Source organism: Perna viridis, chromosome 2 (genome assembly GCF_037379345.1).
Source record: "Perna viridis isolate PV_CMFRI_1.1 ecotype Kerala chromosome 2, ASM3737934v1, whole genome shotgun sequence".
Classification (NCBI taxonomy): Eukaryota; Metazoa; Mollusca; class Bivalvia; order Mytilida; family Mytilidae; genus Perna; species Perna viridis.
Window position 1 is genome coordinate 62788330 of NC_142446.1, and position 108161 is coordinate 62896490.

The 108161-nt window shown below is 32.6% G+C and overlaps 1 protein-coding gene and 1 long non-coding RNA gene across 5 annotated transcripts; one reads left to right on the forward strand and one right to left on the reverse strand.

Moving 5' to 3' along the window:
* Positions 1-42236: 42236 nt before the first annotated feature.
* LOC148626397 (uncharacterized) lies at positions 42237-87226 on the forward strand. 2 transcript variants are annotated; one of them, XR_015920065.1, is made up of 7 exons: positions 42237-42372; positions 60059-60199; positions 73346-73576; positions 74889-75122; positions 76276-76347; positions 79366-79526; positions 86446-87226. It is a non-coding gene; the product is annotated as an uncharacterized LOC148626397 (long non-coding RNA). The 2 variants fall into 2 exon arrangements; XR_015920066.1 differs by lacking the exons at positions 76276-76347; positions 79366-79526; positions 86446-87226 and adding an exon at positions 76391-76747.
* A 5787-nt stretch (positions 87227-93013) lies between these two features.
* On the reverse strand, positions 93014-107131 carry LOC148626398 (uncharacterized). Of its 3 annotated transcripts, XM_088570360.1 has the most exons (7): positions 106897-107131; positions 100973-101172; positions 97456-97575; positions 96661-97034; positions 95856-95977; positions 95081-95170; positions 93014-94394 (listed from the first exon to the last, which is right to left on the reverse strand). In XM_088570360.1, the coding sequence occupies exons 2-7, from the start codon at positions 101021-101023 to the stop codon at positions 93049-93051; spliced, it is 2103 nt and encodes a 700-aa protein (XP_088426486.1). In that variant the 5' UTR covers positions 101024-101172; positions 106897-107131; the 3' UTR covers positions 93014-93048. The 3 variants fall into 3 exon arrangements, with proteins under 3 accessions (XP_088426486.1, XP_088426488.1, XP_088426487.1); XM_088570362.1 differs by lacking the exon at positions 100973-101172; XM_088570361.1 differs by lacking the exon at positions 106897-107131 and having other exon boundaries at positions 100973-101318.
* Between the last annotated feature and the right edge of the window lie 1030 nt (positions 107132-108161).

Sequence of the window (108161 nt, forward strand, 5' to 3'; positions counted from 1 at the left end):
GGTTCCTGGTCAATATCATAAGCGACCCTAGGACCGCTTATGATATAGATTTAGGTCATTGGCGATGATATGAGTAATTTGTCGGTATTTCATACAAAGTGAGGAGTTCCATTAGTGGTCTTTATCTTCACCGCTCATTCACAATACATACTGACTGTATACCTGTATAACTGTGATAGACGCTCATAGCTCATTGTGCAGGTCCGGGTGTTAAAAGAATAGACCTGCAGCAGCATTAAGCTTGTCGTAAAAGGCGACTAAATAGTGCTCAAAACCCTGGCCGGTGGCTAGGGCACTCTGCCCACAGAGCAACTGGGATGTGTGCCCCAGGTGGTGGAATGGGGTACCCCTGGCGTGTTACTTGCTGAGGTTGTCAGGCTACAATACGGAAAACTTGACCACAAACCATAGTGGTGCACCGTGTTGGGACAGATGCCACGTTCCTCGCTCGTTAAAGAACCCTACTGTGGTATTCTCCCGGAGTAGGAACCATAGGGCTACGCCACAGGAGGCTAAATTGCCCGACCCTACCCACCTCTCCCTATTTCCAGTGGCAATCAAAGTTTGTCGACCCCATTGTCCTTGTGTCCCATCCCTTTTTCATTTCATCATCATTTCATGTTCATTTTATCATCACTTTCATGTTCATCGTCTGAATATAGCTGAAATATTGATGCTCGGACGTTAAACCCCAACAAACAAACAAACAGCAATGCAAAAGTTATATCATTAACAATTTCAAGGATTTAAGCGGCATAGTTAATCAACAGACAAGCTCACTACACTGGAAACCAAATATGGGCATCCCCTCCTTCGATTACTTTTCCTGGTTGATGCCAAGGACATTAAGTAGCAGTATTTGACAAAAAAGTCAGTCAAGAAGTGATTCATGCATCATAAACACCACAAAACTCAATTCCTTTTACTTTTCAGGAACACTTACATAAAAGTCAACCATTATGAGTTTGTCGTTGCATTTTTAAGTCACAAATTATATAGACTGTGTACTTTGTATTTTTAAGAGTTATTGTTCTTGATTTGTTTGATTTCAATGGGAGTATAATGCATGGGTTTCTCAAATATACGGATCAGATTCTAAGGACTATTCTAATCGAATTGTTCGAAGTCAAAAAGACGATAAACATTGTCAGTTATCTGCTAACCATTCATGTGCTAAGTTTTATTTGAAACACGAACTTAATAGTAGTTAGTCTACAAGATAATATTCACATCGGCTACATACAATTCATTGTCTTATCCATTTGGAGTGACGTCAGTATATTGATCGACACTTTGTTTAGAACGTGTTCTTCAATTCGAGTGCGGGAATGTCACAAATGGGAATTGACGATTTGATAGTTCGCTTTTGTTATTTATCCATTTTTTTCATTTCTCATAACACTCGTTTTTATATCGTATTCCCCAATTTTACATAACTTGTAAGAGCATCATGGCTTTTCCACGTTTTTTTTTCTTCAGCGCGAGAGCAGGCGATTTACATGTCGCCAGTACATGTAAGAATGCCTCGAATCTTTATTGTGAGTTCAGAAAAATATACCGTATCGATTTATCATACCTTTTCAGAATAAATGTTAAAGAGAATTGTGATATTGTTGTACATGTACCGTATCCCTTTTGTATTTGTTTACAAAATATTGTTTACAGTAACGGGTGCAACTACAAATTTTCCGGTCGTTGTAACGTAAAAGTAAAACGTAATTTCATTGGCCTCCCCAAAAAGCCAATCCCTACGGCGGTAATTGGCGCAAATATTCTTACATTTCTTGACACTCATTAGCCACAAATTTGTGTTTTTAATGTAGATTAGAAGTTCTTCTTGACGCATTTTTTAAATATTTACCGATTATTTACTGTAACATATATTTATCAGTACATAGCTTATCAAATTGGATATTCAAATTATCTTCACTCTGAAGATTGTATACTATGACACACGTGTCCGTCAAGTTAACATGTTGTCGATTATTGTCTTCGCTTTGATAACCTTTTATTAATTTTATTATTACTTTCACACATTTTCGCTCCATTTACATCTCCGCAAAATATTATCACATCTATTTGGAGTGACGTCAGTATAATGTTCGACATTATGTTTAGAGCGTGTTCTTCAATTCGAGTGCGGGAATATCCCAAATGGACATTGACGATTTGATAGTCCGCTTTTGTTATTTATCTTATTTTTCTTTTTCTCATATTACCCGTTTTTTTATATCATAACCCCCAATTTTAGTTTTTCTATTGAAAGAATAATCAAGGGAATTAATAACCAAGGGGCAAATAAGAGACACGGAAAACAGACACACACAACAAAGGACATTAGGTAACCAAAATAATTACACACAAAAAAAAACCAAAAGTAAAAGAGCAACTCTGACTCCACTAAAATTGGTAGCAAGGTCCAGGTGCACCGGTAGTGTAAGCGTCTTCTTCTAGAAAAACCTGCCGAGTTGCTCATGTCCTAGGAAGACGAAAGAGGAAAAGAAAACTATGACACATTGCAAAAAATCGGTTCTCGTGGTGCAGATTGATTCACCGTAGCGATCCACGAGTTTAATCATAAATAATACGAAAGGATATATGATTATATAATCATATTTTGATTGCTTTTGTATGATTTTAGTTACTTTATGTTCTTTGTTGTGTATGTCTGTTTTCCATATCTAGTCTTTGTCCCTAAATTACATTCTTTTGATTACCGCTATAACTTTGGTTGCCTTGATTACTCTTTTAATTAAATGAAACTGTGTCAATGACATCCATCTTTCTTTGTTTGGTTTCAGTTTTAATATATAAGTATTTACTGACAAAAAAAAGAATGCGATATTAAGAATGGCTGTTTAATTATCATGTAACTCTCAAGTCTGCATTAAGTATTCTATCTTTATATTAAAAAATATTGTCCTAACCATATATTCATAATTGAACGAAATAGACAACCAACAATCAATTCACTGCAGCATACATTTTCATTATTTTCCATCAGAAAATAAATACTTCTTTGAATATCTAAGCCTATTTAAGTATATATATATATATAAAGGTCTGAAAAATTCCCAACGATGTTAGAACTGTCAAATTTGCAGAGCAAATTTTTGGTCGTTCCCTCTCCGACACTCGAACTCGTCCCGCTGTGACATCTGTGGCATCACCGCCTGCACGAAGTCCAGCGGCGCCCTGACCACTCGGACAGCTAGGCTATATAAAAATGTAGCTTTCGCTGGCCGGGTCATTCCTCCTCGTAGGTTTAATCTTAATTAATTTTATTAGTCACTTTAACTTCGTCCTTCTTTTAATCTAATGTTAACTCCTTGTATCGGTTTTTTTAGACAGAAATTGAATTACGTATTGCACAATACAGCAATGATTACTTGTGACATTTATTTCCGACAGAAAGTCGTTTAATTACTACAAGTTTGCAAAATGTGACATTACGGCACGTGACAGCACAAGAAAAAAATATTATTTCAATCTATCTTAACTGAATCTTTAGATTCTCGTCGATTTAAGCACTTGAATTATTGGATTATTGACATAGGACATTTGCAAATGCAATTCTTGAAAAAAATATAATAAGAGCTGCTGACTTATTAAGGATGATGTAATGGCAGGAAAATCGTACAAAGACCTTTGTTGTAAACAATATATTCAAAACAGTGAGCAGTTTATTTATTAGATGCGCACATTGCCATTCTAAAAAATTGCATGTTACTTTTTAACTTAATTAACAAGCCAGCCGCCTGGAATATCTTTACATAATCTGCATTATCACAATAATTGTTGTATATGTTAGGCGTCACATTACTGAGGCATACATTAAAGTCATTTTCGACGGATGTTTCTGGAAAAGCAGGGGACGCTTCTTCTACCGGTGCACCTGGTCCATGCTCACAGTTTTAAGTGGACTCTGATTTGCTCATTTACTTTTGTTACTTTGTATGTGTTATTTTAATTACTTTTTATTCTTTGTTGTGTGCGTCTGTTTTTCCTGTTTGGAAAAAAAAAACACTTCCATGGAAGAAACCAAGTCACCTGATCGCAATTCTATTTCCCGATTGGCCAAAAACTGATAACTAAGTGGCTTTCAAAAAAAGTGTATGGAAAATTGAAATTGCGTACCATGTGTAGAAAATTATAAGTAAAAAGAGCAAAGTGTTGGCTATCCTTTTTTAAAGATATTTGACTTTACATTCCTTATTGTCAACTTCCCTTTCATCTGTGGCAACATCCCTTTATCACCTACGTGTGGAGTTTTCATATCACAATTCATACGTTTTTGCCAGATCTTGCCGTGACTGCGCAGTTTTTGTATCTCGCTTGACTTCTTATAATTAGTCTTCTGGAACAAGGTTATATTGCTACAAGATTGAAGTTATCATTACAGAACTTTTTTGGTTGTCATCATGACCTCGTGGATCGTTACGTTATATCCATCTGCACCATGAAAACTGATTTGTTCAATAGTTTTCTTTTCATATTCCCATAGACTTTACGTTTTATGAGCAACTCGGCCAGTGTTTCTAGAAAAGCATAGGACACTAACCTTACCGGTCCACCTAGTCCATGCTCCAAGTTTAAAGTGGAGTCCGAGTTGCTCATTTACTTTTGTTACTCGGTATATCTTATATTATTTTGGTTCTTTTTTGGTCTTGGTTGTGTGTATCTGTTTTCCATGTCTGAATTTTGTCCCTGGACTACATTTTTTTATTTCCGATAGAATCTTGGTTCCCTTGATTACTCTTTTTCACCCATGCTTTAAAGATTGAAACTTGTATAAAGGCTTGAACTAGTCGCTCTCTCTCTTTTTTTTCTGATGTAACACAGTTTGTTTAATATGCATTTCGATGGTCCTTGTCGCATATACTTCAAACGCAACAAAAATATCATCGACTTTTAATTCATAAATTCTAGCTTTTAAACAAGCACTGTGTTTTGTTTTCTCCACATGAGTCTGTTCTCCTCATTATTCTGCAGACTTCGATTTCACAAAAAGTCGTAAGTGTGAAATTGATCGTAAATTATGACGTCACAATGCCATTTTAGGTTGTAATGTCATTACTTACGATCAACTTTTCGCTTATAACTTTTTTTGAAATCGACGCCTGAAGCATTCCTTCTAGTTTCTTATTTGTATACAACTTTTACATATTGGTGAACAAAATCATGTAGAACTAATTTTAATTTGTCAAATGGAAGCTTGATGTGCAAGACAAATAAATCTTAAGTGTTAAGAGGCTGTCTATGTATGAATTAGGCAGATTCTATAATTATGGTTGGCACATGGCACTTTTTTTCCTTTGTTATGTTTATATTATATATTTGTCAAATAGTCCAAAAAAAAGTTTTTTAATGCGACAGTGGAGGGATCAGAAAATGATTTAAAAGTTTCCTAATAAAGCAACCAAATTTTGCACACAACTAATTATCACACTTTTTCAATAAATTTCAATGCTTTATATGTAATTAATTTCTCTTTAACCGTTGCAGTTAATCAAAAACCATCGTTCAACTTTGAAAAAGTTTATTTATTTATTTAAAAAGTGCATTTATGATATGAAATGGAAGAATATCTGCAGAAAATAAAATTTGTCATGTGCTACCCATTGCCTTTTTTTTGCATGGACTCTCTCTCAATGCTAATTCAAGAGGTATGGCTTCAAGAATAAGACACACTGTATGTCTTTTGAAATTTGAAGTATTTACATCTGATCACGCCGCTTGTACATTTGTCTAAATTACGGTAAATCTTTCACTAATGTGAGTAAATTAGCAAAGAGTATTGAAAGATGTTCATTGTACGCAAATTGGCAAACCCTGCACTATACCTCCCTTTTGGTAAGGACACTTGCAACGTTTTTGTGTTAACTAAAAGGATGGGAAGCGATACTTGAAGCACTTTAATTTGTTATATGATTATACAGTCAAAACGAACGTAAGAACTTATTCGCAATAGAGGTTTGCAAACACTGTCTCATATATTTCCAATTTCAAACCTATAGGCACAGACTGGACTTCGCAGAGTTGCGATATTCCTCTTGAAACGAAACAATGGTTCGGAAGTTTGTATGAAACGGTTAAAAACGAGTGAAAGATTGGTAAAGCAACAACGTGTCTCACAAATATCACACAAAAAACCCATCGACCTCACTAAAGAAATGTCTGACTACGGACTTGAATTTTGAATGATTTTTACAAAAAACTGTTATAGGAATTCATGCCATGGAAAGTACGCATGTTCTCCTATAAACAAGGAAGTAATCAAACATCAATACTTGAATCGTAAAGAAACATTACTTGCGCAAATAATCTTAAGAAACAGATCAAGAGGACATTATTGTACTTAAAAAAGGAGGGGAAATAATTGAAATCAATACGTTCAAATTAGTGTAATTTCGTGACTGAGATTTTCTTTTATATCCAAAATGATATATAGATTTTAGAACGAACATAATTAATTTCTATCGAACATGCCATTTAATGTCATAAGTTTACAGGTCATTGTCCTCTCTTGAATGCAGTATCCGAAAGCACATGAATATATGGAGGATCAAGTCATACGTATAAAATTTTCTTGATCAGGGGAAACAAGTCAATAGTTGTGGTGATGCGTTGTTAAGAAAAAAACCCACATAACAAACGATACTGATGGTGTCTCTACATACTTTTTCTGATGAATGTATCAAAACATATTTTGATATTCTCGACAAGCCGTTGTAAGTTATTCTCTGTAAAAAGTCTTGAAGTTTTATGACATCCATTTTGCAGTGTAAAACTACTTTAACGTAACATTATTTCTGACAATTCCTTTTGAACAATTCCATCCTTTGATCATATCATTCTACTCTAGATATGATCTACCCTGGAAAATTATATTTTGTACTCTAGAACGATTCTACACCCTCTAAATACAAATTATATCTGATATAGACAATTCCAAACATACTCTACTTCGGAATAGCAAGTTCGATTAATTGTCCTTTCTGTACGAACCATGTTAATGTAACATCCATTTATCGCTAGTCATGTGCAAACGGTAGAAGAAAAATAAATTGATCCGGTACTCTCCAGTCTAAAGACGTTTATATTCTTGTTTCCATATAAAACAGACTTTATTTTCACTTTTAAGATTTTATTTGATTTTAAACTCAAACTAAATGAATAATAGATATGTTAGTGATAACACAAAACCAATTGTAACCATTATAATGTTTGTTGGTTGATGCTTACAAATTGAGTTAATGATAGAATCTGCCACGAGATATGAAGATTAATAAATAAATTCATTGTTACATTGTACTCCTACAATTGAATTGCACTTTGAGATTGCTATAGCATCTAATAAAAAACTAAAGGCGAATTGTCATGATATCAGAAAACCCATTATTTGCAAGCAATCAATTTATTAGATTGTTCTGAGTGAACTATCTGGATTTATGTGTGGAATCCTACTGACGCCTAATTTACAATCTGCACCAAAGTATATTTGGTTTTTCTTATTGATAACCGTAGGACATTATTCTAATATGTGTATTTTTCTTAGCAATTTATGTTACCCAGATGTAATTAGTTACCACATTATGCATTCAACGACCTCAGATTTGCCACAGGTATATGCACATTTTTATGTTCGTATGTATACTAATGTGTTTACCACTGTATCTCCACGTAGTTATTGTTAAAAACTTATACAACTCACAACGTTATACAAGAAACGTGTATATAATTCTAAAATCCTGAGTCATTAAACATTTTAAATGATGAATAAAATAGTATTTACGGTAGGAAAGAGTAATCAAGGAAACCAAGATTCGAGCGGAAATAATATGAAAGTTCTACAAGGATATACTGGATAGGGAAAACAGACATGTTCAACGAAGAGCATAAAATAATACATGAAGCCAAATAGTTTTAAATAGTTAGCTTTGTAATCAAATAAAGACAGACAATACAAAAAGTTTGTTTTCTTATTAATCATCATAGAAATTAAATATGTATTGAAGTTATGTGTATTTATCATTTGGGCATTCCTATCGGTCTGCACTTAAAGCTTTTCCTTTCTCAGATTTCACAGTAACGTTGCTTACAAATTCCGTCAAAACCAATATATGGTTGAATTAAATTTGTTAATGCTCCATTTCATGAACATGAAAAACTCGAAAACTTTACGTGTTACGATGATAATTTATTACACAAATCAATAACAAATACTAAGATAAAAAAAAAGTATGCTCATAGGACAAGTAAGTAGAAGCATTGTATTTGATACATAATATCAGTTCCTTCATATTTTTAAATTATAAATATTATAAATTCGGCTTCTTTAATTATTTTAAAACAGTAATCAAGGTTATAGAAAAAAATCAAAAGAATGTAATCCAGGGACAAAGAGCAAACATGGAAAACAGACATGCACAACAAAGAACACAAAGTAACTAAAACCATACATCCAAAGTAACAAAAGCAAATGAGCAACTCTGACTCCACTTAAAACTGGGAGCATGGACCAGGTGCACCGGTAGGGTAAGTTGTATTAAATTAGTGTTAAATGAGAAATATCCATGTAAAGTCACGTAGAAGATTTGGTCATGTTAAGTCTTTTTTTCTGTCTGCAGTTGAATATTAAAATATGTATTTTATCTCCAGATTAATCGATTTTAGATATCATTTAAATTGCTACACAAATACATCAAAGACAATGAAGGATACTTTTTAAGTTTTTTTTTTAATTTCTCTAGTATGCCTCTACTGAGTAAGAGAATATTGTCATATTAATCGAGTGAGTGAGATTTCCCAGTCTTGCATTTTCATGCAGTATTTGGTTCTTAATCTCATTCGATTCGTAAGAAACTTTCTTAGTTGATTCATTATGAGCAAACCAAGTTATTTTGTATAACATGATTTGGCACAGTAACAACATTACCGAAGATATGTCTGATATGTCTAGAACTAACCCGAAACAAAATAACTTTTTTGATAATATATATACATATGAATCCATTGAAAATACAATAATTAAGAATGTTCTTATATTTAATACAGATAACACTAAATAACCTGATTTTGATAAGTTATCACTGACGCGGTTTATAAGTATAATCTGCCGTAAACCAATTTTTTTTAGTATAACTGTTTAAAACATTCTTGAAATGGCAATGAAAAGGAATGTAAAAAGGTTAATTTAGTACGCGTATATAACAAAAGACTAATTATACTTTTGAAGACGACAAAATGCACTTGACTGGAAGCAATGCCAACATCGTTAACTCGCGCCTTGTTGTGATGAAAATTCCCTGACTAAATAAATATCGTTAAAGGTGACTGACGCTTCAAAATTAATATTTCAGTAAATAAATGATGTAAACATAGTTTATAGTACATCACATGCTCTGTTTCAATTCAGAAATGAATTGTTACGAAAAAGTTCTCTACGCTTAATTGTTTTTTTTTTTTGTTCATAAACACATGTGATCAAGTGATTACCATTATTTCTTCTAACTTACATCAGTTCCTGCAATGGTAAAGATCATGTTTTGATAATTCAAGGAAATGTTTCCAGTTTCTTGTGAAGCATACACTCTGCCAACTCTCTAAGGTCGTTGGCAGTGTTGATTCTTTCCGTATTAATTGTTTGTTTATATATAAAGACTTAGTATTTATCAATAATAGTAATTTATAGTATTTCTACAATTAAGCAGTTATAAGCTTTATATTTCATATAAGGGATGGAAACAAAACATAAAAAGCAGTTTTAATAGATTCCCCCGAGATTAATTTTTGACTGAACAAAACAATTTTATTTCATTTCATGTATAAAATGTTTGTCAGGTGTTACCGTTCCGAAACACTTGTTTTTAAGTCCGATGCTCATTGGGATTTGTGATGCAACTATCTTTATGCTTTTTGTTTATTTTAATATTGTTATTGCTGTATATTATTAATGTTATATTATATTCCCGGCTATGTGTCACGGATTTCCATTGATTGATTTGTATAACACAAGTATACATTTTAGTAAAAAAAACGAAAAGGAAAAGCCAAGTTAATAAACTAACAGAGACAAATATATCATAAAAATGTGTTTCAATGAACACTTGTATTTTAGTAGATTTGACTACTGAACACTATATATCTCCTTTCTGGAAAATATGGTAATCAAAGGAACCAAGATTTTAGCGGAAATCAAAAGAATGTAATCCAGTGACAAAGAACAGACATGGAAAACAGACACACACAACAAAGATAAGGTAAAATAACCAAAATAATACATACAAAGTAAAAAAAGTAAATGAGCAACGCGGACTCCACTAAAATTGGGAGTATGGACCCGGTGAATCGGTAGGGTAAGCGTCGTCTGCCTTTCTAGAAACACCCGTCGAGTTTCTCAAGTCCAGAATAAACGAAAGGTTAAAGGAAAATTATGACATGTTGAAAAAAAATCAGTTTTCAAGGCATGAATTATCTGTTTCATCGATATGATTATTTATGTGCACTCCGACGAGATATGAAAAACATTTGGATTGGATTAAATTTCAAATTTAACTACATGTACATCATAAACAGATAATAAAAACCGCACCATTTATATCAAATGTGTTTATTCGGTGCAAGTACTATTTTACCGGACTATTCAATGTATATGATTAAAATAAAAAAAAAGATTACTGGTACACAGTATATTTGGAAACCCAACATGGTGCGCATGGGAGAAGACAACATGGGATTAATACCAGTATTTCGTGATGTTCTCTGGTATTGGTGTCAGATCTAGCACGTTTGTATTACGAACTTTGTTAATCATCATCGGTCATGTAACTTTTTTTGACTTTCTTGCGATGTGGTTATGATCTATTTGGTAATATTACCTTGAAAAGACTTAACTGGTAAACGCATTAAATTAGTACCATGTTTCCACAACGCTCACCACCACTGTCCTACTGCGATCTGCTATAATTTCTGTTACACTGATTGTATTAAATTGGACTATGCTTTTCTTTAAGACACATGGAACTGCCGTCGGGACTTCCTCCTCTTGATCGTTATCCTCATGAGTGGGCACTGATATCGACTCATTCTTATTGCTTTGATTTAGTATAGGGAGAATTATTGTATTTTGATTTCGAGAGACACCTTGTTTAAGGCTAGCCTTCTACCACTTCTTTTTTTTTTTTAAAAAATCGCACCACGTCTGCAGAATTGAGTTTGAAATTTAGAAATGCAATTTTTGATATTAATAAGTGACGCAAAACTTTCATTCATTGTTTAAAGACAATATAGGTTGCTGTTAAGTCGTAGGGGCATCGTAATGATGCCTAAATGAGCGTGGTATGGACATGTTGACGTAGAAATACGATTTTAAAGCATAATAACATTGTAGTACATTTATGATGCAATCATGACGAGAGCTTATTACCCGCTTTAAATAAGCAACGACAGCTTTAAACAAGTACACGTGTATCATGATTTCTACACGGTAATACCCGTCGTTACTATGCTATTTGCCCACTACATATGTTTTGAACTTGTTACACTCATAGTTTAAACGAAGTAGCGCATGACCTTCAGGATTTTACTACGCTTTCTCAAATAACTGTACGGCCCACCTACGATTGGATTCGATCGTGACTTAATGTGTCGGGTGCTTTACCTAAAAGTTTATTTATACTTTTTTTTATTTAAAACTTCATTAGTATTTGGTACTCACTTTCTGATACGTTTTTTCAACGATTGGTCATGTTATAATGTCCTATGGCTGATATTTCATGCAATTCAAGAGGGAAACGGATGAATAGTCTTTTATACCCTGTTTTGTACTGGTTTCATACGCTGAGCAAGAACTATACTTCATATGTTATGTCAAAATTTTCCGTTGCACAAAATTCGAAATATCTTTTAACACTGAGGGTTCATACTTTGTACTTGTATCTGCGATAGTAAAGCTCAATTATTTTCGGATCTGGATTTGGCATCGTATTTCGATATTTTTGTTTTTAGTAATACTTGTATATTCTTGTTTTGAATGAGATGAGAGTATAATCCATCTAACATGAGTACAGTCTACCCTAATTTGCAATATTTACATGATCTTTTTTTTACATGATCTTTTTTCTCTCCTTTTTTTTCTTATTACTTCAGACTTAAGGCTAAAAACCACTAATTCCACTTCCCATAGGCTTCTATGCTAATTTCACAATATTCAATGGCTTCTCTGGACTTTACCTTAACTTTAACCTGCAGATGACTATATATCAGCATGATTCTACATATGTCAGCTCACAATCCTCAGAATGGCATGTGGGGTTAGCAGACTTGCAGTGCAGTACTGGTCACCGGAAGTGAAGGGTCTATAAATAGCATGGGAAATCCCAGTGTTTTCACAAGATAGGGGTATATTTAAAAATCATTATGGAGATTAGGCTTCACATCACAAGAAGCAAAATGCACCTATAAAATGTACAGAAATGTTTTTCCTTTCAGAAACTGTTTAAATTTTTTAAATAAGATGAGAACTTTTTTCACAGCACTATGAGGAACAGGGGTAATTTCTGCGTAGGACTATTTTTGCGTACGATCCAAATGCTCATTGGTTGAATTGGTGGTCTGTAACCTAAACAGTCACTTTTTGTCTTAGAAAAAATAAATAACTATACAGGTATCTTCCTACACACATACTGAATGCATTTGCAAAGTTTCAGTGAAATGTGACAAGCACTTTTTTAAATATTTGATTTTTAAATATAGGGTAACCAAGTTGTGCGAGCAAAAAATTGACAATATTCTACCATACTTAAATGCATTAAATATTTGCAAAGAACTTTTTCTGACTTTTCAAATAAAAAATATCAATCACAACTTGTTTTTTAACAATATCAATGAAGAAATAGTTTTAAAAGTAATCATTTTCTGAGAAATTGGTCTATTTTTAAAAATTTATTTCTGACATGCCTCCCCCTTTTTCTTGATCACATGTCAAAAATCCTAAATCTTTAAATTTTCACAAAAGGTGATATATTTGGCTTTAAATTTGTAAATACAGTGTTTTCACATTAAAACATGACCAGTAAAGGGCACCTAAAGCAAAAAAAGTGCTCAATAATGGATTTTCCATGTTGCCATAGGGGAATGCTTATATGGCCTTAACCGCAGTAATGAAAGTGAGTTTTTCCTCATTTCTAACCTAATTTTTGCTCAAATCTACACAAAACTTGATTTCAAGTGCTTATTACTACCATATTTAGGTAAATATAGCCCTCAAAGTTTAATATTTGATATTTTTACTAAATTTTCTACACTTTTTACAAGATAGGACATAAAAATCAGCCAAAAAGACCAATTTTCCATAATTTGGACCTATAACTTAAAAAAATGCATATTTTGAAGGATTTTTGTAGTGTATTCCTCTCATGGCAAAGTTAACAAGATCTTCAAGTAGTTTAAAGCTATTTCAAGAAACTTTTCATTTTGCCATGGCTTCAGCTTAAGGCTAAAAACCACTAATTCCACTTCCCATAGGCTTCTATGCTAATTTCACAATATTCAATGGCTTCTCTGGACTTTACCTTAACTTTAACCTGCAGATGACTATATATCAGCATGATTCTACATATGTCAGCTCACAATCCTCAGAATGGCATGTGGGGTTAGCAGACTTGCAGTGCAGTACTGGTCACCGGAAGTGAAGGGTCTATAAATAGCATGGGAAATCCCAGTGTTTTCACAAGATAGGGGTATATTTAAAAATCATTATGGAGATTAGGCTTCACATCACAAGAAGCAAAATGCACCTATAAAATGTACAGAAATGTTTTTCCTTTCAGAAACTGTTTAAATTTTTTAAATAAGATGAGAACTTTTTTCACAGCACTATGAGGAACAGGGGTAATTTCTGCGTAGGACTATTTTTGTGTACGTTCCAAATGCTCATTGGTTGAATTGGTGGTCTGTAACCTAAATATTCATATGATTATTATCTATGCTGTATATAAAGACAAATTATGTTACAAAGATGTCATATATCTTAATGTGGAAAAAAAATAATCTTGCTTTTCCTTTTCAATCAGTCAGTAATCTTGTCAGTTTATAGACATAAAATGTACATCTTTGTAATTTTAATCAAAGCTATATGCATTTTATTATTGTAACGGAACATTTCCTTCTCAGTTCACATTCCGATTGTCTGTTTATAAATGTCAGTCTCTGGTGGTTGGTAAAACATGTTAGGAAAAAGACCTATCGTTTTGAAAACTATAATTTGACTATTTGCACCACCAAAATAAAGAAAAAAAGACAAGTTTTTCTACATCACTTGTGTAATAGAGTTAAAATGTCATTGAAATGCAGTGGAAATAAACGTTTTGAGGACAAATAACTCTGTCAAAACGTCCTTTTTATACATTTTTGAACAGTTTCTGTACAAATCTAGTGATGCAGAGATCAAATAGACTAAGTGGTCTTTTTAAATAGAGAAAGAATCTTTGAGTGCAGTTATATTGTCAGATCGGTGGATTTTAATATGTATGTTTCTAATTTTTATGTTGCCTGATTCTTACAAAAACTTACATATAACTTGTATGATTTTGTACTGTTATATCATTATTGACTTTGTAAACTAATGGCATTAGTCTATAAATATGTGAGCAAGCTTAGTAATGACACACTTACGTATAAGGCATTGCATTTGAAGAAGTTATAGAAAAATAGACCTGAATTGTGCACTAGAACATTGTTAAATTGCATTATTGTTACAATTTCGCTCCTAACGGAATAACATATTTAAACAAACCGTTTTATCTAAATGTATTGCATTAAATACTTTATCATGGAAGTCATTGGCTTTTTATAACCGGCCTTAAAGACTCCTTACTTTTTATGTTTATACATTTTATATTTATAAAAATGATATGATTATAAATACGTACGCTATATTCAAGTTTAACTGACTAACAAGCATTGTTAGAAAGAAATCTTTAATAGTTTTATGTTAAAAAAGACAATCATTCTTATACAATTGTTCGTGAAACTTTATAACGTTTGATGCATTGTGGCTGCAAATTAATTCTGGGAATGAAAGGAGTCAACAAATATACATGTACATTATCATATTTGTTTCTTATTATTCGTTTACACATTTACTCTTACTTGTTGTATCTACAAAAAAGTTCACCAATCAACAAAGGAACCACATGTTGATCATATGTGCTGATAAAGTTGCAATAAGACTAATATGAAAATCCCGAAGATGTTGAACGTTCAGTTTATTACTGTTTTACCCAAGGTTCACGTTTGTTTAATTTTATCCTCTCATTGCATTTGTACGGGAAATATAAGGTTTATTCATTCATCTAGAAGCAAAACAAGAAAATAAAAATATATCATCGTCAATTGCATCACATAAACAATAAAATGACTACAAAGAACCAGGAAGTATACGGATATAGCAACATCGCATTGAATTTTAATTGATCTTAGTACACATCAAAGACCATTGCCATTTCATTATTTGGCATTAATTCTCAGAATGCATGAATTATTCATTCACTTGCCTGTATAAATAAATTTATACGTGACGTTATTTATCTAACCCACTTAATCGAATATTGGTATACTAAGCAAACCAAAGCGTGAATACTTTCACGAACAAACGGACAGACATATCTACGTAATATGCACGGTAATTATAGTAAATAACTAATACATTTAACTTTGTTCACTTTGTTTGTTTTTTTTGCACAGGTATAGTTATTACCGCATTAAATGCGAGTTGACTTAATTTATCTTACCCGCTTGATAGAATATTGGTAAAATACGCAAACCAAAGCGTAAATGATTTCTCGAATAAACCGACAGACATTGTACGTAATAGATATAGTAAATAGAAATGTTAATAATAAATAACTAATAAATGTCATTTCGTTCTCTCAACACAGGTGTAAATATTGCTGAATTACATGCGAGGTGAGGATTTCGTTGTTATACCCCTGTTTTTAAATGCGGCTATTTCAAATTTTGTTATTGTCCGCATGTAGTTTAAGAAACATTACATGGTTTGTGTATTTCACTTATATGAACAATTAATTCTGCTGTCAAGGAATAAAGGGGGTAATAAATGAATAATGAGTAATCAAGGGAACCAATGTTATAGCGCTATTCAAAATCATACACACAAAGCAACAAAAGTAAATGACCAACTCGAACTCCACTAAAAACTGGGAGCATGAACCAGGTGCACCGGTAGGGTAAGAGTCCTCTGCTTTTCTAAGAAACACCACCGAGTTGCTCATAAAAAGTCAAGTCCGGGGTAGTCGAAAGAGGAAAGAAAATGACAAGTTGAACAAATCAGTTCTCATGGCGCAGATGGATACACCGTAACAATCCACGAGTTTATGATGACGACCATAACACTTCTGTAATGATGACATTACCATATTACAGAAGCCTATTTGGAAATTCTAGCGCGATCCAAAAAGTCTGCGTAGTTTCGGCAAGCTCTGGCATAACGTGTGAGTTTTGATATGAACACTCCATACAAAGATGCTGAAAGGATGTTGCCACAGATGAAAGGAAAATTGACAATTCTGAATGAAAAGTAAGAAATTTGGACGTCAACTGTTGATATTTAGGATTTTGAATGAAGAGAACTGAAACGGTTTTAAAGGTAATTGTTTACTTCCAGATGGTATTTACCTTAACTAAAATTTTGTTGCCATATTCAAATATTTCATATATTGTGCAAAATATGCAACATTGACCCTTGATCTTTATTTCTTTCTTAACTAAGTAGTGTATGTATCACAAGTTAAAATTTATTCAACTATTATTTATAGACTATAGAGATTAGGATTAGATAAAGTATGTGAATTGGAAGTGTATTCAATTCAAGCACTATAAGTTCAATAAGTTTTTTTTTATTTTTTTCAATTAACCAATATTATGTTCTGTTTAATAGGTAATCCTTTCAATAAACCAATTGAACAGTCTGTTACATAGGCTGTCCTTCTAATAAAGCGATGGAATGAATGATCTGTTGTACAGATTGTCCTTTCAATACATCAACCGTATTGTCAGGTATATCGGTCGTCCTTTCTAACAAACCAATCAAGCTGTCTGTTTAAAATGTCGTCTTTTCAATAAAGCATTCGTATTGTCTGTTGTATAGGCCGTCCTGGTCAGTAGTTTGGTCTTGCTGTAATTCTTAATATGTATAGAGTTCCTATCATACTATATTACATTTTCACGAAAAAAAAAAACCGACAGGCTAATCGATAAAAGTACTTTTATTTGGATACAGTGGAACCTGTCTTAACTAAACTTTTAAAAGTCGACTTTGTATTTGTTAGACAGGTGCTCGGTTAACTCCACAAAAAATACAGTGTATCTGATACGATGTGATCAAAATAAATATCTGGTATAAACCGACAGGTAACAATTCTACCCAGAATCGTCTAGAACGCCATGCATGGAGCAAATGACTGGGCACGAATCAATAAATAAAATGGAAAAATATGTTGTTCAAAATAAATGAACAATATAATAGAGAATATTCCTTTATTCATATGTCTATTTATTTTGTTAGCTTTTGTGGTTTAAATATTTTTATAATTTGTTAAATAGATAGTAATGAAACATTGGTATGATAGACATAAAATGTATAAGATTCTCCATCGCATGATGAGATTTTAAAAGCATGACATAATTTACTTTTCTTCATTCTCTTATAATTAGTTTCATATAATGTAAACTACAGTTCCTATTTATCACTACATGAATCAAAGCCATGAAATTAATCAAACGTTTCATATTATTAGTAGCACTCCAGCTAAGAATGAAAAGATTACATATTTTTATTTTTGATATTTTATCTGAATTGCCAGCGTAAACAGAAATTAACATTCAATTTGTTTTTTTAATGTTGATTTTCTCCTAAGAGCAGGCATATTTGAACGAATAACTACTTATTTCATAGTATAGACCAATAAAACAACTTAATTACAAAAATAAAAATATGTAGCCTTTTTTTGGTGTGTATCACATTTTTCAGATTTTGCATGACTCTTACAAAGGCAACTGCTTAATTATTGATACGTAAAATGTATTATAGTATATATAGAAAAAATTGGGATTGCTTTCATTTATTTCTTGTGTGTATCATTTCTGTTTATTCACATCTCTATCATACAATTTATTATACACTGATTGTTTTGATAATCTGTATACCATTGTTAACTCATGGTTATCAGAAATAAAGTATAGTAATGTGCAGTATTTTTGATCGATGAACGTTTGAAAAAAAGTATGAAAGTGCCATCAACAGAAGATGAGTACTTCTATAAGGAAAACTTAATGCACCGAAATACAGAGTTTATTGAAAAAACTGAGTGGCTTTTTCTTCAAATGTGTACATACAAATATGTGAAAAGTACAACAACATATGTACGATTGTATTATCTTTAAAAAATATTGTTTGTCCATGTTGAAGTAACAAATAGCGTAGTATTAGATTGGAGGTTTATTCGTTTTGACATTAGATAAAAGTTTAGATCACAAATTATGTAAGTCAGAATTTGTCTCCACACGTGTAAGGAATTTCGTCCTTTTGATTACTGTATCCTAAGAAACAAGTTGAAAATAATTAATTTTACTCTTAAATGAAGTAATCTGAAAGTGACAATAGCGACCATTTTTTTAACAATTGCTGCATTTGACTCACAAATAATTAATTGGCATAAAAATGACATTCTACATAAGAGTCTTCGTGTCGCAATTGATTATGACATAATTGCCTATGACGTTTCCATGCTTATTTAGACAAAATCGAGGGCGTTTCTTTGACAACTTTGAATTATCAGAAAAGAAAAAAAAAACGTTACATAAACGCGTCACTTCAATCCGTTACATGAATCGTTCGTAATGGAACTTTGCCATATTTTGAAAAATCTGCAGACCCCGGTTTGCAGACTGTTCAAATTGATTGCATCAGATGTTCGAAGTATCTATTAAGAAGTTTTGATAACGAGTCTAGACATGTTTATTCTATATCCGTTGAACTACTGAGGATTTGATTTCAGTGAGACAGGGAGTGACTTTTTCGCAAATTATTCTAGCAACTCATCAGCCATCCTCTTCATATAATTTTAACAAAGAAAACCAAGTTATCCCCATTGTAGACACACAAAAAATAATATTGTAGCTTTCAGACCAGTCGTCAAGGTGCACCAGAAAGACGATACGACACAACAGTCCTATCGAAAAGACTTCCCTACCTTCAATTTCTAATTCTTACTGGTTACACACTTGTCTCATATGAAGAAGTAATCGAGTATTTATATCACCTAATGTGAGGTCTGCACCTTGGAAGTTCAAGCACCAAACGAAATGAATGCTGTATACATAAGCCTCTTTTGGAATTATTATTTTATTTAAGATTTGTATTTTAAGACAAAACCAACTTATTTGTTCTTTGTTTCTCTGTTTACGTATTAACTCACTAATGTTATTTAGAAATCGAATTCGAAGCATCAATTATATTTCAGAAAGTAGTAAAGGGATTGTGTGTCTTAATGATAGACAATAAAAAAAAGTTTTTTTTATATAATATAATATAATAATACCAATTATATACATTGCAAATTTCGATATGCTGTATACGTGTTCCAGGGAATAACCTCTCATTAGCAACATTACAATCAAATATAAATGAAAAGATGGAGTCAATATGTTTATCCAACCGAACACTGCATTTTGCATGTTTCAGAAATCAGACATTTGGAACTTTTTTGGCAAATTAAGCAATGATATTGACAGCTCATTGGAATCAATTTGCATGTCTAAGATTAAAACTGTTCAAATTCAGAAATGATGATAAAATATATTGTTTTCCTCCTTCTAAATGTCCCAATGTATTTCAACTATATTTTTATGCTGTGAGCGTTTCGTTCTAGCTTTGCTCTGGTTTATAAGGTACCTACTCATCTCTGTTATGTTTTAAAACAACTTTATTCACAATATCTTGTCTTTTGCAATCTAATTAAAATGTGACTAATTAATTATTCCCTTTGATTAATGATTTCAAAATCATGACAGATGAATTCGGATTGGCTGCTCAGAAAGGTCATCAGAACAGACAGTAGAATGGTGCGCTGTTAGATCCTACATACCGTTAGTTAATGGAACCATCGATAGGTCTTATTGTTAAAGAATTGGCCTCTTTTAGGTTTTTACTTGACATTGACGTTTATGTAACATTGTTGATATCGCAGACATTTGGAAACCCAAATAAGACACCTGATTACATGATAGGAATTATATATATCTAGAGATACATGCCGTAGCAGTTTAAACAAATTATCCAATGAGTACAAATAAAAACATTATTAAGCAATCAACATGCACTGATGCCTTTGTTAACAGAAATCAGCTAAATTTGTCGATAGTGTGCTCTGAAGCAGTTACTTGAAACATTAGGACAATAATGCTTACAGTGTTTTCCCCGAACTCTGCGCATCCGGTATGTCTGCGCTGACGTCATATCCGTAAATAAAAAATTGACAATCACCTTTTTTCATCCGTAAAACAAAATATCAATCAAGAATACAAGACATATTTGGTAAGTGTCGTTCTTTTAATACCACTTGTAAGTAAAATTATTTCAAAAAATCTCTAAAGTTATGTATAAGTCGAGAAATTGACTGGATTAGAGGGGATTCCCTAATGTGTAATGACCCATGAAAGGATGACCTCGTAAACAATGCACTACATGTGATTTAGAATTGCTTACCTGTTATGCATTTTCATATATTAGCTCAAATCCATGTTCCTTTCTTAATAATCTCCGACGGATATGATTCGCCATATGCAAATTTAAACATATATAAATATAAACGAAAGTTTTATCTGCCATCATCACACAAGAGCGTCTGCTTTACTTTGACATTGACCTTAGATAGTGCTATATTCTGATTCGTTAGAACATTATTCTAAAGTAGTAAATAAAGGAAAGATTTCAATGTTTTAGTAATACTGATGTTAATGAAAAAAAAACTTTTGGAAAAAAAAACATTTTCTTAATATGATAGGACAGTAATTAGACATTATTGATTAAATTGTTATTGTTGAGGAAGGGAGGAATGTATAATGATTTTAAGAATTAATATTGTCTATGTCAAAATAAATGCCATTATACTTAGAGGTCAAAAAATACTTGTACACAAATAATAATATTCCAGAGCGTAACAGGTGGTGAGCGAGTCAAAAGAAATGCAATTATACCTAGAGGTCAAAAAATACTTGTACACAAATAATAATATTCCAGAGCGTAACAGGTGGTGAGCGAGTCAGGAGAAATGCAATTGTACCTAGAGGTCAAGAGAATGCTTGTACACATGTGGTGGATCGGCGGGCGAACTGGACACGTGGGGTGTTTATGTCCAGATTCACATTGATTGATGGATGTGTCTTATATAATTGAATAGTATATATATTTGAACATGTTGTATGTTCAGAGAGCTCGCTTTTACTCTTGTAATAAACGTTACAGTCAGTTTTACACGTCTTGGAATTATAGTCCGTACCAGGTCCTACCACATATTTTTGGTGCCGTGACAGTTCGTTCCTGAAAGTAAGTCGCTTTAATGTTATGTTAGATTTTGTTTTCTGTTAAAATGACTGACCAAAATCCATTTGATGGTTTGAGTGCACAATTAGCTAGCTTGTCGAATTCAGGTAATGTACAAACAGTTCTTAACCGTATTAAAACTTTTTACGGGGATTCAAAAGATTTTAAAGGTTGTTTTAAGGCTCTAGAAAAAAGTAAGATACCTGCTCATGAAATTAAACAATTACCTTTCTTGACTTCTAAGGGTTATGTAAGTGACACTATTCAACGCATGCTTACAAATTTACAAGAAGAAACTTGTGAAGGGTTAAAGAAAGAATTAGGCAAAAACATGATGAAAATGTTCAATTGTTTTCTGAAAGGTTATTACATTTGGCTGAGGAAGCATATGGTGATCTGCCGGGGGGGATTTTAATGTCAATAGTGAATGTATTGTAGTCTTGTTATTGTCTACACACACTTCATTATGGTTGACTCAAACCAAGAATGGACTAAGATTCATGCTTCAAACAAATCAGGAACCAAATGTATTGCGGATAGCAAAATAGTGATGTAAGGTTACATTTCTTATGTTCCTGATAAGTTGTGAAGTTATGGAACTAGAGAACGTTTTTTCGAAAAATAATTTAGTTGCAGTAGTGCGTGTTCATAGGTTCATAGGTCAAATATATTCTGGTCAATTTTTTTTTCTTCTGATGGTTTCTATAAAATCTTATTCTTTCTTTGATATTCCCTAGATGCAAATTACTATCCACAGAACTTCATTTTTATTGTAATTGATGCATACGTAATTTTATCTTTTATTATTGTCAGCTCCATTTGTCGTTGCATAGATTCGAGAAGTGGTCGGTTGTATTTAATTAGTTGAAGCTGTTAGGTATATGGCTTCATGGCAGTTCGCGCGCGTTGTTGTTTTGTTTAGTTGAAGCTGTTAGAAATATGGCTTTATGGCAGTTCGCCGTTATTATTTTAATTATAGTTGAAGCCGTTAGATATATGGCTCTATGGCAGTTTGCCGTTATTGTTTTATTTAGTTGAAGCCGTTTGATATATGACTGTATGGCAGTTGGCCGTCATTTGAACGTAGATAACATTGTTTTTATGTTACAAGAGGTAACATTGTTGACCGAGGCAATAAGAAAACACAGAAATGCGTATGTAGTAATGAGATGCATCGTGAAGTTTTGTGAAAAGTTATTAAGTTGCTCTGAATTGGTTATCCAGATTTTGATTTAGTGTTTCTTACCATTTAGTTATTTTAGGCATGTTTAGCGTGCTTAAATTTTGCCGAGCATACTTTCTTTTAAATGCATATATTTCATTATAATCATTCTACGTAAGACAGATCACATAATTCGTTATATTGAATTCCATAGTGTATAAAAGTACCTTTGAAGTTGATTTTTTGTTTAGACACCTTAACTTAGGTAATTGTTTTTTGGCAGGATTTTTTTTATGAACTGTTAGGGATTATTTATTCATTGGCGGCCGTATTTTCGGATTATTGAAACATGTCAAAATTAAGCAGGAATCTATTTCCGAGACTGATATAGATACTGATACGGAAGTAAGTACTACAACTTCCTCTGGTGAATATTCTTCTCCTTTTTCTTCGTTACACTCTGATAAGTATATTTGAGAATCCTTTTCGTCGAAGGTCGATTCAACGGGATCAACCAGGCCTTCAAGCAGTGGAGAAGAGATGTCAGTGGATGCTGTTACTCCAAAACATATACTTCCATCACGTAAGAAACGTCGTCATCATAAATCCTCAAAAGGGAATGAGACGTTGAAATTGACTTTAGATGTCTTGCAAAAGATTGCTTTGCAGTGCGTTTAATTCATTGTCAGATTGATCTTGTAGTTCTGTTGTCAATTTTATTGTGCACAGTTAAAGTTTTTATTGATGTCTGTGAACAATTCAGATGTTCACAAAAGTTTTCATTGTAGTCATATCATTCATTTTCATTGTTTTAATTTTTATTCATTTTGAAATCATTAGTTATGGTTCCTTAAAGTTAACTAGAAAATGGTGGTTCAGATCGAATTCAGTTGAACTCGTTGGCATTTAGCCAAAGTATTAGAAGTTATCTGTTGTTATAACATTGGGTTCGTGTATCATGTATGCAGATGGCACTTTACTTCAGAGAACCTAATAATGAACCAGCCATGTTAACATTTCTAGCAGTATTTCTGATTCGCTTACAGAAGAGCCGTTTTATCAAAGCTGGCGCCTTGATTATCAGTTTTGGAACGCTATTCCAGACATTACCCTATCGGGACAATACAGCATGTACATAATAAATATGATTGTGTTCTTTTTTGTTCATTCATTTTGGTGTCTAATTGCGCTTATTTTAGTAACCTATTTGTGTTTTAGTCCACTTAATTGATTTCATGAGTGCGCCTTCGTTTATTGTGGTCTTAGTTGTTGAGTTGTATGTTTTGTATCTCATATGCATATTCGTTGTTTCATTTTAGTTGTTTTGTTGTATAATTTGACTAGTTTTTGGTCTTGTTTATTGTAGAGATGGTGATGTTCCATCTGGTTGTCTTCCTGCTCTTTGGTTCTTTGGTCGTAATCAGAAAACGATTACACATGTAGTGTCCAAAAGTATATCTATTTTAAATAAGACGAGAAATAAGGTTTTCCAAGATAGGGAACTTTTGAATTAATTGGTCACTAAGTATAGGGGACTCATAGGTCGTCTGCAATACAGAAATTTTACAGAAACATATTGTAAGGGTACAAAATTTCATGGTACTTAATTTTCATTGGCGGGGTTTAGTTAAAGGAATTCTGTTCATGATTGAAAAAGATTTATTTTATTTAGTTAATTTGAAACTTCAGTTATAAATTAGAAAGTAATGCATTGGCAGTTAATAAGGCTAGAATGCAATATGTACTATTGACTCCAGATGAATTAAAACAGTGTTTCAATCCATTAGTCGGGTTTTGCAACATTAAAAGTCCAGTCTACCCAGTAAACTTAAGTAAGATATGTATTATTACTCTATTCATGAAAAACAATAATATCTTAGACAAACGTTGTCAAACACTCATTTATTCTAATTCGATTCTATCTATGGCAGATCACATACGGGAAGGTATTTGGGTAATAACCACACAAAAAAGACTAAGGCTCTCTGTAGTTTGTCGTAATTTTCCCAATTATCTACCACAAGAATCAATCCACCTATTGGATTAGTAAAGTTACAAACTTCTTGTTCTGCTTATAGTGATTCTTTAACACTTTTACCATATTACAAGGGTGAAGACCGTTTTCAAAGTTCACAACCATTAAAAAGATTAATTGAAATTTACAATGTGTCTGAATTCACAATATGGCAACCTTTTCAATTAGCTTTGCCTAATTTTACTATTGATGAGCTTCCTAACACATTGCAACATATGGAAACCATACCAATGGCGAATTTAATCAATCAGTTAAAAGATTTACGAACAATTGATACTAGTTTTCAAATTCCAAATTGGGGGTATGCAGGTATCTCATTGTTAATTGCCATATTAATTGGGGTTGGGATATTTTGTTATTGTCGACAAGCTAGTTTTTGCAGACACTCATGGTTGGCCAGGAAAAACAGAGGCAGGTCTGACGAACATAAAGCAGCTGAAAATGGATATAAACTGGTCCCAACGGTGTCGACAGATGGTGACTCTGGGTTACGTAATAGACGATACTGCGACTTAGACGAAAACAAAGTTGAACAAGTGGTCATGAAAACAGTCTCCAAGATATATCCTTCGTTCGAGACACAACACAATGGATAACAATTTTGCGGTGCTGCCAATTACCTGGGAGACGACTATGGCAGCTTCACACAATGAACGATACTACATAATCATGGAGCGCAGTAGACGGTGTTAGTGAATTTGTAGTGTATAACCCAACTTTTACAATTTGTAGCTGTATAACCCAACTTTTACAATTTGTAGCTGTATAACCGAACTTTTACGATTTGTAACTGTATAACCGAACTTTTACAATTTATAGCTGTATAATCGAACTTTTACATTATATAATTATGGAGCAAAGGAGAGCTGGAGCGCAGTTGACGGTGTTGGTGACTTTGTAACTGTATAAACAAACGTTTACATTTGTAATCATGGAGCAGAGGAGAGCTGGAGCGCGGATGATTTGTAAATAAACTCATTGATCTGTTATTATATTATTGAACTTGATGTTCCAGTAACGATAGGATCGGAACTTCATTTATCATCTTCATGCGATGTCGGACATTGACATTCATCTTTATATAACTTTTCTCATTTGATGTGTGCCTAGTTTCTGGTGACGGATTTTTCAAAATAAACTTGACTGTACACAATTAGCGAGTACTACCACAATGCAAGTACGGTTACCGGCCTGTTTTCTGAATTATCTACGATAATTCTATGAGAAAGGGAGGAAATATGTAGGACAGTACTTAGACATTATTGATTAAATTGTTATTGTTGAGGAAGGGAGGAATGTATAATGACTTTAAGAATTAATATTGTATATGTCAAAAGAAATGCAATTATACCTAGAGGTAAAAAAATACTTGTACACAAATAATAATATTCCAGAGCGTAACAGGTGGTGAGCGAGTCAAAAGAAATGCAATTATACCTAGAGGTCAAAAAATACTTGTACACAAATAATAATATTCCAGAGCGTAACAGGTGGTGAGCGAGTCAGGAGAAATGCAATTGTACCTAGAGGTCAAGAGAATGCTTGTACACATGTGGTGGATCGGCGGGTGAACTGGACACGTGGGGTGTTTATGTCCAGATTCACATTGATTGATGGATTTGTCTTATATAATTGAATAGTATATATATTTGAACATGTTGTATGTTCAGAGAGCTCGCTTTTACTCTTGTAATAAACGTTACAGTCAGTTTTACACGTCTTGGAATTATAGTCCGTACCAGGTCCTACCACATTAAATTTCTTCTAATTTTACACAATGCAAAAGACAAAAAGAGCAAATTATAATTTAGAAATGTTAAAAGAGGCTTTTGATGATGTCAGAATTAGGGGCGAAAGTATAAGAGGTGCAGCTAGAAGACATGGTGTCCCAGAGAGCCCACTCAGATTACGATTAAACAATATTACAGGGGTTGATAACTAATAAATTGGTAGTCCGACCATTTTTACAACTTCAGAGGAGATTGAGTTAGCACGGCAGTGTGTGTCAATGCAGAAAAAAAGGTTATGGGTATGCACGATGGCGAATAATGTCCCTTGGGTGTTACCTCACAGAGCATCTTATAAATAACTAGATTTTGTGACTGTACCATAGACATTTACAATAGATATGTATTAATTGGTTATTAAACCTTATAACTGCCTAATCAGTTCATTGAATAAAAGAAACTAGTAAATTTAGCTACAATTAAAAATAACATTATCTCTAACGTATTACAACAACTACAATTCGAACCCATTGTTTTGCAACTTTTATTGGTTAAAATCAACTAAAACAGTTTGCTTTGTTCAATGAAAGATCTGAACAATTTGTAAAACTTAATTTGAAATTTCACAACCATTCCTTTATCCATACCCAGGTGTTTATTCGCGGCATGCGCAGAATGACCGGACTTTCATTGTTTACAAGAAAACAGCATGTTTGTCATATAGAAAACAAATAAACCAAATTTGCTAATGCCACTGGTTATAAAGAATGATTTCCTGAAAAAAAACATTGTATGTAGATTTAGTATTCGAAATTTTATAGGACAGTTAACTATGAGCTTATGTTTATACAAAACAGCAAGTCTTAGGTGCGCAGACATACCGGACTGCTCTGTATGTAAAAATACTTTGATGATGTGAAATGATAGAAATTTAATGCGCAACCACGGCTGGAAGGACAAGGACGCCAATTACGGTGCTTTAGACATAGCTACCTTGGAAATCTGCCAAGGATGTCATTGACATAAGAAACGGATGTGTATAATAAATATTTAATTACATAGACTAATTAATATCTGCTCTTAGCATCATCCCTCGACCTTAATCAGCCCTTAACTATTACTCAAAGTAAAGAGGGAAACCCAAGTGGATTTAGAATAGCCATTGTGTCAAACTATCAAAATATGGAATATCCTGCTAAATATGTCCCTCTAATGTCATCAAACAAGACGAGAAAGAAACATGCAAAGTATCAACTATTATTATCACACATTTATAAAGGGCATATGTTATGAATGGTTAAAGGTATTTTGAATAAAGCGATGATTTAACATCCGAAACATATTCATATTATGGAGCAGATTCCGAATGCACCGTTTTATCTTAAAAAGAAGGGGTCATGTTCAATTAAGTGAAGTGTCAGTACAAGTCGACTGTAGGTTTTCAAACACAGTAAACGAGGAGACTAATTCTGATTCAATGTGAAGTGCCTTATATTTGAAATAGTGGAATAAAAGCATGGTCTTTGTTGAAATGAAAAAACATTGCTCTACCGTCACAAACATTTCTGAATATCTTAGACTTAAGTTTGGTGGAGTTGCTTTGATTTTTATATTTCTGTTTCCTTGAAATGATGGTCAAATAATAATGTATTAGTAGAATTGTTAAAGACGAAACTCCAGCAGCAACCCGGGTGAATTTAGGTGCTGCGGTATGATGAGCAAGACACTTCATGTGCTGCCCGATGTAGGTCAGTTCCAGTATAGTCGACGGAAATTCTTTATATTCTGTATCGTATATTTCTGTAGTTATTTTCTGTAGTCTTTTTTGCGGTAAGTCGAAGATAACGAGGATTATTATATAGACAGAGGCAATTTACCGAATATTCTCTGTTTAAAATTTTCGATAATTCACAAGGTGAAATAAATTCGGTAATTTCACTCTAGGACTTTCTCCCACAAAAAAAGTTAGAAAACATCACACCACGTATATCCATCCGCTGTTTACAAAATTTTAATTGTATGCTGAAAATAGCAACATATAAGGTAGAAAATCTATATAACTAATACAATAACTGTTTGATTTTCGTGAATAACCAACATATAATCACTTTAAGGCGTTTGTCGGCACTCGTGGTCATATTTTGGTTTTGCACTCTTTTCAATAGCTATCCTATTATTATCACACCAATAAAGGATACTTAAAAGTCAAGGAACGCCATCCATAATATTCTTAGGCCAAAACCACTGCAGAGGAAAGTAATATGTAACTCCTACTTTGACAATCTATGGCTAGAGTAGGCAAGAATAAACATGCTGATTGTTGATAATTTACTCAATTTACAGTTATCTAGAGTAACCCATCTTTTTCCTTCGATTCATTTTATCTTGAAAAAGATTTACAATAATGTTACAACTTCACGACGTTTTTTTTTAAGAATATTCATAAGCAGTTGTCTGTTGTTATCTTTTTCTTTGACCACATCATTTTAACTTTAAGTGCATACGTTCATTCGTTTCTGAAGGATGAATAAAATGAAACATGATAATGTCAAGTCAAAAGATAATTTGTGTTATATGTCATAAGTATCAAAAGTAATAGGTTACTATGCCGTATGTATTTTAGACTGAGAAAATCAATACGACATCGATAACAGAAAAAAATTATTAAAAAAAGTTAAAAGAGAACATATTGATACATATATTGATAGTATTTTCGCAGAATTTCTTTTTCCCTTTGCAAAAATGTATTTTTTAATGTTTTAGAATATTGACACTGCACACGTGCTTCAAAAATTTTTAAAGGGAAGGTAAAGGAGGCAAAAGTGGTTGTCATCACCTAGTTTATTATCTGAAATATGTATTTTTCACAATGTCTTATATTTCAAGATTGAAACACATGTCTTTTATCACGAATGTTTCATTTACTTAAGTTTTAGTCTCACATTTTAAGTATCAGTCTAAATAGAAGACAGGAGATGATTAATGCATGTCAACAACCCACCAATTTTTCTTTTATTCCAATTCAGAATCAGTAACACACCACACAATCAGTCTTGGTTTTTCATTTGGGTGTTGCGCTTTTGAGATACAATTTATATAGATTGCACATGAAATTAGCATTTGGCAATAGTTATAGTTCTTAATTTCCTTTGATTTGGTTAATTTTAGTGATTTTCTCAAAAGTACAGATCTGAATAAAAAAAACACTAATGTTATCTAAAAATACAGCATCTAAAGACCGGTAGGATTTTCTACATCATGAACCACCAGTGCCATAGGCAGTGTCTGAAATTTAGATTAAACGCTACTTAATTAGCCTTCGTCCGTAATCTAGCGCTTTAACCTTTTCTACTCTTGTTACTGGATAATAACTCATTCACCGCCCAAAGTAACTGTTCAGTTAAATAATAATTCTAATATAAAGTAATTAATAACTAAAGACACAAAAATTGATTACCATAATTGACTACAATCCTACGAACGAAAACTCCATACTCGTAAATACGATGATGAAAATATCACGTTTACCTTTTCCTCACTAACTATAATATTGCTTATATCTCGAAATATAAAAAAAGACCCCTATAGCTGTGCATCTTATTGATGTACACGGAAATAGAAGAATAAATTTTATTTTAACAGTTACGACTCCGGATAAAATATAGATCGAGAACGAGACTGACAATCCCTATTGCAAAGTACAAAAATACAGGAAAAGAAAATTACTATTTGTGAAAACATTTCATTTGTTGTCAAATCATTAACTGTTTGAGCATTGATTTTGTTCATCTTGTATGAAACTGTTAAACATACGAGCTTATGTTACAGGCATATTCTAAGTTAAAATACCCAAACTTATATAACGAGTGCTAAAAAGGTAATTTCATGTCACCCTTGAACTGCATATCAAATAAACAGTTGACGTAGGAGATAATACATACAGCAATAAAAACCGACTTTCCTTGTAAACAGATCAAATTAGATATTTATTTGAATCATATTTACAGTAAAGGGTTTATTTCTTGAACTACACTTGGCAATACTTAATGCTGGGTTTGGCTTTCTTTTTCGATGCTTTTGGTTTTGAGAATTCTTGTATTTATTGAATGACGACAAAAATGCAAGAAGTTAAGAGAAACTTTTCATTGAGGAGGAGGAGAATGAGGAGGAGGATGACAATAACTATTATTGTTGTTGTTGCTGCTGTTGCTAGTTTATTTAAACATGTTTTGAAACAACAAATGTATTGGACACAATATTGTTTTTACCTTAGTGAAGTCCTCCTAAAATACATTATTAAGTAAGATGAGCAAAATACAATTATTAAGTAACAAAATAATTTCTAACAAATAGGCTTCTGGAACAGGGTTATGTTGCTACAAGATTGAAGTCATCACTACAGAAGTTATATGGTCGTCATCATGAACTCGTTGCCCGAGTCCGGGTGTCAAAAGAATAGAGCAGCAGCAGCGCTAAGCTTGTCGTCAAAGGCGACTAAATAGTGCTCAGAAACATAGCCGGGGGCTAGGTGCTCTGCCCACAGAGCAACTGTGATGTGTGCCCCAGGTGATGGAATGGGGTACCCCTGGCATGTTACATACTGGGGATGTCAGGCTATAATACGGAAAACCTGACTGCAAACCATAGTGGTGCACCGGAAAGATGCCAGGTCCCTCGCACGTTAAAGAACCCACCTGTGGTATTCGATAGAAATAGGAACCTTTGCGCTCCGCCACAGGAGGCTAAATTGCCTGAACCTTACCATTCCTTCCTTTTCTCTTCTGGCAATCAAAATTTATCGACCCTATTATCCTTGTGTCCCATCCTTTTTCATCATCATCATTTCATGTTCATTTTATCACCCCTTTCATGTTCATTGCCTGAATATAGCTGAAATATTGCTGCTCTCAATCAAAAGTATAGTATTGCTTATATGTACATGCCATGACCTCAGGAACTATGTTTGATTCGTTTCCTTCTGGAGCATATTCAGAAACAGGTTTTCCTCCAAATTGCACATGGAAGTAAGCGTTAAATGCCAACAATCAATCAATCAATCAATCAATCGTGAAATCATGGATTGTTACGGTGTATCCATCTGCGCCAGGAAAACTCATTTGTTCGACGTGTCATAGTTTTCCTTTCCTCTTTCGTCTACCCCGGCAACTCGGCGGGTGTTTCTAGAAAAGCAGAGGACGCTTACCCTATCGGTGCACCTGGTCCAAGCTCCCAGTTTTTAGTGGAGTACGAGTTGCTCATTTGCTTTTGTTACTTTGTATGTATGATTTAAGTTACTTTCTGTTCTTTGTTGTGTATGTCTGTTTTCCACCTTGGTTCCCTTGACTATTCTTTGTATACCATATATGTAACAATGCAATAAGTGTTCAGGTTTAAAACCACTTTCACATATAACATTTTGAATCAAGTTCGCCATATATAAACCATAATTCAATATGTTACATTTAGTCTTGCAGGCTTTATATTTAGTGATCTAATACCGTTATAAAAATATTTAGGTGGTGCTTTTAAGGAAAGTATTTTTTAATGAATTCATGCTGTTGTCATCGGAGTTGCTGTTATTGTTATAATCATTATACAAAATTTAACATAAATAATTATTTCGATAGAAATAGAGAATATATATTCATTGTGTGACTGGACATAGTTTTTTTGTAGTTCCTATGCTTGATAATTACGATGCAATATGGAGCCGTAACTGCAAGTACAACATTAAGCATGACAGTAATGTAGCAAAGTGTCTGTTTAATGTCAGGGTCTTGAATGACCGATACTACCTTTGCAACAATTAAGTGTATATCTAAGTAAATTCCTAATGCCTATTTGCTCCACCAGAATTAACCTAAACAGAAAAAAAATTCTATAAACTTTTGGTCAATTTTCTAACATTCTATTGAGTAATTTCTAAGCAAATCTAGAGATGCAGAGATCAAATAATGGTCTTTTTAAATAGAGATAGCATTCTTGATGGAAGTTATATTTTTAGTTTGGTGGGATTTTGATATACATGTTTCTGATTGTTTTCCATCTTGCCTTATTCTTACAAAAACTTACCCTTAATCGTTTTAGACACATGTTTCATTTTATAAAAATAAATATTACTTTTATACCCTACGAAGGGAGTGTTTCGATAACTTCTTGTTTATTTTTCTATTGTATTTTCCAAGATCGTGGGAATTATGATGTTCTTCTATTTCAAAGTGCAAACGATGGTTTCTCGTCAAATGACGTTGTTTAAAACCTTCATAAGGATACATGTTTTACAAACATGCACTAAATGATGTAACATTAACAAGTTAATTAAATTTCTAATATCAACTTTATTCGATTCTTCCTTATTTGTCCTGGATACCAATTCATATCCTCGGTTTTTGTCAACAACACTATTAAAAGTATGCACTTTCAAGTATTTTCAAGACACAAAAAATGTACTTTTAAAAATTATCAATAAGAATAACAACAGAATTATCGAACACTAATCCGATTTATAACAAAGTCAAGTCCCAAATAAATCTGGCAAAATAGATATTACACCACCGGAGCATCTGGTACCGCAATGTTCCTGACTAAGTACATACTAAGTACAGGCATTTCAAACGAAATGATGAGATAACTCTAGGTTTTACAGCGCGCTTAACCTCCGTCTTCGATTGCGGCTCGAATACACCATTGGTAATTAAACAGCATTTGTATGCTATATGGTATGTAAGTCTCGTTCTAGTTTCATTTTCTTTACCGGAATTTCCGATGTAGAACGTATTAAAAACCGAAGACCGACCTGGATTTTAATGTTTTCTTCCGGGTACTCGAAACGCTGTATAACAATGCAAAATCGTTAAGTTTATGTTTTTTTCTTACTACATTTATCATGTAGTAATAGATATTTGTCATGTTTATCGGAATTTTTTTTTACATAGGAAGACAAAGAACAATTTACTAAAACGATCATTACTCATTATTTTAGAAAAAAACTGAGTATTTTTCAACAAATCACTGTTATCTTAAAATAATTTGATCAGAGACATTCTAAGACGCTTTTTCTTATACCCCTGATTCAGGAGTATGTTACGCAAATACTAATGGCGTTCAAGGAAATCAGAATAGTTATTAGTTGATCTAGTGTAACGAATAAATTGTGAAATATAAACACCATATGCCGGAGATTAGGGGATTTGCTGCACAGGTGAGGAAAATTTATGATATTAAAGTCATTTCTGTAGTCTCTTTTATTTCGAGCTCTGGTGGATATATCGACGGTAACCATTTACCAAAAAGGGTTGTTGATGGACAATACATTATCAATAATTTAGTATCTTTTATAAAGTTTTATTCTTTACGAGATTCTTAAGAAATTCATTATTGTATGAAAATAAAAACAAATCAGCTAGGAGAGGAACACCTTTAGTGCCAATTGGAATGTCAACTGGTTGTTGAAAAATAGCTCCTCCTAATGTGACAAGTATGTTATCAATGAGAAAAATCAAGCATATCGCAAACCAGCTTTTCTGTGTATCATACTTTGCCTGTATGCGATGTTTTAGAAAAAAATATGTGGGTTTGTTACCAAGAACAAACAAACAGACAAACACATGCATTTACTGAATAATGAACCTTATTAATGGGGTAATATCCATTTTAATAAATACATGAAATGTATAACAAAGAGTGTATATCAGTCGTTTATCCACTATGTAAGTAACTATTTTTATCTGCTACGTTTAGTACAATTTCTTTGTTGTTTTACTGGGAAACATAAATATAATTAGTTACTAGCTCAATTTCATTATAAAAACAAAATAATGACTACCACAGAGAATCAAGAAGAATGCAGATTTAGTATCATTGTTATTTAACCGTTGAACTCTTATACATCAAAGACTATTGGCAATACTTTGTAATTAGTTTCAGAATGTATGAATTTGTCATTCGAATAATTGTATTTATTTGATCTTAATTCATAGTCTAATTTCATTTTCCCTGATTATCATTGATTTTGTTGGTGTTAACAACTTAATATATTTCTTCAATTTGATTGGTAATTTCAAGACTCCCTTGCAATAATTCGCCGACAACAGTAAACGAAAATAGGTATGGTGTTAAAGAGACAACACCACCAGAATGAAAATGTTTGTTTCATAGGCATTACAAACATTGTAAAAATAGATAAATATTTTCTTCGTTCACTGTGTATTTATAAAGAAGTCATCCTTTGTAATTTTATGGTCCATTACCTTAGTGGTGGATAAACTTATTTTTGGACTTAATGTTTGTACTACATCAGATAATTGTCCCCGTCTATTTTCAAATTTATGGTTTGTATAACTTGAGGTAAATTAAACAATAGACACTTTGAGGTCTGCTTTATATCTTGGCATTGCTTAAGATATTATTGAAGAATGATTTATTTGAAAAGTCTACGTAGGCAAAATGATTTTGTTAATAGTCGCTAGTTTTTATTTGTCTGTGGTATCACACCTATAGACCATGTATTTTGATTGTAATAGTGCAACCTTTATGTACGAGCCTGCCAAAGCTACAAATATTTTTGTAAGGTTCTAAAAGTTTATATAAAAAAAAGCCCTGGGACAATTAGCAACAATAAAGCAATCACTTCAAACAATTACTGGACGACAACACGAAATCTTTGATCGACAAAGTATTGCAATATACAACATGATAACATAATTTTCTAATAAGATAATCGTTTTTGTTTTGTTTTGTTTTTTGTTTTGTTTTTGTTTTGTTTTGTTTTGTTTTGTTTTGTTGTTTTAATTTGTTTTTTATGTATGAGTCATTTAAAAAGCAGATATTATTACCATGGTTACTTTAAAAGAACATTTGCGAAGTATGAAGATTTAAACATTTATTGTTGGAGTATATGTACATTTGATCGATGTTATACAAAATAAAACATCTATGCAAAAATATTTTCTCATTGTATTCTGCAAACGTCTTTTTAAATTCCTGTAGAAAAAAAGAAGTCTTTCGAAGTTTATCATACAGGGTCTTGTTTTTGCTTTGGCATTATATAAAGGTGATTTTAAATTACAACAATTAGTCAATATGTTCCAGACTTGGTACTGAGTAGCAGTTCAAAATGAATGGTTTAACCAGATTTTGAGGCCACTCAAATCGTGCCATGATGGTTTCGGAGTAACTTTGTCTTGCAGACTAATAACTCTTACACGAATCGAAACAAAACCGATGTATGACTTTTCAACCTTTTCAAAGAATGAGTGCTATAAGACAAATTTCATTCAGAAGTGGACGGAATATGATATACTATGTCGGTCAATGTAGTATCTTCATTGTAATTACAACCCTCCCCCTCAAAGTAGCAGCTTTTGGCACACGAGTAAGTCGGGGAAAATATTGTCAATACTGTTTCATAACTGTCAAAGTATTGTTGAAATGATAAGTCACAAATTCGAAATAGAGTTGTACATTCAGGTTATTTCAATAGACAGAAAAAACAATAAAACAATCATTCCTCATAATTTAATTTAAGAAATGATGATGTCACAGTCATTACAAAATTAGGTCTGAAAAGATTTTTGATCCAATCAGAAACCATTTTACTCTTGAAATTAAATTACTATAAGATACATTCTAAGACCTCGTAAAGCAGATTACCAAACGATTCTTTTCTTTTATAGAGATATCTCTACATAATACAAACAAAGCAAACATTTCTGGCTAATGAAATGAATTGTGTGTATTAAAAGTTCAAACATCAAAAGAATACGATATATCAATGCATTAGACCCTTTTGAGTTTTATATTTTTACACTAGAACATTAAAATTAATTGTGACAATACCAACTTATTTTTGACTTATTCGTGCAGTTGTTGATTGATATTGAAATCAAAGGCATCACTTTTCCGAGCAGTGATAATACTTAAAATATGATACTGTCATGTACCAATACAAATTCGATTATTTGCAAATATCTAGGGATTTCATTTCTAAATACAAGACGATGGACGACGAATTCAACGTTTTATATGAAAGATGATATTCTACATGTAGGCGAATCTTTTGGAACTTTTGTAAGCATCAAATTATGTCATTTGTAGATTCGAAAAATACTACTCTTATTACAATTGCAAATTTCGGTTCACTTTAAATTCAAGAAGTAACCTATTGTCAAAAGCAATAGAACCAAATAATTACATGCATGAAGATCTAAATATGAAAACAAAATTATTTAAGAAATACTGGAAGCCAAAAGCATCCAAACAGAAAGCCAAACTCAGCACTGAAGGTTCTACAAACTGCATTCTGGGAAATGGAGCTCCACTGTCTTACCGCTTTTGAATTTCATTATACTGAAAATTTCGGAAAATTATTAATGATAAAATTCAGATTAGACAAGAATGACTTCTGATGAATACCTCCAGGGATATTTGATTCTCAAAAGTGGCATAAACCCAGTGGTAGCTAAATACAAAAAATGTCAATCAAAATTAGTGTTATGCACGTACTCCAGGGACTATTTTCCAATTATCATAATTAACATCAAATACATAGAAAGAGTAGTATGAAATCAAATTCAACTTCAATGGTGATTATCATCATGATTTTGAAATAAGGACGAGATATACTTATGTTTAAACATTATGTTTGAATTTTACAAATCAGTTTTGGGGTTCGGGGTAAGTTGCAACCTGACTAATGTCATCACTTCAAAAGTGTTTTTGTCAACATAATAAAGTCATTGATCGTTCGTTCAGCTAGGGTGAGCTTATCACAAACATCAGAACAGAGATTTTTTTCAAAATTTCGTAGTTAACCTCTTTCTCTTCAAATTGATTTTGACATCGTACATGAGTGGCAGGGCGAACATGATAGACTTGATTATCGTATTAAGGTGTTCGATGATTTAACAGTATGTCAAAAATTTTAAATGAATATAAAAATTTCGAAGTATTCTTTCTCTCGTTTCTGCCAATGATTTTTATACTGTTCCCTCTACTTTGTCGTCTATATGTTTTGCAGTTATATATCGACATGACAAGGTTACTTGCACTGGTTACGCCGAACTTAGAAATGTTGATGAAATGTGAAATACCATCAATGATCACGGAAGTATACAGATTTAACTGTTACTTAATATGGTATTATTTCAATTTCGTGACAATACTTTTAATGCATTTTTATAGTATCTGAAATCAACGAATAATGTGTTATGGTATTATTTAACTTTGAGCATTGTACCTCTTACTAGTAACAGTTAGATAAAGCAATATTGTACTGCGCCTTAAGACCTGAAAACGTGTATCATAAATTTATAATTATTCAAAACGTACTAGGGTGTCATAAATAGCGTAATAGATAGGATACAGTATCTACATTAAAAATGACTTCTTTCTGTATGGTATGTTGCACTCAATGAACCTTCGTATCTGACAATTAAAAGACGGGTTTTTTTGTTTTGTTTTTTGTTTTGTTTTTTTGTTTTTGTTTTTTTTTTTCGATAATGATTTAAACGCAAAAAAAGACTCTAATTATATATTATCGATACAATTTATTTGTAATAAGTATTTAACACTAACCCTCATACTATGACGCAAAGTTTTCTTTATACATATTATATTTCTGCGTAATATTTTTTAACAAGGATAAATTGTCCCAAATTTGTTATGCATGCATTCAGTGGTTAAACTATTAAACGATCCTAAAACATTATTTCAAATCGGAGCATCTTCTTTTTCCAACATAATTTGCGAACGAAACAGTATTGGATTTGGATCTGGTTCACGGACTTTGTTTATAAGTTGATACAAAACCAAGAATCTAGAGGAAATCAAAAGAACGCAATTTAGGGACAAAGACCAGACTGGAAAAAAGACACACGCAACAACGAACATAAAATAACAAGAGTAATATGTACAAAGAAACAAAAGTAAATAAGCAACTCGTACTCCACTAAACACGGGCAGCATGGACCAGGTACACCGGAAGGATAAGCGTCCTCTGCTTATTTTTAGAAACAACGTCGAGATTCTAATAAGAAATGTTAGGTTCGAGATAGACGAAAGCGAAAAGGGAAACTTTGACATGTTGAACAAATCGGTTCTCATTTTGCGGATGGATAAATTACCGATCCACGAGTTCATGATGACTATCATCAAATGTCTGTTGTTATGACTCAAATCTTGTATCAACAAAACCCTGTACTGGAAGCCACACTGAAAGAAGTCTAACTCAATACAAAAGGTCTATGAAGTAACGGCAGCTCTGGTATGACGAATGAATTGTGTGTGAAAACTCCATACGCAGGTGCTGATGGGATGATACCACAAAATAATATATACTGTTGAAAAATAACGAAACAATCAATGGTTTATATGACAACTATTTTTTTAATTGTGAAAAAAAAACATGGTATCTAGAAGAAACCCCCGTTATAAGCTGGTATAATCCAATTTATTCTGCCAATAAAATTTCCAGCGGCTAACATTATCAATGTGTCAAAAACAAATGCAGGAGTAAAAGCTTAAACACCGGTAATAACAATATGATTGCGTAGCATGAATTGTCTTGCTGGGTCTCTTATGATGTAGGCTTTAGATATCTTAGGATTGCTGTAGAAAACGATGTTTAAGGAGTATTTGTAAGCAACATAATAGTTCTGAAAATAACTTTTTGACGTATTTAATACGATAAGATGCATCATTATAAATATTACACAATAAGTATACTTTGAATATTAATAAAACAAATCCCCCAAATATCCGAATACGGTAAATCTTGTGTAAACCTATCCCTTCACAATACGATAACCCTCTAAACCGGACACTTAATGTCAAACTATAATAATATTGAACCTTGGTAAACCTAACATCTGTCTATATCAAACCTATTTTATGGTCGTCATCATGAACTCGTGGATCGTTATGGTGTATCCATCAGCACCATGAAAACTGATTTATTCAACGTGTCATAGTTTCCCTTTCCTCGTTTGTCTACCCCGGACTTTTTATGAGCAACTCGGCGGATGTTTCTAGAAAAGCAGAGGACGCTTACCCTACCGGTGCACCTGGTCCATGCTCCCAGTTTTTAGTGGAGTCCGAGTTGCTCATTTACTTTTGTTACTTTGTATGTATTATTTTAGTTACTTTATGTTCTTTGTTGTGTATGTCTGATTTCCATGTCTGGTCTTTGTCTCTGGATTACATTCTTTTGATTACCTCTATAACCTTGGTTCCCTTGATTACTCTTTCTTAAAGATCATAACGGTTTGCATTGTTTCTTTAAAATGAATGAAAGTAGCAATAGAGGAAATCCTTAGGTAAAAAAGTACAACACAAAGCCAGAAGTACCTATAAATAAATAGAATCTAATTATCAATGATACAAACGATATGAACACAACCAAGTAACACGTTTCTTCATTTCAGAACTTTCTTTCCCTTTGTGCTATGGTAAGCGCAGATGAAATATGAAGACGACAGGAAGGCTTGAGGCAGATTTAAACATTCTAACATTAATTTGGGCCATACGATGATCATAAAAAATATATTGCTGAGCGATGTTTCTTCGTTGAATTATGTCAAGGGTTAAGTAGTGGAATTTTATTATTGTACACCGCAAAGTCTACACCATCCCTTGGGAATATCTGTTTACACTAATTTAATAAAGCCTTGCATTATTCTGAGAACGTTATTATACCAATTTAATGTTCTCCAAAGGAGTCTATCCCGGATTTGACTTTGTATGAGCAACTCGGCGGGTGTTTTCAAAAAAAAGCAGAGGATACTAACCATACCGATGCACCTGGTTCATGCTCCCAGTTTTCAAAGGAGTCCGATTTGCTCCTTTACTTTTGTTTCTTTGCACATGTTATTTTAGTTGTTTCATGTGTCTATTTTCCCTGTCTTGTCTTTATCCCTGGATTTCATCCTTTTTATTTCTGCTCGAATCTTTGTTCCTTTGATAAGTCTTTCGCGACTTTCTGTCCATGGCAAAAATTGGTGCACCGAAAACAGTAGTTGCGTAATAACATTTATATCTGTATCACCATTTTAAATTAATGAAGGGATAATGTTTCGAAATATTAAAAAAAAAGTGAAATCCTATATCTATCGTATTTAGATATTTCTAATTTATCTGAGATATTACAAGACAGTTTGTAGTTCTGATCATTTCCCATTGTATCAGCAGGTTCTCGTATAATATGTGTAGATCCAATATTTAAAACACAGACCTTTTTAAATATGACAAAGTTAGTTTTAGATAAGCTATAAAAAAAACAGATGTCATGAATTTGATACGTCAATTTATCATAATTACGATTTATGACCATCATCGTGTTTTGTCGCCTTCCAATAATTTAAACAATAAAAGAATTAATTCATTACGTATCAAGATACTTCTAATAATGTAATAGTGAATTGCCTTGGCTGTACGAAAGCCTTCGTGCAATGGATACGGAAATACTCATAATTAGTATCATCTCAATTAGTTGTCACGTCGTTCCAACAAAGGTACTCAAGATGTTGATTGAAATAAATTATAAGAATATGAATATATAACGTAATCTCCTAATCGTAATCTAAAACAAGATGCTGTAATGAAATTGTATTGTAATGAAGTATTTTATTTCATATAAATTTAAATTACTTTGTCTCCTAATTTTTGACCTATTTAACTCTTACGTACCAACTCTTTGAAAAGACATTTGTTTACAACAAACTTGATTTAATGGACACATATTGTTATCAACTGTTTCTCTTTAATAATGAAACTACTTTTGGTCTTTCTGTCACACTTACTCATACCATACAAAGTAAATAGCTAGAATGTAATATAGAACATTATAGCATACAATGCTAATTTCTGCTGACTATGGAGGAGGTCTGGAACGGATTCATATTCTTATATAATATCCACCTTTTAAGCTTTCTCTTGAAAATAGCGTCTATTAGAACATCTTTGATTAAGATTAATCGTGAAAAACAGCACTAAACAAAAAGAAAATGTATATTTTAAATAGCTGTCCAATTTAAAGATAATATTAATTGTTATGTCGTTATATTTTAATTTCTTTAGAATGTACCCTTCAATTTAGATCACATTGATCAGCATACCAGTCTGTATGCATCTTGTTTTGTCATCTCTTTCAAGAAAAAGTACACAATGCATTGCTTCAAGCATGATGAGCTTAAAGAACTACATCAGAATTAGCCATACTTTAAAGATGAACGGCTTCATTTTATTTCTTCCAACTTTTAATATGAAAAGTTCCTCTCATGTCGAGTACTTTATGGAAACTTGCAAGGTTAACAATAAAAAAAAAGGCTTCATTCGTAGGTTAACAATTTATGAAGCCTCATGATTTCAGAATTGCAGCAACAGTATTCGTATTTGGCCAAACCTAAACAAGCAGTTGAAGTTCGATGCATTCTACCATATGATTGTTTTTAATTTGTTTGAACGTTAAGATCTTCAAAATTCAAATCAACAATATTTTTTTATGAATCATCTTTCCCGTCTAGTCTATTTATGAAGCAGTCATTGAGTGATTTTGATAAATGTATTTTATACATCACTCCTTATATAGATGATTATATTACTAAAGTTCATAAGATTCGTGACTTGTGTCTTAATATACATGACATATTTGACGTCTTATATTTGTACACAAAAGATTACGCAACACATAATGAGAAAATAAATTGAAAGTAAAGTTATCCATTTATTTACTTGGTAAAAGCCAACACGGAAGTGATTTCACAATTAGTTGGAGCAAAGCAAGGACATAAAACAGTATGACAGAAAAATAAAGAGTCCAGAATCATGAGTGAGTAAAACTGGATATGAAACATATAACATTATCCCCGTTCTTTAGTAAATTTCAAAGCTTTTGATTGGCTAGTGGCACATTTTTACAAATTCCATATACGCAGGTGCTGCGAGGTCATGCACAGTGATATAACTAACCATTTCCAGGAAGAAAGTTTCAGACTAATTTTTTTTTTTTCTTTTTTTTTTTTTTTTTTTGGTCACTAAAACTTTATGCTTAAATCTTACAGGTTTATGAAATTGACATCAGAATAAATCAGAATAAAAGTAGGCGAATATATGTTGATGGTCTCAAAAATGAAAGGCTTTAAACCTTTTCGTTCGGAAGTTACGTATTTTGGAAATAGCGTATGGGAGTTTGAATGTTAAACTCAAATGTACAACAAGAATTATGCAAATTCTGAAAAATGTGATACACCCCAAAAAAAGGCCGCATATTTTTATTTTTACAATTAAGTTGTTTTATGGGTCTATGCTATGAAATATGTAATTATAAATTCAAATCTGCCTGTTCTTAGGAAATAATTAACATTGATAATCCAATAGATTCTATTGCATTTTAGTGTCATTAACAGAGATACCTCCTTAATTCTGAAATATATTGTGCAATCTATATAATTGTTATCTGATTAGAAAATGGAAAATGAAAAACTGAATAGTAATTTCTGTTTACTATGGCAATTCAACCAAAATATACCAAAAAAAAATATGTAGACTTTTTACCCATGAATTATATTTTGCATGATTTTTAGCTGGAGTGTTAATTAAATCTCGTATATTCGAATTTGTTGATACATCAGAAATTAAAAAGTTAATTGGTATGTGAATACAAATAACTCAGTTCCTCAACGGTGAAACTATAAAGTCATAAACGAATGAACAACTATATTATACGCAAATCGTGTCTGTTGATATCTGATTGTCTGATGAAAATATATCGTGTATCACCTTTAGCGGTTGATTTATGGCAAATGTATTTTTATGGTTTCTTATGGTTTAATGTAATATGTTAGTTCACACTTATCTAATTATTTATTCAATCGTTTATTATGCCAATCAAAGCCAATAAAGTCGTGTATCATCTAATAAACTTATGGAGAGGACTTGAACTGGCTTACCTTGCTACCTTATTCTATTCATTATTTAACAAAAAAATAAAAAAAAAACAAATGAACATACATAGGAGTAAAATTAGATTAAAAAGCAATAACGAACAAACAAAATAACATATAGATAACTAGAATTAAAAAAATCCAAAACCTGAGAGCAAGGATCAGATGTGCGCCTGAAGGATCATTGTACTGTAACAGTGTTTTTGCTTGCATTTTGTTTGTTTTTTAGTTCGATCTTGTTGTTTGTTTTGTAGGTATTCGAACGAATTGCAGCTCAATACTTTTAAGTTTAATACCTTTGTCACATATTTGTTTTTACTATATATATTAAACGTCGAGGTTTAGAAAAACAAATCAGGGATGGTTATTGGAGATTTGGATTTGATTTTGCGGCCCGGCACGTGCTTTTGACCGAAAACTTATATTACATTAATCTGTGTATATGCTCGTGGGTTTTTGTAACTCGAGTTTAGTTAATGACGATAAAAAATACTCACAAAAAAGAATATGCAGAATGGGCAGCAAATCAGATTTATTTTTACAAAATAGTGGTTTGAAGGTTTAGTCCTGAAACCTGAAATTTGGAATTGTTTTCCAGTTTGCCCTGCACAGTGGACACAAGAAACAGTTGTATATATCGTAAATTACCGCTATCCATTTCCATAAGCATTTTTCGTGTTTGCAATGGACATTGGTGCAAACGTATTCGTACACCATAACTGTCTCCCCGTCCATTGGTACCCGTTCCATTGCTAGAAGGTCCCAATGAACATGAGTTTCATATTAAGACTGGTTTATTGTGCATGTATTTTAGTGTATGTGTAATATGAAGATATTTCCTTTAAAAAGTACTTTTGTGTTTTCTATTCATCACTTGAATATCAGTTTACTGACTATCATTATTTCTCTTTTCTGTGTTGTTTTAAGGACATTAGGATATCTGTTAATTTCTCCATATATATAAAGATTTTAATTTCGGGTATCTGCCCTGACCATAACAGAAATATTTATAATATATTACATGAAAAATTTCAGTTTCAGTTTAGACACAATATATTATCAGATATAATTATATCTTTTTATCAAACATCGACACCCGTAAAACTGTACTATTTCAATCTATTGACTACCGTGTATTTTTCGTAATAATAAAACAGTCGATTATGCGTTAAGTTGCATGATAATTCTTTTAATGTTTTGCATATTCTGTATATAAAAACAATCAGCTGTTTTTTTTCTTTAATGAATGCATGCATGTAAGATACGTTATCAATGAAATGATAATTGAACATTGTTGACTGATATGACCAAATATTTGATATAGTACGCGGATTTTATGTCGATGATATGACAAATATTATTAGAAATATTAAGTAGCAATCCGGGCATTGTAGTTGTTTTCAATTGTTTCGAATTTACATTGCCTTTGATATCTGTTTTTGGCATTCCTGTGATTTCTATCCATGTTTCATTTCACAGCGAACAAAGAGTGTTAAATATAACAAACGCTTTTATTCAATTAACTTTAATACATGTAGCCGCATTCAGGTACTCTGGTTCCCCTGCACTTACCTACCCTAGATTCATTAATTTCCCTAGATCTGTCGTGTTGACTATCCTAAAAATAGTTTATTTAACTGATTCAGCAATACCATAACGGAGTAAAAAAGTAACAAAGTAAGAAATACCATCAATAAAAAAGGAAGTATATAGAATAAGCATCAGCCTCATATTGTATAACTGCTATTTTTCTAACCTCCTTGGTGGTTTCATTGTATCGTGCTCATCTCGAGTGTTGGAGGCCATAGGTTCCATCTGATGCCATGTCATACCAAATACTTTATGATAGGTAGCGACAGGCTCTCCACCAAGCTTTTGGTATTTTATGTGGTAGATTGCTGTCTGGTTCGGCAAGGAGTCAGGATAACGTACATGCCTACATGCAGACGGATTGTTCTGTGCGCTAGCACAATTAGAACTCGGCTTAGTGTGCCAGACCAGTACCAAGAAGGGGTTGTTCCGTTGATTAATCGTACTTGTCGTGAAAAGCAAAATATCTGACTTAGGACTTTAAACCATAAACAAATAATAAAAGGCAATTTTATGATGTCAAAAGTTTTCTGAATAAGAAGGAGAGTTAAGGTACTACTAGAGCAATCCACATTGAACTATATCAAAACGTGGATTTAAAAATTGCAAAACATACATCGTTCTAATAACCAACTCTTTTTTCACTTGTACCCTCACAAGCAAAACCTTTCACACAAGAAGTTATGATGACTTTATTTACAAATCGATAAACTTAATATACGGATTAGAATGCAACTTATGCGGTCTAGTATGTTTTCATGAACCACAAGAACGATTAAACAAACGAAAGTGCGGTCATCGTTTGGGAATTAATACCATCGATTTCCCGACAGTTTATCAACATTTATTATCAACAGGATCATTCAATCCTCTCTACGAAAGTTCTCATTCTTGAAAAAAATATACCATCCGACGAGAAAAGTCCTGTCCTAAATAAAAAATGTATCGTAGGGAAAAGGAGGAATACTGGATACGCAGACTAGGTACTGCAATACCTTATGGGTGAAATGACAACATCAAAATTATAGAAAACCTTTCAAGCCCATATAACAATAACATAAATGTGATGAATTTACTTGAACAAATTCTAAGACGGATAAGGACGCATGGCCATTGCCACTATACATCACTTAAGATGCATAATGTCTCCATAGCTGGTCTTTTTTCCTTTCATATAAAAAAAAATCTCTTGGACTTCATCACATTCTTGTTTCTGAACCTACCTCATCATTATACAGACTTGTTGCCATCATTTCGAATATTGGTTTCCACAGAATATTAAAACCAGTTTGTGCAACAGGTAAAGATGAAGTAAAACGATCATTTCTTCCACTACCGTCTGTCAGCAAACGTACAGATAAAACATCACGAACAAAATTCTCCCGAATTTCAAAGAAATATCAATACCAATTATCTTATGATCCTATACTTCACCTATTTCATCCAAAATTTTCAATTATAACATGCTATTGCAGGACCTCGAGATTGAGGATTTCAGGCTTAACAACCGGACTGTTCTTGCAAACATTCTCCTTTCAAAGGAGAAATGGTTCTCCGGTCACATCATTACGGTAGATTTAAACATCATCAAAAACAAATCTCTCCGAAAGGTCCTTTCTAAGGAGTACCGCGAACCACGTTCCATAAATTGGAATTATAACCTTGAAGTTCTTATGGATGTCATAGAGGACTACGCAGGAAAATTGATAAAACGAGAACAAGATGATATTGATTCTCTGCCAGAGTGGGTCACGGCTGTGAGGTATTAAATTTTGAAAGGTATGAAAGTTTAAAGTAGGTCAATGACTGTCAATGCGACATCAGTTTCCAAAGACTTTGATGTATGAAAACATTGTCTACAATACATTGCAAATATGGTGTTCAGGATTGCAACGTGGTTTCTTTTTTTATGAAATGCCTGCACACTGCATCAAAGAATCAGGCACCTAAATCCAATGTTTATTATCAGAGGTAGATGTAGAAAACAAACCTAGTTATGAGACCAATACTGCGACCACATTCTCAAAAGAAGAGATTGTCGAATACCATAAATCTGTGCTATTCTCAGAGACCCTCAATTCAAGATTATTATCAGAATACAATAGCATTAAAACCTATGATACTTTTTAACTCTTTATACATCTTTTCCCCATACTCAGTTACAATCCCGACTCAAAAACATTATAAATCGTTCTTGTTGAAAAAAAGACGGTACACCTAGATACAAATATGTAATTCTTGGTATAAGTTCCTCATACTCTGTTAAAATTACAAATCATCCAAATAAATCCAAGATGCTTTCCAAATGCTAGAATTTTTATTTTTATTGACAACGCATTTGTGTAGTGTGGTGGACGCATTTTTCAACAAACGGTCAGCATTCCAATGGGAACAAAGTGTGCTCCTCTACTTGCTCTCCTATTCCTTCATTCATGAGGCGGACTTTATAGCTCATCCGAAAGATCTTTAAAATTGTAGAACTCAAAAAGGTCTTTCGTCAGGATTGCCATATATTTAACACAAAAATTATGCATGGCATGAATAGACCCAATTTTTAAGCTTTTTTTCTTCTTTACAATAGGGTTTGAAACTAGTGAAATGGTGCCAAATTAAAGGAGTAATCACGGGAACCAAGGTTATAACGGTAATCAAAAGAATGTAATCCAGGGACAAAGACCAGACATGGAAAACAGACATACACAACAAAGAACATAAAGTAAGTAAAATCATACAAAGTAACAAAAGTAAATGAGCAACTCGGACTCCACTAAACACTGGGAGCATGGACCAGGTGCACCGGTAGCTGCTTTTCTAGAAACACCCGCCGAGTTGCTCATAAAAAGTCAAGTCCGGGGTAGACAAACGAGGGAAGGAAAACTATGACCCGTAGAATAAATCATTTCATGGTGCTGATGGATACACCATAACGATCCACGAGTTCATGATGACGACCATAAAACTTCTGTAGTGATTACTTCAATCTTGTAGCAACATAACCCTGTTCCAGAAGCCTATTTGTTTGAGATCTAGCGCGATACAAAAAGTCTGCGTAGTTTCGGCAAGCTCTGGCATAACGTATGATTTGTGATATGAACACTCCATACGCATAGTTAGAAGAAAGAAATGAAAGTGTATTGAAAATTTGTCAAAAACTTATGTTGTGACAGGCGGTCATGTATTCAATTAATGTTTATAATAATTTCGTTTTTTAAAGGATTTAATATGAACATTCCAAAAAACTATGTTCACAGAAATAAAGTAAATCCTCCTCTACAGGAAAACAAAATGTTATGTTAAGATATTAAAATCTAACCTTTAGGTGTAGCAAATTTCCGATATTTAATGGAGATTTGCATTTTGGATACTTTTGAAGGAAAACTCACATTCTGTGTAATTGAACATTTCAATTTAAATAAAATGGTGACACAGTTAGACCCAAAACAGTTGACATTTCGGGAAACTAAAATCACAATGTCCATTTTCGAAAAAAATGCTGTTATCAGGGATTGCCCCTGATACCTTTGTTTCGATTCGGACCTCCAATTAGTCCTGCACAGTGGACAGCGTATCATGTTAATCATTTCATATTGTATTTTATTCCATGTCATTATACAATGGTCATGGAATATATGTGTGCAATGGATATTGGTGCAAATGTATTCATTCACCATAATTGTCTCTAGACAGATTCTACAGCTTTCGCTGGTCGTGGTTTCCTGTTCCATCGCTACCAGGTTCCCATTAGGATAATAATATGAGGCATATATATAGCCTTGTTTATTGTGCACATTTATGGGTGTATGTGTAACAAAAAAAGACTTCCTGCAAAAATTACCTTATGCTGCCTTCTCATAGCTTGAACATAATTGAAATGAACATCATAATTCTTCTTTTTATTGTGTTTTCATGAACAAATCAGTAGTTTTCCGATTTACCAAATATTAAGAGAGTTTCTATTTCAAATTTTCTCCCCTGACCATAATAAAAGTATTATTAATAGATAATGGAAAATTGAGTTTAATTTTAGACATGGTATACAATACTATCATATTTATGTTTTATCTTGTAACTTTACATCGAAACTAAAGGCAAAGTTATTTTGGTTTTGAACTGCATCTTGTACCGGCATGCATTTGAATTTAATTTATCATACCCTTGCAAACAAAGTTTGGGGCATATAACAATCCCCCGTTTGTCTGTCTGTCCGTACGTCTAGCACATTCTTTGTATGCAGAAGTCCTCTAAAACTGTTCAAAGGATTTTAATAAAATTTCATAGGAAGGATGAGTACCATATGGGTATGATATGTTTATGTGCATAATGGAACATAATTACTGGACTCTAAAAGGAGATAATCCAAATCAATGGTTTTACATGTTACAACCACATTACCACATCTGCACCTTCACCACTCAAGGGATTTTGATGACATTGTCTAGGAAGGTTTGGCTTCATATCGAGGGGTTATTGTACAAATGTCGTATGTGTAAATGCTCCTACGGGAAAACGTGAAAAAGCTTAATAAAATCAGAACTATTCAAAAATCATCAAAATAATTTTCATTCAAGATTGAAGAATGCTAAATACACATACCACAATTGCGGTAATGCTTTTCGGTCACAAAAGAATGATTTTAACAAACTTTTTCCTCATACAGCAAGTTGTCATAATTAAATGTATTTGAAAATTTCAAGACACGCGTGCCATTATAAAGCAATGACCGATGAGATGTTCTCCGGATAATCATATGTAACAAATTAGTTACAAATATGTCAGCCATTATAATATTATAACATTATTATTCCTTTTTGCGCACTGTAAAACAATATAAAAAAAATTCAATAAATATTAGGACTAAGCCCTGATATTTAATTATATTACATAATTTCCAATTTGTAGTGCATAATGGACATGGCGTAATAAAATCAGTTACTGCTTTCAATTTGGATATGAAATTATCATGGTACGCATGTGTACAATGTATATTTGTTCAAATGTATTCATTCACTAGTATTGTCTCATGACAAATAACACAAATTTCTCTATCTATAGTTTCCATTGCTAACAGGCTATCATTTATATGATGACGACTTAAGTTGTATATAAAGGTGTTATATGAAAATACTTCATTCAAAAAAGTTGCATTTTATTTACCTCTTGAACATTAGTGAAATGAATATCATTCGTTTATTTTCAATGTGTGTGGATTGATTTTCTTTTTTTTTTTTCGTTTTTTGGTTTTTTTTTTGTTTTGTTTTGTTTTGTTTTGTTCTGTTTTGTTTTTTCGGAGGGGGTAATCACGATTTTATTGATTTACCCTGTGTATTTATTAATAAAATTTACTTTTAACGTTTACTAACATGCAATTTAATTTGTTGATTTTTTTCACAATTTGTATATATAAAAAATTTTAACTATTTTTCAATGAATATGCACGTTAAAGTTTGGTTATCATTGATATGATAATGCTTTATCTTATTTGTCAATATGGCTACATCTTTGATATAGTACACTGTATATTATGTATGCAGTGTGTATATCTCATCACATTTATAACTGTTGCCTTGTATTCTGAATTCCAAATGCATGCTATGATAACATCACTTAGCACTGAAGAAAAATGAGGGACACTTTCCAACATGTATCTGTGCACCTGTTTGGACATTTCCCTACATGCAGCTGCTCACCTATTGGAACGCTCTTCTACCTGTATCTGTGCATCTGTTGATGACGGGCTACCCTTTTACTTTTAGTTTCCGAAAGTTTCGTTCGTTGCCTTAATGATGACTATTGTTGCAACGTTTTCCTTGTTTGGCTTTACATTGCAAAATTAAGCAATCATAATTACACACGATTCAATTATTGCGTAATGAGATTACTTAATATAACTTCTGTTTTCCATGTCTAGTCATTGTCCCTGGATTACATTCTCAAAAATACGTTACGCTACTTAATATAATTTGAGAAAGCCTTCCCACAATGAATACCAAAGTACCCTTAATAATCATCAATTTAATATACTGTAATAGTCCATTCGTTACATGAAGTGTACTCTAGCTGCACTTTTCTGCAATGTGCACCGAAGTTCACAAAATGAGTGCCATCTCAAAGGGTTATCATATATTTAACACAAAAATTAGGCATGGCATAAATATACTCAATTTATATGTTTATCTTTGTTCTTTACAATAGGGACAAAAACTGGTAAAAAGGTGTCAAAATAAAGTGTATTGAAAATTTGTCCAACCCTAAGGGTGTAACAGGCAGTCACGTATTCAATTAATGTTTTACTTTTTTGTGAAAAATGATTTAACTTGACCACTCCAAAAACTATGTTCACAGAAATATAGTGAATTCTTCCCTTAAGAAATACGAAATGTTATATTAATATCGAACTTTGGGGTGTAGGAAATTTTCAATATTTAATGGTGACTGAATCTTGAATACTTTTGAAGGATAACTCACATTCTGTGTAATTGAACATTTCAGCTTAAATAAAATGGTGACCAAATTAAACCAGAAAAGTTTACATTAGTAGCATTAAAATCACAATTAATAAAATACGATAATTAAGGCTAAGCCCTGATACATTTTTTTCCAATTGGATTTTCACTTAGCCCTTCATAGTGGACAGGTATTATAAGACATATATTCATTATATTTAAGCCTTTCCTATTGTTACTTTTGTTTCATGTCGTTATACGATGCTCGTGGAATCTATGTGTGCAATGGATATTGGTGCAAATGTATTTATTCACCATAATTGTTTGTAGACATATACAACTTTCCTGTTTCATTGATACCTTCCTTTTAAAATGCTAATATGAGTTACATATATATAGCCTTGTTTATTGTGAACCTTTTTGGGCGGAAGTGTAATAAGAAAAGACTTCAATAGCATATGCTACCTTGAACGTAATGGAAATAAACATCATAATTATTTTTTTTCATTGTTTTTTAGTAAGTAAATTAGTAACTTTTAGATGTACTAAATATTAAGGGAATTTCGATTTCAAATTTTCTCCCTTGACCATATAAAAAGTATTATCGATTACCGTCATCAAAATGATCAAACTATTCTAATGGAAAATAAAACTTAAAAAAGAGATTTATCTTTAACAAAATGAAACTTTAAAATTTTGTTTTATGCAAAAATGTTAAATGCAAAGTTGGAAAAAGCCAATTTTACATGATCACAGCAGTTATAGATAATTCTTAAAAGACATGGTCGTAGAACAAAAAACGTGAAAGCTTTTATATAAAAAAATGTCAACATATTTCTTTCTTTATTTGTTTGTTTTCTGGGGTTTAACGTCCGAGCAGCAATATTTCAGCTATATTCAGACGGTGGACATGAAATTGATGATCAAATGAATATGAAATGATGATCAAATGGAAAAGGGATGGGACACAAGGACAATGGGGTCGACAAATTTTGATTGCCACTGGAAATAGGGAGAGGTGGGTAGGGTCGGGCAATTTAGCCTCCTGTGGCGGAGCCCTATGGTTCCTACTCCGGGAGAATACCACAGTAGGGATCTTTAACGTGCGAGGAACGTGGCATCTTTCCAAACACAGTGCACCACTATGGTTTGCGGTCAGGTTTTCCGTATTATAGTCTGACAACCCCAGCATGTAACACGCCAGGGGTACCCCATTCCACCACCTGGGGCACACATCCCAGTTGCTCCGTGGGCAAAGCGCCCTAGCCCCCGGCTAGGGTTCTGAGGACTATTTAATCGCCTTTTACGACAAGCTTAGCGCTGCTGTAGGCCTATTCTTTAAACACCCTATTGCCTTTTCCTTTTGACATTAATTGATCTATAACCAAAATTATCAAGCAAAAGAAACGTAAATACACAAAACCGGAGGACGATGTATATCTAGTTTGCGAGACTAGTATTTGTACAGATTTCATTTTTACATGTTTAGGCTGTCATTTAATGCCTAGTATTTTAAAGTAATGATGTTGAAGAGTCTTCAGTTTTTCATTATCTTCTATATAATAGATATGAATTTATAAAACTGAAATTAAATTGTTGGAGGAAATTTTCTGTCTGAAATGGTGAAGATGGTGATGATGATAAATATGCTCATTACCAACACCGTAAGGGACAGACCATGTAAAACTAATCATTTCTAATATACTTGAGGTTCAGATTGTAATTGATCAACCAAATTTCTGAATTTTAACTTTTGTTTTGTTATAGTTTGTAGTTAAACCCATTGTGATATTAGAAAGAGCAGGTGTTGTATTGTATCTAATGCGGATAACTCAAAATTTGCGTTACATCTACTAAATAATAAACAGATTAAAGCAATATTTATTTTATAGTGTTCTCTATGTAAAATTAATCTTTATCATTTCAGTAAATTACATTACTATTGCAATTACTGTTTCATGCGTTTGTGATCTGTAATATAAATTTCATTTTTAAAACGAAATTTTGACACTTCCACCCACTCTCTTGGTCTTCCAAGGGCAATTCTGATGTGTAGTAGACGGAAATTTCAGAATTATATTGAGAAATAACCATTTTACTGGTGCACTTTGCTCAGTTCATACTCGCAAGATCTCTTTTAATTGTGCCTTTTGTTACCACGGAAGTAGCAAAAACAAGTATACCTCGAAAAATACTTACGTTACAATCGACCGCTTTTTATTATATCAAGAACACATTGGTATATCTAAAAACCATGAATAAGTAATTCGGTTTCTAAAGATGGAAATCGTTATAAATTCTAAATCCTGTTAAAAGCTTAAGTCATTCGTCATGAAAGTTTTACTTACATCGTTTTGGTGTTGCTCTACATACATCGACTTTCTTCTCAATTACCGGCATAATTTTCCATCTCTTTTCACACAAATGTGTGTCGATTTTCTCACTGCATCAGGTATTGTAATCTTTCTCAAAACGTTCCATATAATTGTGAGTTCAAAAAACATATAACTGTTGAATAAAGGTCAACTACAATCGTGCATTTATAGATAAAACATTATTTTCATAAAAAAAGGGGGAAAAAACAGTTTAACCAAGCATTAATTTCCCTTGAAATACGTCAATATTGAATTATGCCTATAACTCTCACTTTGAATAGGTGCATTCTCACATTATAGCATCATTGAACAAAAATATGTAAATATAGTAACTTATAAGATTATACTACATGAAATGTTGACTGATGATATCGCGCTAGTGGTAAAACTACCAATATTTTGAAATAACCTAGTTGGGCTACTAGAACTGAACGGAGCATATCTTGTGAAGGCATCAAGATATAAAAAAATGTCTCTATTCATCGAAATATATACTATTTAATCATTATTTTAAAAAAAAGGAAATGACATAGTTCTTCAAAATGAAACATATTATAGCAAAATTGCAATACCTGGGCTGTAACCCTACAACTCCAATTTATATCTCGTCTCTCTTATCGCGCTCGATATAAGGGGTATGACCATAAGGACACGTGCGAAAGTATTTGGTTTCAAATGAATTGTTATCCATTTCATAATACAATTCTCATTTTTTTTGTGCAATAGAAAATGGTGAAAATGAATGCATTCACCAGAATTGTCTCTAAACAGATTTTACAGCTTTCGACTGTCACGGTTCCCTGGTAGCTTATGTAGTCAGCTTGATGTCGAATGATATAATTAATTAGTATTGCAAAGTTACAGTCTGAAAAAAATAATTTAGTACTAGCTTTTTGCACTGCTTTCTTTCTTATGGTCATTTCATTAGTTTTAATGTACTAATGTTATTTCTTTATTACTGAAATCTCCATATCATGGTGATTAACCTTTTGTAATTACGTAAAATAAACTCCGTTGATAATAAAATAAATCAATTGAAATAGAATATGAACAAAATATACATTATTTTGTAAGAATCTTTATCCTACAAGTTGAATACCCCTTTAAAATAGTTACTTCAATATTAATCAGAAATACGATATCGGGTAAAGTGTATTTTATTAGTGTATCATATCCTCTTCAATTCTGGAATGCGAGTGTTGAACATGAAACAGAATAACTCTAACGTACTACATTGTATTTGACATAGACGGTACTACATTTTCCATAAATAACACCAAACTTATGACTAAAATAAGATTTTAGTAAATTTATTTATTTACTTGAAATGTCGTCACACATGTTACAGCTTAAAGCACTGTTGTCCCGTTCGGTTCTGTCAGGTCCTGTACGAAATGGCTAAAGTTGTTGAAATGGTTTGATTTTGTTTGTGCTTTTGGTAAGGTCGAATTTCCCCTCTGTAAAAAGTGCATATATCATAATTTTCTAGACCTATTGGAATGGTAAACGATTCAACATATTTATTTAAAATTGAATTGATCTATTATTAATTAGAAAAAACTGAATTACATATTTGTTTAAATAAAAATCAATCGCATATCTTGTGAACGAATATTTAAAGAATGACTGTCATATTTGTTTTGTTTAGAAATAACTTCAATCACGTGATGCACTTTTACTCGTGCCTAATGAAGTATGAGAAATATACACTCTTGAGAGAATTCAACATTTTTTACTCGAGTCGCGTCACTCCCAACATCTTCAATAACGACTCGTGTAAGAATCCCTATATTGTTCGTTAATGTGTGTGACTCTCTTTATTCATTTTTAACATGTAAATACAACTTGATTTCTATATTTACACATATCTATGCATGTTCGACCGGCATTGATTTTGATAATTGTTCAGGGTCCTTAAATCCTTCCAGTTCAATATTTTCAAAGAGTATTCAAGGGAACCAATATTCCAGCGGAATGTAATCGAGGACAAAGACCAGACATGGAAAACAGACACAATGCGCGGAAAGCAACAAAATTAAATGAGCAACTCGGACTCCATTAGAAACTAGGAACATGGGCCAGGTGCACCGATAGGGTTAGCGTCCTCTAGAAACACCCCCCGAGTTGCTCATAAAAAGTCAAGTCTGGGGTAGACAAATGAGGAACGGAAATTATGACACACTGAACAAATCGGTTTTCATGGTGCAGATGGATACATCGTAACGATCCATGACTTCATTATGACGAACATAAAAACTTCTGAAGTAATGACGTCAATCTTGTAACAACATAACCTTGTTCTAGAAGCCTAACTGTAAGAAGTCTAGCGCGATACAAAAAGTAACGATGTAGTAACAGCAAGCTCTGACATAACATAAGAGTTGTAAAATGAAAATTCCACCCGCAGGTGTTGAAGGAATGTTGCCACAGATAAAAAGAAAAAGTTGACAATACAGAATGGAAAATCATCGCGTTTGTCGTATGGTTTGGTCAATAGTTCAAATCCCTGCTAGAATTTATTGAGTGTACTTAACTTAAACTAATATAAACTGTTCCGATGTACTCATTTTTTCCCATTTTTCTGATGCAAAAATACACAAAAAAACATTATTCAACAGGCTAATAAAAATGTTTGTAATGAAGTAACAATAACTTAACATGACATGCAGACGCATTTTAAGTTTTTTAGCATAGGTCTGATTGGAAGTTAAAACGAATTGAGAAATTGAAGAGAATTGAAAGTATTTGCAAAATTTAAGTTATAGGCTAACAGGAATTATTACCCATATCCAATTATCATTTTATCACAGCAATCCTTTGTGAAAAAGGATTTAATATTATACATGTACAACGACGTTTGTACAGAATATACAGAATTAACTTTTTTTTAATTTTGATCCCTGACACACTGTGCATTTATCTCCCATTCTATACCGAACGAGCGAGTAAAAATGTGTAATCTCCCGACTCTTGTCGGGAATTATAAATTTCACCTGCGTTAAATTATTCAAGCGATTTACATTATGTGGTTACATAGTACCGCAGACAGACAGAGAGAATATTTTAAATTTGGTCACTTTACTTTACTCATGTTATTGGTCATAAATAATTATCAATTTTTTACTATATGATTTTTGTTTGGCACTAATTGGTTATATCAACCAACCGAAAGGTTGTGATATATGATGCAATGAACGGACGACGTCTTTCATTTTCGGAGAATTTGTCCTATTGTTTTTATTATTATTATTATTATTATTATTATTATTATTATTATTATTATTATTTCGCCTTTGAATTAATAGGAGAAATAGATTCTCCTCCAATTCTTTCGGGGATTACAAGATTCCTCCACTATCGAAAGTTAAATTTTGGATTTACCCACGAGCTTCTTTGAAATCTAAAACTATCTCGAGCGGAAAAATCCCCTCAAGACCAAAGGAGACTATATTTTCTTTTAATGTGGAAAACCTTGTTGTTATCGAGATTTGTGATGTAGAAATTATCCGATGAAGTGACATTTGAATTTTTTATGCTTGCTTTTGTTGACACGAAAATATATCATTTTGATTCATAAACGAATAATCTAAACTTGTACATTCAGTTAAAGTCAAATGATGACAGAATCAAACCTGTAAAAGTAAAAAGAGGGTGCAATACGAATTTAAATCTATCGGTAATCAGGGCTTATATCAGGGCAATATCATATTGTATTTTAATCCATTTCATGATACAAATATCATTGAATATGTGTGTGTAACTGAAATTGGTGCAATGTATGTATTCATTCACCAGAATACTAAAGTATCTTAAGTACCAGTGCACATAAAATTCAGACACAACCAATTGCGAAGTGATTCGTGGTCAAGAAAAACCCCAAAAAATTAAAAACACAAACAAACAAACGATTCATTGTAAGTCACCATATGCTATACTTTCACATAACAACAATCTTTTCTGTATTTGGATCTGCACTTTTGGAAAATCATAAATTCTTCTCCAGTAAAATCAAGCAAATGAAGCCAAATCAAGAATGATGACTCCTGCAAAATGCAAATTGCATGAACAAACTATATCATTTTACCTCAAAAGCGCAAAAACAAAATGAAAAACTAAGACTGGTTATGTGATCAGTTACTGTTTGTGAACAAGAAATAAAACTGAATTCGGTGGTTTTTTCGACACGCATTAATCACCTTAAATGTATTTATCGTTTTTCTTTTCTTTGCGACACCTTTTCAGTACAATTGACATGCGGTATTGACATTGCAAATGGTGACATTCAATTGACAACATAAAATGGTTGCTAATCTTTGGTTTGCTACAGGGGTATATTGATTTTATATATTATGCACAGCATAAAACCAAGCATCACACCTATTTTTTGCGTTGTTAAGTCCATGGCTAATTAGGACATATAGCTGTAGATGTCAGGGGCTAAATAGAAAAGGAAAACCATTGTCCATTTAAAAAAAATAATAAATCTGCGTGCCAGATCTGCATACCATCAATATTTCTTGTTTATTTGTTTTTATTTGTTTATGAACTGCGTATCTCAATGTAATTGATTTAATGGCAATTTAAATTTATACTGTAAATGTTTTGTTCCCTGCTAATTTCTTTTTGGTATGTCTTATTTGGTGTTCCGGATGTGTTTCGTCTTACCGTTGGCCTTACCTATGATGCTTGGTATAAATCGCTACTAGAATTTTCTCCATAAAAGCCTGTACATAATATGTCCGTCCTTGTACAGCTGATTAGACTACTTTCATTTATAAATATCGCGAATTGTGTCTTTTAAAATAGCCATGATATATATAAGGATACAACTCTTCCTGTTGCGTAATACATAATTCGGTTGAGAAAATAAATTGAAATTTGGTGAAAGTCGTTCAGGAAGTGATTTCATGATTAAGGTTTGATCAGAACAATGACATTACATGATATGAAATAAATTGAGACCGAGTTAGAATTACAAAAAAAGCAACAAGAAACAAATCACACATGAAAATTGATGACAACGACTTATGTAGTTCAACGAAGGAAGTGTAAAATAAAAACAACACGTATGTCAAATTTTATCATACGCCATATGCGCAGGTTAGGTTATCTCCCTTTTTGGACTACTCCTTGGATTAACAAAAAGTAAAAACTATTTTTCAAATAATTCTTTAACTCACTTTAATAGGGAGGCAGTAGGTGCAAATGTCTCTTTGTCCATCTGTCGGAAGACTTGGTTTTTTGTTAAACTGAAGATGTGCAGTTTAAAAATTACGCATTTCTATGTATTTACATCAAAAATACAATTATGGTCACTATGTTTGGAAAATAGAACTGTTATTTTTATTTAGAAATGAAACTATGAATGATTTGTTGTGTTTTTTAGAAATTGACATATGCAAAATTTGAAAACAAAATGAATTGCATATGATCAGGGTTGTTATCTCATATTAAAGTACGTGGTCACAGTACAAAGAAAGTGAAAATATTTGATAAAAAAGGTGTCTACAGATTTCACATTTACTCTTGACATTAACTGATGTCGAAACAGAAGTTTTAATCTGATAAAGGTCTTCATTCGCGACATCTGATTACGATGAACATTGAGTTTGCGAGACTAGTGTTAATTATAGGTTGCCGTTTTTACATTTTTTTGTTGTTGCATGGATATACTGTATTTACAACGTACTGCTATTGTCAAGAAGACTACTGTTTTTTTTGTAATCTTCTTTATAAATAACACTTGAAAATTGTGTACATTTAATTATCTTGTAGCAGTAAGGTCATTCTAACATAATTTTCTGAAACATTTCTTCAATGTTTCTTTTTACTTTAACTCTATAACGGTATTGAGTAAATTAATTTTATATATCATATTATAAATCATTTCTCAAATTTTTAGTTGCACATTGAGTTTGCATAGGGTAAATGATAAACTTTTTTAAATTAATACGTCCACGTTTTAGTGGAATAACAATACAGCACCAAATTATCCCAAAGCACTTCCTGGTTAACTCTGATAAAGGTCCTGCCGTTTTATTCCACAGAGCATTAGCCATGATATGCATATATACATTGTTACTCAGTCCGTTAAAGGCTTGACACAATTATTATGTGATTTATAGAAGTGCATTGTTAGACGAAAATGCTTTTTTTTTTTTCAGTAGGACATCAGTATGAACCAGGAAGTTTACCAGTTTATGGGTAAAGTCTACGAAGATGGTGATAATGAAGAACACGTTCAATTAAAACACTTTAAAAGACGGTTCATATAGAGACTAAGCAGATCCAACAATACTGGCGACGTAGAGCAATTTCATCTCACTATTGTTTGTTCAAATGTAATGTTTAACCCATGATAGTTAAAGGGAAAAGAATTATTTTACTCTCTATGAAATGTGGATGACTAAGCATATATGTGTAAAATACCCCAACATTTCAACCATATAATGAACAGATAAAGGAGATCAAAGAGTAGTTTTCCATCATTACATTGTTTGTAGTATTTTACATGTAATTTTGTCTTTTTTATCATTTCAGTAAATTGCAAACATACATTCGTTTTTTTTGAGTTTTTGTTCACTAAAATATGACCATTTGTATATGTCAGCCACTGCATGGACATCCGCAATTTGTAGTAGAAGAATATCGTTCAAGTATAGTAATACCGTAAACAGTTTGCAGTTGCAAATATTTCAAGGTTTTATTTTCAGTGGGTATACCTGTGAGTATACAAAAATAGCAAAAAATACTAGTACATTTCTATTAATACCACTGTTTCAAAGCAAGTTTTATGAAATATCAATAATAAATTGATAGAATCATTTACTATGAATATATAATGTATTTTAGTATATATGGCGCGTCAAATCTTGTTTGAGGCTTTAATGAATTCTACATGAAATTCTACTTACAACGTTATAATATTGACTGACATTTGGAATCACTTCATAATGATTATTTCTATTACTAAAAAGTTATTAAAACGAAAATGAATATGATGAATATGTCTAGGAGACAACAAACCCACTAGGATGACAGATGTCAGATCAATGCCATCCATAGGTATCCAATGAATGACGAGGAAACCCGCATACCACAGGACAGGCTAAATCTGGCCTCAAAACATTTTATACATGTACAGCGAAAGGGTTGCCCTATATACTCTAGCAACAGAAAGTAAATTGAAAGAGAAAACGAAATACAGACAGGACAGAAATTCCTCACTTGGGACATTAGTTTGGTATGAAAAAAATATTTTCTCGTTACATCAGTTTGATATTAGTGTTTCCACATTGGTTCAATGTAAATAACCTTTTGGATAAATGTCATATTTAAAACAATTTAAATTATCCTTTAGTTGTACAATAAACATGATATTTATATACAAGTGTAATAAAAGAGCTTATTCACTGCATTAATGTCATTAATCCCATTGCATGTGTTTATCTTCAAATTATTGTATCATTGAACATATAAGTTACGTATGGAATCATATTTTAAACTAAAATTAAACTATAAAATTATAATTTTTAAAATGTTGAAAAGGATTATCACACAGTACAAGCGGTTTAATACCAATATATTGTAAAATACTGTCGCCTATTGGAAGAATATAAATCTAAGTACAATGCATTGTCTCTGCTCTCGAAATTTACTCGAGTTAATCGTTACAAAGTATGAATGAATTTAAACTTTAGAAATGAAATATTTTAGCAAAATTGCAATATGAGGGCTTTAACTGTGAGACTACAATTTATATCTCGACACCCATCTCGCCTTTCATAAAGGGTACATGCAGATTTTTTTTCTAATGAGATTGCTTTCCACTGATTTATACAGTTTTCATGAAACATCAAAGTGCAATGGATTTTGGAACAAATGAATATATTCACCTGAAATTTCTCTAGACATATTCTACAGCTTTCGATTATCGTGGTTCCCTAGTTAATTGCAACAAAGTCCCGTTTTACGGATGTAACGAGAGGTTAGCTTGATATCAAGTAATATGATTAAAGGTTTATTGCAAATGTACACGCTACAACAATAACTAAGTTCTACTTTTTTTGCACAGTCCTTTGCATTAACTCCATGTTGTTTATTTTAGTTGACTAATATTTTTGTTAAAAATTGAGTTAAAAATACTCCATTAATTAAAAGTATTGTAATAACGAAACATCTCCCTTGACAATAACAGAAATTAATCTATATAAGAACTAGAAAATAGCTGTGACTCTTTAAATATATTATTATTTTAAGACACCGAAAAAAGTTACTTCGATATTATTAAGAAATACAATATCTAGATAAACACATTCATAGATAAGTATACTTTATCAGTGTCTATATAATTACTATCATCTTATCTTCGATCCTGGGAAGATGTGAGTGTTTGACTTATAAAGAAGAATAACTCTAATGCCCTCTACCGTATATTACAGAAATGGAATTGTATTTGCGTCAAATGTACAACTGTTTATGTTTACAGTGCAGTTAATGCTAATTTTACATATTTCACTGAAATGTGCCTTCACAAATGTTACAGCATCAAGCTTGTGTTTGTATTCCAATACCTTAACATCCAGTATATAACATCAACTCTTTTTAATAGTGAGCTAGAATTTACTTTTGTTTCTTAGACAAATACTTTGAACGGACTGCTCATTTTCGTACCTTAAAAAGTCCTGTTTTATTAATATTAGATTGATCCATTATCTTCTACATTACATTGTTTTCATATAAGATGAAACAAAATGTGAAATACACGATCGGGAGGTCTTTATCTATTTTTAAATGGATCAAATAATTGAACGAAATTTGACAAATGACTAGCGGACATATCCCTTACGTACACGAATCACCCATTGTTTTTAATACAAATCAATGAGCTATATCTCTTGCATTCAAGTATTTATGTATGAGGAAGATCGTCCGAATGTCATAAACTCTGATTTCACATACAATAAAGTTACCATGGGCGTTACGTGTATTCAAATGCATGTGCCGTGATATACTGTGTGATTTTGACCCGTGAAAGCGGTAAAAATCATCAAATACCTACAAGCAACAATGGACAGGATAATGAACTTCCCCTCCGGTATGCATGTTATTAATATATTAAGGCCTTGGGTCATTGTTGTGTCTTATTTTACTTGTCTTTGGTGGGTTTTTTCTTTTTCTTTGTTTTTTTCTTTGTTTTTGTTTTTGTTTTAGTTTTAGTTTTATTTTTGTTTTGTTTTATTCTGTTTTGTATTTGTTTTGGTTTAATTTTATTTTTTGTTTACTTCGTTCAGTTAGTTTAAACATATTTATTCAGTCAAATACATTTCAGTTTGAATTTTCCACAGTACAATAATACACAATGGATGAGGAAATAAACAAAGCATATATTAATCCATCTTCATATACAGTATGACAATTATAATATCTTATATCATAGTTTGATGCTCTGTGTACGAATTTACTAAAACGATGAATTGCTAGAAGTTAATGGACAGTGTTAAAGTAGTATGGAATACAGAGGATACCAAATTTAACAATATAAAATGAACAACAATTGTGGAAAGAAGAACAAAATAGGGAGACAAAAACAAAAAAGTTAATAAAGAAATTGAATAATTTAATTCAATATTAAATATACAAATAATATTAAATATTTTTTAAACAATGTGGACTTGCACAACTAATAGTTTGTTTTGATCATCTGAAAGATCAGCAGTGCCGAAAAATAGAGTGTATTCGTCGAAAGTAATCTGGAAGGGAAGAGACGAAAACGTTTCGAGTCTAAGCTGAGTGTAACGTCTAGTGGCTTAGCGTTTCCAACCAGTCTTTTTGTAGAACTTCTGCAGGGACATTAGTTTTGTGCCACCCGGCACGATTCTAGCTGCCTCTAGTTGAACCGATTCGATTTTATTTATAAGTCCTATATTGCTATTATCCCACACGACATCTCCATATTGGAGTATAGGTCGTATGTAGCACATATAGATGGTGTCTAGTGAGAACCTGTCAAGCAAAATCTGTATTTTCTAAGGATGTTTAAACGGCGATATGACTTGTCGACGATCGAATGTATGTGATCATGTTATGACCCGTTATTTGATATAGGGATGCCGATATGTTTATGATTGACAACTTCTTGTATAGGCACAGTGTTTATCTGGATGCATAGGTTTGATCATTTTACGCAAAATCGTCATAGCCTCGGCTTTTTTGGGGATTGAACATAACTAACCAACTTTGGGCCCAATTATGGACAGCATCTAGATCAGAGTTTAGCCTTTCGGTCGAAAACACTGGATTATCAACAATAAGAAAAATACTAGTGTCATCCTATAGGTCTATAGTTCTTGACATCACTTGGTGCTCCCTTCTGATAGACCGGAATCACGTTTGCTCTTTTCCAAGAAGATGGGAAAGTTCCTAATGTCAAAGATAGGTTAAAAAGTTTACATAACTGTAGGTAAGTTCGCGAGCAGCTTCCTTTAAAAAAACGCGGATTAATCAAATTTGGTCCGGAAGCTTTTGGTGCGTTTTATATAGATAGTACATCATTAACATCGCGTTCGGTTATTATGATGTTGCCATGTTTTTTTTTTGTGGTCCGTTAAGAGGTAATTCTGGTAAAGTGGCATTAGTATCATCTAATGCAAACTGTGAAGCAAAATATTGAACATGTTCGATTTTTCGAGTTGTCGAAACTAAGGTTATCATCTCTCACTAAAGGATAAATACCCGAGTGGGAAGATTTCATGCCCGTTATAAGATTGCATGTCTTCCACCAATAACAAGACGAAGATTTGACCTCAGATAAGTTATTAATCAGTTTATTTTGATAATCGCAGATTTACGAGATTTACGAATAGGATCTGTTACTTCACTGCGAATTGTACGAAACTTTTCCCAATCGCCAGGAGTGTTTGTACGTCTCGCCTTTTTATGGATCCTATTTTTATCGGCGAATATTACTGTAAGCCACCGCGGTTCGCCCTTGCGAATAGTTACGTTCCGGCTAGGTATTGTTGCCTGAGACGCTTCTAGAATACATTCAGTTATATCAATCTTTGTCTTGTTGATGTCATTAGTGTGAAAAAAATACATCCCAGTCAACGAGAGATAATTTCCTGCGGTATTCTAAATAATCACCTTGATTATATAACCAAACTTTTTGCTTAGATGTTTTATTGATACTTTTCCCAAAATTTATAAATCCCACTGCAGGACAATGATATCTGACTTGGTCCAATAGTGGTGGACCTACAGTTGTGTAAAGAACAAAATTCACGTTGTTAGTCAAAATAATATCGATAGTCGAAGAAGAGTGTTCAGAAAAGTTAGTTGGCTCGTCAATTAATTGACTAAGATTATAACGTGATAAAATATCATTGAGCTTCGAGTTGTTTGGGTTTTGTTGAATGTCATTGAAATCGCCGGTAAGTGTAACGTAGTTAGTACTTGGGTTATCGCTCGCTGTCTCGAAACAATTATCGACAAGACTCCACGTATCTTGCCCAGAGTTAGGCGGTAAGTAAAAAGTACCATATATTCCCTTCTTTACCTTAATTTTGAGCTGAACCCACATAGCTTCCAAACGTTTGGATTCTAAGTCCAGTCGTCTAGTAGAATGGATATCATTTTCAACGTATACAATAACGCCTCCTCCACTCGTGTGGAGTCCTCTCTCTCTACGGAATGATTTTTGAAAATTTTGAAGCTTTAAGGATGGTTGGTATTTAGCCATGTCTCAGTAAAGGGCGGTATATCAAAGTCAGCATATCAAGATCAAGTTTTGGATACAGATTTTGGACGTCCAAGTGTAGAAATGACATACTTGAATCATCTGATGTACTACCAGAATCATTAGTTGATAACCGAGGAGGTTCCGGGTTTGGTTCAATTCCTGCCAGTACGAGTAGTAATTGAACTATAAATAGGACGAAACCGATACAAACCGGGGTATATAGAAATCCGAACTTGAAACTTGCTTTATACGCGCATATGTATTTTTTCGACACGCAGCGAATACGATTTAATAGATGCAGTATATCAAAAAGAACGAAAAACAACTCGACACTAACGGCTTTTCTTCTATCTTTAGAAAGCCATTGCATGTAAATACTGTATAATTCAATTAGATGTAGAACATGTTTTCTATGTGCATGAAACTTTGCATGAAAAAGGCCAACTATATTCATCATGTCACTCCTACTTGGTCAAGGGGAATTTTGAAAGAAATAACAATAAAAATAGCCAAATAAAAAAACAACGTCAAAAAGGACAATAATCCAACAAGACTTAATGGACTAAACCCAAAATTTGGCCACAGATTGAATACTTTTATCCAGTCAGAATTTGGCTAATCTTAATGGTTTTGGAGATATATAAACGATAAACTACTGTCTGACCCCTATGTTCTATTTTTAGTAACGGCGGCCGTGTTTTGCGACGGATCAAAAATCCCTTCGTCAATTTTTTTATGCATGATACCCCAAGAAACATTCATACCAAGTTTGGTTCCCATTGGTCAAGTAGTGTAAGAAAAGAAAAGTTCTGAAAATTTTTAACGACGACGGACGCCAAGTGATGGCAAAAACTAACCTGGTCTTCGGCCAGGTGAGCTAAAAACGACTTCTCGTCAAAATCCCAGAAATTCATTAACATTCTTATTCAATTAATTGTGGTTTATATGCAATTGCAAACACGGTTGAATTATGTATACGTGGTTTTACTGGAGAGTCTTCGTTCTCAATACTGAAAACGATATATGAGAGTAGCTAAAATGAAATAATAAAAAAAACTGCAACTGAAAACTGCAACTGTAGAAATGAAAAGCGATTGTGGTGAGGCCGATGGTCTTGGTGACATAGTAGGTTGTGACTAAAAATATTGGGTTAAGAGATGTGGTGTTTAGAAACACAAATCTTGTGCAGATTCTGAACCTGAGAAAGCATGGTATAGTACTAAACACAGCCCAAATGTACATCAAACGATTACATTACACAATTAATATAACAGACACTGTTTATTCAGTTAATCTTTTAAAGAACATGTCACTTTAACTAACTTGTAACAAAACTTTTTTTATTACATTTGCGAACTTTCTGAAAATATGCATCTTTACAATGTTATGGCCCGAGGGATGAAAGTAGGATTACACATGTATTAAAAAAAGATCGCAATCGTAGAAGCAAAAAGTTTGCAAATGTAACATTCCTTTATTACAAAAATTTCGCAAATGTAATGCTCCCCAACCCACAACAGTTAAAACACAATTGACACTGTCGTAATAGTAAAAAAACAAAAACAAACAAAACTAAAAACTAAATTTAAATCAAATGAACAAAATGTAAAAACGACAAAAGTCACGTAACAGAATAAGTCCGTCTTGACAAGGTTTTCCCACCTTTACTGACTCAAAATAAATTTTATGTCAAAATGTGCCTATTACTAGAAGCTTTAAGAATAAGTGAACATTATTTGACAGACGTGAACTTTATTCATCGGCATGTCCTCCTTTTTATCGTCATTTTCTTGTCGCAAAAAATTCCTACTGTCAAGGATTTCGCTTTATTTTTTGATATTTTCTAAAACAAAAACTTTAAACCAATTTGAAGATTTTTATTTTTCTTTTGAAACGATTTTATTTTTTTTGAATTTCACAGAGTGAAACTAAAGTTATAGCAAAAACGTATCCAAAAATGTTAGTCCTGTTTTAGGTGTAAAACCACTATTAAAAGTCCCATTACTTTCTGCGTTGAATTAAGCAGTTTTCAAGGTCCAAATCTTTTTTAAAGTTTGTTAAAATGAACTTTAACTTGTTTTATCATATAGGGGATTCTTTAAAGACTCTCAAAAAATTTGCAGCATACCTTTAATGGCTTCTAAGAAAGAACAGTGAAGTAAAAGTAGACAGGTACTAAAAATACTACTTTCCTTTTGGAAAGATTATCTCGAAGTTTGATGGTCTCGTTTCTTAATTGATCGATTTCTTCAGTATATGTATGAAATACGTTTTTGAGAGCAATGTCGACCTCCTGTTATATAATATTCGTTTTGGTAGTTTACAGTTCCTCATGAAGAGCAGTTTTCAACTGCATCACAATGTTCGTGATATCACTAGGGTGTAAGGCATAGGTTGTAGCCATGGGTGGCGGAGACGAGTATTGCTGATTTTTTAAGGAACTACCAGTTTGTGCATATACTGGGCTTGGGGGTATATAGCCTTGAGAATTCATGATAAATAATCATGTAGTGCGGGATTACTATGTCGACGAAGTCTCGAGTCTGGAGTAGACCGGTTTACGGATGGGTTCATGTGTGTTTGTGCAATGTTCGATATTATTATTGTTATTGTTTATGTTTTATTTATTGACTCGTCACATGGTATGTAATACGTGTACGTGTAATACGTGTACAAGTGAAAATTGCTCACGTAGTTGTAAACAATATAACACTGATCTTACAGTCAAATCATTTAAGCATATTTTCTTCTTTGGATCTGGTGTATAGCTACTAGCGACATTGTCCGACGAACCTCTTCACACAATATGGGTTTCATTCACTACATTTAACCATTTTTTCGCATAACAAAAAATTCCATAACGCTCATCGCCGAGCATGCGTACCTCGTTGAGTTATTCGAGGAATGTTTACTATTTCTGAACAGGTTACACGAAATAACAAAAGTGTAAACTGATCAAAACCAGGTTTTGAGTATGACCTGTTCAAAAATTTGATACATTCCTTATTATTTAATTTCTAATGCAGTACAGTCAAAACATTAATAATTGTTTTGTATTCAAAACGTTCTTTAGTTTCGGATTATTCGAATCAAATCGGAGTGCGGATCAATCGACGTAATGACGTCATAGTGCAATGTCATGTTATACAGAATAACCTATATTGCTCAAAGAGAACCACTGAATCAGAAAGGTTGTATCCAATCAAAATAAACTTTTATAGCATGTTTATCGTACTTGTTTTTGTATATATTTCACGTTATAAATTATATTTGGTTTTGTGGTTGGCGTAATGGCTGTTTTAATAATATATTTGAGGCAGAGGATTTGTTTGCATAAAAGTATCAATTATAAAGTAGCAGTCCTTATAATAATTACACAGGAGGTGATTCACGCATGTTTACATACACCAATTTCAGTTTTATTTCTTGTTCAGAAATCGTTATAAATTACATAATCAGTCTTAGTTTTACATTTGGAGTTGCGCTTTTGAGATAAAATTTATATAGATTGTACATTTAATAAACACTTTGCAAGAATTATCGTTCTTGAATTGGTTTGATTTGGTTGATTTCAATTAGATTGAAGTGTAGTTTTCTCAAAAGTACAGATCTATATACAGAAAAGGTTATTGTCACATAAAAATACAGCATATGTAGACCGAATAAGCAGTGTTTGATCACCATGAATCAACTTACCATAGGCAATGTCTGAATTTTATATGGACTGGTACTTAAATATAATGTACTTCAAGCGGGAAATTGATAATATGAGTTTCTGAAAAATGACATTTGCAACAAAATATAAGTACGTTGGAACACACTGAAGAAATCAAGAACATCAAGAACTAACGACCTGAACCCCAATGATACAATTTATAATAGTCTATAGTCAAGTCGAACATTAATAATTTAATTCCGTATTATCGTATTACGGCGTTATCTAGAATTGAATATTTTAAAGCTTTTTCATCTACTGTGTGAATTGTAAGATGTTCTGTTTAAACAATTAGCGACCAAAAAACGATAAAACTAAAACAGGTATCAAATTAACCATTCATTTCCCTGTTTGGACGACGAATGTTATAAGTTGTTCCGTAGAAGGTTTTATTTGCTTAAAATGATCATAATTTTAATATCTCTTCTTGGAACATTAACAAAGGAACAAGGTAAAATTTAAAAGAAATATTCTTATTACTTGTAAAATTATAAACTGTCCATGTATTGTATGGACGTCAAATCAGTGGTGTGTGTACATTGATCATTGGCATTACGATTGTTTTGGTATTTGATATGAATTGAAGGTTTGTGTGGGTATTCATGGAAACAATAAGAAGTTACATTATATCACTGGAGTCATATGTATTCATAGAAACAATAAGAAGTTTCATTATATCATTGGAGGCATATAACAGCATCTTCTACTAGGAGTAAAGACTATTCCTTCCAATTCATCTGAATATAGCTGATATATTGCTGCTCCGGCGTTAAACCCCAACAATCAATCAATCAACCAATTCATCTGTTGGATGAAGCAAAAGTAATTGGAATAAATGAAACGAATAAATCTTTCAAAAACATATAAAAAATGGAAAACAGATTTTACCTTGTCGAGCTGTTTATGAATCATTTCATGGGCATTCGACGCCAATTAGACGAGGAGAAATCTAGAATTTCAGTGTTAAATATTATTGTTGAAGACACATGAAACATAAAATATGCATGCATTTTTTTACTTATACTACGATACGACGATTACATCGATATTTTAGATATAAATAATATAATTTTCATATCTTTTGTAAACGGTTTATGTTCAAACATTTCAATACTGTATAGTATTTCTATATATTCTCTGTTGGATTCAGAAATATATTTCATGAATTAAGATTTCGTTTGACCTATATCAAAGTATTGTGGATTAGCGAAGGTATCATTCAGAGTTATAAAATAAAACTTGCTTTCATAACATTACAACAAAGGGAAAGAGATTATAATCTGTATATACATACTTAAATGACTTATTCAAAATTTACAGAATTTGATGCCAATTATGTTGAACTCCTGGATGATTCGAAAGTAATGTTCAACAAAAAGTACCTTCGCATAAAACATTCCCGTCTAAATTAATTATTTGGAGATAAATCCTGGTTTTCCTTTTTAATCTTAGAGGCGCAGATTAACTTGACTAGAACCTTTTAAAATGAATCCTCAAATTATCAAATGATGCCCTTAACTTGTATTATTTTCATTTGCCAAAAAAATTACATTTAACAGCAGGTGCTGAAACATAAGTTTTATCAAGAAGCAGAAAGTGTTCCCCCTCTAGAAGATTGGAATTAATACAGAATTCTGCTGTAATTGTGTTAATAAGTGTGTGTGTGTGTGTGTGTGTGTGTGTGTGTGTGTGTGTGTTATGTTGCCAAATATGCTCTTCCTTTTTATGCATTATGTTGTCGATGATTCCCACTCGTTGGTTTCAAACGTATCTTCAAGGACAAAAAGGTCGAAAGGAAATTTTTGCTTTTGTCAATATCATGAAAACGTTATTCTACCTTACGAGGATAAATGACAAAAAAGTTGTTCAGTCACGAAATCTTATTCAAATTTTAAATTATCTCTATATTAAAAAATTGAAATGTTGTTTCATTTGTCGAAACTAGTCGATAGTTATAAACGCTTCTCACTTATATTTCAAGTGTTTCAAATTAAGAGTGTTGACTTATAGATATTAACAACAAAATCAAAAGAGTTCTTACAAGAAACGTGTAAAATAGAATCAATTATTCTAACTCATACTGAAGCATCTTATATTTTTACACGGAGTTCAATGTTTTGAACTTGAACGATATTTTATTGCCCAAAAATTAACAGGGCAAGTACACTGCTAATCAGTATTAAATGTCACCATTAAACCTGACCATTCCAGTAAAGACCAAAAATGCATATTGATAATGGAAACTGAACGTTTGATTCATAATTCCAGCATGGCATGGATGATTTATACTTTGAGTCATGTCTTTGTTTTTTTTAGAATATATCTGTTAATATGACCTATAAATTACAAACTCGGAATATACCTTTGATATACTATGTAGCAAATTTATGATATTTGTTTAGATTAACATCATTTACTGGAATTCACATCACATGCTGTAGGTTAGACACCATAATATTTCTTTTTATTTGTGATTATATAAAGATCCAAGAATGATTTAGACTTCAATACAGGGACATACCCTAAGGAATGGGTCGATAAGAATGATTATTGAGGTGAATAAGAACTGGAGAATTCCAACAGCATGACAGTGTTGATATAACAGAAATATTTCAAAGTATGAATATATCCCTTATTCTTTCGGACTTCGTATCTAATCTTCCAGTTTTCCTGGTTTTAGGATTATTACTTTTAAAAATATTTTGTATAAAAGACACTAAACTTATCTGATTGAAGTATGTGTTTTTGTTATTAGAAAAAAAACGATTATATGTGGCTAAATGCTTACTCGATTTTTTTTTATTATTATTAATATCTGAATTCATTGACATGTAACTACCGGAAGGCAGCATTAAACAAGTGTCGATTGAAAAAATCATGAAAAATTTGAACAACCAGTATCTATAAGGAAAAAAACTTCGTTAATCCTTTTTAGATATATAATGGTACGTACAGCATTTGACAATATGTTTTCGAGTTATCTCGTGATTTTTTAATGATGAAAAATCTTAATGTGAGGTTTCCAATCATGCTTAAATCTCGTCCCTGTATTAGTCCTGACTGTACGTTATGTGTTCGTATTATATGGTGATAGTGGCTCCTTTGTCCAATTTCTGGTAGGTATTGTCGTTACTTTGTTTGTATGATGCAATGATCTCAACTGAAAAGGTTTTGGTAATGCGTACAAAATGATACTTTCAAACTAAGTTGAACGCCAACATTGCATTAAAACGTGCATTTTTGGCTTTAAAACAACACATTTATTCATCTGAAATTAACCCTAAGATTGCTTACTTTCTTCATAAAGATGTGAAAAGGGCATGGTTATTTACTTTGATAAGCTATCATAAGACAATATAAGTAGAGGCTAAAGAAATTGGTGGAATTATTTACTACCTGCATTTTTTGTCAGTGCTTAATATTTAAAGTTCTACAAATGTCCAGCAAAATATCATGGCGTGTTTTTATATTAATGTTTATCTTTACTTTTATTTATTATTATTATTATTATTTATTTATTTATTTATTTATTTATTTTGCTTTCATTCTCCTTCATTGCTATCTTTACATGATTAATGTGTTTGAATTGTAAACAGAATAAAGGAATAAGTTATACTCTGTTATCTATCACTTGACTGACCATTGCAGTGTCTTTTCAGGAATACCATTTTTTACACCAGACTTCATATGAATACCAAGTCAGGAGTTGCTTTCATAAATTCATTCGTAATCCATAAATTTTTCCCCGGTTTTAGTTGGGTTCGAGCTGTTTGATTTTCAGCGTGTACTTTTGGGTTCTGTTAGGTTCATTTTTTTATTCGTTGTGTCTAGATTTTGGTGCTCAGTGCTATTCCTTTATTGCAGTGTTACTTTTTTTAAGACAACTCCGCTGTCAAGAGTATTTTTCTACCACATGTTCATCACTTATTTCTCTTTCCGTGGATATATCTGTATGCTATTCGTATCTATTTTGGCTTGTTTTATACGCATTACAAGTGAATCGAGGATGAGAATCCTACCCAAGTGACTGGACGGGAACGTACAATGGAACAAGGAACAAAACTGTTACTGGTAAAACATGTAGTATATGGAGGTATACCACCCATTCCACTTATGGATCAATTAATTATTGTCGAACACCTGTTGAAGATCCTGTATCATCCATTGGACCATGGTGCTATGTGAATGAAGCGCCGTCTTGGGAGTTTTGTGTCGTTCCATTTTGTAGTAAGTTTAATGATTTTAAAAATATTTCGATGTATATTTTATTCATAAATTTAAAAATGTCTGTCAAGAAAAATATTCTTTTCATGTGTTTCTTTATTCTAAAGCCTAACATGGTTTGTATGTTTTGTTAGTATCAATCTTTATAGATGTCCATTTTCATTCCAGGCAGAACACAAACGTATCATAGAACATATTTAGAAAATATGTTTTTCTACAATATTGAAATTAAACAAGCCAGAACCTTTTTCACCAAAGTCTCATAACATATGAACCAAATTGCATTGAATATGATATTAATCTTCAGTTTACAAACATTTATTGATGTGATTGGGATATGGTACCGGTACTCTTTGTTTCCATTTTACGTGGTTTTCATTTGTTACCGAACAATTTTTACACAAAACATATGTTAAATAGACTTACAATTCAGATACACGATTCATGTTATAATTTACCATGAATAAAAAAAAAAACAAAACAAAAAAAACAAAAAAACAAAAAAACAATAATATGATATTACAAATTTCGATTAACCGAGTAAAATGTGATTATCACATGTATCATGTCTGGCGCTTTTCGCAAGTGCTCAAGTATATTAACTAAAAACTCCTTGTTGAACAGAATGTTTTTATATTGAATTTAATAGTAAAAAAATCTACTAAAATATTATTATGTATCTTATTGATTGCTTGATTGTTGAGGTAGAACACCCGAGCATCAATATTTAAGCTATATTCAGGCGATGATCATGAAGTGGATGAAAAAATGAACATGAAATGATGATGAAATGAAAACTGGGATGGGACACAAGGATAATGGGTCGACAAATTTTGATTGCCACTGGAAATAGGGAGAGGTGGGTAGGGTCGTGCAATTTAGCCTCCTGTGGCGCAACCCTATGGTTCCTACTCCGGGAGAATACCACAGTAGGGTTCTTTCACGTGCGAGGAACGTTGCATCTTTCCAAACACGGCGCACCAATATAGTTTGCGGTCAGGTTTTCCGTATTATAGCCTAACAACCCCAGCATGTAACACGATAGGGGTACCCCATTCCACCGCCACCACTCTGACCTGCACGGGGCTGATGTATCTTATTAAGTGTAGTTACGGGACTACTAAATTCCTAATTGTGAGAGGTTTGTTAAACACATTTTATTTTAAATTGTGTCAAATGTATCTAATTTAAATTTATTTTATACCTTGGTATGCCAAACGCCATGCTTTACAAATATATATACAAGTCCAAAATGTGTTTGTTTTAGACAGATTCATTGTACTTCATTTTCTATTGATTTTAATTTTATCGATAGATAAAGATTGTCGACCATCCAGTACAGACAAAAATTATAATGGAACACTTAATGTGACAATATCCGGATATCATTGTCGAATGTGGAGCTTAAGGACTGATTTTCCAGCTGGTGGACAACACAATGAGATTTTAAACCACTGCAGGACACCAAATTCTAATCCAGAATTAACGCCATGGTGTTATATAACAAGTAGGATAAAAAGATGGGACATTTTTCGTGTACCTTTATGTGGTAAGTGTGTGTTATTGCGATATTTATTTAAAAATGATACATACATACATTGGAATAACATTTGTATTTAGTGTTCTTGGTGAACTCTCAGACTACACCTCTGCAAGCACAGCATGAATATTAAGAGTAATTCTCCGTAAGCATCGAAGGAATCAGTAAAAGCTGGGAAATCAAATGTGTCAGATTTTCACCATATTTAGTATATAAGACCATAATATGGCTCATTTGAAAAAAAATTATATGAATTTTTCTTGTCATACATTCGGTGCTATGGAACCTATTGACCTAGATTTGTTCGCTGAAACCCAGCGTTTTTCAGTAGTAACTTGATTACATGTGGACTTTTGCACACATAACACATCTAAGTTGATTCATATAGTGACCTCAATTTTTGTAAAAGCTAGCATAGTATTTGTTTTTTGTAAGATTAAACAAGATTAAGAGTGTGACATATTCTGAAATCGGGGATTCTTAAATACTAGAAGAAAGACATTTTCAATGTCTGTAAAAAATGAAAAAATTGACCCTTTGTAGTAAGATTTACAAAAGAACATAGGTATTGACAAGAAAAGATTGTGTCTTTATTTAAACTGTTAAAATTAGGATACTTGTATAATAGAAACAAGAGGCTCCAAAGAATCTGAATCGCTCACCTTGTTAAATTGTCGCACTTCAATGGCAATAACTGTCACATTGAGTCGTCCAATAACTTTAAACCAACAGAGACATTTTAAGGCCGTATCATAAGGATCATTTAATCAATTTATAGTGTTTTCTTATCTATCATAGTTTTGATATATAACTAACTCCAAAAGCCATGTCTTTGCATTTCAAGGGCAATAACTCTGACAAAATGTTTACTTTAAGGCAATTGAGACTCATAAGGTGTATTTCATCCATAGATTTTTTTTTCTTTCTATTATAGTTGACCAGATATTGGCTAAAAACGAAGACATTTTTCTCCTTTCAAGAGCAATAACTCTACAAGCAGTCGACTTACAAATTTGCCCCATTAAGATTTTTGTAGGTCTTATCAATAGAAGAATCGTTCAATCAATTAAAAGTTGGATATATCTATTAATGTTTCGGGATATTGGCTGAAAACTGTAAGAAAAACAAAAGAAAAAAAAAACATAGTTTTTCCCTTTTAAAGGGCAATAACTATAACAAGGAGTCGTCAGAAAGAAAGCTTTGATCCAATATAGAACTCTTCAAGATGAAGAAGGTAAGCCCAAATTATTTGTCAATAGCTTTTTTAGTTTTTTCAGATTTTTGTAGAAATTGGTGACTCTACAACTGTGGTCTAAAAATAGGAATGACGGCCATATTTTAGTCTTGGTCCATCTATTATTGACAAATTTTTCAAAGAAAAACACTAAGAATGCTTATGACAAAATTTGGTTATAATCCACTGAAAAAAACGACAACGACGGATGCCAAGTGATAGAAACAGCTGATATGGCTAAAAAAACACTTACCTTAATAATAAACATTGTAACCGAAGACAGCACTAACTATTCAATGCATTCCAATCAATCAATAGAGATTATGTTCTACTACAGTTATGTCTTGAGTCATTCAGTAATAGTTTATAATTTTGAAAAATGTAGTTTTTAAAAAATAAAAGAGGGAAAATTTTTTACTAAAATATATCATGCCTAATTTCATAACGTTTGTCTTAAAACATTCATTGACAGTGTAAAAAATATTCTTGAAATGCCATCTTAAACCAATTAAAAAGAATGTCGTATTTCTAAACTCCGAACAATGCAATTATATTATTCAAATATATGTGAAAACTTCAAATGACAATTTCTAAATAAATAATTTATTTAGAATGTTACAAAGTTCAAATTCTTAACTCAAATTACTCGGTTTTAAATAAATAACAAATATGAATTCATATTTTATATTTTATAGTTTGATATGCATAAGAATGTCCAAATTGGAGACTCTCTTTTCATTTTGAAGATTGATTGACAGAGTGATTGTTGGTGTTTTACGCCCAAGCACCAATATTTCAGCTATATTCAGGCGATGATAGTATTATGGCCTAACGACCCTAGCATATTGCATTCTAGGGAGGTACCCAAATCCACCACCTAGGACTCACAACCTAGCTGCTCTCTGGGGAGAGCCCTAGCCTCCGTCCAGGATTCTAAGCACTATTTAGTCGCCTTTTACGGCAAGCTTAGCATTGCTGCGGGCGTGTTCTTTTTAACACCCAGACCCCCATGGGACTTATTGTGGAGATTCTCTCACATAGAAAGTCACAGTTCGGATCCTCAAATGTATCTTATTTAACTCAAGTATTCATATCAAACCGGTCAATTAAATGCTACTTTATACAAATTTTTATTTTTGTATATTGTAAACTCATATTTGTCAAAACAGTACTGTGAAAATGGATAACACGATAACAAGAACACATTGATTCTTTCTCAGAGTGGTTAAAGGTCGTGAGGTCTTTAATTTTGAAACGAATGAAAGTTTTAAGTAGGTCAATGAGTGCCAAGGCTACATCAGTTTTCAAAGACCCCGATGTAGCAAAAACATTGTCTACTATACATGACAAGTATGTTGTCGTACCAGCAGACAAAGCCCAAAACAACATTGTTTTTTGTCTGCAAAATGTTTTATATCCAATGTTTATTATCAGAGGTAGACGTAGAAAATAATAGCAGTGATAAGACCTATACTGCTACCACTCTCTCTAAAGAAGAGATTGTGGAAAACCATAAATCTGTTCTATCCTCTTTTGGTCTCTCTACCAAGGACGATGATTGTGATTTACCGTCTATGTACTGGATTCCAAAACTTCACAAGAATCCATACAAACAATGTTTCATAGCTGGATCTGCAAAATGTACCACCAAATCTCTTTCAAAACTTTTAACTTCTATACTCACAACTGTCAAAGAGGGTCTACAGTCCTACCACAAAACTTGTTACTCCCGTAGTGGTATAAATTCAATGTGGATCCTGAAAAATTCGAAAGATCTACTGGCGACAATAAGTTCAAGACTATTATCTGAATATAATAGCATTAAAAGCTACGATTGTTCAACACTGTATACTTCTATTCCCCATACTCAGTTAAAATCCCGACTTTAAAACATTATACATCGTTGTTTTTCCAAAAAAGATGGTACACCTAGATACAAATATATAGTTCTTGGTAGAGATTCCTCATACTTTGTAAGAAATAATTCCAAATCATCTTCCAAATATACAGAGGAAGATGTTTACAAAATGCTGGAATTTGTAATTCACAACATATTTGTCCAGTGTGGTGGACGTGTTTTTCAACAAACGGTCGGCATTCCAATGGGAACGAATTGTGCTCCTTTACTTGCTGACCTATTCCTTCACTCTTATGAGGCTGACTTTATAGCTAATCTGATCAGAGAGAAAGAATATCGTTTGGCTAGATCCTTTAATCTCAGTTTCCGCCATATAGATGACGTATTATCTTTAAACAATCCTAATTTCGGGAATTCGATACATCGCATCTACCCAAAAGAACTTGAGATAAAGGATACTACAGACACTGTGAGGTCAGCTTCATATCTTGACCTACACTTAGAAATCGATGGTAAAGGAAAACTATTGACCAAACATTACGACAAACGTGATGACTTTTCATTCAGAATTGTCAACTTTCCTTTCATCTGTGGCAACATCCCTTCGGCTCCTGCGTATGGAGTGTTCATATCACAACTCATACGTTATGCCACAGCTTGCTGAAACTACGCAGACTTTTTGTATCGGGCTAGAACTCTAACGAATAGGCTTCTGGAACAGGGTTATGTTGCTACAAGATTGAAGTCATCACTACAGAAGTTTTATGGTCGTCATCATGAACTCGTGGATCGTTATGGTGTATCCATCAGCACCATGAAAACTGATTTATTCAACGGGTCATAGTTTTCCTTTCCTCGTTTCTCTACCCCGGACTTGACTTTTTATGAGCAACTCGGCGGGTGTTTCTAGAAAAGCAGAGGACGCTTACCCTAACGGTGCACTTGGTCCATGCTCCTAGTTTTTAGTGGAGTCCGAGTTGCTCATTTACTTTTGTTACTTTGTATGTATGATTTTAGTTACTTTATGTTCTTTGTTGTGTATATCTGTTTTCCATGTCTGGTCTTTGTCCCTGGATAACATTCTTTTGATTACCGCTATAACCTTTGTTCCCTTGATTACTCTTTCAACTTGTCAAAAGTATTGTCTTTCTTACATGTAGATAACCAAGTACTTGTAGATACCCATAATGATAGCCATCCTTAGTGTGGAATGATGTTACAAAGATTGTCACATCTGAAATGTGAATCAAACGGAATTAGAGGAGAAAATCCTAATTTAACAAAAATGACAAAATTCTGACCAAAAAGGGCAATAGAAAAGGTATTTATTAGTTACCATATTTTATTGGTTCTAATAATGTCTCTCTATGGTAATAATTCAAATATTAATTTAACGGAAAGACCACCTTAGCATTAAGTTACGCTCTTTTGAAAAAATCTTACACTTGTTACAAAAATACATAACCTTTAATGCAAAATGCGCTATTGTCAAATGCACAAGGCTATCAAAAATTCGAAATTTTTAGGATATATGTGAATTGCCATCTTTCAAAACTCTTCTGAAGGAATCAATAGTGTTGATCTTTATCAGTATTGATTTTTATTCATAGATTTCGATTAGCTCAATCAGTATGGTATAGATGGTACAAGTGCTGCATTTTAATACGTTAACAAGAATATTCCTTAAATATTTCAAAGATACTGGGTTTTTTTTAATTTGCAAAGCATGCTGTCTTGTCAAGTTTCGATTGTACAAATGATAAAAGAAAAATATTCAAACAGTTTGTTGACCGCCAATAAGAACACTTTTTGGTAGTAGCCATTTGATTTTCTGTAGAAATACGAGACATCTAGCTGCAAATAAATCATTCGTCAATGGTTTCTGACATTTGCTTACATGTTGTGCCTTGATCTCTTCTTTTGAATTAAAATTATAGGATGAATTGCAATTATAGGAATAAAGTCCCAAACCTGCGCTTTCCTCGGACATCGTAATCGATTACCCTATTAACTTTAACTTCATACACCGACTTTGTGACGTTACAACTCAACCGATCATGGTGGCCTCATAGGCGCGGGAATTTCATGTTTCCTCATTATGAATCGCGATTTTACTTTTTGTTCAGGAAAGGAATTTATTTTTTCAATTGAATTTTCATGATTTTTTAACTGATTAATTTTGATATTCGTGACTTTCAAGTTTGACATTAACCTACAAGACCGAGTAATTTTCATTTAGCTACTAATTATGTTAGCTGATATGGTGCTCCCTAAATGAAATACATTGTAACATGATTGCAGGCAAGAATGTATTGAACCTGTGGTATTAATTAAAGCTGATTGTTTAAAATGACATTAATGTTGAAAAACTTGCAGTGTTTTTTTTTTTTGTTTTTTTTTGTTTTTGTTTTTTTGTTTTTTTTTTGTTTGTCTAATACTTTGTTAGTGTATGTTTGTTTGATTTTTGTTTTTAATTTTGCAAATCCTATGACGTCCATATTGCGAATAAGCAGGTAGAAAACACAGGCTGAGAAGAAATTACCATTGATATAAAAAAAACTTTTCCACATTGATCTTTTCCATCCATATGTGTTGTGAAGTGCAATTTATTGTATAGATATATAGATAAACAGTTTGAAGTTGTCAATTTATTGATGTTTTCAGGGAGAGCAAATGAAAGAAGCTAATTTATAGCAATATATTATAATCACATTCCAACCAACTTAGGCCAATTATTCATATTAATGTTACTTCAAGTTGTATATATGGAAAATGCATACAGTGGATCAACATTGATATACGAATATTAATATAAATATTTGATTTTTCTGTCTACATGTTCTGTCATAATCTACATATTCTTCGATTTCCAAATTAAAGTTGTAATAAAGATTGTTTATGATAATAAAGGATATATGTTATACCACTCGACTGATTAGTAATGTTGCTAACTGCACGTTTTGCATGTGGAAACCTAATACGGCGAGGGGTCTGTTATTTTGATCTTTGTTTCGTTTATTTGTTATAATAACAAAAGACAGAAAAAACATGCCTCGAAACGGTTCTCCATTGCAGTCTCTGTTATGTTAATACAATGTACAATAGAGCTTTTGTGCTTACTTTCCCTTGAGAATATAACACAGGAAGGAGTGTGAAATTAGTAAATTGTAGACGTACAAGAGCGGTATTTAAAACTCTTATTCGACGAGGCTTGCCATTGACATCGCATCATTCTTAGAATTCGGATCCTATCAGGACAGCGCCTCCTCTAAGTAAGATTCGAAGAAAAATGATCTTAAACATTTTTCATAGAGTAGAGTAGATATTAAGATAGGTATGTATTAAAACATTATATAATAAGATATAAATTAACGGGTTTCAGACAAGGTTGTAGTTTTGCCTGTTACCTGTTATCTCTACGCCATTTTACTATGGTTTCCATTCGCGGACTTCTAGTTTGAGTTCATTTCAAGATGTTTATGCAAAGGTTTACCTGCAAAAAGTGTCACAGACTGCGTGTGTGGCACTACCTCTGATAGCACGGGGTCATATATTGCGTTCCACACATGTCTCGCATGTCGTGCAAAACAGATGCAAATAACTTCATATATGTGACAGCTTGAATATTTGTAAATGCAGATAAGCGAACAAGTACTTTCAAAACATTTCGAGTTGCAAACAAACCAATGATAAGGTCAACTGTGTTAAAACAAAATAGTGTCTTTTGCTTCTTACATCAACATTTTGCTGTTTATAGTCGGAAAGGCTACCACTACTGGAGAGATCGTCAAAATGTAATAAGTGAATCAAATTTCCTAACCAAATTAATTTCACACAAGGTTTTCGACTTTTGACGTTGCCAATGTCCTGTTCAAGAAGCCTTTTAGACAAAAAAAATCTAAAAGGAAAGGTATCGCTTGCATAGTGTCCATTTGTTTGATGAGAAGAAATGTGCAAGCCATATTTATCAGTAAGTTGAAATGGTGACCTTTGTAATTAACGTCTGCTATGTCCAGAACTGTTTCTCGGGATTGAACCCCGAGGTAAATGCCAGATATGTATGTGGCACTATCTTACTCTTGAGCACACATATTTACATTTACAACTACAATTCAAATTGATTTCAGTTTTGCATTATATTTATTTGCAAGAGATTCACCTATTGTCCATTCTGCCACAGTAAACCTATCAAATCCTCGGGTACAGTTTTTGACAGTTTCTGGCACATGAAGAAATATATTCCTGCATATAAATGTCTGTTGCTTCGTTGAAAATGACTGCAAGTCCATTGCCCTAAAACAGCAAGGGAAAAACATCATTTCAGTATGACCCCCACAAACCTTAGTTTCCCCATTTTGAAAAAGTGGAGTTGTATACTCTGCTCTCGGATAGTTAAGAATGTTTTTTGTGAACAATTGAAGTCATGCATCCGTGCTACGCAATAACTGATCCCTTTTCATTGGATGTCCAGCTATCGGCAACGAATATCAATATATGTGCAAATGTAGAATATTTCTGTTCCGCAATGCCTGTATATTATATCTCATTGAAATACATGTAGATAAGTTGCTACTCGTCCACGTATACAGATGTTGAAACTCAGATGATATGAACAATAACAATGAATATTTTACTGAGAAAACCATTTAGTAATATTTGATGATATGAACTTTCCGTATATAGAATGGAAAAAATGTTTCAACCAATGAACATAATGATGATTGAAACTATGAATTCCTAGAGACCATACATACTGCTTTTTTATCAACATGTAGTGGAATCAACTATAGGGAAAGACGATGCTAAACCTTCAACAATAGTTGTTTTTATTTAGTAATGAAGCAGGTATGGGTAACGTAGAGATAAATCCACCAATAAGTACAAATTGATCACTCAGTAATTGTATTTGACCTCAACGGATATGTTGAAAACCAGAGCAATATTACTAGATATAAATATGATAAAGCAGATTATAAAGCCATGAGAGAAATTTTAGAACTAGATCGGAACGTGCTCCTGTCTGACAGGAACATAGATGAACAATGATCCGTATTTGTATCCAAAATGAATGAGGCTATAAATAGGTGTGAACCAAAATGTAAAGTAAAACAGATAAAAAAGATTGTCAGTTTACTAGAAACACTTAGTATAAAATTAAGAAGAAACAACGTTCGTGGAATAGATTACGTCATAATCCTAATGAAACAATTAGAAAAGAATACAATAAGATTAGAAATTAGGTTCGAGGATTGAGTAGATCTGCGAGACGCTGTGAAGTTCAATAGTGCGACATTCTTGCATGCAGATGACACTAAACTATTTAAGGAAATAATAAGTGGAAAATACGACAAAGAATTATCTTTCAAGAGTCAGGAAGTTGAACTACGAGAGGACATAAATAAAAAATATATAAGTAGAGGTGTAGATTGAATATTAGAAAAATCGTAGAGTAGTTAACAACTGGAACAGTTTACCAGAACATTTTATTTTCGCTAAGACATTATTAACATTTTAGAGAAGACTAGATCGACACTGGGAATGTTAAGATCAATTTAACAGCTATCGTGCGACAATCACCACCGGACAGGACAATACAAAATCAGGCACAGAAGATAAAGAGCTGGTTCAAAAAGCAGATGATGGCCTTCTACAGGAGGAAGATTTGAAATCATTTTTAAGCATGTAGAATACCAGATATCGAATGATTAAATTCTGATTGAATTTGAACATACGCTTCTGCAAACATTTCATGTTCATTTTATTTCGAATTTGTTTTTGTTTGCCTTGACACACAACGCTCGGTTTGATCCATGAAAACATGGATGGCAGCCAGCTATTTTGTATTTAGCGTCAGGTTTCTTGCATCTAAACTGGTTATAGGGTGCACATAATGGGTATTTGGAATGGCATGCTGTTTAAAAAATTCTGTTCCCACTTTCAAAAGTTCTTTAAAACGACAAAGATATGTGAAGCTCTTTAAATCATAGTCCGCAATTATAACATACATTTGCTTACCCTACCGGTGCACTTAGTCCATGCTCCCTGTTTTTTTAGTGAACTCTTTTCGCTCATTTACTTGTGTTACTTTGTATGTACTATTTTGGTGATTTTATATTCTTTGTTGTGTTTGTCTGTTTTCCACGTCTAGTCTTTGTCCCTGGATTACATTCTTTTGATTTCCAGTCACCTTGATTACTCTTTTAAAACCTTAACAATGTATTTGTGGGTTTCATAGCGGTTAATTTTTATTTCGTGTTACTATACATCTCTAAGAAACTTTTAAATATTTTCTCAAAACTTAACATGCTCTTGTGTTTAATAATAATGAAGATTTATATAATAGCTCAGAGCTTTATTTCTCGAAAATATAAAACGATGAATGAAAAAAATTGAACTACAAATGTCCTAGATATTGACTTAATAAAAACTTTAATCATAAAGTAAATCAATCATATATTAATTAACAGCTATTCGGTGAGCTTATAAGGGTAGTTTTCATGATAATTAAGAAGATGAAATACAATTTTATCAGGCGATTAAATACAAAATGAAGGAAAATTAATATGTTCTCATCAGAGGAAGATAAACTGCATCCTCCGAACATTATTTGTGCTTTAAGTGTGGATATCACTAAAACCGTTTTAGCAATAAGTTCTCCTTGCTAATATAGGTAGTAGCTGAACAATAAATGAAAAAATATATATACATCTACAAAAACATTGCTTGAATAAGAAAATTAATATTTGGGGGAAAGCATTACCTTATAAAAATGACAGGAATATACTATACCGAATAATCATTAAAAAGGGGGTTGCACGTGTGCATCTAATTCAACTGGTCTAATATGCCCGACATAGTGGGCATGTTTGCATTTCAAATTCTTGATATTGGACTTGTGTCCATTTTGATATGCGTTTCTTATGATATAGGTGTGTACAAATGTATTCATTCACCTTGATTTCATTTAGACAGATTCTACAGCTTAAATCCATGGTTCCCTGTTCCATTGCTTCCAGGTCCCTATTAGTAAAAATACCCGAGTTGAATATATAGTCTGCACAATATCGTTTTGATCAAATCAAAGGTTTGTTTGAAACGATAAGTCTTCAAAATAACTTTTTTTGTTTTTGTTTATTATACCTTTAAGCAACGAAAAAAATCTATATATATTTTCTAAAGGAGAATTGTCTACGATTACCAAGGATTTCATCCATTAACACTATTGTTTTGACTTTTATACATCATATTTTCTCCCTTAAATAAGAAACATACTTCAATAATGGAATTTTGAGTTATATTTTAAGAAATCTTATATCTACTTACTATTGAAATAACATAAACTACTGTGGATATGTGCTTTAATGGAGAGCCAAATATCAATAGTGAGGCATTTAAGAATCGATATTTCGTGTATAACACACTTAAGCAATTTTGAATAAACATGATCGATTTCAGAGACTTTTTTCAATTACTGCGATTAGGATGAAGATGGCTTTAACGAAGTTGTGATTGTTTCACTTCCTGATTTAAGTTAGGAAGATATACAACATATCTAAGTCCTATTTTTAAGTGTTTTTAAACATATATTCAAAAGGGTATAAAGAGTTTCTATGATTACGTATTACCAATAGAATAAACATATTCTATGGTTTGCTTGTTTGTTTGTTTGTTTGTTTGTTTTTTGTTTTTTGTTTGTTTTTTTTTTTTTTTTTTTTATTTTATTACTATTCCTTATGCAACATTGATGTCAATTTTATTTACATTTACGAAAAGCTTAAAATAGAGTAAAATAAATTATGTTTTGACACAGACATGTATGTCACTAAAGTAAATTTATGTTAAAGATATGGTACTTTCTACTTTCTTCTTCATGGTACTTTTGATGGTTTGGTCACTCTTTATGATGTTCTGATCTAGCTTTCAGTGACTTGGAGCATTCATTAATTGGATATCTCTGTTTGTCTATATGGTAAATGTTGATGTATTTCAAGAATTTAATGTCTTATACAGCGAATGTCTTGTATGTTTGTTGTTTAACTTTTTGTTTGACTTTACATTAAAGAAGGAATACAAGTTGATTCCTACTAAAAGAAACTAATTTTACCCCGCAGATTTGTTGCGCTTTTCCGCAGTCTGGAAGTGTTGGTCACTAATGTGCCTATTTGTTGTTATATTTGTTTTAGTGTGAATTTGAACTGTAATCATTCTGCTAACGTGGACATTTCTACTTTTATTTTCAGGGCCTTTCAAAATTTACTGAAATGTGTGTTTACACTCGTTGTAGAACTTTTGACGATTTCTGAAGATATTTACTATGCTCCTGCAACTATTCAACACTATAGGAGAAACTCATGCATCTAAACATACTGGGAAAAAGTTGCTGTACTCATGAATTTGCTTTGAATGATATAAAAATGTGTTCTAAGAACGATAACACTGCCTTGATTTTTATCAGAAAATATGCCTCCTCTGTTGCTATAAGGATTTTATAAACACAATTCATGCTTTTAAATTTGTTTTATGATTAAAATTATGCATCCTGCACAAAGAACTTATTCTGATTTTTCATCATTGAACATAGTAGTACTAATTCTCCTCATATGAAGTCATTAAGGTCTGTTAATAATAATGTGAAACATTTGTTTGGGGTTGATATCGACAGGAGTTGGTGCTTAGTCGTTGTTAATGTATGTTTTTGTTATACTCCGAGATCTATATTTGCATTGACATATTTGGCTTTTCATTCATCAGTTTTTGTGTTCCTTTAAATCAGATACTTCAGTGTAAGAGGACGGTATCTTCTTGACCAGCATTTATACATCAAAAGCAGAGACAAGGTAATATTGTTTGTGGGACAGTGACAGGTAGGTATGTTGGACAATCCGTAATTGATTATATTATTATTTTGCTGCGCAAGTATATATTCATTAATGAATGATAATTTCACATATACAACCAAAACATATTAATATCAAATATTTTTATTATCATAATTTATACTGATAGTTTCAGCACTGACTATGCCGCAACAATAATGTACATTATAAATGTTTCTAGATATAACAAATTAGTAGACAACTAAATGATAGAATGGAAGACAATGTTCTTAGTTTGATGAATAAAAGCACTACAGTTGACTTTCAATAATTTGGGCTGTCCCGCCGGCCACATGCAAAATACAAAGTCGCAATCCCTGTGATAAGTGTCGTCGTTACTCTTTTACGGTTGTACAATCTATCCAAACAAAACAAAAGTAGCCTTTGACAGGCAACAAGGAGTACAACCTGTACATTATTCCTTAAACGAGCATAATGTTGAACAAAACAGATATCAAACGTTAATACAGACTAATAAAGACAATCACCGCGGGTAGTTTACGACATTGGACAGCTTTGTTTAGTACAAAAGGATTTAAAAATGAAATTGCATCTTCTTCTAACAAGACCAGCCTCAAAACATATACCATGTATATTTAGACTTGATATCTTTAAACTGATGTTAACAATGACTCCTCTTAATATATATTAATTGTAGCGGAGTAATTTCATTTTGTTAAAATTACTTTGGTTAAAAAAAAACCTATAAATTGAATCCTTGGGAATATGTAAAAGGTAATTATGGCTACATGTAACTGGCCGGGGCGGAACTAAGTAGTGACCTCTGTATTTATTGTTCCAGGAAGCCCGGCACAGTGGACATATTTGTAAGTCGAATTCTTGAGATTGGACTTGTGTGCATCTCGTTATACAACAATCGTGAAATGCCTGTGTGCAATGGATATTGGTGCAAATGTATTCATTCACCTGAATAACATTTAGACAAAGTCTACAACTTCGAGTCATAGTTCCCTCTTCCATTGCGTCCAGGTCCCTATCAGTATGATTACCTGGCTTGTATATATAGTTTGAATTATATCGCTTTAGTGTCAGCAAATGTTGCGTAGAAAGAAAACATCTTCAAAATAACATTACTATCAGAATTACATAATCTACTGTCAGTATTAACTTTATCACCCAAAAATTAAAATCGAAGAATTGTCATATCATATTTGTTACATTTTATATAAAAGTGATCTATTCCAACTAACTTAACTTAAATAAATATGTGATCTATTCACTTCCTGATTTGAATAAGAACAAAATACAACATATTCAAGCCTTTTTAAAGTTTGTTTTAAACATATATTCAAAGGGTCTAAAGAGTCTTTTATGTTATTACATATTAGATATGGAATATACATACATAGTTTGTTTTATTTTTATGCTACATAGATGTCAATTTTGTTTACTACTGTGGACGTATTTTTCTTCGTGGGGTACCGACTTTCGTGGTTTTTGTGGGTTTGACTCACCTCAAAAATACGGTTTCCAACGAAATTGAAATTTCCCTTTCAATTGCCTTATTGAGTTTTCCTTTTCCGTCTACTCTGGTGTTTTACCACAAGCTGGCCATTTATGTCATTATTTAATCATTTGAGAAATGCAACATGAATGGCCAGCCCGTGGTAAAACAATGATAAAATGGAGTTTCCGTGATTTATTACTTAATGAAAACAGAGGTATTTTGTGTACAACTGTGTCAATACTTCCTAATTAATTCACCATTTTAAAATATCATGTCACTAATCATAAGTACATTTCACTGTCGGACTGTTTACTATATTAGACATGAAGGAGGCGAAATAGGGGATATCAAATCTGAAATCATTTCTTTTTTTATACATTGTAAAATTCGTTATTCCCTTCCAATAAAAGGAAAAGCTTTAACCAGATATTCAGCATTAACATCCTTCCAAGTAAGTTTGTGTCAGCGATACATAATGTAGCCTACAATATCTAAAATATATTATCTTTTTTTTTCCAAAATTATGTCTTGGTGGGCCTTTACTGACTCTAGACATGGACTGTGATTCGTGACAGCAAAAAGAAATGTCATCAATATGTGGAGGACAATTATCTTCATTGAAAATCCGATACCTCGTTTATTGAGTCGAAAGATTAATTCATTTAACATATTTCAATTGGCCTACACTTGCCTTCTATCGAAAACGATCCACTCGAGTTAATTTACGTGTTTATAAGTGATGAAAAAGCAAAGAGACCATTATAAGAGTAATAAAGGGAACCAGGGTTATAGCGGAAATCAAAAGAATGTAATCCAGGGACAAAGACCAGACAAGGAAAACAGACATACACAACAAAGAACATAAAGTAATAAAATCATACATACAAAGTAACAAAAGTAAATGAGCAACTCGGACTCCACTAAAAACTGGGAGCATGGACCAGGTGCACCGGTAGGGTAAGCGTCCTCTGCTTTTCTTGAAACACCCGCCGATTTGCTCATAAAAAGTCAAGTCCGGGGTAGACAAACGAGGAAAGGAAAACTATGACCCGTTGAATACATCAGTTTTCATGGTGTTGATGGATACACCATAACGATCCAAGGACGATAAATGTTCCGGATATTTATGATCTGAGGATATTGCGTACACCATGCAGTTACTTTCTCAAATAATTTGTTAGCTGTCTTGATTGTGTAGAATCTAATTCTTTAATTAAAAAGTATATTGATGATTTTATAAAGATGTGAAATAATTCATTCCCTCTGTCTTCCGATTTCCTTGAAATCATGTAGTGATGATTATCACACTACATCAGACAATGTAAAAGCCTAAAGGCAACTAACATAAACAAAATAAGAGACACCATTCAAAGAAACTTAAAAAATAACACACATTAAATTAACATGGAATTCCCTTCTAGTACTTTTACCTATAGTACTGACTTTGCTCGTACCGGGCTTTATCTTTATCGCATCTATCCTATTATAGCTAAATGTGGTGAGTAAGCCGAGCCTTTGAGGTCAACAAGGAGTTTGACTCACCTGTTTCATAAAATGGAGAAACAGCAACAGTAAATATATGAATAAAAAATAATACGACATTCGCAGTTTCAGTTTCTGACTTTGGATGTGTAAGAAGAGTACAAAAGGGGTAACGAAAATAATATGAGATTTTATCTTCTTCAAAAAGTCCAGTGGTATAATTTATACCATATATTTTAATCTTTGGTATTCAAAAATGATTTCACCTAACATAAAATGAAATAAGCAATAATTATATAATTAATCGATTTGGAATAATATATTAAAAAGGAATGGGGATAGGAATTTTGGATGCCTAACCAGTTGCGAAGTCGGCGCCTGAACTTGAAGTTCCAGTTTGACCGACACAGCGGACATGTCTGCACATGGACTTCTTTAATCTGGACTTGTATCCATCTCATTATACAATGATCATGAAATGTGTGTGCGCAATGGCAATTTGACCAAACGAATTCATTAGCTTGAATGTCATTTAGACATATTCTGCAATTTATAGTATTGATTCCTTGTTCCATTCACCATCTGTTTAAATAGATGAGTTGTATAAATAGTTTATACAATATCGCTTTAATAAAAGTAAAGGTATATTTGAAAATGGAAGTCTTCAAAATAGCATTCCTTTTGTGAGTATATATTTTACTGGTCACGTAGAAACGAAGCGTATATTTTCAAAGAATATCGGCCACAAAAACGTCGAATTTGACCAAAAAATACCTTTTAATCATCTTTTTACAATATATTCTCTCCCTTTGAAATATGGAACATTCTTTGAAAGTGGGATATGGTGTTATATATTTAGACATATTGTATCCGATTGCTTCGATTGTATTCGAAAGTAAATTTCTTTCTACATTCTATAACCTAGTTGAATAAGCAAAAAACAGAAAGTGATTATTATATTATAACAATAAAAACAATTGGTCTAAATTGTGTTATTTGGTATAACTTGTGTTATTGGCATAACAATGTATCTATTTGGTACATACGTTCGTGTATTACACGCAAATAGCAATTGTATCCTGGTTCTATCGTCAATGGGAGCTATTGTAAATGCGCTGGAGAGTAAGAAGGGTGTATGATTAATTTTAAGGTGAACAAATATTCTTCCGGAACTGATATGTTGCAAAGCGTGCAATACTAAGATCATCCTACTATTAAAGACCACGTTAAGACCATCTTAAGCACAAATAGCAAAACAAAATTCAATGTATTTACAAAAATTTTGGGGTTTTTTTTTAGAATGATATATCGCAATTAATACTGTCCCTATTATTTTCGAATTTTAAGTTATTGTAATAATAGTTCATATGATTTGATAATAATAAATGTTAACATTCAACTATCCGCATCTTTATTCTTTTCGGCACTACTAGTGAAACCCATGCTTGCACATATACTGGAAAAAAATTCCTATGATGGTTTCTTTCATTATGATAATTCTTTATTGGATCTTCGTGTTCATGACTTAAATTAGAATAAAATGAAATTACGTACTAAGAAAGACAACACTGTCATGTTTTTTTTTATCAAATTGTAAGCATTATTTTCTACTTAAGGGATTTGATATACGGGTATTCAACATTGAACAAAATATTTTTTCTTACTTCCTACGAATTGTGTCAAAATGCAAGCAACTATAGGTAACAATGTAAAATATTGTTAATGATGTGTGGATTTCATTGCGAGATATGTATTGCCGTTTATAGAATTAACTGTTCACTTGGCAGCTTTTTGTGTATTCTTAATCTATTATGTCAATGTAAGAGGACTGGGGTTGATTATTTGACTGATGATTGTATCTAAAATCATGATTGAACAATTAATCTCATTTGTAACTTTAGTGTGTATGAAATTTCCCTTTGGACGAGAGTCAGATGATATGTGATGCAAGTTCTCGTCTTTTTAGTGTCATTCTAATCAGTTACGTCGATGTAAGTGGCCTGGGATTAATTAATGGATTGGCTAATTGTTCTAATTTGTCATTTTATTAAATCTTTGCAATTTTGCCTTGTGACGAGTTTCGGAAGAGTTGTAATAGAAGAACTCGATTCTTTACTACAATAAGTTTGAAATAACATGAAAGTCCATGTTTGATTGAAAAACGTTCCGCTGGCTTTTGGAAATATGTAATGGTCTCACTGTCTTGAATTATATTTTCTTTTTTCCCGTAGCTGTGTGATCGTATAAGATGCCAGCGGCATTGAACACACGCAGAAGCATCACTCTAAAAAAGTGTTTTTAAAAGAATATACATTAATTTTGTTTCTTGAAGCTGACTGTTTATGTGTTGTATTATGTGTTTGTGTTGTCAGCATTTTCCATTCACTTTCGTTGTCGTCATTTCTAATAAATAGTTGTTTTTGCTGTTTATTGTTGTTTTTATGTATACATGTATTTATTACTTACTCGTGTTTCCCTTTTAAATAGTAAACAAACCCTTTTCTTCCTACTGTTTTCTGACAAGATAAATGTGTGTGTATGGAACGATGAATGCTGAAGATATGGATCCGTTTATTCATTAATAAATTATATAAGGTTGCGACAGAACTGGCAGGCATTTGACGATTACAGAACTTATTAAAGAAATACAGAATAGCGTTGTAAATTAAAATATATGCCTTTTCCCGGTGTTATTGGTTTAACGAACATAAGTCAATAATACCTTTGTGTAAGGAGTCGTCAGCTCTACTTATTTAACATATTAAGATGGTAAAGATAACTTGTGTGCAACTGTGTCGATACTTACTAATTTATTTACCACAGTGAAATATCCTCCAACTGGTCATAAGTATAACTCATAATCTAAATATACAGACTTGTAGAAAATTAGACATGAACGGAAAACAATTCTGCTTACCGATAATGTAGAGAAAGATAAATAAAAAAAGACATGATGTTTACAGAAAAAGATAGAAAAAAAAGTTCTTTTTAAAATATTTATTTACATTAACATGAAATTAGAACAAAACAGCTATTTCTCTAGTTGTAATTGTCTGTGTCAATGGGTCGTTTAGCGTGACCAGCACCTTGTCCATGACATGAGCAGCCCCACCGGCCACGTGCAAAACACAACAGTTGCAATCCCGCACACCGTGGCATGTGACGTTATTATGGTAATTATCACTACCCATAATGCGCATGTCAACTTTAGTTGTTGACGAAGCACATGCATAGTTTATGGTTACATTGTAACGTTGAAAAGGACGTGGATCACGCGGGTTGACGCTAAATCCGATGAATCTTGGTTTTGGACGAATGTCATTAATTCTGCGAACTGATACAGAAAATGGTTCATTTTCCTTAATTCTAAGTGAAAATGGTTCAGAATATACTGAAAAATTTCCTGGAAAGGTTGCTGCAACTTTCACAGATACATTCCCAGGTACAAATGAATCGTAGAACATAACATTATCAATGTTACAATGATTCTCAATGTTCGCGTAAAACTCTTTACAAAATGAGAGCACCGTTTGAAAACTTGACTCACACGTACTCATGACGTCTATAACGTGCGCGCGTGTAACTCCTGAAAGTACTTTCATCGATGATTTGACTTTCTTACAAATGTGATTTTGAAATTTGAAATAGTTTGCCAAAGCATATTTACACAAATGATCGGCAGAATGTGTTAAACTGTTGCATACATTCATTTCCATATCTATTCTTGAGGAAACTGGTTTTAACGGCAGTTTTATATAGTAAACCCCTGGATACAATGACAACGAACCAAGATATTTGTTCATCACATTATTGTTGGCAATTTGTCCTATTACCGACGCTGAAACTTCAGCAGAAGAATCAGGTTCGTTGCAGCTTCTTATTTCAACCGGAATTTTAATAAATGCCCCATGATCATGTGCAGAATCTTTTGATCGCAAGCGAGATGGTGGTTTCCTCTGACTTCGTTCAACTGGTGGTAGAATATTATCTTCGACAGGCGAGTTTTCAAAAGTTTGCTTTTTATGCTGTTTAAATTTACATACCAGGACATCTTGGTCTAGTTGTCCTTGACCCTTGTTAAAGATAACGGTCACGTGAACGCTGCATTTACTTTTCCAGTCGAATGAAATAGTCGTTCCTGATGCTGTTATAACCCTTCCAATTTTTCGCATTTTTGCCATAAATATGTTTGAGTTTTGTCCATCCCTGTCTATTGTTCGAAAACTCTTAATGTTTCTAACACTTCCACTGGATGTTTTTCTCCCATACAAAGTAGTATTTCTCCCGCCAGGAAGCTGAACGTGTATTATACGTTGGTCAATTGGATTGAGATAAACTGTGTGGCGAGGTGTTATCTTCATTTCTGAAAATGTATCAAAGGATGCACATGATCAAAGGTACTAAATTAAAATTTAAAAGATTTCTGGTGGTTGATGAAGAATTTGAATTAAGAGTGTTCAGTTACTGAAAATTGTGGTGGACAATTCCTGCATATTCGTCGATATAAAATATAATACAGGTGTATATACATGTTTTGTTTTCTTGATATGTTTCTAAAACATTTGTTCGATATATGTGTTCATTTTTTGTTTTGTGCTGTTCTAAACAGTAGATGTGTTTAAAATAATAGACTACTTAAAATTATTACATAAAAACAGTTCTAGAAGCTTGAGATATCATGAATGTTTCCGTTTCAGCACTATATCAACTATATACATTTATGACTCGGTGATAAAGTGAAATTTAGAACAAAACAAACTGATATGCTTCTGGTCTGTAACCAAAGATTTCGGAGTGTTTGAATTTCTCTATATTTTTTTCAATAATTTCTATTATTTCGACTTTGATCTTCCATTTTACTGTTCCATGCATCATTTCAATTGTTTCATTGTCAGTTACAAGATTTTGCTGTTATACTAGTGTTTATGTTGCATTTCACTGCATCTGCGTATTGATTCCAATTGTGTTCCTTCTTTGATAAAAGTTAAATGTTCATTGTAGTGCATTTAGATGTTTCTGTCACGTTTATTGTTAAATAATTGTACTTACTGCAGTGTGTCTTTTCGTCAAAACCTTCATCACAGTGACACTGGTTTCCATGACCACAAACACCGTTTCCATGACAACAAGAAGGACAACCTAAAAATACAGTTATATGTGTTTATAGACCAGCATGAATGAGTGATTAACTGAAAAAGTTTAAAAACTAGAAAGAACTGAACTTCAGTGACAAATGCTATTTGTTTTACTTATCTTCAAAAAGAGGCACAAGTCGGGTACACGAGTTCATATTGACAGGGCTAAGAAGTAATACTAACTCATGTACTCGACTTGTGCCTTTGTTTTAAATACCTTAACTGAGGCAAAGCTGAAAATGACATAAAACGGACTGTATGAATAAAATGGTTCATTTGTTTAAACAGCTTGATTGAATCCCCTTCCTTGTTTCCTTAGTTCTGCATGTTTGTTGATTCTTATTTTTTTGGTTTTCACATTGCAGTTTGTCTTGTTTTTACGTTCATGTCTTTCGAGTAAATGAAAAGCCCGTCTTCATTGCAACGAATCAGCCTTGACTTAGCCATGTTATTCAAGGATTCAATCATACGGTGATTAACGTAAAATACATCTCAAAGATGCAATACGGAAGTAAAATATGTTTTTTACAAAAACAAAAAACAAAAATAAACTAGAAATAATCTAAAAAAAATAATTTCCTTACTTCACGTGACTGACAATTTGAAGAACATTATGGTACTATCTATATTTGAGTCAAATTAAGGAAATGATTTTAGCTTTATGGAATGCACGATCAAATTTTACTTACCTGAAACATTTGACGAAAGTGCGTTACCGCAGCTAATCTTTGAATTTGTGCTGGTCATCTGATTTGGAATTCTAACAGTCCCATTTCTCTGATAAACTGAAACTGTCTTAAAAGTATGATTCCTGAAATACAGAATGTAAAATAAAAGTTTCGATTCAACAAATGAGTCAATGATAACACTAAAGTACCAACAACTGTAAGACACCATATCTTAAGTATTTCTACTTAACTCAAATGGTGTTATGCTGTTAGAAGCCGTGAAGATTGATTGATTGATTCTTGGGATTTAACGTCGAAGCAGCAATATTTCAGCTATATCCAGGCGATAGAAGACGTTCATATCTATTCTACTGGTTTCTATACGTTATTGTTTCTTACTTTTATTTTCATGGCTATTGCAGCTTTAATCGACTTTTGAATGTCGTCTCTATGTTATAACGGATATTAAAAGCAACTTATTAACACAGTGAGTGGTATTTCATAAGCCCATTTATATTAATTGAAAACTGTAACGAATTAGAACAGTCTTGTATTTTTTTTTTATTTATTTTTTTTATTATTTTTTTTTTTATTTAAAAAACATTGTCATCTAAATAAGTAGGACTTGTATTGTTCGCTTTTCTGTGTTCACCTTTTATTCTTTCTTATATGCGATTTGCTCTTTGTCTTTTGTTCTTTCTGTTACTATGTCTATAGATTTCCTCTCGTGAATACTTAGAAATTCAATTTTACTTCAGTGACAATTAGAGGGTCGTATTATTCAGTGTTTTGTCAAATCTATTCTACTCTTGTCTTATCAACTTACTCGGGATATTCCACAACAATATCAATCCTTGTGATATTAGACAGACAAACATTGGCAAACACACAGACAGATGACAACAATAAGCCATAGGTGATAGCCGATCGCCATCCGTGGATAGAAACTAGGATGCACAGGGTCAAACAATAGCTATACATTAATGTGAATCCGCTATTGTATTGAAACTCTTTTGTCGGTGGCTGTGGAATTCTGGGTAAAACTTTGATGTTGACTGTGCCGTGTTGGATGTATGTATTGATGTCACAGGTTGATGTTGGAAGACTTTTAATTCCCTCTACTGTAGAAGCACCGTTATTGATTGCACTTTTTACAGTTAGTCTTGATGATTTATTTGATGCGCGGAAAAGTATACTCCCCTACAAATATGTACATTAATGAGGTAAAATTATTAAGTTATAAAAAGAAATGTGTTTAATTTCTATGTGAAGTTTTTTTTCCAAATGGAAGCTCAAATCGCAACAAAACTTATATTAGTCCCATTTCAATGAAACTCACGATCACCATTGAACAGAAAATTCTCAAGGGGTCCGACGGCTTGACCCCTCTCCCCCCATTTGTTGGATATTTTGTAAATTTGGAGCAAACATGGAGAAAAATGAGCAAATAATTTAATGATAGCCTAAAACACCTCTCTTTTCTGGGACCTATCTAGAATCCCAATTTTCAAAATCTGTAGATGCGCACCTAACTGCAATGACCCACCTCCAGTCAAAACATTACTGTAAGAAAATAATATCTTTCTTGTTTATTTTGTTTAAAAAATTAAAATGTACTTACGGGTATTTCAGAATAAATGTTGATATGGTCAAAGTTTGTATCTATGGAGACCAGCTCCTCCCACAACTTGTCTTTACAGACGACTGAAGTCACTAACAGAAGGGATAACAAAAGCATTATCTGAAAAAAAATCAAAAATTTTATGTTTTAAATGACAAAAAAAACTTGTAAATCAAAATGTATTGCATAAAACAAAATAAAATACATATAAAAACGAAGTACATGTATGTAAATTTAAAACATAGGACTGCATTTTTTATCATTTCACTTTATTACCTATGCGAAGACTAATACAAAGTGTGAATTCGTCCTTTTGGTATCAGAGAGCATATTAACCATTTATACTTCATGATTAAAACACAGCTCTACTCCCAATTTTGGGGGGAGGAGGGGGAGGTATTACATACAAGTACGATTCCGTCAAAAAGTAATGCAAAAGGATGGTGTTTATCACCTTTTTGATATTTTATAATTTGGTAGTATAAAGTACCAGTCCAGATACAATTCAGACACAACCTATGGTAGAGGTGATTCGTTGTGTAGAAATTCCAACCGATAAACGAAGCTTTTTCTGTCTACGTATTCTACATTTTAGCATTACGATATATTCAGATCCGTATTACTGAGAAAGTCTTATCTCTCACTAAATTCAACTAAATCAAACCAAACCAAGATCGGTAACTCGGGCCAAGTACAAAACCAAACACAATTTATATACTTTTTATCTCAAAAGTGCAACATCCAAATGACAAATTATGAGTGGTTATATGGTCTGTAAGTATTTCTGAATTCCTAAAAGAATGATTTACAACACACGTTATGATATAGTTTTTGACTGGTAGGACGTGTAGTGTAAATTTGGGTCAAAGTTTTAGCGGGAAATTTTTTCGTACTTTTTCATAGTAAAAACCAAATACATATTTACTAAACCCAACTTCAACTTATACTTAAATTGTTGAAATCATTGTCTATGAGGCATTTTGAAAGGTTTCAAATCATAAAGTTGTGTAAAAGATGTGCATGAATCACTTATTATTAGCTTCTGCTTAATGTTTAGGTGGAACTGTACTTAATACGTTTGGGTCATTAGTTATCGCAATAGAATGGAAAAAGACCCGGAATAGTTTCGGTTTTAGAATGCAATAGCGTGTACATCTTCCTTATGAACCCATTGAATCTTTAACGGAAATAAACAATACAAATCATATGCTCGTATAACTAGTAGTCCGTACCATATGACAAGTGAAAACTGCATATCTTTACTTGGAATTTCTAATTAAGCAGCTGCAGCACGTAATTACAGTGCAGTTGTAAGATAAAACGGACATCGTTGAACAGTCAAAATTACATCAACAATGCGTTTAATCGGAAGGGATTAAAGATGCCCGCGGAGACATTTGGATTAACCATTTAATCCTTTTTTATTGTGTCGTTTTCTTCTGATACACTGGTTTAACCCCGAATTAAATGTGTTCAACGAATCCATTTAACTAAATTTCGTATTCAAACCTTATAATGGGCAGGGAGACCTTTCCGTAAATTTTGAATAATGCATCAGAAAACTGGTTTCGCACTTAAGATTAACTGCTTTTCATTTGTTGGAATGCCAATTTATATCGCAATCCGGAAATACAACTCGCCTGAGATCCAAATGATTTAAATTGGTAGCTAATACGGAAGAACTTATAAATAGAAGAAACGAATCAGTATTGTTCGTTTCCTTTCCCTGCATGCATAGCTCAGTAATACCATTTCATTTCAAAGTCATTCGCCTTTTTTATTTGTCTACAACATGCGAACATTGGGAATAGTATGACAACATGCATTTATACATGTCCAGGTTATCATCATTGGCGACATCGTTCATGTTCTGTCTGCACACGAACTGTATATAGCATAACCCACCAGACTCCATGCATCCAATTTTCAAAATATTGAATAATCAGGCATCATGTTAGTTTAATAGACTATTCTTAAACCAGGCAGATCCTGTGATATATATATAGACGACACGGAGTAAACTTTATTCAACCCATTTTTGTTATGCATGGCGTAATGTTGGCAGAGAGAGCAGGCATTGTTCTTTATCAACAGATGATGACTCGGGACTAAATTATGAACAAATCTAAGAATTATTTCCCTTTAACTTAGCATTTCCGATGCTTACTATTTGTATCATTATTTAAGTAATTACAAACGAACATTCTTTTTTTTTCCTTTTTCAGAAAATAAGGGTTTCTAATCATTAATAGATGATTTTTTTTTCAAAACAAAATTTGGCAAGTGCCACCCAATACCTGGGTCTTCTGGGGACACATTCTTAAATTGTTTCCACCTTTGTATAAGTAGGGGCATTGGCAACTGGTCTAGTTCTTGCTGAATCGACACTAACAGTGTAACAAGTTGTCATTGTTTAGTAAAAAAAACGTAAACAAATATTGTACTTTTAAAAATATGACGCTTAAAAACAACATCCTGTGGACAAGTGACAAATTCTATTTATTTTTACTGTTTAATTGAATTTTAATTACAATTTGTAACAATCAGTGGAAAACAAGGCATAGTGTCTAATTTAAATTCAACTTTAAAGTATTATTTTAATTATTAATTCAATAAACTGACAACGCCTTATATGTTTTTGTGATGAAAAGTAACATTTATGGGACAATGTGGTTTTCATTCATTGATATTCGTGTGAAGAATGGGTTGTAAGAGCAATTATAGACGGTGCATGCTTTGTACTATAACTTTTCAAGACAAAATTGAGACACATTTAAAGATTGGAAAGGCATCGGCGATTTGAAAAAAAATGGGGTGAGTTAAGCGCTAAGTTCTATTTGTCAGAAAAATAGGATACAAAAATAGCTGTATTGTAATTCTGGGGCCGGTTCCAGCAGACGTACATGGTTTTTAAATAAGTTACTTTTCGGAAGAACTAATTAAGACTTTTTTTAAGAAGAAAGTCAAAGATGTTGCAATTCTCTTTAATGTTTTGAACTCACTAGTAACTTTTTTAGCAGCGGACATTAGGAGCCTATTTATAATTACAATTAAAAGTTACAAGCTGCCCAAAAAAAAATGAAAGTTCTCTTGATCGAGTCAAAAGATAGATTAAAAAGAATATTTGTGTAAACAGCATTAAAAACTTTAACAATAGCATAACGAACATATATAATATCCTAAAAATTAAAGCTATAAAAACATAATTAGAAGTGAGAGAATAGAAATTGACCTTAATATTCCATTGACTTAAAAGTGATAGAAGTCTAAATGTTTCCACAACAAACAATGTCGAAAGTTGTCGTTATAATGATATTACCTTTTGAATTATCAAACGAGTAAAAAATGCAAATTTTATGGGTATGAAACCAAAACTCTACTTTGAAGTTAAGTGCGCCAAGTTCACATAGCATGTTTTCCAAAAAATGCTGACTATTGCATAACAGCGCAACCAAAATAAACAAAATTTGCGTTGAAATCGTAATTTATGTAATATGAATTGTACATGAAGACATACCTTTAATAACTGGTTAGCTGATAGTGGAGGTACATGTATTCTTACTATCATCGGAAGTGGTAACGTGTAAATGAAAATTCCAGTTTTAAGCAATGCACCATTTCCGCTTTCGAACAAGGGAGCATCCTCAATTTATAACAGGCTAAGCGTTAATGGTAACCAGAAAAGCGACAAATATTTGTGCTTCCATTATACCTTTCCTTTACAAAGTAAAAGTGAAATTGAATTCTAAAGAATTTTTCTCTGATGAGTTGTTTTATAGCCAAATAAATACACAATTTATGTCGTCATGTTTTTAATGGAGGCTAATTAAATCGTACCTAACGTGTTTCAGGGTTTACAAGCCTGATAAATTGATACTACGGGTGTAATTACCCCATGTAGAAAATGTACATTTCTGAAAAGAAATAAATGTCGGTTACGGATCAGATATTTAATACCGTTTTTCAACAAGCAATGGTGTCCAGCGGTTTATCACCGCCAGTACAAACGTAGTCTCGCGGACTTCGGTATGTTTTCTATGGGCCAATGTTTGGAGTGCGTTTTAATCCTCTTTAATGGTTATCATTATGGGATGAGAGATACTGGTCATTAAAATGGACACCTGTATTTAACGACAAACTGGGCTTATTTCTTAATCTCGACAATCAGCAAATATTTCTCTAATTATGAAAATTTTATTTTCTGTGACATCGAACCTTGGGCGCGTCAATATTAAGTATAGTAGTATCTATAAGAATCAGGCATTGGAGCGAGAAATGCTAGACAAAAAGAAACAATCACTTTGACCGTGAAATTACTCTAATTTTGCCACTGGAATTAGGAAGTAAAGCCCTTATTTGCCATATCTTCTTGTCAAATGTATCAAAAACAGTACAAATGATAAATTCATGGGAAGATAACTCTGTCAAAATATCTTTTATTGAAAATTCACAAACTGTAATTTAGAAATACATGTATTGTAGAGACAAAACGAGAGTCAATATTAGTAATGAGAACCATTATGAATATATCATTGGATCAGTAGGTTTCGATATACATGGTAACTTTTTTTTTGATTTACCCGACTCTTTTAAATGACTTGTACTCCAGCTCTGAGTGATATAACTTATCAGATTGAATCCTTCCCTGACTTTGGACAGTAAAATGCCTATCGTAAATATTTACTTTGTCTGTAATTATTTTTAACCTATAATTTATACTCTAAATGTGTTTTATTACAGGAAGAACTTCATGGTTTTGATTTTTGTTACTTTGAGAAAAAAAACTTCAATTAAAAACTGCTATGACTAGTAGTGGACCCTTTACATCCAACGAAAAGCAAAAGAGGGGTAAAAGACTATCTATAATTGCTCATTTCTACCCAACTTTGCACGAAATTTTAAAATTCCAAAAAGGGGTCACACCCCCCCCCCCCGCAATTTCCCTCTGGATTCCGATATAACATTTGTTGTTGCTCATGTAATTAGTAATAGGTTTTACGTACTACTTGTAAATTTACAATTAAAAAAAGTAATGTAAATGTCAAGATCATAACGGAATATATTATATCACACTTTTTTTCTGTCAGATTACTTGCTACTTTAATCACCACATGCGTAGTGTAAGCAATCCAGAGATATGATACCCATGACAATAGCCTGAATATTTAAGTACATTTTTATCTAAGAGTCACGCAGTAAAAGGAAAAGCTGACAATTCGATTTTATAAAAACTTTCAAAACAATACCATTTACAGTTGTAAGTAACGAAATTAATCAAACTACTTTAGTAAAATTCCGTTAAAAAATCTTCACTATTTTGTCCACATTATACAGATCAGCATATAATATCAAGTCATAAAAAGTCATTTTTTTTCTCCTTTTTCTCAACACAATCCATTAATCCATTATATTGTTTCTTAAGGCGCATTTACACTATTCAACTAATTCGAAATATGATCGTATCACTCTGAACCTGAACCTTAGAAAACACTGTACTTAATAGGATTAGTCTTGCACAGTTAATACAGTGAGACCTGTCTAAACTGAACCCCTTTCGAACTTATACATTGGTTTTGGTTTTTGGACTGAAGAATTTGTCTGCTTTAGACAGGTTTCCGATTCAAAATACATTTAAGATGATATAAAGGGACTTTAAAATGTCCGTTTTCAGACAGGTTATGGAATTATTCAGGGATCGATTTAGGCAAGTTACAAAATTACGGGATTCATTTTTTATTGTTGATAAAATACAGTTTTTTGTCACCCCCCATCCCTGTCAGTATACCGATTCATCATCCTGCAAAATGACGATTCCTAAAGTCGTAAATCAATGAAGTTATTTTTTTCAAATAAAAAATGCATAAAAACATTCGGTCTAATTAGAACCATATTTACTCATTCAAACGTCAAAGACGAAACTACCAATTAATAAATAATTTAGTTATGGAAATAAAGTGTTTTTACAAAATAAACATTACGGATGAAAATAAAAACTATTGTGGAATGTACACCTGTCGATTGAAATTTCGTTACTCCATATCGTAAATAACTCAATAAGAAATTATTGAAATCTAATAAAATTAAAAGTCATTTAGGCTATGATCAAAGTTATCAAAAGTTACTTAAAATTTTTGTTGTGGTTTAAAAAGTTTATAAATCACGCAAAAGGCGACGCTTTTCAATTTAAACTAATCCAATGTAGATTTGCTGAAGTAATAAGCAGAGAATGAGCTATGCAATTTGAGACCTCTTTTATGCAAAAGCGTAAACATTGTCAGTTGTAGAAATGCTTTCTTTCCGCATACTCGTGTTAACAAGACACTAATATTTCAAGAACTTGAAATTTTGTCAATAAAGGTGTTAGAGGATCTTGAATGCGGGTTCACTATCAGATGCAGCATCGTTCTACGAGAGAAGCTCCTACTGATTTTAGACCTTCATATGTTGAATACTGGGCACATTTTCCATATTATGAGTCCACTATTGTGGCGAAATTCAAAGCTTGTAAGTCTGTGATAAAAAAAAAGAAGATATTCCGTAAATGGGGGTCCAACTCCTGGATCCCTCACTGGCTCAAAAAGATCAATATAACAACAGGGTGATAGTCGGTCTGACGACCGTCCGTGCGAGACTCGGAAGAGTAGTCAAGGACGTTAATAATCCATTAGTAGTTGGTCTGACGACAATACTTAAATAAATGTCTTTGTAAGAATCATGCAAATTCTGTACATCCCACAAAAAGGCTACATGTTTTTATTTTGATATTAAGTTGCTTTATAGGTCTTTATGATGAAATGTCAAATTATACATTCCAATCCTTAAATCTGTCTGCTCTTAAGATGTAATCCACATTGAAAATCCAACAGTTTCTTTTTTATTTTAGTATCATTTACCGAGTTATCTCCCTAAATTTTGAACTCTACAGTACATTCTATATAATTTATATCAAGTTATATAAAAAAACACATGTTAATTTCTGTTTACAATAGCATTTTAAACAAAATATCAAAGATAAAAACATGTAGGCTTTCCAACTATGAATCACTAGTACGAATGAACTAGTACGAACATATTAAGCTAAATTTTGAACTCTACAGTACATTCTATATAATTTTTATCAAGTTATATAAAAAAATACATGTTAATTTTTGTTTACAATAGCATTTTAAACAAAATATCAAAGATAAAAACATGTAGGCTTTCCAACTATGAATCACATTTTGCATCATTCTTATTTGGAGTACCTAAGTGGGGTTTGGAAATGTGTTCACATGGAGGGGGGCAACATCGAGACATTGATACAAATAGAGATTTCTTTCCCTCGCCGAAGTTATCAGAATAATTCTCTCCCCGAATCTTCTTTTACTTTACAATAGTTTAGCAAAAAGGAAACTGTTCTCAGGGAGTATAAAGGAAATGGAGGCTGCGTCTGAGGTGAAAAGTTACCTGGATGGAATTATGGAACATCTCAGCTTGTACACGTTTAAAGAAAGCCTCTTTGAATCTTTGCTAGAACTAGTACGAACATATTAAGCTATTGTAAGACTCAGTATACAGTGTATATTGTTATACTTTTTGAGAGGTTACTTTTTTTTTTGGGGGGGGGGGTTGTCGTCTCTCTGTGAGGTAACTGAGTCATTCATTTTAATTTTCCCAGCAAACGTCATTATTATCAAGACTTCTTCAACATGGGGAACAGATAGCCGTGCGTTCAAGTACAATGTAAATGAAGTGGGCGGCATTACACAGCAATACTTTATAAAAATGTAATTCTACAACTTCTTCCCATGACGTTTAGTGTCGCAACGAATAAAAGGAAGAAAAAATATTTTCACAACCCTTTTGACGTGACGTGAAGGAAAACCGAAATCGAGAATGTAGTAAAATATCGATACATACGTTACGAACATAAAAATAGAAATATATTGTTGCAAATGAAAACGTTTAAGAAATTCGCTTTTACAAATATAAAAATAACGATCAATGTAACTTTGTGTGTTCTGTGAATAATACGTTTTAACATTAAACATTTATATTTGCTTGCCACCCTTTGTAGGGCCTTTGATCAAATATTTTGAAGATTACTTTATTTATTTTTACTTTAACGTCGTTTCATTTCATTTAGCATAAACGCTTCATTGATTAAATAATTATCACTACTCTCGGAGGGGTATAAGAAAATGTTGTCAAAAGAAATGTAATAAAATTGTAAAAAAATAGTTTGAACATTAATTAGTTAATTTGAATGTGATTCAATTGCTCTATTGCATAAAGTTATGCACTGGGAAAGTAACTATGCTTTCATCTTTTTTGCCAGTGTGAGATTAAAAGAATTGATACAGTCTAGACCATTTACTCACGAAACTTTGTAAACAAATTGTAAATCATTAATATTAAAGTCATCAAAAGATGGCGTGATTCACTGTTTAAATTATTAAAATGAATATTTGATATTCCTAGACAGCTTTAAAGTGTATTCTTTTAAGGGGGTCTCGGATCATAGCAGCGGTCTTCTCGCTTCAAAACAAAGTAAGTTGATCCTAGACGTTTTGAAGAGGTACATGTACATGTATAACCGTATTCTACGTAATTTGGTTATCAGTTGCACTTCTTGTGATTTGAAATAAATAAATTCTATATCTGTGGCGAATCCAGAGGGTGTAGGGGTTTGGGACCCACTTTTTATTGGAACATTTGTCAATTTCATGGGTAAAATTGCCAAATAATGGCAAATAATGTCCTAGCTAGCATCCCCTTCTGTGGAAAAAGTGTCTTGATCAGGCCCTGCATATATTAAACTCTAAGTACCGGGTGTGGGATTCAAAAGCAAGGAAAGTCATGACAAGTGGTCGTTAAGAAGAACTCATAATAAAAAGAAGTCCTAGTCTGCGATCTTTACAATCTCATTTAATTGCAACCAAATGGTGAAACTCATTTTACCTTCCAAAAGCTTTTCCTGGTTTTAACAAGAAAAAAATAACTAACAAAAAATAAGAGTCGAAGTTTTGAAAGAATTAAAATGTCTTCAACTTACATACAAATGTCTGCATTATTTTCAACAATTTAAAACCGTATGATTCAATGATTGATCATCTAAGTCCAAAAATAAAACATCTTTCAAAGATTGAAATACAAACGAACAGGCGGACAAAGGCAATGTGATAGCGAAATCTCCGGTATTAAAAATAGTGTCAAAAATGACGAAAAATTATACAAATACACATATTTTTCGATCTATAGGTAAAACAATCATTCTTATGAGTATAAACCCCCGGAGAAGACTTTCAAGTTTTGTTTTTACCAAAAAGAGCAAAATATAAAAACAACAGTAAAACTGGGAACAAGTCGTCCTCAAATAAGCTCGGAATATACAAGTACATATATTAAAACTTCAAAGTATACAAGTAAAATATTTCAATTGTACGTATGTTATAATCTTACCTGTATTACCATGCCTGTCCTTAGTAGAAATAAATATAATTGTGTCTTCGACAATCGTATTTCGTCTCTGTTGAGGAAATGAGATTCTAATGTCAATTTAAATATGCATGACGTGGTCTGAAGGCGGATAACGAAAGACGGGCCTCTCTTTGCTAGACACTGTTTTCAATATTGAAATGTTCACGGCGGTCGAATTCCCCTCTTTTACTGAAAGTAACAGTAAACATCTTCATCGATAAAACATTTATGTTGAATATTTTACTCGGTTGACTAAACCTCGTAAAGGTGAAAATAAGAAAATGCGAGAGAGCATCGTAAAATTCGAATTAGTTAATAAAAGTATTGAATTTTGTACAGGGCACGTCGCAAAGTGAAACGTTTATTGAAAATTTTAACATTCTATTGAAAATACCATTCTCCTTTTATTGAGTGTTTAACAACTTTGAACTTATAATTCAAACTATCAAATATAGATTTGTCTTTCTGAATGTTTGGACCTTGATTAAGTGAAAAATGAACCAACATTTACGCTCCTTTATTTGATCAAAGACGGGAATACATTACTCTGGGTCGGTGATCTAATTAGGGTTAACACTTTGATACTTTGACAAAATCTGTGGATCTCAGTAACTTGTACAATGTCTTCCTAATTAAAATGTTAAAGGTATCACATTAGCTAATTATTAAGTGTTGCCAAATATTACATACCAACGTGTCGATTAAAGTGACGATCTCACAAAATTCCAATTGATACATTTATAACGAGCAGTTTGTATACAGACCTCTAACTCTTTAATCATGACCCAAGGCTTTATTGCCCCACCCAGGAATTCAATTATCCTGATTTTCTAAACCTAGCATATGGTATGATATTTCAAAGTTAATGTTGGTCTCCAATAAAACCAACTGCTGTGAGAATTCAAAGTATTCCTTTCTAATTGCCGTATGATTCATATTACATCCTAAACCGTGAAGTTTGCTGCTAGCTACGATTGAGACGAAGTAGTGCCATCCTCTACCTCATTACTATATAATTTACAAGATAACATTTTCCAAAAATCCCCTGTTAAGTTTCAGGTGCAACTAGCAATTTCGATGAAAACGTCACCATCCACGAAATAATAAGGAAATAATGTATCTCATTCCATACCTGCGGGCTACTATTTCTGTGAGCTAGCTCATTAAAATCCGCGGCTCCTCAGCGTGTTGGACTAGTCAGGTACATTCCCTGGACTTTTAAAAACGGAGTCTGTTCGATTTATCTA

Coding starts and splice junctions, on each gene's coding strand:
- LOC148626398 (XM_088570360.1), bottom strand. CDS start 101,023: ATGATAGTAAGAATACATGTACCTCCACTATCAGCTAACCAGTTATTA. Junction 97,035..97,455: donor ACATTTATTCTGAAATACCC/GTAAGTACATTT, acceptor ACATATTTGTAG/GGGAGTATACTTTTCCGCGC. Junction 95,978..96,660: donor ATTGTTGTGGAATATCCCGA/GTAAGTTGATAA, acceptor TCTGTATTTCAG/GAATCATACTTTTAAGACAG.